This window comes from Panicum hallii, chromosome 2 (assembly GCF_002211085.1).
Source record: "Panicum hallii strain FIL2 chromosome 2, PHallii_v3.1, whole genome shotgun sequence".
NCBI lineage: Eukaryota > Viridiplantae > Streptophyta > Magnoliopsida > Poales > Poaceae > Panicum > Panicum hallii.
In genome coordinates, this window is record NC_038043.1 from 2252088 (window position 1) to 2385992 (window position 133905).

At 47.8% G+C, this 133905-nt stretch overlaps 23 protein-coding genes, 1 non-coding gene and 2 pseudogenes across 31 annotated transcripts in view; 10 read left to right on the forward strand and 16 right to left on the reverse strand.

Annotated features, from left to right (window-relative positions):
- The first annotated feature begins 3434 nt into the window (after nt 1-3434).
- Nucleotides 3435-9431, forward strand: LOC112881809 (protein YABBY 1-like). Its single transcript, XM_025946676.1, has 6 exons — nt 3435-3755; nt 5973-6092; nt 6363-6489; nt 6630-6678; nt 8230-8305; nt 8967-9431. Exons 1-6 carry the CDS (start codon nt 3687-3689, stop codon nt 9030-9032), a joined length of 507 nt encoding a protein of 168 aa, XP_025802461.1. The 5' UTR covers nt 3435-3686; the 3' UTR covers nt 9033-9431.
- A 4350-nt stretch (nt 9432-13781) lies between these two features.
- On the forward strand, nt 13782-15948 carry LOC112880711. Its single transcript, XM_025945456.1, has 3 exons — nt 13782-14434; nt 15226-15287; nt 15832-15948. The coding sequence occupies exons 1-3, from the start codon at nt 13883-13885 to the stop codon at nt 15842-15844; spliced, it is 627 nt and encodes a 208-aa protein (XP_025801241.1). The 5' UTR covers nt 13782-13882; the 3' UTR covers nt 15845-15948.
- On the forward strand, nt 15295-16668 carry LOC112880712 (CST complex subunit TEN1). 3 transcript variants are annotated; one of them, XM_025945458.1, is made up of 4 exons: nt 15295-15698; nt 15845-15948; nt 16023-16176; nt 16234-16668. In XM_025945458.1, the coding sequence occupies exons 2-4, from the start codon at nt 15845-15847 to the stop codon at nt 16375-16377; spliced, it is 402 nt and encodes a 133-aa protein (XP_025801243.1). In that variant the 5' UTR covers nt 15295-15698; the 3' UTR covers nt 16378-16668. The 3 variants fall into 3 exon arrangements, with proteins under 3 accessions (XP_025801243.1, XP_025801242.1, XP_025801244.1); XM_025945457.1 differs by having other exon boundaries at nt 15295-15948; XM_025945459.1 differs by having other exon boundaries at nt 15296-15948; nt 16258-16668.
- A 218-nt stretch (nt 16669-16886) lies between these two features.
- On the reverse strand, nt 16887-19652 carry LOC112880710 (fasciclin-like arabinogalactan protein 15). Its single transcript, XM_025945455.1, has 2 exons — nt 18297-19652; nt 16887-17309 (listed from the first exon to the last, which is right to left on the reverse strand). The coding sequence occupies exons 1-2, from the start codon at nt 19582-19584 to the stop codon at nt 17236-17238; spliced, it is 1362 nt and encodes a 453-aa protein (XP_025801240.1). The 5' UTR covers nt 19585-19652; the 3' UTR covers nt 16887-17235.
- Nucleotides 19653-23706: 4054 nt separating this feature from the next.
- On the reverse strand, nt 23707-27068 carry LOC112882549. Its single transcript, XM_025947628.1, has 2 exons — nt 25052-27068; nt 23707-24114 (listed from the first exon to the last, which is right to left on the reverse strand). The coding sequence occupies exon 1, from the start codon at nt 27025-27027 to the stop codon at nt 25063-25065; it is 1965 nt and encodes a 654-aa protein (XP_025803413.1). The 5' UTR covers nt 27028-27068; the 3' UTR covers nt 23707-24114; nt 25052-25062.
- A 2201-nt stretch (nt 27069-29269) lies between these two features.
- Nucleotides 29270-36329, forward strand: LOC112882669 (annotated as a pseudogene).
- A 3248-nt stretch (nt 36330-39577) lies between these two features.
- LOC112879393 (flavonoid 3'-monooxygenase-like) lies at nt 39578-41355 on the reverse strand. Its single transcript, XM_025943634.1, has one exon. It carries the CDS (start codon nt 41317-41319, stop codon nt 39661-39663), a length of 1659 nt encoding a protein of 552 aa, XP_025799419.1. The 5' UTR covers nt 41320-41355; the 3' UTR covers nt 39578-39660.
- Nucleotides 41356-44364: 3009 nt separating this feature from the next.
- Nucleotides 44365-46050, reverse strand: LOC112882320 (flavonoid 3'-monooxygenase-like). The gene has a single exon (XM_025947347.1). It carries the CDS (start codon nt 46018-46020, stop codon nt 44458-44460), a length of 1563 nt encoding a protein of 520 aa, XP_025803132.1. The 5' UTR covers nt 46021-46050; the 3' UTR covers nt 44365-44457.
- Nucleotides 46051-47894: 1844 nt separating this feature from the next.
- Nucleotides 47895-51432, reverse strand: LOC112882321 (E3 ubiquitin-protein ligase RHF2A-like). Of its 2 annotated transcripts, XR_003226643.1 has the most exons (9): nt 51152-51431; nt 50804-51007; nt 50638-50684; nt 50206-50268; nt 50020-50116; nt 49557-49900; nt 49343-49450; nt 48909-49242; nt 47895-48261 (listed from the first exon to the last, which is right to left on the reverse strand). XR_003226643.1 is itself a non-coding variant. In XM_025947348.1 (8 exons), the coding sequence occupies exons 2-8, from the start codon at nt 50948-50950 to the stop codon at nt 48963-48965; spliced, it is 1086 nt and encodes a 361-aa protein (XP_025803133.1). In that variant the 5' UTR covers nt 50951-51007; nt 51152-51432; the 3' UTR covers nt 48447-48962. The 2 variants fall into 2 exon arrangements, 1 of the variants encoding a protein (XP_025803133.1); XM_025947348.1 differs by lacking the exon at nt 47895-48261 and having other exon boundaries at nt 48447-49242; nt 51152-51432.
- A 606-nt stretch (nt 51433-52038) lies between these two features.
- On the forward strand, nt 52039-52110 carry TRNAC-GCA. The gene has a single exon. It is a non-coding gene; the product is annotated as a tRNA-Cys (tRNA).
- A 611-nt stretch (nt 52111-52721) lies between these two features.
- LOC112882672 (outer envelope protein 61) lies at nt 52722-56648 on the reverse strand. The gene is made up of 9 exons (XM_025947779.1): nt 56565-56648; nt 55793-56023; nt 55298-55354; nt 55078-55206; nt 54467-54544; nt 54288-54358; nt 53492-54182; nt 53214-53357; nt 52722-53098 (listed from the first exon to the last, which is right to left on the reverse strand). The coding sequence occupies exons 1-9, from the start codon at nt 56646-56648 to the stop codon at nt 52952-52954; spliced, it is 1632 nt and encodes a 543-aa protein (XP_025803564.1). The 3' UTR covers nt 52722-52951.
- A 637-nt stretch (nt 56649-57285) lies between these two features.
- LOC112882671 (calcium-dependent protein kinase 17) lies at nt 57286-62459 on the reverse strand. Of its 2 annotated transcripts, none has more exons than XM_025947778.1 (8): nt 61509-62459; nt 59473-59616; nt 59220-59372; nt 58945-59060; nt 58692-58859; nt 58164-58388; nt 57967-58088; nt 57286-57899 (listed from the first exon to the last, which is right to left on the reverse strand). In XM_025947778.1, exons 1-7 carry the CDS (start codon nt 62290-62292, stop codon nt 57969-57971), a joined length of 1710 nt encoding a protein of 569 aa, XP_025803563.1. In that variant the 5' UTR covers nt 62293-62459; the 3' UTR covers nt 57286-57899; nt 57967-57968. The 2 variants fall into 2 exon arrangements, with proteins under 2 accessions (XP_025803563.1, XP_025803562.1); XM_025947777.1 differs by having other exon boundaries at nt 57286-57814; nt 61509-62458.
- A 2820-nt stretch (nt 62460-65279) lies between these two features.
- On the forward strand, nt 65280-65792 carry LOC112880070 (protein MKS1-like). The gene has a single exon (XM_025944541.1). It carries the CDS (start codon nt 65280-65282, stop codon nt 65790-65792), a length of 513 nt encoding a protein of 170 aa, XP_025800326.1.
- A 2091-nt stretch (nt 65793-67883) lies between these two features.
- On the reverse strand, nt 67884-69132 carry LOC112882675 (3-oxo-5-alpha-steroid 4-dehydrogenase 1-like). Its single transcript, XM_025947782.1, has 2 exons — nt 68630-69132; nt 67884-68532 (listed from the first exon to the last, which is right to left on the reverse strand). Exons 1-2 carry the CDS (start codon nt 68990-68992, stop codon nt 68053-68055), a joined length of 843 nt encoding a protein of 280 aa, XP_025803567.1. The 5' UTR covers nt 68993-69132; the 3' UTR covers nt 67884-68052.
- Nucleotides 69133-69670: 538 nt separating this feature from the next.
- On the reverse strand, nt 69671-71685 carry LOC112882673. 2 transcript variants are annotated; one of them, XM_025947780.1, is made up of 3 exons: nt 70640-71685; nt 70142-70194; nt 69671-70038 (listed from the first exon to the last, which is right to left on the reverse strand). In XM_025947780.1, exons 1-3 carry the CDS (start codon nt 71555-71557, stop codon nt 69867-69869), a joined length of 1143 nt encoding a protein of 380 aa, XP_025803565.1. In that variant the 5' UTR covers nt 71558-71685; the 3' UTR covers nt 69671-69866. The 2 variants fall into 2 exon arrangements, with proteins under 2 accessions (XP_025803565.1, XP_025803566.1); XM_025947781.1 differs by having other exon boundaries at nt 70667-71682.
- A 2632-nt stretch (nt 71686-74317) lies between these two features.
- On the reverse strand, nt 74318-75731 carry LOC112879700 (probable carboxylesterase 15). Its single transcript, XM_025944068.1, has one exon. The coding sequence runs from the start codon at nt 75545-75547 to the stop codon at nt 74525-74527; it is 1023 nt and encodes a 340-aa protein (XP_025799853.1). The 5' UTR covers nt 75548-75731; the 3' UTR covers nt 74318-74524.
- A 1436-nt stretch (nt 75732-77167) lies between these two features.
- On the forward strand, nt 77168-77904 carry LOC112880071 (annotated as a pseudogene).
- A 2271-nt stretch (nt 77905-80175) lies between these two features.
- LOC112883233 (3-oxo-5-alpha-steroid 4-dehydrogenase 1-like) lies at nt 80176-81431 on the forward strand. Its single transcript, XM_025948504.1, has one exon. The coding sequence runs from the start codon at nt 80460-80462 to the stop codon at nt 81249-81251; it is 792 nt and encodes a 263-aa protein (XP_025804289.1). The 5' UTR covers nt 80176-80459; the 3' UTR covers nt 81252-81431.
- Nucleotides 81432-84174: 2743 nt separating this feature from the next.
- LOC112883231 (probable carboxylesterase 15) lies at nt 84175-85968 on the reverse strand. The gene has a single exon (XM_025948501.1). The coding sequence runs from the start codon at nt 85675-85677 to the stop codon at nt 84640-84642; it is 1038 nt and encodes a 345-aa protein (XP_025804286.1). The 5' UTR covers nt 85678-85968; the 3' UTR covers nt 84175-84639.
- A 218-nt stretch (nt 85969-86186) lies between these two features.
- On the reverse strand, nt 86187-87383 carry LOC112883232 (probable carboxylesterase 15). The gene has a single exon (XM_025948502.1). The coding sequence runs from the start codon at nt 87345-87347 to the stop codon at nt 86316-86318; it is 1032 nt and encodes a 343-aa protein (XP_025804287.1). The 5' UTR covers nt 87348-87383; the 3' UTR covers nt 86187-86315.
- A 4622-nt stretch (nt 87384-92005) lies between these two features.
- Nucleotides 92006-93400, forward strand: LOC112882193 (probable carboxylesterase 15). Its single transcript, XM_025947188.1, has one exon. It carries the CDS (start codon nt 92083-92085, stop codon nt 93151-93153), a length of 1071 nt encoding a protein of 356 aa, XP_025802973.1. The 5' UTR covers nt 92006-92082; the 3' UTR covers nt 93154-93400.
- A 1925-nt stretch (nt 93401-95325) lies between these two features.
- On the reverse strand, nt 95326-96743 carry LOC112881977 (probable carboxylesterase 15). The gene has a single exon (XM_025946911.1). The coding sequence runs from the start codon at nt 96681-96683 to the stop codon at nt 95619-95621; it is 1065 nt and encodes a 354-aa protein (XP_025802696.1). The 5' UTR covers nt 96684-96743; the 3' UTR covers nt 95326-95618.
- Nucleotides 96744-103401: 6658 nt separating this feature from the next.
- LOC112882073 (probable carboxylesterase 15) lies at nt 103402-105027 on the reverse strand. Its single transcript, XM_025947052.1, has one exon. It carries the CDS (start codon nt 104898-104900, stop codon nt 103881-103883), a length of 1020 nt encoding a protein of 339 aa, XP_025802837.1. The 5' UTR covers nt 104901-105027; the 3' UTR covers nt 103402-103880.
- A 799-nt stretch (nt 105028-105826) lies between these two features.
- LOC112882798 (D-lactate dehydrogenase [cytochrome], mitochondrial) lies at nt 105827-112236 on the reverse strand. The gene is made up of 18 exons (XM_025947948.1): nt 111891-112236; nt 111697-111790; nt 111449-111549; nt 111202-111250; nt 110514-110606; nt 110212-110326; nt 109699-109759; nt 109481-109517; nt 109333-109394; nt 109065-109161; nt 108661-108735; nt 108436-108544; nt 107631-107740; nt 107357-107419; nt 106946-107025; nt 106591-106721; nt 106400-106443; nt 105827-106248 (listed from the first exon to the last, which is right to left on the reverse strand). The coding sequence occupies exons 1-18, from the start codon at nt 112112-112114 to the stop codon at nt 106129-106131; spliced, it is 1665 nt and encodes a 554-aa protein (XP_025803733.1). The 5' UTR covers nt 112115-112236; the 3' UTR covers nt 105827-106128.
- Nucleotides 112237-113687: 1451 nt separating this feature from the next.
- On the forward strand, nt 113688-132289 carry LOC112880238 (valine--tRNA ligase, chloroplastic/mitochondrial 2). Of its 2 annotated transcripts, XM_025944746.1 has the most exons (27): nt 113688-113967; nt 114058-114142; nt 114758-114884; nt 115731-115814; nt 115925-116019; nt 116446-116537; nt 117194-117247; nt 118466-118518; nt 118705-118772; nt 119031-119106; nt 119244-119327; nt 125732-125880; nt 126311-126428; nt 126515-126631; nt 126771-126991; nt 127560-127649; nt 127750-127861; nt 128487-128597; nt 128695-128832; nt 128926-128976; nt 129050-129162; nt 130249-130396; nt 130490-130594; nt 130682-130783; nt 131366-131438; nt 131524-131690; nt 131777-132289. In XM_025944746.1, the coding sequence occupies exons 1-27, from the start codon at nt 113826-113828 to the stop codon at nt 131897-131899; spliced, it is 2898 nt and encodes a 965-aa protein (XP_025800531.1). In that variant the 5' UTR covers nt 113688-113825; the 3' UTR covers nt 131900-132289. The 2 variants fall into 2 exon arrangements, with proteins under 2 accessions (XP_025800531.1, XP_025800532.1); XM_025944747.1 differs by lacking the exons at nt 113688-113967; nt 114058-114142 and having other exon boundaries at nt 115723-115814.
- A 681-nt stretch (nt 132290-132970) lies between these two features.
- Nucleotides 132971-133905, reverse strand: part of LOC112880065 (ubiquitin carboxyl-terminal hydrolase 12-like) — a 12523-nt gene continuing 11588 nt past the window's right edge. For both annotated transcript variants that reach the window (XM_025944532.1, XM_025944531.1), the window contains exons 30-32: nt 133742-133816; nt 133567-133650; nt 132971-133469 (exon numbers count right to left, since the gene is read on the reverse strand). In XM_025944532.1, the coding sequence (XP_025800317.1) occupies nt 133428-133469; nt 133567-133650; nt 133742-133816 (201 nt within the window). In that variant the 3' untranslated portion in view covers nt 132971-133427. The remainder of the gene's footprint in view (nt 133470-133566; nt 133651-133741; nt 133817-133905) is intronic.

Here is a 133905-nt window from a genome sequence, read left to right on the forward strand (position 1 = left end):
ATGAGTGCACCAGTATGGTGTTCCAAAACATCTGTTCACTTTTATGTTTCCCTCTTCTTTGAGTATCTTTACACCTACACGAATCATACTAAGTTACTACATTTTTGCATTATATGGAGAAGACTAGCATATCAAATGGCCGTATGCATTGGATGATGCAGAAGGTTGGATCTTTATCCATTTTCTAAAAATATGATCTCTATAGCAAGATCAAATATGTATTTACTCCAAATGAATGGTTGGGAGGTCAAATATAGAGCCTAGAGGGAAACCAGCTCTCAATTATCAGTATGGTTCTTAAATGAGGAACAAGTTAACTAGATTTACAAAAATGTACTATATGACTTAACAACCTGAATATGTGATAGTAAGGAAAGGTTAGCTGGTGACTGATCTAGACTCGAAAAGTACACATAAGCTCAACAAATTAAACAGTGCAAACCAACACTTGATGTTTCCCCTTGAGAAATCTTACGCAATAAATCATGTTTGGGTACATTATAGATATATATATGATCATTTTCATTTTTTTTTTGAAATTTCTTGCAGTGGACCTTACCTCATCATCATTGTTCTCGTGGGAATGGGACCTTTCAAGGAAAGTTATACTTCTTTCCAACACATCTTATTCGCTATTGCTAGTGGAGACAAGAACTGAAATTTTGACCACCATTAGATATTTGTGGTCCATTTATTCGTGCATATGCGCACCTACGGTATCTCAATTAATAATAGGAATCTAGATCTATCTCTTTACATGTTTAAGTATACCTATACTGGCATCAGTTATTTTGTGCGCAAGTAGTGCTTTATATATGGTCATAGACCTTTAATATAATATACGCAGTGCAGTCATGCAGTTCACTCCTAGAAAAAAAGAGCATGGAATGATGAATCAAGATAGGTATTGAACGGACTAGATAGGATAAATTTTTGTTTGGTTCAATGATTTCACAATTGATAGATGTTTGTTGTCTATCAACGCAATCACCGGTGATGGTTCCAGTTGTACGCAGTTAGTAAGGATGTGCTTAACCACTGATATAGACTATTGACCTCTGTGAGGAGATGAAGGAATTTAATTATTTGTGAAATAGTCCATGCATAAATGGTCACATATTTTGTCATGAACCAGGAATAATTGTACTTTTTTCGTTCTATATATATGTATGTAAAATGATGAACATATAGTTTGTATATATTTTCGAAGTTAAATAATCTAGTTTGGATGGTATACCTGGCGCATACGAGTCATTCAACGCACACTATCACAGTTTACACAGTATAGAAATATATCTAAAAAGTGGTTTTGTACGTACATAATTATTACTTTTCCTTTCTACGAACCTGATTATGCCATGCAAGTAATGGTTTAGTTGGTCATTGTTCCTTTCCCTAGCCTTTTGGTGGATTGTGGCAATACCATATTGTTGTGCATGTCCAACGTCAGTAAACTATTTAGAGTGCAGTTTAAAGTCTCTTTCACATATAGGTGAACTCACCACCACTGCAAAAACAATTTGTAGCAATATCCTATTTTTTTTCTAGGGGCGGGTCAAAAGGAAACCCGCTCCTACTGCAGGGACGGGTGATGGCGTCACCCATCTCTAGAAATGCCACCATTTTCAGGGACAGGTGATGGCGTCACCAGCCCCTAAAAATAGTATTTTTAGGAGCAGGTGATGCCACCGCCCACCCTTGAAAATGGTGGCCATTTGTAGGGGTGGGTGATGGGGTCACCCGTCTCTAAAAATATATTTTAGGGGCGAGTGATGGCATGATCCGCCCCTACAAATGGTTCCACGCAAAAAAATTCATATTTTTTTCATATAATCTCGGATGAAGTTGAACTTTATATCAAAATTATAGAGGTTGACGTGATCTAAAACTTCATAGTTGATAACTTTTTCATTTAAGATCATTTAATAGTCCAAAAAATTATTATAAATTCTCATATAGCTATGACTATATAGTATCTCATACAACTCAAGTCATACTTTAAGGTTTCCACAATCTTAATTTTTATATACAGTAAAATATATTTGGTATATTTTTTTATCTACAGTTCATCATAACCATAGTGTAGAAGTTTCACCTTTTTTAATTTATTTTGCTATATGTAAAGATTTAAATAAACTTTTGGAATAAAATAGAAAAATATTTTTAGGGGCGGCGATGGCATGACCCGTCCCTAGAAATCAATTTCAGAGTTAATATAAAAGAATAGCATACCGCATAAAAGTCATGTGACTGTGTATTATGGTGGAGAGGAGGGTACGCATAAGGCTGGAGGTAAGCGGTTCAAACCCCGATTTACGCAAGTGTGCATATTTCGTCAGGAAAATTGTACCTCGGTAGTAGAGGGGGTGGTGGCTGGTTAGCGGGGATATTTTTCTTTTTTCCAAATTTTTTCATATTCTGGACATTGATTTGTAGAGGCAGATTATATCCTAACCCGCCACTACAAATCGATTTCTAGAGGTGGGTGACGCCGTGATCCGCCCCTAGAAATCGATTATCAGGGGCGGGCGTATTACCTGCCCCTACAAATAGCTATTTTTAGCTGCGAGAAACAGGGGCGGGTACCGTACCCGCCACTAAAAATACGATTTTACCTACCTCTAAAAGTTTTTTTTATAGTGCACATCTTTATAAATAATTATTGATTTCACCGTGTCTTTTGTGATGGCAGACTGGCGGTTGATCCACATAGGGAGTGGGAATATTGATGGAGAACTAGGAGCTGATCAACACAAGCTCTGCCCAGCTAGACATGCAGCTAGAAGACTTTGTCAGGATTTCCCTATCCTTTTGGAACCTATCTAAGTGTGGATTTCATATTAGAAAAAACTGTTATATGAAAGACAGGGTAGTATGGGCTAACAACTCAATAACTACAGGGAATTCAAAGGTAATTAATAATGACTTGAAACAATAATGACATTGCATTGTTACGTTCATATCACCTATATATATGATTTTGTTTTCAACTATTTCTCTTCTACATTTTATTGAGAACTCTTTTATTAAGATAGGTATGTATATCTCATTGATTATTATTACGTATACAACACATCGACCATACAATTAGCAAGAACTAATGACATCCAAGGGGAAATTAAACTGAAGGCAAAAGAGAGACCCTGCAAGCCACTAACGGTAATGGGGTAAACAAAGTCCATCCCCAATGGAATTGTTCATAGCTTAGCAGTTGACAGACCCTGCAACCAGTACGACCACACCCTGATTCTCCAAGTCCTAGCAGCTAGATAATCACACCAACATTGCCCATTGGTTGATGTAGCCTATTGCTTGATCTTTCCAACCTCTTGCCCTCAACTGCACTGTCCTCCCACAGACAACCCACCAAACACCTTTTCTCCTCCTCCCTGCCCCCACTCAGGTTGTTATCCTCTCTCTCTCTCTCTCTCTCTCTCTCTCTCTCTCTCTCTCTCTCTCTCGTGGCATCCGGCTGCTGCTTCCTCCACAAACCTCTCTCAATTCCACCGTAGACGACGACAGCGCCAAAGGTCAGAGGAAATTGGGCTATGCCCTCACCAATCTTCCATATATAGGGCACAGGAGGGGCATCGTCTTGTTCATCCACATCTCCTGCATCTTTGCTTCCTTCCTCGCTCTAGATCTCACCTCTGCGACAGCAAGGTAGGCGCTTTGAGATCGGAGAAATGTCAACCCAGTTTGCATCCGAGCATGTTTGCTATGTCAACTGCAACTATTGCAACACCATCCTGGTGGTATAGTCCTCTCTCTCTCTCTCTCTCTCTCTCTGTGCGTGTGTGTGTGTCTAACTCCCCCCCTCTCTCTCTCTCTCTAGCTCACTCTCTTATGAGATCTGCAGAAGTTTCTTTTTTTTTGAACGAACTGATCTGCAGCAAGTTTCTTTCCTTTTTTTCCCCTTCGAAGCTAGCCTATGGTGATCCAGTTCAAGTGTGCTCTGCCGCCATGCATGCATACTGGTTCCATCATGGCTGTGTTTAATATTATTCTACAAAAAGCCTTTTAGCTCCCTGCTACTTCAATCCAAAACAATCTGTTTCTGAAAATGTTCTAAGTGCATGGTTATATACCCAAATTTTGGCATCATGAAATATGAAGTGAAAATTAGGAGAAATACTACGTTTGCATCTTTCTTCAAGCAAAACGACACCATAGAGCATAAATTTGTTTTCCACCTTTCCAATTTGTAACAATTTTTTTTCCCTTCCCTCTTCATCAAGGATACATCACCTTTAATAATATAACAGGATACACATCTTCTCTTTTGAACATCTTCTTTTTCGTCTTCCACATGGTTTTTGTTTCGAAATGGAATTTCCTTCAGTTTTAGTGAGACCCATATATATAATGCATATCTCAGATCCAACACTATATATGCTATCTCTTCCTCTCAAACAGATACAAACTGAAGTTTGTGGCAGGCTTTCATAATTTCATCAAATAAAAAAGATATATATAGGTTTTCGACAGCCGGGTACTTTAAGCTAATTTGTTAGAAACATAAATGTTTGGGAAGGCAACACCCATGGCAGCATGCATGAGATATTGATTTTTTTTTCCTTCTTGAGGTCTTCTCTTGTCTAGCTACCAGCAAAAACAGTGTCTTCATGGTTTCCTGACAAAACCATTTCTGCCACCCAACTTTACATGCATGCAGGCGCAGACGATTAAAGCCTCTTTAACAGTTGCTTTAGTCTCCCATGCGATAATACACCAGTGTACCTTATTAGTAGCATATCTTTATGAATATCTTTTTAGGAATTATGCCTAGAATTTTATGATGATGCAGTCAAAAAAAAACTGAAGTTGGGGACGACAGCCTTCCCTCTCATTCTGCACATGTGCAGGGAGAAGTGGATCTGCTGGTCATGTCATTTTCCCCTTTCTTGATGTTTGCGCAGGTGGGGGATCTAGCTAGCTAGGTTTGTGTGTGCGATCTATCTATCGGTATGATGTTGCGCTGAAAGAGAGGAGAGCGTGACATCAACTTTCAACTGCAAAAGATACCACAACTTTTTCTCGTTATATAAATATATATTGTTATATATGCTCATACTATTCACATGCGACTCTAACCTCTCTCTCTCTCTCTGTGGTTTCCTCTCTCTCTTCTCTGTCTATGTCTGATGAGAGAGATTCTCGTTTACACGCCTGACATGTCATGTCTGCCTCCTGGAGGCGATCAGTAGTAGCTGATGACGGGATCGATGCAGGCTATAGTGAAGCTAGGTTCAGCATCTCCAGGCAGGCAGCGAGGTAGCACTTGAAAGATAGACACCTGAAAAGGTGTTGCATGCAGTCAAAAGACGACGGCATGGATGGATGTACATCAAGGCATGGCGCAGCAACTTCCCCATTCCTACTTGGCGCTTTGCACTGGCCATCATACAATACAAACATATCTGGCATAGCCCATGGCACCCTTGCTTCCCACTTCTAGCTCCTACAAGTCTGTGCTCTTCGATCTTTTGCAACATCCTCATCTCTCTGACTGAGAGAGAGAGAGAGAGAGAGAGAGAGAGAGAGAGAGAGAGAGAGAGAGAGAGAGAGAGGAAACATTTGCAAAGACTTTCCAGAGTTAGGCATAGCCTATAGCTGCCACATACATTATTTGATCAGATAGATCAAGCATTTACTTCTAGCTAGTACGTATATGAAACACTGTTCCATAGTGCTTTTTATTTATGGACTTCCAAACAAAAATATCAATGCCACATTGCCATGTATTCTGTGGCGCCATGCATGGAACCTCTTTCTCTATAATTTCCCCCCATTTTTCTTAACACTTTTAATTACACTTCTCTTGTTTGGCAAAGTTAGGAAAGCTCGCGCTCAGAGTCTCAGCTAGTTAACAACAAATTATTGTTTTGGAAAAGAATATAAACAGAACTGTACAACGAAATATATTATAATATTTTATTATAATAAATTCACGTGTGCATATGTACATGCAGGTGAATGTGCCAAACAATTGTTCCTACAACATCGTGACTGTTAAATGTGGGCATTGCACAATGGTGCTCTCGATGGATCTCAGTCCTTTCCAACAGGCACGCATTGTTCCAGACAACCAGGTGAAGGACTTGTTCCAGCAACTCACGCTGATAACATGAAAGGATTTCCACGAAAATATGATATCATTTTAATATTAACTTGATTTTCATAGGAAAATTAGCAATGTGGATATATATATTCTAGCTGTATATATATATGCTCAATCTTATTTTAATTATTTGGATATTAAACACAATTTTATTTGGATAATCTGCCCAAGATAGTTTTTATTTACACTGAAAATTTCATCAGTGTGCATCATAATTTATTGCATGCATGTTTTTCTATAGGTTGTTCAGAACAGAGGATTTCATCAATACAATAATTTTGGGAGCTATGAGCCTGCCTCCAGAAATCTACGAACACAATCCATGTACCAGATGTCAAACAATCAGCCACAAGTGCCACCAATGCGACGTATGTGCTATATTCTCATGGTTTCTGAAACACAAAGCTCAGTATAGCTATACAATGTTTTTATCATGATTGCTGAAGAACAAACTTCAGTGATGTGCTTAGTTTGTTCATTTCACTTTTAATTTCTTTCATTTTTCCAGCCCCAGAGAAGAGACAGCGTGTTCCGTCAGCATACAACAGATTCATCAAGTGAGATTTCTCAAGCCATGACATGAGTACTTTAATACTAAATAGAATAATGTATTAGATATAACCGATACTCAATATAGGTGCGCACATATATTACCTTCTACAATTCCGATCACTTTGAGCAAACTTTGTCTACACATCTCGTTGCAACCTTGTTACCTCTCAAGACATCCAAAAGTCTTTCTCTTCTTTGGTTGAGCATCTCACCAGTACTGTCAATAATATTTAATCACTCACTAACATACTAGAAAATCAAGAAAATTCTTGAAAATAAGGCATAATTTTTGAACGAACTTTGTATGTTTGGAAAAAAGTTTACTATATCTAGTTTTAATTTCTTGAAAATAAATTCAATTTCTTAAAATATTTGTAATTATTTCATTTTCATTGCACTATAACGCACTTATTATCCTAACTCTATAAACTTTTCAAGGAATTCAAAACTTATAGTCAGACATGTTTCTAGATTTCTTAATTAGCAATTAGTTTGAATTTTTATCTTGATTTTCCACTTATTTTCTCTACTGAAAAATGATGTTCCTAACTAGAAGGAGATGTCAAAGAGAAATGTGCGCTGAGGGAAGAGTGGCAAAAGGGAAGATTATAGTTTTCTTTAGAGTAAAGAGGGAATAGGGATGTATTCAAGTGGTAAAAGGATAACTTCTTCATAAACCATTCGTGGGATAGACCCTATCTAAACATTTTCTAAGGCCCCTCCTTTTAAACTTGTGCAATAGAACTTCTCCATAGAAAACTAATTTAGTTTATTTAAGCCTATCTATACTAAGTATATGCAGATTAACTATATAGCAAGACTATTATAGTAACTAAGTGGCATATGCTACAACCAAGTAATAACTTATATTGCAGTAAAAAAGTGGAAAATTAAATATTTTTGCAATTCATATCTTAATTTCCAAATGCACAAACATTTGGTACAACCCTCATAAAAAATTGGACAAATATGTAAAACAAGAGGCGTAAAATGACATAGTACTACTCTTATTTCCAAAGGTAGCAATGCCAACGTGCAATTAATCTGCATAAATTTTGTAGGTTTTTGAATTGGTCAACATTAAAAAATCTTGGTGATAAGTATTTATGAAATGGATCAAATCAGACAATTTATATGATTAGAAGTTTCACCAACTAGATTGGTTTGATTAAAAAGAATGAGAAGTGCACATGGCCTTAGCTAATAAGGTGTTATAATATTATGTACACACTTCATTCCCAAATTGTTGTAGTATTGTAGTTGGTTATCATAATAATCTTAAAGCTCAGCTGCAATAAGATCACGTGATCACATATAAATTTTTCAGAATAATGAACTTGCAGTTATTATTGGCCCTTAAGGTCAATATTTCAACCTAGCCACAAATGACGTGTCTGTTTTAGATATTAATGTGACTTCATCTAAATTTAATTCAATTATATATCTTTCTAAGCATAAGTCTTAATTTCTAAGCCTAAGTAATTTAGAGTAGCAAGTCTCAGCACTATGTTTTCTTCACATTTGATCTAATGTAAGTTACTTCTTCCTGACAACAGGGAAGAAATACAAAGGATAAAGACCAGCAATCCAGAGATTAGCCACAGGGAGGCATTCAGTGCTGCAGCAAAGAATGTAAGTTTTGCCTAATTTGCTTTAAATATAATGAACAGAAGCTACAATTGCATATATATATATATATATATATATATATATATATATATATATATCTCTTCATGATATCATATCATCGACTACAACTAAATATTATTAGGAGATAAGCTATCATAGGGCATCTCCAACAATGCGCACACATCAAATAGGAGTGGATGCTTAGTTATTAGTTAGATAGTCTTCTCAGGATCGGACATGCATGGGGGCTATAAATCTCTCCATGAGTTCTATCAAGCCCCAATTAGTTTAATTTTGACAATGTGCTAGAGCCAACCCATTTGAAGAGACTATTGTTGGGGTGCGAACAATAAACTCTTATAGACAGCAGTCATGCAGATGATTACATGGCTACAGAAACATATACCTGCTCTTCGTCCTAATCCTCATGCTGTAAACTACTTTATCCGTCCCAAATTGTAGGTACGTTGGTTTGCCTTTTTTAGTTATATAGTTTTTACTGTATATTTAAATATAGTATATACCTAGATGCGTAGTAAAAGCTAAGAACTTAGAAAAATCGAAAAGAACTATAGTTTGGAATAATTTGGAACAGAGGGAGTACACCTCATCACACAAACTTATTCATGTATATGTGTTTCTGAATTGGTTCACTTGCATGCAGTGGGCTCATCTTCCTCGGCTCCATTTCGGCCTGAGCGTTGCCGACGGTGGCGGCGGCAGCAGCTAAGATCATCATCGCCGATGCTGCGTGCTTGCTACACGTCAAGAAGATCGATAGAGCGCTGCTGCGTACGCGTGCGAGGGCCTGAGCTCGCGCGTGCGTGCACGCTGACAATCGATCGATCGAAGAACTCTTCGTCAGCTTATAATTATATAAAAGCTGTGTGCTACATGTATCCTGCTACCGGGGTTTGCGTAAGTTTTTAAGTGTGGATTAGGTGGTGATAATCTGTATTTTCTTCGGACCTAGAGCTGTGTGCGTGCGTGCATGCATGCCCTGCGTTCAGCAGTGTGATGTATGTACACGCACTACGCTTCACCAAGGGATGCGTGCATATATGCATGCATGTTGGAGATTATGTATATTGCTAAATAAATGGAAAGATTTGTGTGTGATCTTCTTCCATTATTGTCCGGTTGTATCTGCTGGCTGAATGCAAGACTAATATATGATCTGAATACATGGATGGTTGGTGACTTTATTATGCTGCAATTAACCTGGTAGTCCAACCGGCGCATAATGAGCCCAGAATGAATACAATGTATGAGTATTTTACATTTACTAGCGAGTCAAATCATTATGACTCGATCCATCTCTCTTTTGGTCAAGACTAGTAGCATACGCTTCTTGCGTTGCTCGAGGGACAGATATAATCGGCAGTCTGCTGGCTGGCTGATTGCCTCTAACTAGCTCAGTATGCATCAACCAAGTCAGCGTCTGATTTGCTTGCTCTCTTGTGATATCCTGCTATACACTAGCCAGCTGCTCAGGTGCCGGCCGATCATACCTATATCTCCATGTTTTTTAATGTTTGTGATTCAGATCAGAACTACTACCCATTATTACAGACCCACTTTGCATCCCTGAAGATAGTGGTTAACCACATCCAGAACCATTCAGTCTGAATGTAGCTGTACCTGTACAGAACCATCAAGTCTTTGCTTCACATCCGAAGCACCTCACACCAAACGTAGTGCATGCGTTTTGCCTGAAAATTCAGCAGCAGCAGCCTTGCGAGCGCGAGCTGCCTGGGAGGTTGTCTACCCTAGCAGATGGAATCGAAGCGTCCGGGACACGGTTGCGGCAAGGAAGGAGACGGCGAAGAAGAAGAAAGCGCTTGCAACTGAACTCAGGAGCGAGGCGTCGCCGGTGAGGGACCGATGAGCAGCAGTAGGGAAGAGGCCCGGAGCTCTGCCTTATTGGCCGCGACGGGGAGCCGCGATCGATCGCGCCCCCTGGTCAGGCACCACACCCGTGCGGGGCCACGCCTGCGCATGCTCTCGGCCGCCCGGCCGCTGGCCGCCACCGCAGTTCCCCAGCCGGCGACGGAGATGCAGATCGGACATTACACAGAACCCCCTCAATAATTTACACAAAACCCGCGATCCGAAACAGGGGTATATACGCAAATATGTTGCATATAGACCCCTGGCCATTTTACAAAAGAGCCCCTTTTTCTTCCAAGCCGGTCCTCCACGTCGCTCCGCCTTCCATTCCGGTGACGGCGACGGCGAGTCGCGCCGAGAAGACTCTCCTCCGGACCTCCGCTCCCCCTTTACCCGCCGGACCCGCCTCCTAGTCTTCCTCCCACCGCCGGATCCCGGTCTCTCGGCATTCCGCCCATACGTCCAGGACAGGAGGACCGGACGCCGTCAGGAAGACAGTAGGCAGGCCTCGTCGTCGCCCCTCCCATCGGAGAACGGCGAGCTCGCGTCCCTCCGCTCACGGTGCGGCGGCGGACAGCTTCTCCCAGCGCCCATCCCCCAATGCAACGCGAGCTCCAGTCTAGGTGATGGTGCAATCGCAATTGCTAACCGTCAGTACCGAATGCTTCCGCCCCGCTCTCTGAATGTGCAGTTTCGTCAGGATCCGCTCGTGATTAAAATCGCTCAAGATCCAGTCGCATCGAAACTGAATAATGTCCATCCATCGTTTCTCAGGATCAAATGTTCAAATGCGATGAGCCGATGGCAGGGTAGAAGCAGAGACAGCGTGCTCGTGCAGGATTTGCCAGTACATACAAGTAAACTTTCGACGTGCAGTGTATGTGGTTTTGAGATGACAAGGTCTCAATCAACTCTGTCAATGCAGTTGGTCACAGACGACGAACTAATAACGAAGTTGCAGCAGAAATCAAGAGTGAAGCTGTAGAGCGACCTCCGGCAAACTTCCAGTGAGCCGGCCGAATGCTGGCTTTGGTTGAAAGAAAGCCTTTCGCTTTAGTTTGCTGGTGGCAGCATTGCAGGTGACCTGATCCGGCTCATCTGGGAGAAGCATTGCTCGTGCTTGCTTGCTTCCAATCTCAAGAACCGTGTCTCGGGTTCCTCATTCTACTCCTGCAGTCCTGCGCCTACTGTGCCCGCACTGTACCATGCATGATCTCCCATCCTCTTTTCTTAATAGCACGTTTAGAAACTAAATTCTCAAAAAGTATCTGCAAGCTAATCCAATATCTTGCTCGCTAGCGGTCGCTTCACCTCTGAAGCATTTCCCACCAAATGTGCGTCTGCCTGAAAAATGCAGCAGCAGCAACCTTGCAAGCGGGTTCGAGCTGCCGCCTGCCTGGGAGGTCTAGCCTAGCGGATTGAATCAAGCGTCCGGTTACAGGCACGCGAACGCGGTTGGGGCAAGGAAGGAGGCGGCGAAGAAGAAGGGGGCGCTTGCAACTGAAGCCAGGAGCGGGGCGTCGCCGATGAGGGACCGAGCAGTAGGTAGGAGGCCTGGAGGCTGGAGCTCTGTCTTCTTGGCCGCGATGGCGAGCCGCGATCGATCGAATCCCTGGTCAGGTAGGTCGCCCCGGGCAGGGCCGGGCCTGCGCATGCTCTCGGCCGCCCGGCCGCTCGCCGCCAGTGCCGCTCCCCGGCCGGAGGCGGAGATGGAGACCCAACATTACATGAAAACCCCTCGTCCAGTAATTTTACACGAAAGCTCGTGAAATGGATCGTGATTAATAATCGCGATCCAAACTAGGATTTTTTCTAAAACAAATCCAAATATTTTCGTATACACCTCTGATTTGGATCGTAATTATTAATCACGATCCGATTATTTTTATAAAGCCCCCTAGTATTTTACAAAATAGCCCCTTTTCTTCTAAGCCGGTCCTCCACCGCGCTCCGTCTTCCATCCCGACGACGGCGACGGCGAGTCGCGCCGAGAAGACTCTCCTCCGGATATCCGCTCCCCCCGACCCGCCGAGCCATCATCCTAGTCCTCCCATCATCCTAGTCTTCCTTCCCCCGCCGGATCCCGGCCTCGACGTTCCGCGCTCATACATCCACCACGAGGACGCCGTCAGGAAGGCAATATGGGCAAGCCTCGTCGTCGCTGGCTCGCTGCTCCCGTCAGAGAACGGCGAGCTATCGTCCCTCCGGTTAGCGGCGGCGGCGCGCTTCTCCCATCGCCCGTGTCCGGATGCAACGCAAGCGGCAAGCTCCAGCTGACGGTGCAGTGCAATGGCTAGCCATCAGTGCCCGAGTGCCTTCGGCGCGCTCTGACTGAACGATTGCAATTGCTTAAGATTCAGTCACATTGAAACTACTAGCCATGAGTACCTGGACGCTTCACTGAATGGACACCGTTTATCAGGATCAAACGCGATGAAGCACCTGGAAGCTTCACATTGCAACAAGGAAGAGTTGCAGCAGTAATCAGAAGAATGAAGCTGTCGGTCGACCTCCGGCGAACTTGTAGTGATGAGCCGGCCTTTCCTTTCTTTAATTTCCCCCCTTCTTTTTCATCAGCAAGCCGGTGGTGGACAGAGTGGCAAGAAAGGGTCTTCCTGGCCTGTCATGTCCATTGTGTCTCCTGGCTAATATAATCTGGAGAGATATGATGATGGAGGACGATGAATTTAAAACCAATGGTTTTCACATAGACATGCACTGGGGCCAACCAAATACAGTTTTCGACTACCATTATATTCTAGAGTACAATTTAAAATCATGGTTCCATTGGCTGCGAAATAAATGGATTTCTTGTGGATCAACGGCTAATGCTTACTCCTCTATTTCAATCTGTTCCAAATTGTAGTTCGTTTTGGCAAATCATGATACATAAATTTTGATAGATATATAGATATATATATATATATATATATATATATTTATAGATGCATAGCAAAATTTATATATCTAGATTTATCAAAATGTCTTACAATTCGGAACGGAGGGAGTATTTACCGAGCATGCCCTGCAACACAAGAATAGAAGCAGGAGAATTATGCGACGCTTTTCGGTTCCGATCAGAACATACATAAACAGTTGGCAATCAAGATTCAAGATGCAAGAGCTAACAGAACCAACCTGTCAGTTTGAAAAATACCGAAGAGAAATGCAAAGCCAGGCCCGCTTTGGAGATTTGGGCCTATTGCCTAATGTGCTGCCCAACAATCTATTGGGCTTGAGCCAGGCCGGCCAACTAGCCCACGTGAACCACTTCCACCACCACCAGTCCAACTAGCCGTCCAGTTTCCCCTTTCTCCTCCACCTCCAGCCACCCCTACCCACTCGCCGTCGGATTCCCTCGCCATCGCCGTCGCCCCGCCGGCTACCCGCCGTTGAAGTCGCTGTCACAGGTACTGCCACCACACCCACCCCGCACCTCATCTCGTCTTTTCCTATCTTTATGCTTTTATTTTTGGTCCCTTTCTTTTGTCCGATTCCTGGATGCTTCTGGACCATGGGTTGATGCCACTATAGATTCTTGAACTCTTCCTGCTAAATCAGGGATAAGATCGAACTGTTGCTTTCGTGCCTTGCTAGATTGCTCCATACTATTTATAAGGTTTCGCCTTTAGCTGCGCCGGGGAGGCAAGAAATGCGCTAGGGTTGCTTAGGGAGGGGGGGAGTTCGCAGATGGCCGACGAGCAATCGGCGCCGCCGGTGGTGGTGGCGATGAAAGGCCACCCGGGGTCCGGCAAGTCCACGGCGGCGCGGGCCATCGCCGCCGCGCTCCGCTGCCCACTCCTGGACAAGGACGACGTCAGGGACTGCACGCTGGCCCTCGAGGCCGTGGCTGCCTCCGGCGTGCTCAACGAGCTCTCCTACGCTGTGCTGTGGTGCGTGGCCGAGAAGCAGGTCCAGCTCGGCCTATCTGTTGTCATCGACTCCCCATTGTCGCGGCGTGTGCACCTTGACGCCCTGACACGCATACCCGGTGCCCTTGTGGTTATCGTGGAATGCCACCCTAGTGATAAGGAAGAGTGGCGCCGGAGGCTGGAGAAGCGCGGGGCGGCAGATTCCCACGGTGGTGGCAGTGATGGATGGCATAAGCCCAAGACGTGGGCGGAGCTGGAAAGGCTTGTGGAAGGGTACCAAGGTTGCACGGATTATGAAATTGGGGATGTGCCGAGGATTGTCGTGGATACAACTGATCCGACAGTTGATGCGGAGGCGATTGCTGCAAAGGTTGTGGGTTTCATTAAGTCTCATCTTGCTTGTAGGCAATAGTTTTATTGGCTGTTTGATGTTGACAACCATTTTCTGAGAGACAGGATTTACCTGTTAGCAGAATGTACAGTAACTAGTAAGTTAAGCACTCGCTAAGTAGATTTTCATAGCAAGATGCTGATATGTTGTACTGTAAGAGTGTTCGAAGTTTTTCTGGTTTCATTTTTATTGTGCCTGCCCATCTTCCGTTGTACTGATCACAGGGGTTATTCCCATCTTTTTTTAAGGTTGTGACCTAGAGGCTTTGTAAAATGACACACCTTTGGCTGGGGTTGTTCCTCAAGCTCTTCTCTTCAGTACACCGTTCATCTTCTAGTGAATGAATGTGACATTTCAGCATCCTTATTTGGGAAGAAAGGGGATTTAAGCAAAGCTACTGTCATAAATGTACACAATGCTGTTTTTTCCTAGTGATTAGTGTGGATTTTGACATGATTTTCTTAGACAGCATTATTGGGTTTTGCGGCGCTTGATATCTTCCTTCCATTTCATAAGTTGCTTCCTCTGTCTATTGATCTTTGGTTTTTTAAAGTACCAAATCAGATCCCAGTCAGTTTAATCTTATTCAGATGCTTCACAAATTAGTTTGTGACTTCTACTTATGCTTGTCTACTTTTTTTTTTGTTCTGTCTGATTTCATCACAGCTCAGTTGTTCTGGCTCCAGTTGTAGAACTGAGGTTGCTATGGACCTAATGTGTTGTTGACTCATGGGTCTGATATTCTGATGAAATCTGTTTTTTTGCAACAGTTGTCTGTTTTGGTGTCAAGATCTATAGGAGAGTCATTTCTCCCGGAAATAGAGGCCCTGAGGTGTGTTTTTGCTTCTTTTTATCTAAACAAGTTTATTATAATAGTCTTGGAATGTTGCAAGGGTCCAAGTCATACTAATCTAAAACAATTATGTTCTTTGCAAAATTTACCTCAATTAATGGGATTTTAGCTTTTCCAGTTTGCCTTAACTTACTAGGATGCCATGCTATTCCATTACTTCAAAGTCTATGTGTCCTGTTTTCCTGTTCAGTTCCATAATACTGTGACATCATGATGTGAAATTAAAATCCTTGGTAGAACAGTAAAATATAATTCCTTCCTCATTCTTTGCGGATCTGGACAAATGGAACATGCTGAGTGGTGGAACTAATTTTTTGAAGTAAAACGTGTAACCAAGTCTGTTGATTCCTGGCAAGTCAATACTGTGTTGGGCAATACTTGTATTAATAAGTACAACTTACCTAGTCACCTATATTAGTTTTTTTCTATATGCTTTTTCCTTGTTTCTTCAACTGTACAATATTAATCACATGTGGACACCTTCATATGCCTGATAAAATCACTCCGCTTTGTGTTTTATGAGTTCTTGGGGCTAGATGGCATCTGCTGGTCTAAAACCAGGGGTGCCTGTTATTCTGCGGGAACTAGAACCATCCTCAGAGATGTTCAAGCAAGGAGCATCTCTTCGAGTCACAGGAATGTATGTGCTGAAGCATTCTTTTACTTATGCACAACCTATGCTTCAGCTGTATTGAACCTCTTGCTCTTTTTCAGCCTTCAGGCATACGATGTGGACTCTGCAACTGCTATCATTCAAGATGGCAGTGTGAGCTTGAAGGTTGACACCCAAAATCTGAGGGACATCAGTTTCCGCACGAATTCGGCATACCAGTTCATTGGCGAACTGCTGATCCATGCAGAAAATGAGGTACGTAGCTCTGCTTCGTTGTCAAGCCTCGATCAGCCTGTTTGATAGCACAAATAGCAAGGCTACACCAATTCTCCGCAGGCGATTCTACAAGCGCGCATAGGAAGGAACGTCGACGGCCTTGACCTGAACCTTTACCAGCAGTCTCTGCTCATCCGACGGCAACACGAAGCCAAGCTACGCAACTCCAGGAGAGCGTGATCTGTTGCCGTGGAACCAGGCACATGTTCGTCGCGGTTCAACTCCTTCGCTTGGCCAGAATGGATCTGCATTTGTACATGAGAACAGAACTGGCCCGTCTAGAGAATCTGATGATAACAGTTGATCGACCGAGAGGCTCTGCATATTATTTCAGGGACCTCACATATCTGTTTCTGGCTGTTTGTGGTTTGGCCTTTCTCTTGCTGCCTAAAGGGCTGCCTTGGCATGTGTGCATATCTGATTGCCATGATTTTATTGGAGCGTGTACAATTTCAATCTCAGTTATTCAGATGCACAAAGACTGAAGAATGACTGTTCCTCCTTGACATGTGTGTGTATGTGATTGCGGTGGTCTTATCCGGACTTGGAGCATTTTCTCACTCTCGTTGATTCATGTTTCACTTGATAGCAAAATCAATCTCTGCGGATGCCCTTTTGCAAAGTCGGATCATACATATTTCACGGAAAGGCTCTAACCAAAATGCAACGCCCAAGTGCGCACAACAGAGGAGAAAAACAGTGACCCATGGACTAATTTTCGTCCTGGAATTTCTGTTTTATCAACAAAAGAAAGATAATTAACATAATAAAAAAATGAAACAAATCACAAGGAAAGTAAAAAAAGGGCTCTCTAATGCTATACACCATGTCGCTCTCCAGTATAAACAGTTTTGCATCCACCCATTTCTACTCTTCCGGAGCAAACCCATCCCATCCTCCTGCATTTGCCCGCTGCTCCTCACGGCTCGTGACTACTGCCTCCTAGAAACTGACAGGACAAAATTTCTCCGTCCATCTGTGACGAGGCAGATAGATGCCAAACAAGATGTGCATGTCCATCCGACGACCATCCGTGGTCTATTGGCAGCTCGCGAACCGCGACCGCCGGACGAAGACGCCCATGAACTGGCAAGCCCCTTCCAACAACTTGCCTGAAAGTTGCAGAGAAAAGATCGTTAGAAACAAAAATATGCTGATAGCGAGGAGACTCCAGTAGGTAAAGTGCAAGATGATATGCAAGGGAGATGGTGAATAGAGCTAGTGGAAGAAACTTTGATTCCGTGGCCAATAATAAGCTGGCTAGTCTAGTTTGCTTGCAAATGCCCAAGGCAGAACTCGTTTATGGCCCAAATATCTGTCGTGGCCCAAATCTGCATTTCGAGACAAACCCGGCCCGGTCCGGCCCGGCCTGTCAGTGATCGAGCGCACACGGGCCCGTCCTCGTTGTCGTCCTCAGTGGCCTCGGAAGCCGTGCCGCATTCACGGTACGTCCGGCCGTCACACTGGCGTCGTGGGGGCCAGCTCAGTGTCCGCTGCGCCATCAACGTCGCCAACAGGCAACAGCTCACACCCCTCGCAGTCTCACAAGTCGCCGCTCCACGCGGTTTCGACCCACCGCCCCGCCCGGTAGATCGGGGCCAAAAATTAACTACTCCGCGGCACCCGCACCCGCGCCCGCATTTATTCACCCCCCGTTCCACTCGCCCGTCCTCCCACCAAACGGAATGCTGCGCCCCCTCGCCCCTTGTCCTGCCCGGCCGGCGGCTGCCCCTCCCGTGAATGCCCCACGTGGCACAGCGGAGCCAGATTAACGGCGGGGTTAACCTTGAATTAAATTAACTGCGCCGCTGGTGCTAGTGGTTGGGGTACTTGCTAATGATTTTTATTTTAATTTAATAATATCGCGCCCAGATGCTGGTGGGGATCTGATGCGTTGCTGGGTGGTGCTCCCCGCTTCGGTTCCCGGCCATGGCGTGCGGCGACGGCGACCCGCCACCGACGCACACATTGGGAACCATTTTTTTACCGCGCCGTTCTACCCTAACCTATGTCGAATGCAGCACGAAACCCGCTAGAATTACGGCGCCAAATGCGGCAGCTGTAGGTGAAATGAAATGCGGGTTGATTTGTGTACTGACCTCGCCGGAGCTTGGGCTTGGCGGTGGCGCCGGTGACGGCGGGCGCCCTCCTGGCGGGCGCCGCGGCGGCGGCGGGTGACTGCCCGCCGTCCTCGGCCGGCGGGAGCAGCACGGCGTCGATGCCCTGCACGGAGATCCTGCCGTCGGTGTAGATGTCCGGGTCGAAGAGGTAGGCGCTGCCCTCGCCGGCGCCGAACTTGACGGAGCCGTCGGCCTCGCGCGCGGTGACCTTGTGCGGCAGCCGCAGCGTGTCGTACCGCACCTTGCCGAACCGCCGCACCGCGTTGTACATGCTCTCCTCCGTCTGGTACTCGGGGATCATGTGGTAGTAGAGGATGTCCTCCGGCGACCCGGGCTCGGAGAGCTGGTCCGTGGTGAGCCGCGCCATGGCCTCGTCGTTGGGCGCGAGCACCGTGAGCACGTACCCCTCGGAGACGAGCCGCCCCATCTCGGTGGCGAGGGAGGTGAGGTTGACGAGGATGTCGGCGAGCTCGTTGTAGCCGCCGTACAGGAGGAGGGTCTGGATGAAGTCCTTGACCTGGCTGTGCCCGTCGAAGTGGTGCTTCCCGGAACCGGGCCCCGGGGCGGGCGCCGGCGCGATGGAGGGGCCGGGGGCCATCGCGTCCCAGACGGGGAGGGCGGGGGGCGCGCCGAGCGGGACGGGCGGGGCGGGCTTCTTCAGGCGGTGCGTGCGGGGGTCCACCTCGGGCGCGCCGGTGGGGAGGACCGCGGAGATGGCGGCCAGGCTGCGGCGGCGGTTGAAGGCCTCCTGGACGGAGCGCGGGACGAGGAGGCGCTCGATGCCGTGGATGACGCCGTCGGGGCGGACCACGGCGTCGGGGCGCGTGACGGCCGCGGCGGCGAGCTCGAGCGGCTCGCCGGCGAGCGTCTGGTGGGAGATTGAGGCGGAGGGGGAGAGGTGGACGCGGGCGGGGAGGACGTGGAAGAGGAGCAGGGACTGGAGCGCCCGCAGGTTGCGGGGCTCGAGCAGGAAGCGGCGGAACTCGGGGTCGAGGTCCCGGTCGAGCGCCTCGTTGCGGGGCGCGAGGATGGTGACGCTGCCCCGGCCGACGGCGTCCTCGAGCGCCTGCAGCAGCAGCGCCTTCTCCACCAGCTCCGCCAGCTCCGTGTAGCGCGAGTCCAGCAGCGCCACCAGCACCGAGTTGGAGCTCACCCCCGGCGCGCCCGCGCCGCCAGCTGAAGGGGGCGGCAATGCGGGCCGCTGCTGCTCCGCCGCCAATGCCGCCGCGGCGAGCGAGAAGAGGAGGAACAGGGCGCGGAGGCCCATGGCTGCTGCGGCGGCGGTTTGCTGTGGGTTCGGTGCGGCGGGGTTGCTCCTGCCGCTGTAGCGTCGGTGGATTGGTGCGAGGGTGGAGAGAGAGGAGGTGGGCTGGGCTATAAGCCAAGGGGGGACGCGTGGTCAGGGAGCCGGGTGGGTGGGGCGGAGGGAGGCGGGCACAGGCTGGCAGGTGGGGCCGGGGGCGGGGGTGTCGGTGTGCGGCGCTCGCTGCGGACAGCACCCTGTGTCTGTGCCTGTGTGTGACGCAGCTGCGTCGCACCGCACGTTTTCCTCCTCTCTGTTTGATTTTCTAATCATTTGGTTTGAGAAAACTAATCATTTATCATCATCTCTGCTCGGCAGACGGCAGGTTGGTTGCTGGTGGGCTTCGCTTTGCGTTGCGTCGCGGCTTCCCGCGAGGGCGGCGCGCCAAGCAAGCGAGGTGGACCTTTTGCTTGCGCTTTTTAGCTCTGCACTTTTGACCTTGCCTTTTCTTTTGGATAAAGCTATACAACACTCGGTGTGTTTTAAATGGTTCTCACACCTGAATTTGCAACCGTCCGTTTTTGCTGTTGAAGCGTGGATCTCCCTGGCTGCGGTTGCGGTGGGGTTTGGGGACGCGACCATTATTTTGCATTTGTTAGAGCGGGCAAACTATTTTCACTTTACCCTTCCTCCTATTCGAGCGGTGGGGTGCCCTCATCTCTGATCTCTCAGCGAGCGCCTGCTCGAAACACTTCGCAGGTGTGGTAATTCTTCGCGTTCTCCGTGCAGCATCCTTTTTTGGATTTTTATGTTCTTCTTCTACCTCTCGGTGAGCGCCTGCAGTCCTGGTGGTTTTGATCTGGTTTCTCCGGTCGCTTGGCTTGATTTTCATTTGGATAGGTTGAATGGGGAGATGGTTTCGTTGGTTGTTTGATATTCCAGCGTGGAGGGTGCGCTCTGCCTCACCAAACAGTGTTGTTTCAGTTCGAATTGCTCGCAAGCGGTCAGGGGAATCAGTTTTAGGGGAATTTCAGTACTCGAATGGTTTGACACCTATAAAATACTCAGGTTCCATGTGGACAGACCCTTTCTTTTTTCTTTGTTTTCTCTTTTTAAGAATGTGTTGCGAGTAGCAGCAGTAGCAGGCAAGTGACGTGTGGCCCGATTGACCACGGGCAGGTAGGTCTACGCGGCTGTAGGAATCTACGTTCTACGGGAGGAGATGTCAAAAGGTGGAGGGTGAAAAGTTTAGAGGATTTTACTTTGTCATTAAAAAAAGTTAGAGGACCGAAGCTGCGACCGTCTAGAACTAACACTCGTACGAGCCTTTTTTTTCTTTTTCTTTTTTTACGCATACGCTTAAACACCACTGTGAGGCCTCGTTTTCGCTCCAGATGGAATGGAACGACGCGTGTGTTAAGCTGGACGTGCATGGGCTGTCGCATCTGCCAGCCTGATCGAGACGTTGATTAGCGAGCTAATGCTGGGACGACGACGACCCCAGATTAGTCAAAGCGAACAGGGCCGCGCGTCCACATAATGCATATAAAATACTGGTATTTTATATTGTTTCGAGCAAGGTGGCAGCAGCCAGCAGGCAGCTCCTTGGCGCGTTGCACAAGTTCACTCCGAAACTTCACCGTCTCCGACCGTAACGTGTACCGGACTCCCTCTCTACGCAGCCAAATTGGCGAGGCCCTCCACTTCCGAATTCTTTTACGGGGCTCCCGTCCAGCGGTGTCTTCTATACAAGCTCCCATCCATCAGCAGTCTGCCTCTCGCGCTCATAAAACAGGAGAGAGGGAGACGGAGAGGATAGGACTGGCGACAGTTGGAATCGGAGGTGCAGCGCGTCCCGGGATGGAGAGCTCCGAGTTTTGCGTTGTTGGATGGGTGTATCGCTGGGACGGTGAACAGGGACGTGGGCCGCGGAAAAAACACTTCGGGGGTCGGATAGATGTAGCATTGGAGACGGTCTTAGAAGCACCTCTGAAGTACTGACCTCGCAGATCTCTAAGGTTGTTTTCCATGACCAACTTATCATATCTCGTTGTTGTTGGCACGGCGCAGAACAACGGAACAATAACTAGCGGAAAACACAAGTAAGCTTGCCGAGTAAACTTTGTTTCTTTCTCTTTTTAGTTTAATATATAATCAGTAGAGTCAAATTCCTCCTATTTTTCTAAAGAAAAAAGGTTCTTGCAGCCCTCGCATCAGCTTCGTCCTCTCTCGACTCGTGCCATGAAGCCAACTGCGCGTGTAGCGCATTTCCCATTATAGGTACTGTACCACCGTGGTTCAATCTTGCATCAATGGAACGGATCGACCCCTGGAATATACGCGTTTCTGTTTGGATCCAAATGCTAATAGATAACTTTAGCACTAATTTATTTAAAAAGAAGTGCTAATATAGTTGACTAAATTTTAAGTTAAAATTTAAAAAATTTAGCATATGTATGAGTGCTAATATATGCTAAAATTTAGCATTCAATTTTAGCTTCTCTAAGTAGATCGTAAGTTATGGAGCAGGAGCAGGAAACTCGCAAGTTGGAGATTTTCATTCCAACAGCTTGGTGCTGCCAATGGAAAACGCAGTGTCGGTGCCGTGAACGCGCTTTGCATCGTGAATTCGTGATCACGCACAGGCAGCATGAGCTATACTAGGCGATTTGCATCTAGCTAGTCCCACGAGCTCCATGTTTACACGCACACTTGTGTTTTTAATTTTTTTTCGTCAAATCGAGTCGTGCACATGGCGAAATCCTCTCTCTCTCTCTCTCTCTCTCTCTCTGTGAACCTGCTGAAGATGTCGCTAGTTGGGCCGGTCGAGGTGCACGTGGGCTGGACCTGAATCAAGGGAAGGCAAAGTTTTTGGGCCGGTCAACAGGCCGAGAAGGAAAGCGATGCACCATAAATTGATATTGAAAACGGTAATGCTCCGGCTCGAGCGGTCCGATGCGATTAAAAAATTCGGAAGTTTCCGTGCGCTCATTTGCTCCCCTCAACCCAATATACTGACGTTGCAGTTGAGTTTTTTATATAGTTTTTCTGCAATAGGTATGAGATAATATTGCTGCGGAAAAAATACTCCAACCTCAATAACCGATGTTGCGATGGACCTTTTACATAATTTCTTTTATAGTAGGGACACGATGATATTGCAACAGGAGTTTAAATTGTTTACTAATGTTATACTGGGAGTTTTCAGTTGATTATTGATGCTGCAATAGTTATTTTAAAATTGTTCGATGGATCGATTTGTGATACTCAGTGATCATTTTCAGTATATTTGAGATGCGATGTGATGTTGCAACAACTATTTTAGAATATTGCATAAATTTATTCTAAATGTTCCAATAATTGATTTGTCGTGTTGCACCTTTTTAATCTAATCAACTAATTCTATTTTTTATTATTTTTTAAAAAATATTTTTTTGGAATGTTGCAATTGTAGCTCGAAAACATCACAATTATAATTTTTAAATGTTGCAAAAGGTAAGTGTCGATGTTACAGAACTCTATTTCTACACATTGTTATTCTCATTAGATGTTACATGAAATATAATGTTATGTTGCGATAGAAATTTTCTATTATAGAATCGGATGATAGAGTTATTCTTATATATATATTTTTAGTGTTGCAAGTAGCCATCTTGCAACGGAGCGTCCGACGAAAAATTTGTAATCGAACCGCTAGTAGCCCCGGAATAGAAATGTCCATGCTCCGAATAAGATCAGAACTGGCACTCTCAAACAAGCTGCCCTTTTGCACTAAGGCCCCGTTTAGATCGCTTCCAAATTCCAAATTTTTACACTCTCTCTCCATCACATCAATTTTGGGACACATGCATGGAGCAGTAAATGTATGTAAAAAAAATAACTAATTGCACAGTTTAATTGTACATCACGAGACGAATCTTTTAAGCCTAGTTAGTCCATAATTAGATAAAATTTGTCAAATACAAACAAAAGTGCTACAGTAGCAAAAAGTTCCAACTGTTATAAAAACTTGCGATCTAAACAAGGCCTAAAAAAAAAGCTGCCCTTTTCTTCACTGCCAAACTCGACGGCATCTGCATCTCATTGTTGCCAACTTGCCATACCCACCACACCGGTTCGAAATGCACAAATGCGACTTCAATATTCGGCATCTGATCCGAGGCCACCATGCTTTAAACTGAGAACATATTTCAGGTCTAAAGACAAAAAATCATACAAAGCTGCAACCAGTAGACCGTAGGATTCCATATAACCATCTCAATTTCATCAGCAAAACATCTCTTTGTAAGCACCTGGACGAACTGGACCACAGTATGTAACAGCACAAAATTCAGGCAACACAAAAGAGTTGGGCATCAAGGCCTAGAGCTATCAGAAGTTCAGAACAAGTATTTTGTGTAGTTAACCTAAAATAGGAAATCACTACTCTGTTTTAAATATTGTCTGCAAATCCTGCATCTTCTGGTTCGGACAAGGGTCGTCTCCTCTCTGGACCCTGTGCTACCCGCTGAAGCCTGCCTGCCTTGTCCATAACAACTGCCTTTCTCACCTCACCTGCAGGAAATGGAAAAGCTCGTAATCAAATTTAAGCAGTACTCCACAGCGCATACAATTCGGGTCCAGAAGTTAATTGCAAGAACTAATTCTTAAAACTTGCATCATCTGCTCGGAAGGAAATGAGTCAGAAATGTGCTGCTAGCTAGTCACTCTTAACTTTATATGAATCCAGGAGGTCAGGCTGATTCCCATGAAACTGCAGTAGAGCTAGCATGCATGCCAACTATGTCTTTTAACACTTCTATCATCACCGGGTAGTCATGTCATGAAGCCCAACTTGATACTACCATGAGCGAGAAATTCACAGTATAACTCAGCGGGCACTCTGTGACTATAAAATCGCACTGAATCTAAGATTCTCAGTTCATTCTGCACATAAATTGGTGTTTCAATCTGCAGTATTTCTTGGATTTTGATGCAAAAGAAGGATATCTCGCAAATATGACAGAAGCAGAGACTTGCAGCCAGATTAAATTCTTCTTGCAACTTACTCACACCATCAGTTTTCTGAATAATATTTTTGCTTCACATTTTCATCCAACTTGTGCAGTTCAGTAAATATATACCATGCATGAACAAAGTCAGGTAAGTAGCTGAAAACATGTCAATACTATATGAGTTTTTTTCCCACTAGTGACTATACTGTAGGAATTAATAAGAAACAAGCGAAGGACCAAAATTCGCACTTGCGAGCTAGCTGCACTTTCACTGACAAAAATTTCATCCAGCCAAAGAGCACAGTGTGGCACAGCTAAGAATTAACATCTAAAACTGGTGAACATTTCTTTTAAGCACCACATTGGAAGTAACTAGTAAGCATCATTTTGATATTGAGATCAATAATGTTGCAAGATAATCAAACAAGAAGTGTAAAATGTGGGTGAAAAGAAACAAATAATACCTGGACAAGCATCAATAGAACAACAAATAATACCTGGACAAGCATCAATAGAACAAGTACTCCGTCAAATCAGAACACTGGTCCTCGTCGCCACCATCCGTACTCTGCTGGCCATGCGGCCCGCCCAACGACGGCGGCAGCGGTGGCAGAGATGAATCCACTTCGAGCCCAAGCGCGCTCGCCGTCTGCCCCTGTGGCGGCGGTTCCTGTTCGACGAGGAATGGCGCGGCCTCGGCCGACCCCGGCAGCTGGAACGCCACCGTCACGCCGGAGTCGCTCCCGTGCTCACCGTCCATGTACCCGCCGACCTGCTGCACCGTCGTCGTGCTCGGCTCCAGCTGCTGCACCGTCGTCGTGTTCGTCTCCAGCTCCTGCACCGTCGGCTGGTGCCTGTACGGGTGGCCTTGCCCCAGCCAGATGTCGAGCTCTGTGTCGGAGTACTGCGCCGCGGCGGCCTGCAGCAAGATCGTCATCTCTGGCTGGCTGGCCTGCCGCACGATCATTTCCTGCTCTCTGGAAAGCTCTGCCGTGGCGATATGCGCCATGATGCCCTGCTCCCTGGCAACCTTTGCCGCGGCGGCCAACTGCTGCACCGTCTGCTGGTACATGTCCCGGTGGCCGTACCCCAGCGTGATGTCGACCTCCGTGTCGTCGTCGTATTGGGAGGCGAGGTCGTCGTACTGAGGCGCGCCCGCGGCCAGCAGCTGCATCATCACGTCCTGCTCTGCCGCCGCCTCCGCCTCGGCGATCTGCGGCACCAGCATCATCATCAAGTCCTGGTCGCTCGCCACCTCCGCCGTGGCGGCCTCCTGCCGCGCCTCCGCCACCTGCGGCACCGTGTCCTCCGGCTGAGGCGGCTGCTGGAGCCGCGGCGAGACGTCGGGACCCATCCACGCGTAGCGCGCCGCCGCAGGGTCGTCGTACTGCTGCGCCGCGGCGAATCGCCGTATCATGGTGTCCAGCTTCTTAGAAAGCTCCCCCGCGGCAGCCACCTGGTGCCTGTCCAGGAAGCTGGTCCCCGTCCCGTCGAGCTGCGTTGTTGCTGAATCGTGGTGCTGCAGCGCCGCGGCCGGTGCCTGCTCCGACGTCAATGCCTCCTCCCTCGATGCCTCCGCTCCGGCAGTCGACTGCTGCGTTTCCGCCATCAGCTGGTGCAGCTGGCCGTGGCCGTACCCCTCCGGGATGCCCTGCTCCGCCCCGGCGTGCTGCGAGGCGAGGTGGCGGTGCTGGTTTGCGCCCGCGGCGGGCGCCGACTCCTGCGGGTGCCCGTTCCCTTCCGGGGAGTCCAGCTCCGTCACGGCCGCGGCCTGCGGCGTCAACATTGTCTGCTCGCTCGAGGACTCCCCAGCGGCGGCGGCGGCGGCCGTGTTCTCTGTCTCCGCCATCTGGTTGTTCGTGTCCTGCCAGCGCCCGCCCGGGAGGCGGAGCCTCTCCCCGGCGGCGCGCCTCGCCGCTTGGCGCAGCTGCCGCCACTTGCGGTCGACGGCGCGCCGCGCGGCCAGCATCTTGGCGTCCTGCTCCCTCGCGTGCGCCAGCGCGCGCTCAGCCTGCGCCTTGGCCTCCAGCTCCACCTCCGGCCCCGCGGCCTGGATGTCGACCGGCTCGGACGCGGCCTCGGGGCCGAACTCCGCGGCGATCTCCGCGCGCACGGCGTCGACCTGCTCCCGGGCCTTCTCGTTGAGCATCTGGAGGACGGCGACGTAGGAGAGGCAGCCGAGGGCGGGATCCCGCACGCGCGCCAGGGCCTCCTCGACGAGCGTCTCCGCGGCGCGGCGCCGCTCCCCGGGGCGCTCCACGTCCTCGAGCATCCTGACGGCGTTGCTGGCGCCGAAGACCCGGTGCACGGCCGCGAACCGGGACGGCTCGTCGCCCTCCGCCGGGAAGTAGGGCGCGAAGACGCAGCCCGGCACGCACCGGCGCCGGAGCGTCCTGCACGCCCCGCACGGCACCTGGGCCGCCGGCTGCGCAGCCGCGGTCCACGACACCACCTCCACCTCGTCCTCCGGCATGTCTCCTCCGACGCAGAGGGCGACGCCGCCGGCTTCCTTCCTTGCTTACCAAAAGGCGGCAAGGCGAGCTCGAGGGAGAGGGAACACAAGCGTAGGCGGCGTGGTGATCTCGCTGCAAGCTGGCATCCGTTGGGCAGAGGATTGGATTGACAGAGGGCGGGTGGGCCCTAGGTTAGTTACGATTGCGGTTAGTTTAAAGATTTGATGTTTGATTCAGCCACAAAATTAAAGATTAATTCTCTTGAATTAAGAAAACAAAGGTTAGCTGAAATACGGGGAGGATAAGATATAGAAGTAGTAAGAGGGTCAAAATACTTAAAATTAATCTGTCTTCATGTAGCTTTATTTTGCGATGGATAAATCGTGTCAAAGTGCCAATATCTTTGTGCTCCTACCACAGTTCTCTTGTTTACTAGAATTTTTGAAAATGTGTTCTCGTTGCATATTCGTCTTTGAGTTCAGTAAATTTTGTATCTGAAGTGAGAGCAACTTCTTTGAGAGTGCTTGTTTCTTGTTGACTCGATAATACCGTGGCTGATCCTTGATACTCCCTCCATTCTAAATTACAATTCGTTTTGATTTTACTAGATGTATAGTTTTTGCTATATATGTAGATATAATATGCATCTAGACGTATAGCAAAATATATGTATTTAGAAAAACTAAAATAAATTGTAATTCGGGACGGAGTTGTTTTCGAGCCACGCTAGCCGCTAGGAAAAAAAACTATATGAATCCAGGAGCCCATTCTAGTTCAGTAATGTCATCATGGGTCAGCTTGGTTTTTTGGAGACACCTCCAAACTGGACCGAGATAGTAATTGGGCCGTAGTCGACAACAGACGCATTTGTAGCGCGGCACTGACCGCATGATTTATCTTGGCTAATTATTTTTTCTTGCAATGATATATGGCTATATTCATTCATCCAACTGTCATTAATCTTCTAACCGACCTACGATTCTACCTACCTGCCTTGTAGCACAATCTTGATGCATAGCAGCAGCAGCAGCAGTAGTAGGAGTAAACGGACACGACAAGCTCCCCCCCTCTCGCGGCCTTTCTTTCCTGGCGACGATTGGCGAGCGCCGCCGCCGTACATCGGGCCCCATCTCAAGTTCTTCGTCTGGCACTTCGCCGGCGACGAGCACCAACCAGGTGTGGCCGCGCCTTCCACTCCCTTCCTGCTGTGCGAAATCGAACACCGAGTGTACGCTATCGGTATTCTGATCTGACCCAATGACAAGTATATGTTAGACTTGATCTCCCTGGCTCATCGGATCCCAACGGGCCTGATGGGCCACGTCATCCCTGCGCCCTGATCGGGGGCGCTCCAGCTCAACCCTAGCTGGTGGGCCCCCGTCGCGCCACGCTATAAAAGAAGGGTGGGGGCCAGCGGCTCGGATCACGAAGTTCACCGGCCGCCGCCACCCCACCTACAAGTCAACCTAGCCGATCTAACTTGAGCGCGGTAAGCGGCGGGAAGCTCCTCCGTCATCACCCTCGACGCCCTTGCATCAACCCCGAGCTCGCGGACGCGCCCACACCGTCGACCACCGCGACCTTGCACGTCTACGGCCGGACCGCCCCGAGCTCCCCGCGCTGCACCACCATGGCGGGCACGTCGGCATCCGCTTCGGCCCAAGGGCACGAAGGTATTGTCGTACTCCTCTCTGTCTCTCTTAATCTCTCTCTCTCTGTGTCCCGATTAAGCAAACGCAAAGGAGGTTTTCTAGTCTAATTAGCGCGGTAGCAGATCCTATTTGTGTAACAGTATATGCATCTATATGCCTGCTAAATTTGATTTTCTTCTGCAAAAGAAAAGAAAAAAAATCGTTTGTGCTTGGTCTGCTCCTGGTCGTAGTGATAAGTAAAATGCAAGTCCTGGTTTTCCTGTTGCAACGCATACCCTTTGTCCCTTTATCTTAAGGAAAAGGAAGTCGTTGGCAAATTCAGTTCAGGAGGGGCGCTGCTAGGTTCAGACATGCATCTGCAGGCGGTCGTTCTGCATCCCGTAGCAACTTATATATAATTTGAGGAAACCTTAGCTTTCGGGACTAATACAGCCATTCAGTTGAGCTAACACTTCTTTTTGTATTATGGTTACAGTGATAACAATTAATTTCTACTTTTTTTTGTTTGTCGTTTCAATTCAGAGGCTATTACAATAAGATGAAGGAACCACTTTTGGACCATAGTTCTTCACCCTTACATGAGGCAACAAGCAGTAGACCACTTTTCACAGATGCTGGATTGTTTAGTAAAATCACTTTTTCTTGGATGGGTCCTTTACTTGATCTTGGGAAGAGGAAAACACTAGACCTTGATGATGTGCCATTGTTGGATGACAGTGACAGCGTTCACGGGATGGTACCTAACTTTAAATCAAATATTGTCTCGATTTCTGCTACTGAGCAAGTGAGCGGTACAGTGATGTTACAACATTTAGACTAACTCCAATAGGCGCGATGCATATCTGCGAGGCAACCAGCGAGATGCATGGCTCCGGCATTTTGGCGGCCCAGCTTGCATGGGCTGTTCTCCAACGCGCGCAGGCAATTTGCCTTTTGCTGACCCACCCAAAGTTCTAGGCGCCTGCATCGTGGTGGGGACGCCCAACTCTCCCGTGGACTGACCGTTTGTACGGGAGTGATTTGCATCGCGGTGGGGAGCCTTGCATTTTGCACTATCTCTCTCCTCGGAGTCATTTTGCATGACCGGTATGCATGCTCGCTCGGTTGGAGTTGGATGGCTGCTGCTACAGTGCGCGACGGAAGGCAATATGCATTTGCCTCGCCTTTTGGCTCTTGGATTGGGGTCAGTCTTAAACTAGTCAAAGCTCTTGTGCTCACGACATGGAAGCTAATCATTGTCACTGCAGTTTATGCCCTGCTCCGTACTGTTACTTCATATGTTGGTCCCTATCTGATTGAGGGCTTTGTTAGCTACCTGAATGAAAGTCCACGGTCTACGAAAAGAGGATACCTTTTGGTGTTTGCTTTTGTTGTTGCGCAGCTCATGGAAGGTCTCTCGTCAAGACATTTGCTCTTCAGATCGCAACAACTAGGCGTGCGTGTGCGATCTGCTCTTATTGCTATTATTTACCAAAAGGGTCTTGCCCTGTCCAGTCAGTCCAGGCAAGGTAGCTCAAGTGGAGAGCTGATCAATGTTGTGAACCTTGATGCTGAGTGCGTTGGAAATTTCAATTGGTCTATGCACGAACTTTGGCTGCTCCCTGTGCAAATTGCTCTTGCAATGGTTATCTTATACTCTACTCTTGGCCTGGCAGCATTTGCCGCCCTTGCGGCCACTATTTTGACAATGTTGGCTAACATACCTTTGGGGAGGATCGAGCAAAATTTCCAAGAGAAAAACTATGAATGCCAAGGATGCTAGAATGGGTGCTATGTCTGAGATATTACAGAACATGCGCATTCTTAAGCTTCAGGGTTGGGAATTGATTTTCTTGTCCAAGATAAAAGAGTTGAGGAAGGTTGAGAGGAACTGGGTAGAGAAATATGTCTACACCTCATCAATGCTTATATCTGTCTTTTTTGGTGCTCCTGCATTTGATGCCATGGTCACTTTTGGAACTTGCATACTGTTTGGCATCCCACTAGAAACAGGCAAAGTATTATCTGCTCTGGCCACATTTAGGCAGTTGCAGGGGCCTATTCATAGTCTGCCAGACACAATCTCATCAATCATTCAGACAAAAGTATCTCTTGACAGGATATGTTCATTTCTATCCCTTGAGGAATTAGCGAGCAATGCCGTAACTAAGCTTCCAAGTGGTAGCACAGATATATCCATTGAGGTGAGGAATGGTTGCTTCTCTTGGGATACATCTTCTCATGTCCCTACTCTCCAAGACCTGAACTTTCGTGTACAACAAGGAAAGAGAGTTGCTATTTGTGGAACTGTTGGATCTGGTAAAACAAGCTTAGTGTCTTGCATACTTGGCGAGATACCAAAGTTTTTTGGAGAGGTTCAAACTTGTGGTAAAATTGCTTGTGTTAGCCAATCACCATGGATACAGAGTGGGACTATTGAACAAAACATACTTTTTGGCACACAAATGAATTGGGAAAGATATAAAACAGTCCTTGAAGTATGCTCTTTAAAAAATGATTTGGATATATTACCTTTGGGTGACCAAACAATCATAGGAGAAAGAGGAATCAACCTAAGTGGTGGACAGAAACAGAGAATACAATTGCACGTGCTTTGTATCAAGATGCTGATATCTTTCTGTTTGATGATCCATTTAGCGCGGTTGATGTTCGTACAGGACTGCACTTATTCAAGGTATCTTTTGAGATTTGAAGCATTCTATTGACTTATTTATGACAGTTGGCACTCAATAATCCTGATTGCAGAAATTGTTTTTATGTTTTGATGTTGCAATTTTCACATTTATTTCTTTCCCTAATTTGTTTCTTTTAGTATTTGTTACTTTTAGTATTTGTTATATATGTTTAGCACAGAAGCTATTTACTTGGTTTCTTATGCTAACATGGAAACTAAGTAAAAAATATCTGTATTTTATCTAGGACCCCCAACATAGCAATAGGAGTATGTCATGTTTTTTAACGTAGTTTGCCTTTCTAAATTGTGTGCCATCTCTCTGATTAATGATTAGTAAGCACTTACAGGACATCTGGTTAAAAAGTATTGCACAGAAAACAGAAAGGTAATATTAGCAAACCAAAACCAACTTAGTTAAATGAAGATTCATTTTAGGCCAGTGGTTGTAAGGTTATTTTGAACGTAATCACATTAACAGGGGGTTCCACATTGTTCAGTTTGATATAGTTTTTAGTCTAAAAAACGTCGAGTGTTATTAGGGACTCTACCCTCTCTTGACTGAAGTCGCTGGGGGGAGTCAGAGAATTCACCCACCTTTTTCTTTACGCCAACTCTAGAGAAGTAAACCAAAATGACTATATAAACTAATGTTACCTAGGATAAAAATTCAGGTGTTAGCAAACCCATCCTTTCAATTATGTTGAACAATTCCTTTATTTTGATCGGCACGCTGTTAACTATGCAGTTTTGACTTTGATCTAATATTTCGTTTAGCATGATTTTAGAGTTCAAAAGATTATTTGTTGTCAAGTGAAATTTTCTGACTATAACTTATATATTGCAGGGAGTGCTTGCTAGGATTTTTAGCTTCAAAAACTGTTGTATATGTTACACATCATGTTGAATTTTTACCTTCAGCTGATCTTATCCTGGTAAGCTGGCAACAAACACCTACTAGTCTTTTAAGATACATGTAACAAATTTTTCACCTTTCCAATTGCTCTCATTATCTTTCAGGTTATGAGAGATGGAAAAATAGCACAGTCAGGGGATTACACTGAAATCCTTAAATCTGGAGAAGAGCTCATGGAATTAGTCGGATCCCATAAAGATGCCTTATCAACTCTTGACATTCTGGAGCGCCCTAGTTGTGATTTTGATAGTACATCTCATCCTGGTGGTAATGATAGCACCCTATCCATAGCAAAGGATAAGAATTATGATAACAATGAAGAAGAAAGGATTGTCCAAAATGGTCACCTGGTACAAGAAGAAGAGAGGGAGAAAGGCCGGGTTGGATTCATTATCTACTGGAAATATATTACAATAGCATATAATGGAGCACTTGTGCCATTTATTTTGCTAGCTCAGATAATTTTCCAAGTTCTTCAAATTGGAAGCAATTTCTGGATGGCTTGGGCAGCCCCAATATCTAAAGATGTGAACCCTCCAGTCAGTAGCTTGCTGATGGTAAATGTGTATGTTGCATCTTCATGCGATCACATCTTCTTGTCATGGCTGGATGTAAGACTGCTAATATTCTATTTGAAAAGATGCATGAGTGCATAATCCGAGCTCCAATGTCTTTCTTTGACTTCACTCCTAGTGGGCGTATCTTGAATAGAGTAAGCAATTACATTCAGCATGTTATTTTAAACCACGAATGCAACTAATGTTTCCCTGAAATACTTTTTACTTTTTTTTTATGCTGTTAACCCTGGAGTTGAAAAAAATTGTAGGCTTCCACAGATCAAAGCACAGTGGATACCAGAATTTTTGACCTGATAATCTTCTATTTCCTGCTATTGAGATTCTAGGAACAATTGTTCTAATGTCACAAGTTGCATGGCCAGTCTTCATAATTTTTATTCCCATTATTATTGCATCACTGTGGTATCAGGTAATTCTATATATTTAATATTAATTTTCTATTTTAAAATAATAGTTCCAACTTCCAAGTTCTCAACGATATTCATTAAGTTGCATCTGAGTCTCACAATTATGTGTTTTGTGTTTATTATTCGATTCCAATCATCAAACACTCTCCCCATTTTTAGCAATACTACATAGATGCTGCTAGAGAGTTGCAAAGGCTAGTTGGAGTTTGCAGAGCCCCCGTGATGCAACACTTTGCCGAATCAATAGCTGGCTCAAATATAATTAGATGCTTTCAAAAGGAAAGGCAATTTATCAGTTCCATTGGACATTTGATGGATAATTTGTCTCGACCAAGTTTATATAACGCAGCTACTATGGAATGGTTGTGCTTTCACTTGGATATTCTTTCATCCTTTATTTTTTCCTTCACATTGATACTTCTGGTCTCCTCACCATCTTCTCTAGCTCTGGGCGTTCGGGATTACCCGAAATTTCGGGTCGGTTAATTCGGGTTATAATAAATTCGGGTTTTGAGATCTGCTACCCGAAATTGTACCCAATATTTTAATACCCGAAATTTTGGGTACCCAGTATTTCGGGTTCGGGAATACCCATACTACCCGAAATCAGCACAAAGTCGATTTATATAGCAAAAAATCAACAAAAAGCTGGGAGGGGTGGTGCCGGCCGGGGTGGGGCGGCATGGTGGCCGGTGGCGGCGTGACTCGCGAGGTCCTGGGCGGCTGGGCGCATGCGAAGAGCCGAAGACGAAGCGCCCACGCGAGGTCCTGGGCGGCTGGGCGGTGGCGGCGTGAGGGGCCGGTGGGCGGTGGCCGCCTGGCCGGTGGGCGGTGGCGGCGCGAGGGGCCGCCGGGCGCCTGGGCGGTGGGCGGTGGCGGCGTGAGGGCCTGAGGCCTGAGACCTGACCGCCTGAGGGAGTGAGGGGCAGGGGCACCGCCGCACCGGGCAGGCGGGCACGGGCGCACGGCCGCACGGCCGCACCGCCCGCACGGGCACCTGTGCCGTTGTGCGGGGCCGGGGCTGCGGGGCTGCGGCGGTGCGGCCTGCGGGCAGTGCGGCGCCGGCGGCTGACGAGTGACGACTGCGCGCCTGTGCGGCAGACCGGCAGTGCGGGTGCGTGTCCAGTGCTTGACTCCAAGCCTTGCTAGGGTTGCGGCCGGCCTTGCGGGGTGCCTGCTTGGTACTGGGCCGGCCCACCGCGGGGGAATGAAGTGGAAGTGGGCTGTGGGCGAGTCCGCGAGTGGCAGCCTGGCAGGCCTCTGTTCGGGTATTTCGGGTATTTCGGGTACCGCGGGTTGAAACCCGAAATACCCAAAATTAATTCGGGTTTTCGCATATGCCACCCGAAAATGTTGTTCGGGCTTCGGGATTCGGGTTTTTCGGTTTCGGGTTCGGGTTTTCTCGGGTTTGGGCTTCGGGTTCGGCTTTTATGCCCGGAGCTAATCTTCTCTAATCGACCCAAGTAAGTAAATCAGGATTTTTCTAGCATGATCAAAAAATTGTTTTTAGTGTCTACTAACATGCCTGATAATATTTTGTACAGAGACTGCTGATCTTGCAGTCACTTATGGACTAGGTCTCAATATGCTACAAGGGTGGGCTATTGCTGTCCTCTGCAGTTTGGAAAATAGAATGATATCTGTGGAAAGAATGTTGCAATATACAAATATTCCTTCTGAACCACCCCTTACAATATCAGAAAGTAGACCCAATTGCAAGTGGCCAACAGAGGGTGAAATTGAGCTTCGCAACCTCCACGTTTGTCTCTTCAACTTGTCCATAATTTTTAATCTACTCACATCAGTATTTGTGGAACTTAAAAAATTTGTGAGATAGTTTAAGGGATAGTAATGCTAACTGTTTTAAAAAAACACCTTTGTTGAATAATGTTAGTAGACACTTTTGTTAACCTTCATTTTTCTTTTGATCTTGTTACTCCTGTTAACCGATTGTTGCAGCCCTTAATCTTAATACATTAATTCTCAGAATATTCTAGAAAACAAAATTCTCCTTAAGGTAGAAAACAAATATTACCAAATACAGACTGCTCTAGCTAATTGCCCTTTTCTCTAAATTCTTGTATGTGATGCAGGTACGGTATGCGCCACAATTGCCTTTTGTTTTGAAAGGCCTCACGTGCACCTTTCCAGGAGGAAAGAAGACAGGTATTGTTGGAAGAACAGGTGGTGGCAAGTCAACCTTGACTCAAGCACTGTTCCGCATTGTGGACCCATGTATTGGGCAAGTGCTGATTGATGGCATTGACATCTGCACCATTGGACTGCATGATCTTCGGGCAAGATTGAGCATCATTCCACAAGATCCTGTTATGTTTGAGGGGACCCTACGAAGCAATATTGACCCCCTGGGGGAGTATAGCGATGAGCAAATCTGGGAGGTACAGTTCGATTGTTAAATTACCTCCTTTTCTCGATGCTTACTTGGTGCACATACAACATGTTTGTTTTAATTAAAACATTCGTTTGTGTTATTTGGTTGCTAAAATGTTATATGTATGTGTTCTGTAGGCCTTGGATTCATGTCATCTTGGGGATGAAGTTAGAAAGACTGAGCTTAAACTTGATTCGAAAGGTTCGATATCTACCAGAAGGTCCCAGGACTATTATGTCAAAACCATTACTTGTATTTTTAATTTTGAAATTCAGTGACAGAAAGCGGTAAAAACTGGAGCGCAGGTCAGCGCCAACTTGTGTGTTTGGGAAGGGTGATTCTGAAAAGGAGAAAAATCTTGGTTCTGGATGAGGCAACTTCTTCTGTGGATCCAATAATGGACAGTTTGATTCAGAAAACCTTAAAACATGAATTTGCCGAATGCACAATGATTACAATAGCGCACCGTATCACATCGGTTCTTGATAGCGACAAAGTGTTGCTCCTGGACAACGGTTAGTAAGCCCCTCTCTTATGAGCCAAAAGAAAATTGTCTACATTTGTTTCTCCTCCCACTTAACACTGTTCATGATGTAAAACAGGTGAAATCGCAGAGCATGACGCACCAACTAAACTGCTAGAGGACAGTTCATCCCTATTTTCCAGGCTCGTGTCTGAGTATACCATGGGATCAGATTATAAATAGCAAATGCAAGAAATATAAACAGCTAAATTAATACTCTATTGACAACAGAAATGTGTTCCTGACAACAGATTATTGGCATAATAAATACTATACAAGACAAGCTCCCTTGTAGTATGTATGAGTATCTAGTTGTTACAACAGGTTTAGTGGCCTGTTACAAAGCAAGCTTTCAGAAAGTGTAAATATCTATATACTCCACGGGAAATTCAGCTAAGAGTATGCCACAAGTATGAGGTCCAGGGAGCTGATTTTTTCACGACCGTGCCTGATGAGCACTAATTTCACTAAGAGGGAGGAGGTCCATGGAGCTGATGAGGAGCCCAAACGAAAAAAAATGCAAGTCGCAATGTAAGGCTGACCATAACATTTTATTTAGTTTCTAGTGAAAATAGGAGTGTCTGACGCTGCAACGCATAACCAATCTGAACTCTGAATCGGTCACGCTCTCGATGCATCGCCAGCGTCGCCCACCGGGACCCTGCGTTGCAGGCTTGGAGCAGGAGGCAGCCGGGTGCCGGCGAAGGCGGCGACGTGGTTCGCCGGAGCCCGTGCGCATCTCCGGTCTGCCGAAGCCGGCCGGCTGGCCATCTCCTTGCTCGGGCCCGTGAACACTTTGCCCAGAGCCAATCGGACGAGCTTCTCTTGAACAATGAAGCGGCGAGGCCTCTGTCGTCGTCGATCGGCAGACATTCGCCGCCGAGGCTGAGCACCACCGCCGTGCCGTCGGGCCTCCGGTGTGGCGGCACCGCAGCTCCCGCGCGCTGCCAGGCAACTGGCGAAGTGGCGATGACGACCGAGTCCCTGCCTGGGCATACCTCGCATTATCTGGACCGCGCGTGCTCGATCCAACGGCTGGTAGGGACCCAGGGGTGGACGGTATTTGAAATACCGTCCACCCCGGTCGGCATTTGGTTTACCGTCCGCCCCTGGTCGGCGCAGCGCCGGCGCGGCGGCCAGTCAGGGACGACTTCCCGTGTCCTGTGTCGCTTCGCCGCGACCGCGAGTGACGAGAGCCTCAGGGGGCGATGGGCGCCGTCCTCCCAAAGCTCGCCGCCCTGCTACGGCTGGAAGAGGCCGGGAGACAGCGGATTCATCGAGGGAGCAGGAAGAAGACATGGCATCACGTTCCTTGGAGACGACCTCCAGCTGATGGCTGATTCATGGCTCCTTGGAGGGCGCGGCGGAGTGGCAAGAGGATATTCGCATGTCGAGGAGTGCTCGAGGACGCTCCGGGACCTGTCCTACGACTACGACATCGAGGACAGCGTCGACTGGCTGGTTCGTCCACGTCACGGAACGCAAGCCGCCGCATGGGTTCAGGAGATTCGCCGACAAGATCGTGGATTCGACGGCGAGGGCCGAGCTCGGCACAGGCTCGCCAGGCAGATCGACGGGTGGCGATGTGGTTCGAGCCGGCGACCGCGTGCATCTCCGGTCTGCCGAAGCCGGTCAGCTGGCTTGCCATCTCCTTGCCCGGGGGCCGGCGGGGACACGGACGCTTTGCCCAGCTCTAATCGGGCGAGCTTCTCTTGAAGAGTGAAGCGGCGAGACCTCCGGCGTCGTCGATCGGCGGGCACACGCCACCAAGGCTGAGCGCTACCGCCGCCGCGGGCCACGCCGAACGGGGTCGCGCGCATCGGCGGCGGCGGCGCCGTGGTGCCGTGCCACTGCCACCCGATGCCGTACCCGTACATGGTCCACTACTGCCACCGGCCGGCCGGCGTGGAGGCGCTCCGCGTCGAGCTGCTGACGGCGGCAGCGCAGGGAGAGGGCGCGGCGGCGGCCGGCGCGGGCGCGACCGCGGTCGCGATGTGCCACGCCGACACGACGAGCTGGGACGATGGCTACTTCCGGATGCTGAACGCGACGCGCGGGGAGGAGATCTGCCACGTCATGGCGCTCAACTACGTGCTCTCGCTGCCGGCTGCCGCTCCGTCCTAGGGCACGTAACAGGATGGAGTAGTGCTTAATAATGACATAGCTGAGTGGCAGCTTGCTTATAAAGTTTGTACCTGTCTTTCATCTGATGATAATCAAGAGGACAATCTCTGAATCTCAAGTAAAATGTTCGTGACAACTAATTATCCAACAATCATTTGCCCATATATTTACATGCACGACACACAGATGCTTTAGATGTGCATAATTGTTTTAGAGTTTAAGAGACCAACAAGCCTCCCGTCTTACGTTCAACTACCACCCGACAACCAACGACGAACACAAAAACTACCAAGAACACAAACCCAAAGCCTCCAGAGGGAGCTTCACCACCACTCTTAGCACCTTCAGCCGCAAACCCCATAAGCCTCCTCTGAAGAGTCTGGCTTCTCATCAGCCAGGAACCCTCTCTTGTCGAAGCACTTCCGAAGTTCTTCTGTTGTCTCAGCGGGCTCCCAGTCCCAGTTGTTTTAGCGCCAAAAGGACACCAGCTCCCTGGACATGCCCTGCTTCAGCCAGTAATCCTCCCAGGCCTGGTTGCTATCTCTTTTAGCCTGATTAAAGCACCAGACAACCTGTCCTTCTCTTTTTCTGGACACAGAATTATCCAATTCTGCGCTATGATGGTAATTCTCATCAGGATCACCCTGATATCCTTCCAGGAAGCATTCTGAAAACAGATGTGCAAAATTTCGAATCACGTTCCTGTCTCTTCAAAGTTTGGTTACAAGTTCGCCTGCTTTACAGCCCTGCAATTCTTCAGTCAACAAAAAACTGAAATTGCAGTGTGTCCATGTGAGCAGATATCTTCATTATGTTAAAGGATCAGATTTACATGCTTCTTAGAGTCAGTAGCCATGCCTAGCCGCCTAGGATGTGTCATGACTTTCTTAATAATGAGCTGCTCATTTGTTGTTCTGTCAGTGATCTCTGTTTGTTGCCTTGACCAGCTATTCATCAAACTAGTGAATGGTTTATTTTGAAAGAAGACTAGTGCGTGATTAATTAGCATGTGTGGCAGACATGAACGTTTTCCTCTAGAGTGCTTTCTCTATCCCATGGCTTAGAGAAACGTCGTCGGTCGTAGCGGGGTTGACGAAGGCTGGCGTGGTCGTCGGGAGCCATGGACCATGGTGGCAGGGACATCATCGGCCGCGGATGGCGATCGACCGTCGAATCAGCAACAGGCGCGGCAGCTGACACAATCCTGGAAGATTGCAGTGAAGGAGAACCAACCGTGGGTCCGTGGCTGACAGAGAAAGAAGAAGACCATGGCCTATGGATCCTTGGATTTTCATTGAACAACCACAGAAAAATTCGAGGGCTGTAGACAGAGATCCTTTATTGAACATTGGAACAATGCATCAGCTTGCACATGTACTAGTTAAACTGTTTAAGCAGCAAGGTCCGAAGATACGTGACGGCTAATGTTTTCACCTGGTGAAAACGTGCGCCAATCGTGTAAAAATAAGTCCGACCAATCGGCGGCGTCGTCGTAGAGGTGCGCCGGCAGCCGGGGCTCGGCAACGGCGACGAACGGCACCTTCCGCTTCGTGGACAGCCCGACGTGCTCCTCCATGCTCACGTCCTCCGGCGCCACCCCGTCCGGCAGCCGCCACGCGAACCCCTGCACCATGCTCGCCACGCCGGCGGCCACCAGCTTCAGCGCGAGGTCGTACGCCGGGCAGATCCGCCGCCCGGCCCCAAACGGCAGCAGCTGAAAGTGCGCGCCGCGAACGTCCACGCCGGCGCTGGCGCCGCCCAGAAACCGCTCCGGCCGGAACGCGTCGGGCGCGTCGGGCCACGACGCCGGGTCGCGCGCGATGGCCCACGCGTTCACCAGCACGCGCGCGCCCGCGGGCACGTCGTAGCCGGCGACCACCGTGTCCTTGCGGGCGTGGTGAGGGACCAGGAGCGGGCCGACGGGGTGCAGCCGCAGCGTCTCCTTTACCACGGCGTCGATGTAGGGGAGGTCCGGCAGGTCGCGCTCCGTGACCCAGCGCCCGCGGCCGACCACGCGGTCCAGCTCGTCGGTCGCGGCCGCCATGGCCTCCGGGTGGCGGAGAAGCTCCGACATGGCCCACTCTATCGTCACCGCCGAGCTCTCCGTGCCCCCGGCGATGATGTCCTGGATGAAGGCCTTCACGCTGACGCGCGTGAGCCTGGCCTCCGACTCCTGCCTGTCCTCCTCGGCGAGCTGCAACAGCACGTCGACGAGGTCGCTCGCCACGAACTCGCCGGCGGCATCGGCTCGCAGCCGCCGTTCCTCGTGCTCGTCCACTATCTTCTCGTAGAACCGGTCGTGCAGCTCGAGCAGCCGCTTCATCTTCCGCGCGCAGCCCTGCACGTCGAGCCATCCCAGCAACGGCACCCACTCGCCGACGTTGCTCACCGCGCCGGTCGCCGCGAACGCCTCGTCCAGCGTGCTCCGGAACGCCTCGCCCTCGGCGCTGCCGTAGCAGCCCGACCACTTCTCCCCCACGGCCATGCGGAGGATGTTCCGCAGCGTGGCGCCCGCGACGTGCTCCCTGACGGCGACGGCGCGGCCGGCGCACCGGAACAGGCCGCGCACCAGCGCGCGCATCTCCTGCGCGCGCACGAGCTCGAACGAGTCCACGCGCCGCACCGAGAAGAGCTCGGTGGCGCAGAGCTTGCGCGTCATGCGCCAGTAGGGGCCGTACGGCGTGTGCACGATGCCCTGGTAGCCGTAGCCGGTGATCTCGCCGGCGGCCGTGGGCGGGCGGTCGGCGAACGCGAGGTCGTGGGTCTTGAGGACGAGGCGGGCGGTCTCCGCCGACGAGGCCACCACGGTGTGATAGGAGCCCAGACGGAGGTGCATGAGCGGGCCGTAGCGCGCCGCGAGCGCGGCCAGCACGCGGTGCGGCGGGACCGCGCCCGCCAGAACGCCGAGGCTGCCGAACACCGGCCACCCCCGCGGGCCCGGCGGAAGGTTCAGTGCCTTCCTCCGGCCGCGTGGCGGGACGACGGAGCTGAGGATGAAGATGGCCAAGATGGCGGCCATTGCCATGGACAACATTGCTGTGAGCTCCATCGCTGGAAATGGAAGCCTTGGAGAGTGTGTGGTACGACTGCACGATCGATGAGGTGTTGTTTCGTGGTGGCATATACTTATAAAGGAATAATTTTTTTTTGTGAACTATATTAGTATATTATGCTATTATTTGAGGCACACATTCGTCGTGGACTCATGGTGGCATGTAAAGGAAAAAATAAATATTTTTCTCTTTTCTGAGCTTAAGAGCCTGTTTAGTTCACTTTGCATTTTTGCAAAATTTCACTGTAGCAAAGGAATCTTGCTAATTTGAAGTACTAAATGAAGTCTATTTGCAAAAATTTTTGCATGGATGGGTTGTAAATCGCGAGACGAATCTAATGAGCCTACTTAATCCATGTTGTTTTGCAACAGTGATGCTACAGTAACCATCCGCTAATTATTGCTTAATTATGGCTTCATTAGATTCGTCTCGCGATTTACAACCCATCCATGCAAAAAGTTTTGCAAATAGACTTCATTTAGTACTTCAAATTAGCAAGATTCCTTTGCTACAGTGAAATTTTGCAAAAATGCAAAGTGAACTAAACAGGCCCTAACTAGATTCTGCAATTATTTGAGGCACACATTCATCATGGACTGAAGCAAACACATCAGTCCTGAACTGACTGTGACGGTGTCCGGAGTTTGCCTCGATGCAATAGACTTCCCAATCACAAACTCGCAACAAACATGTGCGGAGATGGTAGCCGTGTGGTGTGATGAATCACAGTTCACAAGGTTGTCAGGCAATGTTCACTACAGCTGTAATTCTGGAAGAAGAAGACAGTTTGGTCAGAATTCGGTTGTATTATAGTGCCGTATAATCCTTTAAGTGAGTGAGGTGTGCGTGCGCTTATGCTAGCCCGCGTTGTGAAAACTTTCTTCTTAATGCAATGATTCGCAGCTCTTCTGCGTATTCTCAAAAAAGAAAAGTTTGGTCAGAATTCTGTGACTTGTCATGGGTCATCAGACATACTTGGTATTCATCCAATGTTTTCACTGTGCATTCTTTTACTAGAAATAGCCAATAAAAGTAGAAAACATATGGACTGAATAGGACACATGCTGAAGTTGCTGATACTCCCAAAACTGAGATGAATGCAAAATTCACCGTTCACCAGTAACAATAGTCAGCACATGCAACTTCTAGGATTCTATTCGGAAGTTTTTTTTTTTTGAGTTCCAGGGCAACCACCCCGGTCTGTATGCATTGCAACAGGACCACAAGTGGCCAGCGTTTTCAGCGCATCTCATTTTAATGTTTCTATTCGGAGGATTAGTAGGCACATGAAACATGTGTGTTCATGTTTCTTTGCCTAATGAACTGGTCCCAGAGCCACACACACACTAGACAAAGACATCACGGCCTAGGCATCGCAGATTTCTTCAGAAACAAACAAGAACAAATGTATTTGTGTGGTGAGTGTTGCATTTGCACTAGCATCTGTACATTGTTCCTTCAAACCAATTCATTTACATCCACGTGAATATCGCACAAGCTGCATAATTGCATCAGAAGGTTCGGAAGTTCAGAGAACTGAAGCAAGTAAGCAACAGCCATATCGAAGGTGACACTCTGTCTGAATCTGAAGAAACAGGCAGGGTCATCCTGGACCTCAAAAAAAAAAAAGAGAGAGAGATTATTGTTTTCAAGCTTTGGGTAAAAAAATTGTGAAGGACCACATGGTGGTCACGAATAGGGAAGACCATGAGATTCTACATCTTAAAGTGAGAACACAATGTAGACAGGAGAAGTTTGTCCTTCATGGATCAATCTGTGAAAGTATATGTGTTCCCCGTTATCTAACAAACATCAATCTGTTTGCGAACAGATATTTTAAATCCATCGTTATTTGATGCTTTCTTGAAGTAGCTAAATGTCCGTGCGTTGCCACGGGCAACAATAATTACAGCTGAAAATCATAATATTCTTCTCTTGTGATCATGGTGCGAGATCCCAGTAATATATTGTCAGGGTGGTCGATGCAGGGGCGGAAAGCCATACTATAATATTGTCAGGGTTACACGGATTGGGCTTCTGACATAGTGCTTTCTCACCCTGCTGATGTTGGTCTGAGGAGGAACTTGCTATGGAATTTGAAGAGTCATCGGGGGTCAGGTGACATAACAAATGAACAAAATACACATAGCTCTGACAAGGCGGGTGCCGGCCAGGGGAGCTCCAAAACGGACAGATAGGTTCTTGTGGCAAGGGTGGCAGGAACACTGCTAAAAATGGGGGGGGGGGGGACCGCATGTAAAAGAGAGGAGCGTTGTTTCAAGCTCCAATGGTTAGAAACATTGACAGGAAAACAAAGAAAAATCAGATAGTTCAGATATATCATTTACCCCGTGTGTGTGTGGGGGGGGGGGGCGGGTGGGGTTAATCAGCACAAGACTAGTGTTCCATGCATCTACAAATGCATGCTGGCACCTGAAAACTCCAATGCTTTTAAAAGCCACGGTGTAGCATGCTGTTAGCGGCACTGCACTGATGATGGCTGGACACAAGATTCAAGAGGATTCTGAAGGAGCTGCTGATCAAAGCTGGAGACCAGATACAAGAGTCTGAAGGAGCTGCTGTTGGGCCTTGCAGGAGCTTCAGGGAGTGTCGGCCCAACACCAGGGTAGTAGTGGGCTCCGAATGCGCCTGATCTGAGTCCCGTGTGTTGCGCGAGTGATCGTCCGTCCCTCTATCTGACTCTCTTCTTCCTGTATCCAATTCCCATTTCCTTTTCTAGTTCTCCGATCTGTATCCTAACGCAGGCGGCAAGGGTGAGGAAAGAGCAGGGGCGTACGAAGGAGGCACAACCGGTTCAGGAAGCAGGTGGCGGTGGTGACGGATTCGGCTTCTGGGAAGCCGCCGAGGATGGAGAGCCGGTGGCCCGGTGCTAGGATGGAGCTGGGGCAAGCAGTTAGGGATCACGATAGATGGAGATGGTCACATGGCGTGCCGATCTTGGATCCAGAACTAATGGCTCATATTTGTCGCCTAAAGTTTTTTGAAAAGAAAAAGGAGACTGTTAATTAAGTAGCATCTCCGCGTAGTTTATATCCACGATCTGGCACAATGCATTTTCGATGCCCTGATTTCACGTGCAAATGCGTCAATCGTCTCGTAAAACGTAAACAAGATTACTCGTTGGCGGCGTAGAGGTGCGCCGGCAGCCTGGGCTCGGCGACGGCGACGAGCGGCACCTTCCGGCGCGTGGACAGCCCGAAGTGCTCCTCCATGCTCACGTCCTCCGGCGCCACCCCCTCCGGCAGCCGCCACGCGAACCCGTGCACCAGGTTCGCCACGCCGGCGGCCACCACCTTCACGGCGAGGCCGTACGCCGGGCACATCCGCCTCCCGGCCCCGAACGGCAGCAGCTCGAAGTGCGCCCCGCACGCGTCCACCCCGGCGCCGCCGCCGCCGCCGCCCAGGAACCGCTCCGGCCGGAACGCGCCGGGAGCGTCGGGCCACGACGCCGGGTCGCGCGCGATGGCCCACGCGTTCACCAGCACGCGCGCGCCCGCGGGCACGTCGTAGCCGGCGACCACCGTGTCCTCGCGGGCCTGGTGCGGGACGAGGAGCGGGCCCACCGGGTGCAGCCGCATTGTCTCCTTCACGACGGCGTCGATGTAGGGGAGGTCCGGCAGGTCGCGCTCCGTGACCCAGCGCCCGCGGCCGACCACGCGGTCCAGCTCGTCGGTCGCGGCCGCCATGGCCTCCGGGTGGCGGAGAAGCTCCGACATGGCCCACTCTATCGTCACCGCCGAGCTCTCCGTGCCGCCGGCGATAATGTCCTGGATGAAGGCCTTCACGCCATCGCGCGTGAGCTTGGCCTCCGACGACTCCGACCTGCCTTTCTCGGCGAGCTGCAACAGCACGTCGACCAGGTCACTCGCCACGAACTTGCCGGCTCTGGCTCGCCGCCGCCGCTCCTCGTGTTCATCAAGGATCTGCTCGTAGAACCGGTCGTACATCTCGCTCAGCCGCTTCATCCGCCGGATGCAGCCCTGCAAGTCGAGCCAGCCCAGCCACGGGATCCACTCGCCGACGTTGCTCACCGCGCCGGTCACCGCGAACGCCTCGTCCAGCGTGCGCCAGAACGTCTCGCCGTCGGCGCTACCGTAGCAGCCCGACCACTTCTCGCCCACGGCCATGCGGAGGATGTTCCGCAGCGTGGCCCCCGCGACGTGCTTCCGGACGGCGACGGCGCGGCCGGCGCTCCGGAACAGGCCGCGCACCAGCGCGCGCATCTCCTGTGCGCGGACGCGCTCGAACGAGTCCACGCGGCGCGCCGAGAAGAGCTCGGTGGCGCAGAGCTTGCGCGCCATGCGCCAGTAGGCGCCGTACGGGGTGTGCACGATGCCGAGGTAGCCGTAGGAAGCGACCTTGCCGGCGGCCGTGCGCGGGCGGTCAGCGAACGCGAGGTCGTGAGTCTTGAGGACGAGCCGGGCGGCGTCCGCCGACGAGGCCACCACGACGTGGTAGGAGCCGAGACGGAGGTGCATGAGCGGGCCGTGGCGCGCCGCGAGCGCGGCCAGTGCGCGGTGCGGCGGCACCGCGCCCGCCAGCGCGCCGAGGCTGCCGATCACCGGCCAACCCCGCGGGCCAGGTGGAAGGTTCAGAGCCTTCTTGCCACACGGAGCGAGCATGTACCTGAGGATGAAGACGGCCAAGATGGCCGCCAATGCCACGGCCATGGACATTGTTGGTGTGAGCTCCTTGGGTGGAAATGGAAGCCGTTGCCTTGGGACTTGGAGAGTGTGGTGTGCAAAGGAGAATCTTTCGAGGTGAATATAAAGAGAGATGTTATTTTGCCAATCAGAATAATTTATTTATTATTTGAGGCATGCATTAGTCTGCACGTTGGTCTATCAGGGAACATACTCAGTACTGAACTCACAGTGACTGGTGTTTGAATGGAACAGACTACCCAATCTAAACACAAACAAAAATGTACAAACTTGATGACAGTGAGTGATGTGATGGATCACAAGGTTAACTCAGTGAGTGTTCAGCTAATCGGCTGGTAGCCCAGTGGTAATCTGGAAGAAGAAGCCAATTTAGGCCTCTTTGGATCTGGGGATTAATTTTTTAGTCCCATCATATCGGATGTTTGGATATGTATTAAGCCTAATTAATTCATCATTAGCATATGTTTACTGTAGCACAACATGGTCAAATCATGGACTAATTAGACTTGATGGATTCGTCTCGCAAATTAGCCTCCATTTGTGCAATTAGTTTTATAATTAGTCTAATTAGTACTTCTAATTAGTGTCCAAACATCCGATAGGATAGGGATTAAAGTTTAGTCGGGATGATCCAAACATGCCCTTAGTTATAGTTATAGTTAGAGAACATGTGACTTTGCCTGGTCTGAGATACTTGACATTTGTGTAAACTGTTTGCTGTGTCCTCTTGTACTGGAAAAATGCCAAGCAAACATAAGGACCGGATAGGATGCATGCTGATACTTCCAAAAATGAGATGAATGAAGCCTCACCAGCAACAATCATACTGCTCTATTAGGAGTTAGGAGGATTCCTAGGCCATGAGATGAAAACATGTTTTAAACATCTTTCTTTGATTAATAAAATGGTCTCAAAGGTTCACACTAGACAAAGATAACATGCCCTTGGCAATGCAGATTTCAAACAGCAGCAAACAAAGCTAGAAGTATATGTGTGGCATGTATTGCACTACCATGAACATTTGTACATAGATTCTTCAAACCATTTGATTACATCTATTTGGAACATTGCACAAGTTGCATGTCAAGGTCTGAAAGGACTGTGTCTCCTTATTAGTATCGACACGAATGCTTGGTTGAGAACTGAAGAAAGGGACCTACTGAGCGATATTTCTGGAAAAAAAAATTGAAGCTTTGTGGGGAAAAAACTGCAAAGGACCACACGAGGGTTAAGAGAAGGGAAGAACATGAGTTTCTGCATCTTAAATGAGATCTTAATCTGGAAAGAAAGAAATTTGTCCTTAGATACTGCTGGTGTGAGCTCCATTGGCGGAAATGGAAGCCTTTGCTTTGGGGACTTGGAGCCTGCAGTGTACAAGAGTACAGGAAGGTGTTTCATGTGTGCATGTAAAGATATATTTTTTTGTAATCAGATTTAATTATTATTATTGTTGTTATTAGTATTATTTGAAGGTCACATTGTTCAATCATGAAACATGCTGATGCTATGCAACAGTTTAGGTTTGGCTGATTGTGAAGAAAAATGTCAGTCTTGAACTGACAGTGACTGCTGTTGGAACGGAACAGACTACCCAATTCGAGCACAAACAAAAATGTATGGATATGATGACAGTGAGTGATGTGATGAACCACAAGGTTAAACAGTGGATGTTCAGCTAATCAGCTGGTAGTAATTCTGGAATGAGAGGCCAGTTTGGTCAGAGAATTTAACTTTGTCTGGGTCTTACATGCCTGGCATTCATGTAAAGTGTTAATTGCATAAGCCAAGCAAACATATAGACTGAACAGGACGCATGCTGATATAATTTTTTTCTTAAACTCGCAGGAGAACTGCGCGTCTTTGTATTAAGAAGTAGAAAAAGACGGTGGGGGTTATGCTGATGCATTCAAAAGAGGGATGGATGCAAAGTCTCACCAATAACAATCAGTACTGGCCTGTTCGTGTTCATTCTAGGATTCTATTAAGAGGATAAATAATACAACGTGCACTTGGCTTAGAATTCTACAGAAACAAACAAGACCAGATGTGGCACTTCCATGACAATCTGTACATATATAGATTCTTCAAACCAGTTCATTGCATCCATGCAAATACTGCAGATGTTGCATGCGAGCGTTCAGAAGGAACTCCAAACATGGTATATCCTTCCTATTGATGCAGAATATTCGGAGAACTGAAGGAGCAGCCCTACTGAAGGAGACGTTATTTGCAACAGACATTCTCGTCCTAGACCTGAAAAAAATATCACTTGTTTTCAAGCTCTGTGCGAACAAAATGAAAAGGACCAAACAGTGGCTGAGAACGGGAAGACTATGAGCTTCTACGTCTTAATGTTAGATCATAACAGAAAAGAAATTTGTCCTAATCTACATGCTGTGAACCAATAGTTAACATTCATCTCATATTCCCTTGATATCTGAGTGGTATGACCAAACTTTTCAGAAAGTAAATACACAGCACTTGTTACTAGTGAATCAGGACATCTACTTATCAGTTCACTGAAGCACTATATATGACAGTACATCTCCGAAGTGATGGCATGCTGTTGTGGCATGCATACTTGATAATTAAGAGGGAAGTACTTGACCAACTGTTTTCCCAGTATATCATGGACACTAATGTACTAAACTATCCTTATATAAATTATGATTCCTGAATGATAGGACTAAAACATTGTCATGGTCTCTCAATCGTGCATATCCAAATTAACTAACAGTGTTTCATTTGGGCAGTAAAAGCATAGTTTAGTCTACAAATATTCATGGAACAACAACTTGGCATGTAACATCTCTTCACTGACTAATGAGCCAGTGACAAACTGATTATACAATGTGACAGACTGTGAAGTACGTCCTCTGGAGTAGAAGCATAGCACATACCGCACTCCATAACCACATGTAGTGTAAACTCATTGAGAATCTGATTTGTGACATTCAAGTTGCTGAAGACGAGGCATCATTTCCAACAGTCGCAACTTTTGGGGGCGAAGCTCCTTGACTATTTGTATCTAAAGCAGAATGAACGTTGGTTGCCGAAGTAGATGATGGTCCTGTTCCATCCCGTGTTTCTAGTCGCTCCATCATACGAGATACAGCAGCAATTCCAGCATTGACCTCCCTTCTCACCTCTGAACCAAGATTTGATATAGTGTTCTTCTGCGTGAACCACCTTTCCTTCCACCCGCGTGTACTATTCGTTATAGAATCCTTGTACCTGGTATAGCAAAGATGGTGGACACTTAAGTTAATAATGCTTTAAACTTCCAAAGGTGTCTGATATTAGAAGCAATAAAACTGTAGAATTAGAAGCATACTTTGTTGAAACTGATTGCAGGCGTGATTTTAATGAGTCTGAGAATGACTGCACGTCAGATGGTCCGGCTTCATCTTGGCCGACAGGTGAAGATTGGTCCTTAGAAACTCTGATCCAGATCATTATGTAGCAAGTGTTAGCCCCATGTGAATGAAAATAATCATATATTTACATGTGAATTGTAGCCATGTAGGCCCTTTTTCTGCAGGAAATACCTATTATTTGACACAACAGGGCCATTATTAGCCAAGGAAGTTCCAGGCACAGATGTGTCTGCACCTGTTTCTTCTGTAGAATCCACGGTAGGAAATGGGCGAGCAAAAATTACAGCAGGAGCATGTTCATGAACCCCTTCTTGCCGTGAATTTGATGACATAGATCCACCAGAAGTGGCCTCCGCAGTTGGAAAGAATAGAGTTTGTGGGTGGCCATGCGCTGCCGATCTGCTGCGACGACCTTCTCTTCTGGCATGGCGGTGCGACCTACGAATTGCAGCAGCAGCTGCCAAGTGCTGTATGATACGTTCTTCAATTTCTGCATCATCTGCATCGACGGGTACCTGGAAGAAACAGTGACATCAGTATTTGTGCAGGAATTAAGCGTGCATACATACAACCAGGCGTGCTGTTACTGGAGGCACACTCCCACTCCCAAATGTGAATATCAGATATGCTGCACCTCAAAATCTCCGAGCAGTGGATGGTGAAAAATAGTTGTGCGCGCATGATTTTCTTGCACATTCCGCTCTTCCTCGACAGCCTCAAGGAGTTCTTGGCTGCAGTAGGCAAGAAATCCAAGTGAGACCAAACCGTAAATGAAAAGTGAGTGTTCACAATCAATGCATTGGTCTAGCAGAATTTCTACCTCATTGGGTCCTTCATGCTGATTGCCTGCCAACACATGGGACACTGGGAACTTCTCTGGCACCTACAAGATCAATCAGAATGCACTTATGTATCACTTAAGGATAATAAAGCAATTACAATACGCATGTAATACACCAATGCTGGTAACTGACAACCAAACATCTCCGAGCAGAGATCGCAATTTCACCCAAATTACATTCAGAGTGCATGGGCAGAGATTCAGATCAGCAGTGCATTTAGCACTCATCGAAATTACGAGCTGAGCACCCAGCAAAACAATTGAAGAACTGTGCATTCCTAAACACTACGGCTCCTGATCCTCGCAACACAGATATCAAAAGGGCCTGAAGAACTGCAGGAAGCAGAGCTCCTGCCATCACGTTCAAAAAAAAAAAGAACTGCAGGAAGCAGTTACAGAGCAGCTTCTCACCACTCAAGGATGCACTGGAGGTGGAACTCGTGCTTGCAGCTGGTCACCTGCGCCAAGCAGAAGCAAGAAAGAGCAAGCGTGTTAAAGAGGCCGAGCAAGGCGCAACCCAAACCCAAAGATCCATGCATCTCCTTCAGCACGGCCGCGGGGCAGCAGGAAGCCGTACCGCGGAGGGGTCGCTGTCGGAGAAGGCCTCGAGACAGATGCTGCAGGCGTCGTCGCAGGCGTCCTGAACGCCGCCCTCCACGAACGCCGCCGCCGACGAGAGCTCCTCCATCCGCGCCGCCGTCGCCTCCATCCCCCCTCCCTCCATCTCCCTCTCTCCGATCGAAGCTGCCCGGATCAACGCCGCCGCCTCCGCAAACAATTCCTGCAGCACGAACGGCAAAAGGATAATCATTTTTACGCGGAAATTCGAGCAAAAAACAATCAAGCCAACCAAATGAAGCAAGTCGTTCAGCACGACCTAAAAACACCGATCAAGAATTCACAGCATACTGCCGCGGAACCGCACCTTTTCCGACCAAGACCGTACGGGAGAAAATCGGCGGAGGGCGAGAGTCAGTGAGAGACCAACCGAGCGAGCGGTGCTGACCCCAAACCTGCTCCAACAACCTAGCAATCGCCCCCAAACGATACTGCTAGCGGAGATTAATAGACCAAGTCCGCGTGGAATCGCTCTCCTCTTGCGGCCGGCGACGACACGTCCACTGGCCACTGGGGGCGGGGGGGAAGAGGCGACGAAACGGCCGTCCCGTGCTCGTCCCCTCCCCCCTCGGCGACTCCGTGTCGCCACCCCTCCCGCCGCTGACGGGTGGGCCCCGCGTATCTCCCCGCTTGTCTGACGGTGCTGGTGGGCCCGCTGCCGGTACCTGCTCCGTGTCGCTGACATGGTGGGCCGCGAGATGTTATCATTATTAGGAGTCTTTGTGCCAGGAGGGGAGGGTGACGCGGTCAGCCGTGCCGGAGCCGGCGGTGGTCAAGCCCGCTGAACGGATCACAATTTTCAACCGACTAATCCGTGGAGCACGTGACGTGACTTCGTGAGAGGGTGTGGGAGCATGGAGATTAATTAGCAACGCCGATGTGATTACCAGGTTTGGTTGAGGCTTGAGAGTGGGAATTCCACGTCATTATTTATTCGTTCTTTTTCCTTTTTTCCGAAGGATACTAGTGCTATGGGGATGGGATTTTCCGTGTTCCTAATAATGTGTGCGCACCAGGATTGTAGGGGACTGGCATCGTGCCCGTTTTGTGTCGTGAAGCAACTTTGTTTTTGTTGAACTGAAGAGGAACCTCGTGTTACAAGAGCAGGAAAATATAAAACATAGTTGCCTTGCCGTCCGGCTAAATGTTAACTTTCAAGGCAATACAAGATATTTTGAATTCGTTCACACAAATGGGTCCATAGCTCAGTGGTAGAGCAATTGACTGCAGATCAATAGGCCACCGGTTCGAACCCGGTTGGGCCCTAGACAATGGTTCCCCTTTGCGCACAGTTTTTGTTAACCCCAAAACATATTTTATTGCCATTTCTTCTTTTTGCATCTGCACTAACGATCCTCCAAACCCTTACTTAACTTCATCTCGTTTGTGGTTTGCAGTTTTCACGTAAAGTGGAAAGAGTTATGTTTGTTTTGTTATTAATAACCAAACATTTTAAAGATGCTATATTCATGTAGCTGTTTTCGTATGTGTTTGCAAATCTGTAACACACCTGAATTTCTTATGTATCAATATCTCACAGCTGCTTTAAAAACCCGCTTCATTTTGATCACTGTTCCGTCTTGTCGGCCATTCGTGTAGACAGCATCTGTTTAATCACTCATATAGTCAATTTAATATCCATTGAACATGTTTAAATGGCCATTTAGCTCGAATAAAGAGCAAACACCCGTATAATCAGTTTAATATCCGTTTAACATGCTTAAATGGCTATTTAGTAGCTCGAATAAAGAGCCAAACAAAAGATGGCCAATGATAGGTGACCGATTGTTTAGTGTTTAGGATAATATTGCTTTTGATATGCTTAACGCTTTGCAAATCTTCAAACCGAGATACCACAAGTATACAGTGTCAGCTGGTTATCACAACAATATTGGCTGGATTCCTTTCTATTCCTCGTTTGCTTGAAGAAATAAGATGAATGTTATTGCTTATAAACAAAGTTACACAGTTACACTTCTAAAACAGATACAGACTCAAAGAATTCTCGTATTCGGAATTTCCCGGGTGCCCGAACAGCTGTGAGCAAGGAGAAACTCCATCGCTATCGAACAAATTATTTGCCGCACGCAGATGCAAGGTCACACCATCACGTGCCGATAAACCCAAGCTGGTGAAGGATGAATGCCAGGATCAGCATGACAATAGCAAGGATCAAGCCTCGCCGGCCTAAAAGCCAGTTCTTTGTCTTCTTCGCGACTTCTACCCCTCTCTGGGCTCGCTCCATCCATCTCATCTGAATGCAAAGACAAGCACATGGTTAATGATCGAAGCAGTAAGATTCAAGCCTGCCATTTAGTAAACTAAGATCATGACCAGGCAGTTGAAGCTAATGAAAATTGATTTCGTACCATTCTATCCAAATCCTCGGGGGATAATGAGGACATGGCTTGTTGAGCTTTTGCAGCATCCTCCTTTGACAGCTTCATTCCAAATTGCTCGCTCATGTTTGCCATCATCTCAGGGCTCATGTTCTTCATCATGTTTGCCATCATCTGTTAAATTAAAAAAAAAAGGCACAGGAGATGTTAGATAAGAAAAAAGGCCCAAGAGATGTTGAAATTCAAAGCATGAATTTTCCTGGCATCATGATTCGAAACATAATTTCCCCTGGCTAAGGATTTCTTACCTGCCGTGTTGCAGGGTCTTTCATAGAGTTTCTCATGGTTTCCTGCATATCAGCTGTAGAAGGCGGAAGACTAGAAGATGACTGCCCCATCCTTTGATCGTTTGACAGTTCATCAGGGCTCTCCGAAATAGTTTGAGAAGATGATCCAAGGGGTGAATTACTTGTTGTGGCTCTCGATGAAGGTTGGAAGTTATTCTCTGAGCTCCTAGGGGCACCACCAGGCCCACCCATCTGAGAAGCAAAATTCATCATATTCTGCAGTTCATCAGGAGACATCTTCCCAATCATATCAGATGCCATCTTAAGCATATCAGGTGACATTTCTGGCATATTGGATCCCATATTGGGACCAACAGAGCTAGTGCCATTCATTGAAGAAGCAACTTCGAACATTTTCTGAAGTTCTTCTGGTTTCATTGTGCCAATCATATTGGTGGCAGTTTTGACAAGTTCAGGCGACATTCCTTCAACTCCTAACTTCGATAAGCCTTCAGTACCGCTCTTGGAAACATAATTTTGGGATGGCCTGACTGCTTGATGGCTTTCAGGTGGTTGTGAAACAGTATACCCAGGAGAACTTCTTTGACTGCTCGATGGCTGTGAAGTATCATCTTCTACAACCTCTTCAATAACAACACCTTTTCGCATGTTCACTCCTCCCCCTTCCTGTGCAAGTTTTTCTTCAGTATCTCTGCATTATGAATAAAATAGAACACAGTGGTGTCAACTTAAGTTGCTAAACACATTTGTTTACATCAGAATAAGGTACAAGCTGTGATAGAACATGAAACCATACCTGAGAACCTCAGCAATAGTTTCATCCTCAGGGGAAATTTCATGGGCTTTACTCAAGTCAGAAACAGCGGCCTGAAAGTATTTTTCATGATTATTTCATGTTGAGCATAGCAACGGGGGAATCATGCAAGGGATTTACAGTGAATAAAAAGACATGCCCACAAATAGAGCAAAGCTTACCTCCAATTTTCCGAGTTCTTTATACGCTTGACCCCTCCGATAATATGCTTTGACATTGCTTGAATCATAAGTTAGAACCTGTAATCAATTTGATATAGATGAGTCAGCCTTTCAAGTAATAGAAGAACTGCAATGCTTTGGGGCACTCAATAGACAACATAATTTGTGAAAAAGCAAAGAGAATTACAAATTTCTATTCCAACAGCTCATAAATAGCCAAAGGGGTGGAATTACTCGATTATTACATGCAGCAAGATATGAAGTGTTATGATGTTTAATCACACATATTACCAGTTCAAAAATATGGAAGTACCCATATTATTTGCCTTTACTTAGCAATCTTTGGAAAAGACCCCTTTCCTTTTACAGAATTCAAACATTTTACCTTATAGTCTGCTAAAGCAGTAAACTTGTAATGGTCATGAACTTCACATGATCTAAACACCATGGCACAGCATTTTTTAATCATGAAACAGTAGGTTTTCACAGAAACAGGATTTCATTAAGGAATGGAAAACTATCTTGTGCTCATACCTCATTATAAAAATAGGGTATCAGATCCTAGAATCCGTTCAAATGAAAGCAGGTAGTAAAATACTTCATGACCTTACCTCTGAACCTTGGCTTATGCATTCGTCAAATTGCCCCGTCTTCAAATAACAAGCCATTAGATTAAGGGTACATTGCAACTGCAGAGTATGCGCCGCAGACGATGGTATGTTTTTTAAATTATCCTTGGCCTGATCAAGAAAAGAACATGTTTAACAGTCAGGCCTTACTGGAAAGCATGCCAACATTTTTTTAAATGGAAGCTTGATGTTCAAAACTCACCAGTTTGTATTTGCTAGCAGCATCCGCATACTGTCCCTGGTTATGAAGTTCATTTCCCTGAAGTCAAGAGGTATAAAAAGGGTTATATGCAACGGAAATTGGTAACATACATAGAAACCTGGAAGCTACCATATCAAATTAACTATGTTAATTGTTTGATGAAAGCTCACTATCAGCGATAAGAAAAGAAATAAACTAGGTGCAAAAATACCAGAAGTCAGCCAAAAAAAATGATAGAAAACCAAATTAAATATTGTGTGCACTGTAGTTCAAAGTGATAAAAAACTGTTCCGTGCTAGCCAAATTAACAGATGCAATGTAGTTCATTCAATATTGTGTGCACTTTTATGCAATTGACTAAGAGCACAGACAGAAGAACTAGCATATTCTACACAGACATGACAATGCACCATGGAGCTTCATTGCAATAGTTCAGCATGCATAATGAAAAAAGAAGGTAGAAAAAAATGGGATGCACAATTTTGTTTCACTAACCTGCTTCTTTAACATCTTGGCACCAGATATAGCATACGACATTTGAGCGTCTGCTTGAGCCTTCATAGCAGCAAACTCCTCGGGCGTAGTGTTGGCGAGTTTCTCAGTCATATCACGCATATCCTCTGGTCTTGTCTGATTCATCTGCTCCGCCGCTCGCCTTAAATCCTCAGCTTTCATGTTCTTCATACTCTCAGAAGCCATCCTTAAGAGGTCAGGGTTGGACATCAGCTGCAGTTATCAAAGTCGCAACAAGGACATAGTCAATCTCATGCCATCCACAAACACTTCCTCAGGACACAACAGACGACGTTGAGTAAAGCAGCAGAAGAGGAAAACATGTCAGGCGCCTGAAACGATAAAAGCAGACATGCAGTCCTATTGCACTTAGTTTCGGCAGCAGCACGCGGTTGCTCGTGGCAACACAGGATGGAAACATTCTGGTGGCGTCGCCAATCAAGCATGCGAAACCGATTTAAACCCAACTCAAGGACTCAAGCCACACTCCCCGATTGACTCCAATTCAACGTGCATGCGAACCCTGCCTTCGAACCACGTCCCGCTGACGCCAGCCTCACGACACATTCATTCTCTGACACAACGTGCAGTAAACCCAGAAACAGAAAAAATCCAACCCAACTGAACGCTACTTTCCCCCGATCTACTGCTACCTAGACAAAACTGGAAAACACTCGGGCTCGCCCGCTCCGGCGAATCGACTCGGAGGGAGAGACACGCGGGACGGGATCGGGGTGCGGGAGATGGGACCGACCTGCTGCTGCATCCTGGCGAGGTCGTCCGGCGACATGCGGCGCATCTGCTCCTGCGCCAGCCGCAACATCTCCGGATCCATCATCGCGGAGGCAGCGCCGGCGGCGAGATCGAGATCGGGGCGGGAGCTCGTGGATTTGGGGATTTGGTTGGGAGTTCGCTCGCTGCCTCTCCTGTCTTCTGCGCCTCTTTTTTTTTTCTCTCTCCTTTCGCGTCGTGGGCATTCGGGGTGGTGGACTGGTTGGGCTGGTCGGGTATAATTCTGACTATTTATTATCGGCAAGGGAGCATCATCATGGAATACGAAACGGATTTGAAGCCTCCGATTCCGAAGGCCGCCCAAAAAGGGGAGCCGGGCTGGGCTCGGGGTCGGACGGCAGAAGGAGACAATGCTACCGTCAATGGGCCTTGTATGACGTCGTGGACTGGGTCGTCGGTCCGCCTAGTCGGCTGGGCGTGCGTGTGGACGTGTGTGCGGGTGTGGTGGTGTGGGCCACGCGCTGGGTCGTCGTTTCTCTTTTGTTCTTTTCTGGGCTTCTGGCTGGGCCGTCGGATCTCCTCCGGTGAGAAAAAAGCAAGTTGCTACATTTTCTGATGGTGAAGCTGAAGCATAGGAATTGGAATATTTCTGTTAAAAATCAGTATATGAAAGTTCTGGGACAAAGTGATAGGTGAAAAGGATTTTTGCAGCATCAATGGCTAAGCTCTCTCAATAAAACTTCTAAAACAATTTCAAGTGTAATAGATGCATTACTATGATCACACAATGTTCCTTTGAACTCCAGTAATCGGCATGTACAAGTTAAAGGCTAGTGACATTTCTCACAGTACAGCCTATCTTACAACATATATAACAAAAACTGCACATCTATCTAACAAATAGAACACACACATCTCGTCTGATCATGCAACATGTTAAGCTTCGCTCTATAATCTAACATTCATGCGCCATGTAGAGCATCCAGAAGCTGGGCTTCAGAACGAGCAAAGAAAGGTCACGGAAAACACATCCACTATTCCTGTCCCTCCTTGAAAAAGCCTGTACATGGTGGAGGATCAAGGACGTTTCAGTATTTAAGATGAACTCTGGAAAAATCTGTCATTGTTTTCCTGCATGCAGCATGCTCGTTGACAGACCCGGCCATGTCGCTCCACCTTCGGTACCGGAATACCAAGGTCCCGAGCCTCGTTTTCTCGGCTATAGTTGCCGTATAATGCTGAATGGCACTTTACACTGAGGATTGATCATGCCTGGAAAAAAAACAGTAAGCATATGCTGTAGCTTATGTGGAGTGCTAGCATGCCACGGAGCATCATCCATGGAAATGGGAATAAGCTGCACAAGAATTCATGTGAATATTGGATTGCTAAGGAAAGAAATGCAAAGAAAAAACATCAGTAACCTTTAGCCAAGCTTCAATGCTTCCCTAAGACCAAAGCTCATCTTGGCGTGACCCTTTTTCCCTAGTGGGTTATTTCCCTTCTGCATCATCGTTACAAATTCGTTGTAATCGATCCGGCCATCCTGAGGAGATAAGCAAGTGAGATGGAACTCTTCGCCTTTATCAGCAGACTCATAATCAGATGCACATCTACTTACATTGTTTTTATCAATGTCGCGGATGATATCTTCTAGGTGTGTATCTCGTATACCAAACTCCTCACATGCCTTTTGTAGTTCATCATGAGTAATGTAACCACTGCCATCTTTATCAAAGTATGAGAATGCTGCGAAGAGATTATCTTCTCGCTCAACTTTGTTCAGATGTAAAGTTGCAGCAAGGAACTCTCCATAATCAATGGAACCACTGTTATCAATATCTGCCTGAAAGTTGCACAGCATATATCTTCATTCAAGCAACGCCCAAAACTTACATGTGCACTGTTAATTCTCCTAGCAAGAAATTCCTTTGCAAGAATATAAAAGGGTTATTTCTCACAATCTTAGATCAATAAGTTCAGATAAAAAAACAGATTTAGAAACTAAAAAGGATGCTATTAATGCACCTACATCAGTTTGATATTTCAGAAACTCAAATTTAAGAAAGAGTTTTCTTGAGCTCATTGGGCACAGGAACCTTTGAAACTATATGGAAACAGAAGGGAAAAAATATGTTAGAATAATTACCGCTTCCATTAGTGTTACAATTTCCGAGTCCTTTAAGTTAGCACCAACTCTCTTTAAGCCAATTTTTAGTTCCTCCAATGTGATCTGCCCACTATTGTCAGTGTCCAGCATTTTGAACATTTCTCTCAATCCTGCAATTTCATCTTCAGACAAATTCTCAGCAATGACCTGCAGACACCCAGTTCAACTAGAATATCAATACTGAACACAATAATATCCTCTCTACAAAACTAAGCAACCTTCCAGTACTTACCCTAAGAGCCATCTTCTTTAGTTTATTCATTGCAGAAAACTGTTTCAATCTGGTTAAGACAGCAGGATCCAGAGGTTTGTCCGGAGCAACTCCATCAACACAAACCCAGGGATGACCTGCCAAAATGAAGATGGATCATTTGGGAAGACTTATGACAGCAAAATTAGATAGTCAACAGAATTTCTATAATAAAGTGGTATACTTCATGGAGTTAGATGATCAACAGCATTTTTTCTATAGGTGGTATTAGTGTTTCAAAAGTCCTGTGTACTTACATAGAGCTTCATGTGCAGTCAATCTCTTCCTGGGATCACGGTTTAGCATCTTCCTGACCAAATCCTTTGCACTCTCTGAAATACTGGACCAGGGATCGGATGAAAAATCAACTTCGCCTTTCAGAACTTGTTCAAATATTCCTTGTTCAGTTTCTACAAAGGGCAGACCAATCAAAGAACATAGAACAGTGCAGAACTGTCAGAAGCAAAAGGTGAGGTAAAAAGTACAGTGAAGAAGTAAATGTATCCTCACCATCCCAAAATGGAGGAACCCCACTCAACAAGATATAAATTATTACACCTGCGCTCCACACATCCACCTTGCAGCCATAGTCTTTCATCAGAACCTCAGGGGCAACATAGTAAGGACTACCAACAACATCCGAAAATATTTCACCTGTAAGCAGTTCCAAGTCAACACAGACTGCACAGGAATAGACAGTGGTATACATATGACTGTCCAATGGTGTTATAAATGAAAAAAAGAAATAGAGGATTGGTGATCATATGCTCATTTTGATAATTCACTTGGTTTCTTACTGTATGAAGTTCAATACCATCCTTCTCAGTTTCAAAAGATAGAACATACAGCTCCCCTAAGAGCATTACTAATGTGTGTTCAACTTTGGGGAGAAAAATCAGAAAATGGGCTTAAGTTGATACCTCCAAAGCTGGTTCATTTTGTGAGCCCAAAGGAAACTAAAATAAACAGAAAAAAGATAACTTTTTCCCATTCTCCTCTTCCTCTTTCCTGGCACCTTTCTTTCCAAAACAGATCAATGCCACCAGAAATTATTATTTTACTGAGTTGCGTTCGAACCAAGTTTGGAGTTTTATTTTCAGCTCTGAAAGACTGAAACCACTATCAGATTGCTCGAATGTGCACTGTTTAGTTTGTGCAGCCCGCAGCTCGCTTTAACAGCACTCAAGCTGCTCTAAGAATGGATCTGAGAATATGCATGGTTGCAGCTGTGCTAAATCCCTTCAAACTAACATGAATGAGCATGTCAATAAATTAATTCCTAGTTAGGGTCTGTTACAAACATGCCTTAAAGCCTTAAATAACAACCAAATATAAAATCCAGGCCTTATCAATTTTTAACTTGCAGATTGAAAACTATGGTTTCGAATCAGTATCACCACCTATATTAATATAAGGCTCCATCCTTAGAAAGTTTGGATTGAGCGTGCTCATCTGAAGGTTAATATTGAGGGACACATGTAGGTCTTGGCAACATCACTTCTCATAGTTTTATACCCCGTTTTCAAACAGTTTAAGATCTCCAAATGTAATCCTCTCAGTATACAATAGATTCTTAACTTAACATGGCTGCTATGGTGTGTGTCGATAATAAGCATTGAAATGTACTTGCCACTTTGCAGTTCGCTCTCATGATCCTCGGCGAAATAAATTCACACAATTTTCATGCAAATTAACAGATAATATTCAGACATTAAACATCATAAATAACCCATGCCATTATTGTGAAGAAATGGAATGCGGACTTGATCTAAACCTGGAGACAAAGTTTCTAAGCTAAGAAAACAATCACTGAAAATACAGAGTTGTCCATTCAGGAGTTTGATTGCAACATAGAAACTACTTCTAAATGACCTCAATGCACATCTCTGTGTGTCTTTCTTTCCTATTTTCGTTTATCTCTTTGTTACTTGGAAGTGCAGGAAATTGATTGGCAATTTTACAAGGTATAGGGACGGAGCTCATGTTTCTCTTATCCCTCACAAGTTTCCCTCCCAGATTTATTGAATACCAGAAGATGCATATGTACCCCTGCTGCAGTACTACTGTCACACAAAGCTTTCATGCTCTGAACTTCGATTATTTCTACTAATACAAGCACTGGCGGACCTCAGTAGAGGCCAAACGGGGTACTGGCCCCCCCTTGGTCAATGAAATTTCTTTGAGATATGATATATTAACATATTATCCATCTGTAGATTAGCTCATTAGCACTAATTGGCCCCTCCTTCCATATGCCTCACGTTCCGCCACTGAATACAAGGGAGTCTCAATACAAGGCATGAAAACCCGTCCAATCGTACTATTTAAAATAAGCCCTTGTAGTACCATACTCACAAACATGTGAAATAAATCGTGTCAACTCAAAGCTGTGTGTATGCACAGATGCACTACTAGTCCACCGCCACAGCAAACTGGCAGTCAAACTAGGCATTGTCTAGGATTTTTCTTGGGGGAGCAATGGCCAAAAATCCTGCACGTTCTACAATACAATACAACACGGCACAACACCGGAATCGAGGCTGTACCTGGTTTGAAGAAGATGGAAAGCCCGAAGTCAATAGCCTTTAACGGCGCGTCCTCCTTTTGGTTTACAAACAAGAAATTCTCCGGCTTGAGGTCTCTGTGCATCACCCCGAGGGAATGGCAAGCTTCGACAACCCCAATGATCACCCGCGCCAGCTGCGCGGCGGCTTTCTCAGAGTAGTGCCCCCGCTGTATGATCCTGTCGAACAGCTCCCCTCCCGCGCACAGCTCCATGACGAGGTGCACGGCGACCGCGTCCTCGTAGGCCCCCACGATGGAGACGACGTTGGGGTGGCCGGCGAGGTGGTGCATGATCTGTATCTCGCGGCGCACGTCCTCGACGTCGTCGTCGGTAACGAGCTTCCGCTTGGCGATGGACTTGCAGGCGAACTGCTTGCCCGTCGCCTTCTCGATGCACTGGTAGGTGGTGCCGAACTGCCCCTGCCCGAGCTTCTTGCCCAGGGTGTAGAGGTCCTTGAGCCGCTCGGAGTCTCGCCTCAGGACGGAGCCGACGAGGAGGCCGGCGCTCTGCACGCGCTTCACCTTGGGCTTGGGCTTGGGCTTGGGCTTGCCGTTCGGGTTGCGGGGCGAGTGCTCGGAGTCGGAGATGGTGACGGGGTCGGGGGCCCTGGAGGAGGTCGGGGAAGGAGTGGAGGGGGTGGGGTCGGGGGTCGGGGAGGGCTCCGCGCCGGCGGCGGCGGGGCGCCAGAGCACGGCGAGGGAGACGGAGTTGAAGAAGCTGTGGCGGTCCGAGGGGGCGCTGGGGCCGACGCAGGTGTTCCCCATCGCGCCGGCAGGGGGGGCGGCGGCCGCCGGAACCCTAGGCGGCCCGCGGCGACATTTGGGCGGCGAGCACGGTGTGGGATTGGTTGGATCGAGGGAGGATTTTGGGGAGGGGATGGCCGGCGCCCGGCGGAGGGGTCCGGGAGGTGGTGGGGCCCGTCGGGCTGACCCGGGTGAGCATGTGGGGCCGTTCGTCAGTGGGGGACAGTGGCGGGTGCGGGGAGTGGGCGATGCGCGCCAGATCGAACGGCTCAGATCGCCCTAAACGTGAGATGATTGGCCAGATTGGATAACGACCTATGTTTTCTGCACGAGTCCACGTAGGACGAGGAATATTCATGTTGGTAGAAGCATTGCATCGCTGGTACGCATTGGGGCGTGTGCGCATAGTGTTCTTTTCTTTTACGAGCCACACATCTAGGGCCTTTTTTGGCACGGCTACACCCGCTCCGGCTCCGGCTACTATTTTGGATTGTTTGTGACAATGTAGTAGAGCCGTTTCTTCTGCTCCGCGCTACAGCCAACGCGGGGGAGGTTGGAGCCGCCGGATCCAGGATTTCTGGCTCCCCCCCGCTCCAGTGAACAGTAGTCAACAGTAGATGAGCAGTACAGAAGCCGGAGCTGGCCAGATCACTGCCAAGGCGCCCACACAGTGCTCCCTCCATTATAAAATATAAGTTGTTTTGATTTTTTCTAAATTTATAAATTTTACTATGCATCTAGACATATATTATATCCAGATATATATCAAATACAATGAATGTAAAAATCTCAAAACGACCTTACATTTTGGAACGGAGGGAGTATTCGTTACTCTGCAAAATTATTTTACGATGGAGGTAGTATTATATATTATGATTCAAATAGTTAAACTTTTTGCTTGCTCTTTACTAGGCCACTTCCAACGGTTCGACATGTTCCTTTTCCTTTCACGTCAAAAGGAATGTTTGTACTAGTTGTTTTAGACGTAGGCACAGGAATTTAAAGAGGACAATAAAAGGTCCATCATGCCCCTAGCTAGTTAATCTTCTTTGAACTGTCCATTTATGATTTCGAAAGTACAAACACTCCAAAGTGTGCACTCGTTAAGTAGCGGCAATATTGAAACATATATATGGGGCCAAAATTGTCTTGGAATTGTAGAAGAATAAGTATTTTGAAAATAGTAGAAAAACTAGAACAATTGTGAAACAAGGGGATCGGAGTAAGTTTTTAACCAGCAGTGTTTAAATAAATTGCATGCACGTTTAATTTCTGAAAATGGTGTAAACAGATTCAGATTTCATATATATATATATATATATATATATATATATATATATTTCAATGTTATACACATGATAACTTATAATAACTGATAACATGTTCTAAAACAAAGTAGTGGCTAAAGTTCCATTTGAAAACACTTTTAATCACAACATGCCCTATATAAACAAAAGGCAAGTAACAACCCTTGCAAGAGTTGTTTATTAAGCCGCCACTAGATGTTACTCCAACATCACAATGATGTCTGTCCATGTCACCCAAACAACCTTTTTTTCGCTTGCCTCTTCGTGGAAATAACCTAGTACCATGCCTTCAAATTATTCAATATGACCTTGCTTGCGTGCAGCTAGATGCAGGTACATGCACGTTGGCACCTAGCTTGCTACAAAACAAAGATTACATTTGTGTATTAAGCGATGCTTTTACGTGCCCACCTGTGCTTAATCATAACAAAAACAAAAGTAACCATGATCCAACCAGTGCCGGCCCGGCCTCACCTTTTTCAACGCGTACGTGCATCTGCATTGTTTGACCTGCCCCGGCTGCGGCGCAATTTTGCAACCCGGCCCCTTTATACAAATAAACCCCATGCTGCTAGCTTCCGTGCATCATCCGATGTGTAAAGCTACGTGGGAAACGCACACGCGTGTATAGTTTACTTATTCGCTCGCCGCAGCCGCGCGTGAGCCATTTCATTCTTGAACCACACGCGCGTGCACGTCGAAATGAGGATTTTATCTGGGCCTGGCTATAATGCACGTGGCGTTTCGCGCTATCTCATTCTCCCACGGGTGGTTTTTGTTTCAAATATACGTACTCCTCACATTTTAGATTATATGCCGTTTTGATTTTCTAGATTTATAGATTTTGCTATATATGCATCTAGATATATTTTATGTCTAGAAAAAACTAAAATCTCTATATTTATATCTAGAAAAAGGTTAAAATCTCTTATAATCTAAAATGGAAGGAGTAATAATCTGAAATGGAAGGAGTAATAGTTGTGGTTTTTTTTCATCATCGGCGTAACCAGATTTCGCTAGGGACAAAAAGGATAGATAGCTAGGTTGCATCTCTCAAGGATGAGGCGGAATCGCAAAATGCAGGTAGGCAAGGAAGAAAGATCCGGGAGCGCGAAAGAGAGATGTTGTAACTGTAAACTACCCAATTTCAAATAGCAATCCGGTTTCGTTTTCAGCAAGTTGGACGACCGGATGAAGAGCCGCCGTATGTATGCACCCTCGTCAGCAGTGGCACCCAAGCACGACTAAACTACTGCTGCTGGCTGCTGCCGCGGTGCTGCCATCACACCAAACGTTGCCGGCTGCTGCCCTAGCTAGCTAGCTAGCTTTCCTTCAGCGTGCGTACGCCTTCATGTATCAATTCTACTAGAGTATTTTTATCCGATCCGCCTCTGACCTCTTCACCTCTTCCGGCGCGCAGGGGCAGGAAGGTCCACCCGCCTATGCATGCTGCACAAGCCATGGCCAGAACGTATATTCAACGCTGCGTACTTTTCTTGACGGTTTGGTGGTCACTGCCGGCGCCGGCGCGTCCCGGCCCTCGTAGATGCTATATATACAACCTGTCGCCTCGGAAGGTTCTCCCGCAGCAGAAGCAAGCCTCGATCGACGACGACCCATCGCCATTACGGAGCTCGACCGCGAGCTAGCAGGCTTCCTTCGATCGATCTCTTGATCAGCCAGCACGCGGCACCAGCAGCCATGTCGTCGGCGGCGGCGAAGGTGATGAAGAGATCAGGGGTCAGCGGCGGCCTGCAGGGCCCGAGGCCGCAGCCGCTGAGCCTGCCGGCGGCCGCGGCGTCGTCGGCCCGGCCTTCCAAGAGACCCCGCGGAGACGATGGCGTCGGCGGCGGGCCGGGGCCTGTCATCGTGTACGAGCACACGCCCAGGGTCATCCACGCGCGGCCGGACGAGTTCAAGGCCCTCGTGCAGAGGCTCACCGGCCAGCAGCAACGGACGACCGGCGATCAGGAGCCCGTGCCGCTGCTGCCGGCAGCAGAACCGGCGCCGTCGTCGTCGCACCAGGAGGAGGAGACCAGGACGGCTGCTGGCGACCCCCTGGTGCTCACGCTCGGGCAGCAAGCGCCGCGGCTCCATGACGACCGTACGTCGGTGGGTCTGCTTTCGCCGGGCGCCGGCTTCCTTCTCTCCCCGGGCAGCTTGCTCTTCTCGCCTGCCACCATGCAGGCCATACAGGAGTTCATCAGCTCATGACCGCCTTGCTCGATGATCTAGTCGATTCAGAAACATGGGAACGCAGGCTGTTCGCGCAAATCCAGCACGCGCAGCAGCTACCCGACGTGTAACTTGTTCTTTGATTCATTTTATTTATTTATTTATTTATTCAGTACAACAAAGTCCGTTGAATTCATCGTCATCCAGTTGTCCCTGTAGTCTTCTGTTGTTTTTACGTACGCCGCTGTAAAATTTACTTTTGAATTATACTGTAAAATTTACGTATACCGTGTGAGCAACAAAAGTACATTTTACAGCATTTTTCATAACCCCTGCATCTTTTTGACAAGTTTTGTTCTGGATTTTGCCAGTAGTACTATCGGTGCTATAAATTGTCCAAATTTTTTTCCCCTATCTCTGTCTGAAGCCATCAGAATTGCTGTTTGCGGATTATTGTGATACTATCTTTTCGTTCGAATATTACTGTTATGATCGATCAAGCAGTGACTTCATTGAAAGAGAAGGTTATCGTGACGACAGCGCAAGTGAGAATTCAACCTGTCTGTGTCCAGTAATTAGGACAAATCTTTCACCTGACGATCATAAGGATTAATTTGACTTGTCCCAACATTTCGCATTTGACGATTTGTTTCAAGATTCAAACATATCTTCACATCCCACATGGTATGGTTCATCAATTTATATCATCTACTCCCTCTGTCCCAAATTACAATTCGTTTTGGCTTTTTTAAATACATATATTTTATTATTCACCTAGATGTACACTATATCTAAATATATAGCAAAATATGTATTTCTAGAAAAGTGAAAATGAATTATAATTTGGAACCAAGAGAGTAGCTAGTAATCTGAACTGTCATATAATCCTGCACCACAATTACTTGCATATACCCTGCGCGCTACAAGGGTTCTAATCTTTTATGAAAGTTATTTATCAGTGACCAGCAATTTTATTAGCCGTTAGCATCTTTTTCGAGTGGCTGACAGTTTTATTTTGAAGTACAGTATTATTTTTTGTCTTTCCCAACAGTTTTAATACATTTCCAACAATATATTTTCACAAACATATGATCAACAATTATGATAGATAAGTAACACAAGACTAGAAGTTGTTGGCCATTTCAAAATAGAAAATGTTGGGGGAGATTACTTACCACTCTTGTAATGCTAATCTGCATTCGCCACTATAGTCTCAGCAAATGTAGCCATGTAGATCATGATTTCTTTATGTAACGCAGTGGCGTTTCAAGCAAACTGTTAGTGAAGTAGATTATTCGTTTCTAATCCCTGCTAGATATCCTTCCTCAGAAATTGAAGACATTAGAGTAGGTTAACCACCTTCGTATATAACACATCTGAAAACATTTGGTATCTACTTACTCTAATAAAATATGGCTTCCAAGTAAACATGTCGCTCTCTGTCTCCAAAGTGGCGTAGCATTTCATCCTTGACCGGCCAATAATCAAACTGTAAAAGAAACTCTGTAATGAAAGTTTTTTTTTGAAACTCTATGATAACAGTTTAACTACACTTTTATCAACCTGTCCTACTGAATGTAAGTAAAAGTCTAGCTAATCTGCAATTTTATTTTTCTTCGCATAGTCAAGAGGCGTTGGCACAATCAGTGCAGACTGCAGACTGGCTGACATCGTCGAAGTGGACAGTGTTGAAGTATGGCAGACTGAAAACCAAAATCTATTCGCTGGATCAACCAGACCTTGTCAATCAATTAGTTTCAGTACACCTTGACAGAATCTTTCAATCACAGTGCTGATCAGATGACACCATACTGTTACTAGAAGCTCTGACATGGCGACCATTCAATTCAATAAGGTCATCAGTTCTCTTGTAAGCCTGACTTCTGAATCTCAAAATTCGGTCAGATTTGAAGAAAACCATTAAACATATGTAACAATATGAAGTACTCCGTAGTCGTTAACACTATTTCAGGTTGAAGAACGATTGGTATAGTATATATGCAGAGAACAGAAGAGTAAACATATAACTGTGCGAGTAGCATCATCTGCTGAATTGAAATTAAACCCCAAGACCCTAGACCAATTCCCATCGCCGCTGTCAGCCTATTGTCTGACTGACAAAAAGAAGACTTAAGGTACCTGGCCTGTTTATCTTTAATTCTTAATCATGTGTGTGTAGGATTTTAGCTGCAAAAAGTTTACACTGACTGCAACAAATGAATATCAGCTGATGACCACTATAATCTCTTGTACATGTGAAAACCATATGGAGTAGCGCTGTCTACTAGCTCACTAATCACTACAACACAAATGGCACCAACGCTTTGATCCTGGCCGGGAACTCCTCGAATTTGGACTCGTACCACCTCCTGGTGGCGCAGCTCCGGCCGGCCAGGTAGGCCGCCGTTCCGGTGGCCACGGCGAGCGCGTACACCGTCTGCGCGATCATGGCGAACCCGAAGAACCCGGTGATCTCGAAGAGGTAGTGCGGGCAGGTGACGAGGTCGAACAGGCCGCCCCTGGGGATCTTGTACCCCTTGTCGCCGCCGCCGCCGCCGTCTCGCAGCGTCGAGAGGAGGTAGTGGTGGTAGAAGTTGCCGGCGATGCCGACGGCGAAGACGACCACGCCGGGGTAGAGCAGGTCGACGGGAGGGTCCGGGAGGCCGCGGCTGAGGTGCTGCGCGTAGATCATGGTGACCGTGCTGAGCAGGTAGCTGGTGGCGATGGTCACCGCCGTGTCGAGCGGCATGCTCCCGCTGTACCGGTGGACGAACAGCACCTGATGAGAGACAACAAGAACAGGCACACGACACGATGTTCAGTCGTCTATATGGCTCTACATTTTGTTGAAAACCAGGTTAGATTTTGTTGATTACCTCGAGAACGCGTTTGAGGAAGTGGACGGCGAGCGCGGCGCTGAGGATCTGCGCGCGCGCGCCTTCGACGGCTCCGGGCACGGCGAACGACGCTGCGGCGGCGACGAGCGCGGGGGCGTAGGCCACCAGCATCCCATCCCGGCTCTTCAGAAGCGCCCCGCCGCCGCCGCCCTGCCGCCGCTGCTTGTCGCCCCCCGCGCCCGCGGCCACGACGTGCCAGAACTTGGAGTAGGCCATGTGGTTGCCGCGGAGCTCGGCGAGGCCCGCGTTGGCCATCGACACGAGCGACACCGCCGACATCGCCGCCACGTACACCGACGCCGGCGGCGGGTACAGGAACGGGAGCCACGTCGACGGCCACATCTCTCCGGCCGGCTTCTCCCCGATCGGTGCCTCGCCTGCGTGAGCCGCCGCGTTGCTGCTCGCCACGGGGGACGGCGCGCGCGAATCGTGTGAGGACGGGCGCGCTTAGAGCCTTGCGTTCCGCATGCAGGGTGCATTGGGACGAGGTACTAGCTCGCCGCGTGTAAGTAACCAACTGAGCAGACGTGTCCGTGCAGCCGCCGCTCGTCGGAGAAGAGGAGAACCACAGCCACATCCGCATGTGGCTGCGCGGGGCGAGACGTGGCGACGTCGCAACCTCCGGAGGGCGTTTCGCGTGCGGACCAAGCTCATGCAAATGCTGTGAGCCTGTGACAACGAAGGTACGGTATGCTCTTTACAGTAGAAAATCTGTTTGTGTTCACGTCGCATGCTCAGTATTTTTGTATGATGTGTCCGTAGTGGACGAGCCTGCTCACTACTCCTGGAGAGATTCTACTCCTGGCGACGGCAGGGTTCACGTCGCATGCTCAGTACTGCAGCACTGCAAAGGAACTCGTCCCACTGACGTGTATGGACTCTAGCGTGGCCGGACTCGCATGTCAGTAAGAGCGAGTCCCTCTGCATTATTGCATAGGAACCGTCATCAATCTCATAATAAATTTGGCACGTCAGGTTCATCCGACAGATGCAGTGTTAAGCAAACATTGCAACAGCACATTATGTGAAGAATGCATTAACAAGTTAACTATGTGTATTTACAAGAGTTGTGTACACTAATTGGTCTACACATGCACGTGGTGCCAGAAATTAAAGCCTTGTTTGGAACGCGGAAGTTCCTATAAGAACTGAAGACTGCTTTATGAAATTCCTGACCAGATACACGTAGCCAAAACTTGCAGGCGCCATCAGTTCATCACAACGGGGAACTCCATGGCTTCTCGCAGCCGGCCAGTCCAGTCTCTCCGCTCACAGGCATTTGGTTGCGCGGTGGAGACCGGCTGATCTGGATCCGGTGATCGCCTTTGGATCTCCCCAGGAGTAGAATCTGGCGGAGGTGGGACGACGTCGACGAGCCGGACGAGGAGCTGGAGAAATGAGAGACGCCGGTTCAGTATCGTCAGTTCCTGATGATCAGGGGCATTCAGGCAGGAACCCCAAGACACCGCTGGTATGGAGGAGCATTATTACCTGGCTGCAGATGCAGAATGTGTCTTTCCCCAAATTATTGTAGAGAATAGCCACTGCAGAAATTAGACGAGTTCAGCATCAGTATCAAGTTACCGAATGGCGATCAACTGATATCATCAGATTCATTAGGGAGAAATGGAATCACTAAATAAGCTAGCGGTGGTCCCTCTTAATAAAATACGTGCTCAGGCACGGTCGTGAAAAAAAAAACTAGTGGTGTGGAACGATGCTATGCTAAATGCTGCAGAAGAATAGCTCACAGCACAAACACTTTACACTTCACTGCTGGAGAAGGGCTGCAGGATCGATCAGATTTACTTTACCTTCTTGTACTTAAAATTTCAACTTCTTTGAGATTCAAGGCTCTAAATTCTTTCATGCAAACTAATAATGTGCATCATAAGCATTTCCTTTTTGTCAAATTTTTAGCATAATTTTACATGTTTGCTACTGTAGTAACCATGACAGTATCCAGCATGGCAAACACCAAAGTTATACCACTATATCAGTTATCAGAACAAGTACTCTGCAAATGGCGAGCGCCGAGAAGCGCGGCCTCTCCGCCGCCGCCACGGCGGCCCTCTCGTCTGCCGCCGCCTGCAGGCACAGCCGCCGCGCCAACTCCCTCGCCAGCACCACCAGCGCGCGCTCCGCCCGCAGCGCCGCCACCTCCCTCCGCATTGCCGCGCTCTCCGCCTCCAGCGCCGCTACCCTCCCGTAGAGACTGGGGTCCTCGGCGACACGGGCAGCGCTCGCCTCCCGCAGCGCCGGCGGGGCCGCGGCTTCCGTCGTGGCCGCGCACGGCACGCACTGCACGTCCGCGGTGTACTCCGACTCCTCCTCGGCCGTAGGCGGTGACGGCGGCTCCTCGGCCACCAGTGCCGTGACTGCCGTCGCCTCCGCGTCTCCGCCGTGGCTCTCGCCGTCCCCATCCGCGTCCGCCTCGAGGTATTCGACGGAATGATCGTCGTCCTCGTCCTCGTAGTTCCCGCCGTCCTCCGCTTCCTCGGGGTCGACGCCGTGTGCGCGGAGCAGCGCGGCGTAGGACGCGGCGAGCGCGGAGACCGCGGCGAGCCGGTCATGCAGCTCGCATTCCCGCAGGGCCCGGCCCTCGGCGAGGGCCTGGAGCTCGCGCGCCTCCATCATGGCCGCGGCCTTCTCCCGCTGCAGCCGCGCGATCATCAGCATCGTCTCGGTCGCCGCGGTCGCCGCAGCCCCGCGCTCCGCGTCCAGCTCCGCCCGCAGCGCCGCCGCCGCGCGCTCCGCGGCCTCCTTCTCCGCCCGCAGCCGCCACACCGCCTCCTCGAGCTCCTCCGCCCTCCGGCACCCCGGCGGTACTCCGGCCCCGTCCAGCGAGCGGCGCCTCACCGCGCGGCGCCACGTGGAGGGCTCCGGCGGGGCGGTGCAGGGGTCCATGGGAGAGCTCGGTGCCCTGGGTTTGGCTGGGGAATGGCGCCTGACCGTTGGACGGGTTGAGCTGGTGAACGGAACGGGAAGGGCGGCAGGGTGGCCTGCGGCGTGGATAGCAAGATATCTGTGCCGGCAACGATGGCCAACAGGCGTGTGGTGTAGCATTGAACCTGCCACGTCGGCTCGAAGGATACCGTGATGGATACTCGTAGACGTATCTCAGAAAGTAGCTAGGAAACAAACACAAGTAAATGAAATTAAATTCAGCAGTGACAGAAAATATTGTCACGGTCCATTTCCTGATAATCCACACTCGTAGACGCATCCCAAAAAGTAGCTAGAAAACAAACACAAGGAAATTAAAATAAATTCAGTTGGAGACACTGACAGGAAAATGTTCTCACAATCTATTTCTCAATAGTCCATACAGCAACTGCACTGAGATTGAGAGCAAGGCTAACGCTTGCTTTGCTGTTGTGGTTCGCATGGCAGTGAGTTATTTATCTATTTATATCATCCTTTTGGAATATCCAGCACAGTAGCAGTGACGGATCAAGTACGATGTAGACCTTTGAATCGTTGCAGGAGCGCGTAAGTTCGGTAGTCTATTTTGCGAGCAATGGTACAAGGAAGTGCACCTAACGGGGCTTTATAAAAGATTTTCTCCTTCTTAATGCAATGATGCGTGGCTCTCCTATGTATTCGAGAAAAAATAATAGCGACGGTGCCATCAGCCCATCAGCATACACACCTAGTATTGGAGCACCAGCCTAACAAACCGATCGATTATGCTGGCCGCAGGTTAGGCTAGAGATGCACGGCCAACAGGGTAAAATTATATATGGTTGCATCAACAGCGTTTGTTGTTAGCTATAGATGGCCAAACAGACATCCCGGCATGGACCCGTTCAACCATAGTTACAAAACAGGTCGTGTCATGCTAACCCATGAGCCAAGCAGCTGGCCCAACACGTGTGGCCCATTTAGCCCACAGCACGACCGAGGGGAGGAGCGGCGGCGAGGGTAGGGCAGGCGTCGCACCGCCACGCGCTTGCCCGAGGAGGGGTGGCTGGGTGGGCCAGGTCGCGAGCTTGGGCGGTAGCTGCCTTCGCGCGGTGAGGGCTGGAGCCCAAAGGGGAGACGGGAGGACCATGGAGGGTGCGGCCGCCGGCTGGCGTGAGCCGGAAGGGGAGAGGGAGGCGGCAGGAAATAGGGAGAGCGTGAGAGGGAAGATGAAGAGCCGGCGGCGAGAAGAGGAAAGTGGAAGGAGAGTGAGGGTTAGCCGGTCAGGATAGGTAGGAAGTATAATGGGCCAATTAGATCATCTACTACCGTGCATGGACCATCTGACGTACCGCGTATACAGCACAAGAACGGCAGCCGACCGTACCATGCTTCGAGCATGCCTTAGCAGGTCATGTGCCGGACTTCCGGGCCGCCCTGAGGCACGGCTCATTGGATCAATTATAATCCTAGCCAAAATCTTAGCGGCTCCCATTCGCTACAACTGTTGTACTTGATGGTCGGCCGAGTCCGACGGCAACAATCTCATCAAAACAGAATTAAATCTAATAAATTCTTGAATCTAAGTGGGGGCATGTGCCCCGATTAGACTCTTTTCGATTTATCCGTCAGTAGTGCCACTTTTCCTCCCTCCTTGCCCGTTCAGTATCGACCTGCTAGACTGGCATCATTACATAGGGTCTGATCAAATGATTAAAAGCAAAAGCAAAGTAACTAAAAGCAGTGACTGTGCTTAAAGAATGTATTAACACCTAGAATACAAAATAAATACACCATCAGGCAAATCGGATTTGATGAAACTAGTTTGGCGTTGCCCATGTTGATGTTTTTTTTATAATCTTGCATTGGTCAAAGTTAGAAAAACTAAAACGTTATACATCTTAGAATGTGTGGGAGTAGCACGCAGCATGTGCCTACTGGATCAATTATCATCATTCAAATCTCCAAGCGAGCTAGATTAGGGAGTATTTAGTTTCCAAAGTTTAAATTTTAGCTCTGTCATATAAAGAGAATCTTATCATTTAGAAGTATTAAATAAAGTCTAATTAAAAAAATTAACTGCAGAACCCCTGAGCTAATTCGCGAGATGAATCTAATGAGGTATATTAATCCATAATTATCGGATGGTTACTGAAGCATGTAAATCATAGATTAATTAGGCTTATTAAATTCGTCTCGAAAATTAGTCATCTGTAAAAAAATTTTATAAACAAATTTTATTTAATACTTTTAAATAGCAAGATTTTTAGTATTTGTCGAGTACATTTTTTAGCATAGATTCTATGGTTTGACAAAGCCTCTCACTGAATAAACTTTTGTTTCTGCGCTGCTAGGCTCGCGGTCTCGTGGGAACGTTGAAGCGATGATAAAGATGCCCCAACAACACTGTACTAGTCCACTAAAAGCACGATCAGTGAGTGCCCTGGATCGGATCCCGCCACTCTACCGACAGAATGATTAAGGGGCTGTTTGGAGTGCCGCCTAACCCGCCACGGCGCGCCACACTTTTTCCGCCACAGGTGTGGCGGCCGTTTTGAGCGCCACAAGTTAGGCACGCTGTGACGGGTTAAGCGCCACTCCAAACAGCCCCTTACTCTAAAAACGTGGAAAGAGAAGGGGGGAAACGAAGAAAGTTAAACGATAAGAACGAACGGAGCCTTGAGAACAGTCAAGAAGGTGATCGATCAGATCGGCTAAGTTTGGTGTCAACCAGTTCGATCGCTTTCACCGACCATGGTCATCTGAAGAAAACGACGAGCTTAAATCGCTTGAGGAACTTGAACGAAGCAAAGATGAACAAGAAATCAAGCAATCAACAATTAAACCGTCCTAATCCAGATGTCAATCAACCACCGGAATTCCTCCATCCATGCCGTGGCACGTACGCACGCCATTACTGATCCAGCTAGCAGCAGCTAGAGCTAGCTAGTCCCGTCCCGTGGTACGGACCTACTCCGCGTCCATATGCGCGACGACGAACCGCCGGACGAGGCGGACGAGCTCGTCGGCGCGCGGCGTCCACGGGTCGTCGGCCTCCGAGAACCCGTGCCCGACCCCGGCGAGCTCCGCGTACTCCACCTCCTTGCCCCACCCCTCCTTGATCCGCCGCGCGTACTGCGCGTGCCGGTCCCGGAGCACGTCGCGCTCCGCCGCGACCACGAGCAGGGGAGGCGTCGCCACGGCCCCCAGCGCCGGCGCCTCCGGCCCGGACAGGTTGATCGCCGGGTGGTCCCTGGTCTCGCCCGGCGGCAGGAAGAGGCGCGCGTACCGGTCGATCATGTCGGTGGTGAGGGCCGCGTTCGGGTCGGGCGGCGCCGCCTCGGCACGCGTCCGGGCCGCGCCGGCCATGGCCGGCGTCAGGAGGACGGACCCGCGGATCCGGACCGGCGGGCCGAGGCCGGTCTTGCCGAACCTGGCCACGACATGGTGCGCGATGTTGCCGCCGGCCGAGGCGCCGGCGACGAAGACGCGCGCGAAGTCCGCGGCGTCGGCGAGCCAGGGGTCGTGGGCGGCATGCGCGCGGAGCCAGGCCATGGCCTCCTCGCCGTCCTCCTGCGCGGCGGGGAGGCGGTGCTCGGGCGCGAGGCGGTAGTCGAATGAGAGCACGACGGCGGGGAGCTCCGCGGCGAGGCGGAGGCACCACCCGTGGGGCCCCGGCCAGCGCCCCGAGCCCAGGCAGAAGAACCCGCCGCCGGCGCCGCCGCCGTGGAAGTAGGCCACCACGGGGATCCGCGCGTCGTTGGCCGCGCCGAGGTGGCGCGGCTGGTAGAGGCGCGCGTTGAGGTCGTGCTCCCGCTCCCACGTCACGTCCTTCCACTCCACGCCGCTGCCGTCGTCGCCGTCCGTGTCGTCGGCGTCCACCACGGGGAACGACGCCGGGTCGGCGCTGCGCCGCACCGTGCCGTCGCTCATCAGCTGCACCAGGCCGCGGATGTCTTCCACCACGCGCGGCTCTGACGACGGCGGCGACATGGTTGGCTGACACGCTTTACGGTGCTACGGTGAGGTGCGAGGGCGAGAGGCACCTCGAGAGAGCTTATGTATAGGATGGGAGAAGTGTGGAGATTTTCACTTGAAGCCGTCAAGCTGATCTTCTTTCTTTGTGTGCAAAAATTGTCCATGAACATGAGAGATGGCGCAACTGCGTCCACAATCTTGCATGAGTGATTCATTTATTGTGCTAAAATTGAATTTGGGAACTTTAGTCAAAGTGAAGTTGACAGACGTGCTTGGGCCTTTGGTACTGGTAATGTTTTTTCCTTCATTTTTTTTAAAAAACTTTTTTAAAAATTTCCATCGTATATTGGAGATTTGGAGCCACGGCCCGTGCTGCACAGGTCCAGCCCATGTTATCTCAAGTATATTTAGTACTTAGGCCCAATTCTAAATTTATCCAGCACGCTTATATATAGATTCTGTATACCAAGTTTTTTTTCAATTTTTTTTTTTTGCATCGGACCTTCTCCCATCTTCTTTTCACGCTTTCAGGCTTTCTTCTCCAATCGGGGTAGGGGCGAGAGGAAGAAGCGGTTTTGGAGGTTGATGATAAACAAAGTGCAGGGAATGGAAGTTTGAAGAAGCAAATGCAACCATCACGGAGAGGAGGAGAGCGCAAATCTAAATGCAACCATCACGGAGAGGAGGAGAGCGCAAATTCGGTGGGGTCCTCGGCGGGCGCGGGTGAGCGGCGGAGGTAGGGGTGCGGCGTGGGGAACAGGGGCAGCGGTTATGGTCGCCGCGAGGAGCTGCGGCGAGAGCGGAGGGAGAGCGCGGGAGACGAGAGCGGCCGTAGAAGGGGGATGACGACGACGGCACGGTGCGAGGACAGCGATGACAGGCGCGGCGCCGGAGCGGCGAGGGAGGGGCGTGGGCGCGAGGGCGAATTGGAGGCGAAATCGGCGTGGGAAATAGGAGCGAGGTGAGATGGCGAGGAAAGCGCGCTCGATAAAGATGCTGAGGGAAAAGGAGGAGATACCGAGCGGGATGGAGAAGCAAGGTAGATGGCGAGTCCGTTAGAACAGAATTTTACCACCATTCTTTTTACCGGACAGGTTGACTGAGTCTGTTGGAGTTAGCTCTCGGATACACACCGAGCGGATAAGAGCAGGTGCAATAAGGTCTAGTCAGCTGGCTATAAGCCTTATTTTATTATATTTATGCTGAGGTGGAGGAGAGAAGAGCGAAGAGAGAGAAAGAGCTGGCTGTAGGATAGTAGGCAGCTCATAACTGGCTATAGCACAAATTCCCAGACTGAGGTGAGAGAATGAGAGTATGCAAGTGGGTCTAATATTAATTACGCAACACTCTTTTAGCCAACATAATAGCCAATCCATTATATTTGTTGACTACAATATTAACTTTAGATGACATAGCAAACTTTTATAGTCGGCAGCGGACTAAAGTATTGTTATTGCTCTAAGCATTCTCTAAACAGACGCCTGGACGAGTAGCAACTCTCACACATAAAAAAACCACTTTTCTCCGTCCTTATACCACCACGCGGCAGACGTTACTTACTTGTTGCTCCCGCGACATCAAAGCAGCACGCCGACTGCAGACGCATCGTGCGCATCAAGTGGAAGCCAGCCAACTATGTCGGCGGTGGAGCCCCACGTGGTGGAGGACTGCCGCGGCGTGCTGCAGCTGATGAGCGACGGCACGCGGAGGCCGGCGCTCCCGGTGGACGTCCGGACGACGACCGCGGCGTGGAGTGGAAGGACGTGACGTGAGAGCCGGAGCACAACCTCAACGTGCGCGTCTACCGCCCCCGCCACCTCGGTGCGGCCAACGACGCGCGGGTCCCCGTGGCGGCCTACTTCCACGGCGGTGGCTTCGGCATCGGCTCCGGCCGCTGGCCCAGCTTCCACGCCTGGTGCCTCCGCCTCGCCGCCTCGCTCCCCGCCGTCGTCCTCTCCTTCGACTACCGCCTCGCGCCCGAGCACCGCCTCCCCGCCGCGCAGGAGGACGGCGCCGAGGCCATGGCCTGGCTCCGCGCGCACGCCGCCCACGACCCCTGGCTCGCCGACGCGGCCGACTTCGCCCGCGCCTTCGTGACCGGCGACTCGGCCGGCGGCGACATCGAGCACCATGTCGCTGCCAGGTTCGGCAAGACCGGCCTCGGCCCCGCCATCCGCATCCACGGGACCATTTCTTTTGTGCTAGCAGAACTTGGAGCTGTTTTTTCTTTCTTGCTGGTCGTTCGGAGTCGGTTAGCTTGTTTAATCACTCTTGAGTAATCTTGCTACTTCTCCCTTTCGTCAAATGCAATTGTACCGCAGTCCGCATAGCTGATTCTGCAGCTCCCATTTTAATTTTTGAAAATTTCACCTCTGGCCATTCCATACAATTTAGTCGGATGCAAGCTAGTTGCACAAAAATACCAAATTAAAGAGGAAAATGTGGGCAAATCATTTATACTTTAACATATATATATTTTTTTTGCAAGACTTATGGTTCAAGACATGCTTCATGTTACATGGAACTAGAATCTAATCGTAAGAACATTCAGATCAAAGGATTAATAAGCATCAAACAAGAGATGAGAGATCACACGGATAAGATGCTATAACTTATCCACAGTCCACATCATTTAACTGCTTATTTCTCTCTTTTTTTTCTCCTTTCTGCACAAGTTTTCGTTTAAGCTCAAATTTTATACGCACATGGTTGATTGCATTCTCTACCTATCCATATTTTTTTTATAAATTTCATGTACTGGTCTAAGCGCTATCGTGTTTATTTAGTGATATGGCAACAACGAACCACTTGTAACGCCGTATATGTTCCCGGCCTCGGTGGTGCTGTGTCGAGGTGAGCTCTGGCGATCTATCCCTCCTCGATCCCCTCTTTTTCCTCTTCCAAACTTGTATCCAAAACATTCTTGTAGTTTTTAGAACTCGAGTTACTCATTGGATCAAGCAGCGGGTGCTAACATTCCCTCACAAAAGCAGCCAAACTGCTGCTGGTTCAGATAATTAAAACGGGTTCAGTACACAATCAAAACGGGTTCAGTAACAATCAGCTAGCTGCCTGCAGGCCTAAGAATAATGAAGGCATGTAGCAGCGAAGTGAAACGTATCTCTAGTGAAAGATCGGAAATGGAATGGATGATTCGCCTCAAAATGCAAAGAAGCATTCGGCAAACGGGGAGAGAGCAGAAACAAGAGGAAGAAGAGTAGTTCCGTGCAAGCTTGAGGAGGAAAGGAACCTTTCGCTGGGAGACGAACCTTTCAATACAATGTTTTCATAACTTTTTTTAAAAGAAAACTCTTATTTATGTTGAAAAATTTTGCAGATAACTTTCAAGATTTTCACTGACCAGTTTTATTTTTCTAAAAGGTTATCACGGATCATCTTTGATCCAAGTCCCGAAACATATAGCGTCAAGAAAGCTGCTACCTCGTTCTAAAATATAACAATTTTTGACCAAATCAAAGTCAAATATTTTCATACTTGCCTAATAATATCTTCAAAAATAATTATTTTTTAAAAAAGTTACATGCTATGATAGTTAGTTTCATTATGAACAAACTAATATCACTTTTATATCGTCTGATTTTTTACCATCTATAGTCAAAGTTTAAAAGGTTTGATTTGAAAAAAAATATAAAAATAGTTATATTTTAGCACAGAGGTAGTAATTATTAGTATGTCATGTCATATATTTAAGGTAGGAGGTAATAGTATATTAGTGGATCCAATCGCTGTCCTGGGTTAATCAGTCGCATACGGAACAACTGCTCTGGCAAGCACAACGCCGCCGACAGCGAAGAAATAAGGAAAACATCGTGAGAACTAGATCGCCGTCTGCTCCAGCATCTCGGCGCAGAAAAACAAACACAATACGTGCCCTACGGCAGCCCAGCTCCGAGCTCCCCGCGTGGCCAGCGACGAAGAATAACACATACAATTAGAGCAAGTTTACTAGGCTTGGCTCTCATTTGGAGATTAGCTTTGCAACCTAGTTATACAAAACTTTATCTCTTTACAAGTTTAAAAGCTCATTGTTTATTAAATCAGACTCTATTGCCCAGCCACCCGTGTATTTGTCTCTCTCCTCATCCTGTTGGTCTTGAAGATCAGGACAAGACCGTTCCTGGATCCAGCGACCATTTCACCCTCTTCTTTTCTCTCTCCATCACGCGGGACTTGGCTGACGTGGCCTGGTACAAGACAAGCTGAGACGGCTTATTGTACCTACTGTTACGCGATGTGCTGAAGCTCCTTGTCTGGCTATCGAACGAATCACAAGTCAATGCAGATTGTTACCACTAAGCATGATCGGCCGGCGGCGAGCTCAGAATAATCCTCCGCCGGATATCAGGATCGGATCGGATCGGAACTGGAGTTGCGGGAAAATATTGTACGGGAAACAGGATAGCGTGCGCCAACAACCAGATCCCTTCGAGAACAGAGAGTGAGCGCCGCCCGATCTGGAACGGGAGGTGCAGATCGAATCGCGCGGTACGTCGGCGCATGGTCCAGGTCCGGCAAACGACCAGCGACGTGCAGCTCGCTGCGGCACCGAGCGCCAACGGCGGCAAGCTCGCGTTCCCACGCGGCACTGTTCTTCCCTGACCATGACGCCGTGGCCGCCGCCCGTGCCTCGCCTTCTCGATTTCCTTTTTCTATCGCGTTCACTCCTCCGCGTTCGTGGCTCAGCAGCTCGTGGCCGGGAAACTATATAATAATCCGCCTCGTGGCTCTCCTCTGATCCCCGCCTCATCGGACTCGCCGCCCGCCGCTCCAGCCTCTCCGCCTTCCTCGAGCACACGCCGCCGGTCGCCTCGCCTCGCCTCGCCTCAGGTCAATCCCCGACCGCCGCCTCACCACTAACCGGTCGGCACGCAGCTTAATTAGCTTCGAGGGAGCGCGGCGGGCGGAGATGTGGCCGCCGTTCCTGTACGCGGCGTCGCCGCTCGTGGCGGCCCTGACGGGGGCGTGCGCCGCCGCGGTGGGCTTCCTGGCCCTCTCCGAGTTCCGCGGCGGGAACCTGGCCTACTCCAAGTTCGTCCGCGCCAGGGCCGCCGGCGCGCGACTCCTGCTGCCGAGCCGCGCCGGGATGCTCGTGATCTACGCCCCGGCGCTCGCCGCCGCGCTCGCGTCCTTCGCCGTGCCGGGCGCCGTCCAAGGCGCGCGCGCGGGGCCCCTCTGCGCCGCCGTCGCCGCCCACTTCCTCAAACGGGTGCTCGAGGTGCTCCTCGTGCACCGGTACAGCGGGAGCATGCCGCTCGGCACGGCCCTGCTCATCTCCTCCTGCTACCTGTTCAACGCCGTGGCCATGATCTACGTGCAGCGCCTCAGCCGCGGCCTCCCGGAGCCCGCCGTCGACCTGCTCTACCCCGGCGTGCTCGCCTTCGCCGTCGGCGCCGCCGGCAACTTCTACCACCACCTCCTCCTCTCGAGGCTGCGAGCCGGCGCCGGCGCCGGCGGCGACAAGGGGTACAAGATCCCGCGGGGCGGCCTGTTCGAGCTCGTCGCCTGCCCGCACTACCTCTTCGAGATCGTCGCGTTCTTCGGGTTCGCCATGATCGCGCAGACGGTGTACGCGCTCGTCGTGGCCGTCGGCTCAGCGGCGTACCTCGCCGGCCGGAGCTCCGCCACCAGGAAGTGGTACGCGTCCAAGTTCGAGGAGTTCCCGGCGAGGGTCAAAGCTCTTGTGCCGTATGTCTGGTAGTGAGACTGGGAGAGTGTGCGTGCTCTGTATGTATTCGATTACAGGAGATTGGTCAAGGTGATTTGGATGTGTTGATTTGGATTGAATAATGTGAGTCTGTCTGTCAGGAAAAATGAAATTTGGAGAAAATGTGAAATTTCGGGGTTGGGCCGACGCTTCTCCCCGGCCCGGTTCATGTTCGGTTGGCTCTTTTTTACCTGTGACGAATTCACGTTTCCGCCGTAGATAATAAAATCGTTCATCTCAATTTTTTAAACTCGTGATACAGGGCACGTGATCTCTTTCTCTCCCTAGCTGATTTCTCTCGGTAGTTTTGTTTGAAAAATGATAGTAAACCATATAAAAATTATAACAAAAAAAATTTAATTTTATTAGACTTCACATGAGTAGATCTATGCAGTGATCATATGATATAATATAATTTAGTAAAAAAATTATTATACTTTTATATATATATTTTTCTATAATTAATTCATAGCGGTCCAACTATGGTGAAATTTTTATGATAGGCTAATTATTATATGCTTGAGCTATTCTTCAAACTAATAGCTCAAGCATATAATGATTAGCCCACCATAAAAATTTCACCATAATTGGACCGCAGCAAATTTTTTACTAAATTATATCATATCATATGTTCACTGCATAGATCTACTCATGTGGAGTCTAATAAAATTATATTTTTCTTTTTATAATTTTTGTGTGATTTACTATGATATTTTAAAGATTCAGCCAAAATAAATATAAAAAAAAGAGCAGAATCACTAAAGATCCGCTTGGATGTTGATCTTGGAGAGCTTGATATTGAATTGGATCCATTAGCTTTAGAAATGAGTCACAATATCAATTCCATTATTTAGATGTAGATGAAATTGCTACCTAGAATTCAACAAAGTGGCCAATATCAATTTGTGTTTGGATGTACAAATTGAGAATTGACTATCTCATCCACGGCGGCCGGCCAGACCCCATCGTCGCTGTTCCTCACCAGCAAGCGCTCGTTGGCGGCGCCAGCCTCCGGGACCCCGCGAGGTGCTGCTGGATCTGGTGGAGGGCTCCGACGAAGACCCTGCAGGAGCAGCGGCACCCCTGCACGATGCCGCCGTGGGCGGGAGCGGGCAGGGGAGGGGCGGGGACCCTTCAGCGCTACTGGCGCTGTTCAGGTCGGCGGAGACTCTACACGAGCGGCGGCGCCCTGCAAGATCCGCGCGCGAGAGAGGGAGAGGGGAGCTAGGAGAGCAAGAGAAAGAGAGCCGATAGAGGGAGAGGGGAGGCCTGTAGGAAGGCGGCGAGAGGGGAGCAAGAGAGGGAGAGGAAGAGGGGAGCAGGGAGGAAGAGGGAACGACGAGCAAGGAGCGGGGAGCGGGGAGGAAGAGATAGATATGCGGCCATGCGGTGAGGAAGAGAGGGGGGGGGCGAGATGTGGGAGGGGAGGGCAATTTCAGCTAATATGGAGGGGGGAACGCTCGGCACTGCGAGAGAGGTTGGGAGTACGATGAATACTGTTCGGTATTGAAGCAAGATTTCAATACCCATTGCTAAACCATCTAAATAACTGATATTCAGTACATCTAATACCAATTACGAATTCTAGGCTTCAATATTGAAACAGGACGCAAGAGAAACCAACCAGAGAGACCATGCGTATCACGAGTCTAAAAGTCCAGCAGGATAGTTTTATCATCCAGGAGGAATCGACTTGTTCCAAAGTTCGACCTTTTCCTTCTCTCTTCCGCAACCGAAGCAGCAGACAGCTTGTTCAGTTGCTAGGTGTCTGACAGTGCCCTGCAGGTCCATGACAATCTGCTGGACTTCGATGCTGCTGCATATCACATGCAAGTTCACCCGTGAAGCTACCTGTCAACCGGGTCCAGGTATTCCAATTTCCTGAGTTGCAGACTTGCAAGCTAGCTGATTCACGGTGTGTTCGTTTCCTCTCCTCTAAAATTTAGACCCGTCACATCAAAGAGAATTTTGCTATTTAGAAGTATTAAATAGAATCTGTTTATAAAACTTTTTGCACAGATGAGTGCTAATTCGCAAGACAAATTTAATGAGCCTAATTAATCCATAATTTGCCACAGTGATGCTACAGTAATCATCCGCTAATCATGGACTAATATACCTCATTAGATTCATCTCGCGAATTAGCTTTGGGGTTCTGCAATTAGTTTTGTAATTAGATTTTATTTAATACTTCTAAATGACAAGATTCTCTTTGATGTAACACCTCTAAACTATAGACCCTAGAAAACGAACACACGCTCGTTGCTGGTTGAAGTTCGGCCTCTGCGCTGCCATTTTTTTTAGTTCCACATGTCTGTACTGACGAAGTCCAAATTCCAAGCAGGTTTGTTCATTCTTCGTCACTATTTCCCAAAGACTCCATGCATAGGGAAATCGATGGCATTACATTCGGGGCTACCATTCTGAGCTGAGTCCTGATGGCCGATGCATTGTTATCTTGCCTCCCATTTCATCTGCCAGACTCCCACATGCTCCACATTAGTTGAACACCTCGAATTATGTGAATTATGAATGGATCGTACATGCTACGGTTGGTTAGTTGCTTAATTGGATTGTTTGACTTGATCCGATGAAGCCAATAATCAGGCTTGGCTACCAAGAGAGTTGACCTATTAGTACTTTACGCTATGATGAAACAACCAGCCAGGGTCTTGTTTAGATCCCTTCCAACTTCCAATTTTTTACACTCTCTCTCCATCACATCAATTTTGGAACACATACATGGAGCAGTAAATGTATGTAAAAAAAATAACTAATTGCACAGTTTAATTGTACATCACGAGATGAACCTTTTAAGCCTAGTTAGTCCATGATTAGATAAAATTTGTCAAATACAAACGAAAACGCTACAGTAGCAAAAAGTTCCAAAAGTTATAAAGATTTGCGATCTAAACGGGGCCCCAAACTGCATTGTGCAGGCTGCTCTGTAGTCTGTACCCGCCTTCGCCGTGGCTTCTTCAGCGACAATTTTGGATCAGGGATCGTTGGATGTCAAGAGCTGCAACTTGCATAAGCTTACGGAAACAATTTATATCGAATATGTAAGAGAGTTGCGCATCTCAAAATTAAGACGGAATGGCAAACAGTTCACCCAAACCAAACAAATAAACCGAGATTGAGCAATGACAACACAAATTTAATCAAGTAACCAACCATACAGTGTACTACGGGGACCGGTGTTTGATTGAGTTCACAGTAGCTTTATTTCCTGTTCAATTCCACGACAATACAGTGATGCAACGCATGAAAGCGACAAGAGCCTTACGCGAACTGACGAGCAGCGTGCCAGCGTCACGGCCTGCCTCACGGGACGCGTCCAGACAAGCAGAGCCTGGTCCCCCGATGGCGGCCCAGAGCTCGGTCAGCTGGCGGGCGCCGCCGCGCCGCCGTGCACGAACCGCCGCAGCACGACGCGGAGCAGCTCGCCCGCGGCCTCGCCGTCGGGCTCGAAGACGGAGAACCCGTGGCCCTGCCCCGCAAACTCGGCGAGCTCGGCGCGCTTGCTCCCCGTGGCGTTCAGCCACGCCACGTAGTCCCTGATCCGGTCGACCAGCATGTCGCGGTCGCCGGCCACGACGAGCACCGGCGGGAGGACGGCGGGGAGCGCGGGGCTGTCCGGCCCGAACGGGTTCGCCAGCGGGTGGTCCCTGCTCGCCCCCGCCGGCAGCGCGAGGCGCCACATCTGGTCGTACAGGGGCAGCGTCAGGAACACGTCGGCCGGGCAGGCCGCCTCGGACGCCGTCCTCCGCTCGCCGCCGAAGTACGGGTAGAGCAGGACGCACCCGGCGACGCGCGCCGGGGCTGTCGCGAGGGTCCCCGACCCGACGCGCACGGCCACATGGTGCGCGATGTTGGCGCCGGCCGAGTCGCCGGACACGAACACGCGGCCGAAGTCCGCCGACTCGGCGAGCCACGGGTCGGCGGTGGTAGCCGCGGCCTGGGCGCGCAGCCAGGAGAAGAGGCTCTCGGCGTCGTCCAGCGCCGCGGGGAGGCGGTGCTCCGGGGCGAGGCGGTAGTCGGCGGAGAGCACGACGGCGGGCAGCTCGGCGGCGAGGCGGAGGCACGCGGCGTGAAAGTCGGGCCTGGCGAAGCTGCCGACGCAGAAGCCGCCGCCGTGGAAGTAGACGAGCACCGGGAACTTCTTGCCCTCGGCGGATGGAACGTACACGCGGAGGCCGAGGTTGTAGGTCTCGTCGTAGACGACGTCCTTCCATCGGACCGATGCTGGCGCGTCGGCCGAGGGCGCGGGCGCGTCGTCGGGGAGGACGAGCGGCGCCTGGGCGCGCGTGACGGTGCCGTCGTTGAGGAGCTGGACGAGGCCGAGCAAGTCCTCCACGACGCGCGGCGGCGGCATTTCGGCGGCGGGGACACCGGACGCCGGCGAGGTGGTTGACGACATGGTGGTATACCGACAGTGGACAAATGTTGTTGGCAGCGTGCTACCGTATGGTGCTAGCTGGTGGTTTTAGTGAGCGGGGTATGATCTGGGTTTCGTGCTGACCGTTTGATCAATGAAGCGTCATGATACTCCTCCCTCTGATTCACACTGTTTGTCCGATCTGCATGCCTAGACAGCGTGAAACTCGAGCAACTTTTCTAGAGATCAAATCAAGTCAAATCTGTTATTTTGGAATACAGTAGAATTGTCGATTATTTTTCGACAAAACGGATTCCCGAGTCGTTGCTCTCAAAGTAGATAGTTAGATATTGTCAAGTAGGGCAAGTGTGGTGTTCAAATAACCTCTTACCTAGCACATACCAACCTGAATGTCAACCTTTTAGTTTGGTGACACGTTACATTTGTCTTCAAAGTTTCCATTATCTCTCCGAAAAAATTGACAGGCCATGCCCAGTTAACAATGTTTCTTACAACTGTGCTGGCAGTTTTTTTTTTTTTACAATATTTAGTTTTCTCAATGCAAGCCTTGTTTAGATTTCTCAACTCAAAACTGCTGAAAAAATCGTGTAAAGATACAGGCAGCTAAAATTTGGCATATTATTAGACACGCAGACAAGATAACAATATCAATTCATCAGTTAACCACCGTGCACGAACCGCCTAATGACCCGGATCAGCTCGTCCGAGGCCTCACCGCACGGCTCCCTGACGAAGAACGCATGCCCCTGCCCAGGGAACACGACGAGCTCGACGGCCTTGCCGGCGGCCCTCAGCCTCGCGACGTAGTCCGCCACGCGGTCGTGCAGCACGTCCTGGTCGGGGTCCAGCACGAGCACCGGCGGGAAGGCGTCGCCGAGGTCGCCGAGCGGGACGCTCCCCGGCGCGAACGGGTTCGCGGCCGGGTGGTCCTTGGTCGCGCCCGGCGGCAGCGCCAGGCGCCACATCTGGTCGAACAGCGCCGTGCCCATGGGCTCGCCGGGCGGGGACGCCGCCTCGGACGGCGTCGGCGCCTCGCCGCCGAAGTAGGGCCAGAGCATCACGCACCCGGCGAGCCGGAGGGGGCCGAGGGGGAGCCTGCCCGAGCCGTGGCGCACCGAGACGTGGTGCGAGATGTTGCCGCCGGCCGAGTCACCGCTGACGAACACCCGGCCGAAGTCGGCCGACTCGGCGAGCCACGGGTCGGCGGCCGGGGACGCGGCGGCCTGGGCGCGGAGCCAGGAGAAGGCGGACTCGGCGTCGTCGAGCGCCGCGGGGAGGCGGTGCTCGGGCGCGAGGCGGTAGTCGGCGGAGAGCACGAGCGCCGGGAGCTCGGCGGCGAGCCGCAGCGCGCCGGCGTGGAAGTTGATCACCTCGAAACTGGCGAGGCAGAAGCCGCCGCCGTGGAAGTACACAAGCACCGGCAGCTTGTTCTTCTCCCCGTCCCCGCCGGTGGTGGTGGGCCGGTACATGCGGAGCCGGAGGCCGTGCGTGTCGTCGTAGACGATGTCCTTCCACTCCACGGGCAGGTCCGGGGGCACGCCGCCCACAAGCGGGAGCACCGAGTAGTCCGTGGACCGCCTCACTGTGCCGTCGCTGAGCAGCTGCACGACGCCGAAGCAGTCCTCGACGACGTGCGGCGCTGCCGCCGAGCCTGGAACGGCCGACGCCGCCGGCGTGGGCGACGACGACATGACAAGTTGGCTGCTGAACAGTGGAGAGTGGACAAGTGTGACTGAGCAAGGCTGGAAGCATTGCCAATAAATAGCCAGGCATGGATGGACTTTCCTTTATTTCATTGACTTGGCAACTAAAGATTGTCTAGCTAATTGATAGTGATCTTTTTAGCTAGCTAAGATTAGCTGACTACTCATTAGCTGGGTGTATTTGGATCTCAACTACTAGCTCCGTCCTAAATTACAATTTATTTATTTTAGCTTTTCTACGTACGTTATGCATCTAGATATACACTGTATCTTGATACATAATATATAATAAAAACTGTGTATCGAAAAAGCTAAAACGATTTGTAATTTAAAACGGAAAGAGTAACTGCTAATTGTTAATATTATTAGACCATGCTACTCCTCGGTTTGGTGCCTTTTTTTCGCGGAAGCTTGGAAGTTCTTTTGCGGAAACCCGCGCCAACTCAATTTTTTTGCGGCAGACTGCAGGTAGCTTTCCACCTGCCTGGCGCCACTCGCTGTGTTCCCGGCAAAACTGCAGCATTTTTTTTTACCGATAACAGAGAAGCTGAGGACTGCATGATTCTATATTTTTCCCGCCAACATAGGCAGCATATGTAGTGGTATACTCTAATAATGTTCACGTTAGAGGATAAGTGCACCTTATAAAAGTTTTTTTTAGGAAACAGGAGGGGTTGCCCCTACTGATTATAAATTAAATTAAGAAAAAAAGCACAGGGGGGGGGGTGCAAGTTCAAAACCAAAGTTTAGGAAACAAAAAAGATTAAAGCGAAGCTATTGGAAAAGAAAAGGTTAAGTCTAGCTTTTGCTCGTAGAATAACTAGAGCAAATTCTTTTTTAAGTGACGCATGCATCGTTGATCCGAAGCAGGGATACCTATGAAAATGAAGTCATTACGCTGGAGGATAGTTAAATGTACATAGTTCATACAAATTTAAATGAAAAATCACAATGTTTATAGATGTGATGTTGTTAAATTTAAATGAAATGTACATAGTACATGGTTCACGTTGGACGATAAATTAGCTGGCGGCGGAAGAGAAGCAGGCGGCGGAACAGATGCGATGCGGAAAAAAAACTCGCGGAACGAGCGTGCATTTATAGCAGGACAATGGTACGGGTAGGTTGGGAAAATAAACAAAAGGGTTGAGGGTAAATTAGTTTTTTTATATTTTTCAGCTGGGAGATACTGCTGTTCCAATTAGGTAGATAATTATTAGTTACTCCATTAGGTGGAGGGTCCAAGCAGAGCCGCGGGACCCACCAATGTAATCAGCCACACCAGACCAGTCAAAGAGCCGTGCGGCAACCAGCCGTGATTTTCCACACGTGATAGGTATTGTCCGTGCCTCGGAGGATGACACGTCATTATCTACTCCAAGTGTCAAAGAGGTCACCGATGGACAGCGATGCAATGTCTCCCCGGGCATGCCGGAGCGATCACGCAGACGTGACAGCAAGCTTAGCTAGACTGTGGCGAAGATAAGCTCGAAGCGAGCAAAGGTCACTGTTGGTCAAAGCTAGTGTTCCTCTCAGTCCCAAGTGGACAGATCCTCAAATGGAGAGGCGTGGCTTAATCTCAACCTCGCATTAAGCTCACCTTTTCCTCTAAACTCTAGCTAAATCTTTGGTGATGACGAAGATGGCGGCGAGAAGGAGAAGATATGAATGGTTGCTCAGCGCAATCGCTGCCCATGCTTTGCTTAGAGTTGCGCGCGGAGTGACTCTTAAGCTTTTTTTGGAAGAAAAAGTAGAGAAGGAAGCCGGTGGAGGCCGTCGAGCTCCCGGGGCAGGGGCACGGCTTCTTCTCGCTCCGGCCGTGGAGCGGGCCGGTGGACGAGCTGATCCGGGCCGTGAAGCGGTTCATGGACAAGGCGTCAAGGCCTGCTCACGCTGAGCTGAGCAGCTACTGTAGCTGTACTGAGCTGCCACTCTGTGTGTTCGCTTTTCACTGCAAGCTACATAAAAATAAGGGGAGATTAAATTTTAAGTCTCCACTACTGGATATTTATTATGTTTTCACCACTTTAACCTTTGATCAATGTATCTATGCAAATGAATGACTTTTTTTTATCCGCAAAAAAAAAGAACCGAGTTGCGACTGACGCCACAGTGGATATAGGGTGTGTTCGGATCCGGGGGTCTAAAGTTTAGAGGGGTCACATCAAAGAGAATCTTATCATTTATAAGTATTAAATAAAGTCTAATTATAAAACTAATTGCAGAACCCCAGTGCTAATTCGCGAGACGAATCTAATGAGGTATATTAGTCCATGATTAGCGGATGATTACTGTAGCATCACTGTTGCAAATTATGGATTAATTAGGCTCATTAAATTTGTCTCGCGAATTAGCACCCAGCTGTGTAAAAAGTTTTATAAACAGATTTTATTTAATACTTTTAAATAGCAAGATTCTCTTTGATGTGATGGGTCTAAAATTTAGAGGGCTGGAACCGAACAGGGCCATAGTGAGTGTGTGACCCAGTTTTTAGCTTCGAAATTCTGACATGGTTTCCATCGTGGGCTGGGCCGACAATTCTAAAAAAAAGTACATACCACTAATCCTCTAAAAATGTTATTCTTTTTTAAAAAAGTAATCCTCTAAAAATTTATTGAAAATCACTCATGAAAACACACGCTTGCTCACTTGGACTAACAGTTTCCATTTAGTGTACCATGTTAGACTTTTCGAAGGGAAAAGTAGCTAACAGATTGTCAGTTCAATTCTAACTCTATAAGTCCACATTCAAAATAATATAGAGCATCGTTTTTCAAAAAAGAATAATAATATAGAGCATTGATCTCTCTGTTCAATCTTTTGCTTCCAACTGCATGATCTGTCCAAATTGCTGAGTCATCACTGGTACCAGGTGGACCACGGTTGGATGTGCCCACACTGATGCAAGCAGCTGCCAGTGCTCCTTGTCACTCCAAGCTATGAATCCCATCCAAACAATAGATTTGCTTTCGCCACCCCCTCTTCGGTCTTCCCTCGATCGGATCCTGTGATCAGCTCGCGATCCATCACCCTCCACATCTCCGCTGGTTAAGTCCATGACGTGTCTTGCTCTTCTCTTCCACCTCTGGTAACATCACTCAATCCACTGAATTACTCCAGTAAATAGCACCATCAGGCGTCAATAATTCACCTTCCAGGAGGAAAAGTAAGATAAACTCGAGCTCTAGGCCTCTACACCTGTCGGTCGCCACCAAGATGTGAGATGTCCTCGCAGGATTTCTCACGTTCAGACGCTGCCGTCAAAGAAAGAGGTCGAGGCATCTGCAGACCCGATCCAAGATCACTCTGGCATCTCATTTTCAGTCCAGGATTTTGATCAGAAAAAGTTTTTTTTAGTCGAGGTCGAGGATGGATATGGCTCCACGACCATGCTACCCATCGTTTCATTGCAGAAGGTGGAGCTGAATCACGTGTGCCACTTTGTCGTGACCAAACGGGACTCGGATTCTAGCGTGAAACATGTCGGCTGACTGACTTATCTCCAGTAGTGGAGACAAGACGCCGGCCCACCACCTTTCCGAGCGACAGCGACATGTGCTTTGCGAGGGAAAATGCACCTTATCTAGGAGGGAAAAGGCAGTCTAACAACCAGAAGATCATCCAGAAGCAACTGGATGTTCCAAGGATAAATACAAATGAATATTGTAAAAACAAGAAAAATAAGTAAAAAGGATCAAAGGTAATTAGTCTCGGTCCAAATATTTCCGTTAAACTTAGTTCGCAAACTCAACTAGTTCGTTTAAGAGATACTTCTTCTGTTTCAAAATGTAAGTCGTTGCAGATTCATATTAAATCACATTTCTTCAACTTTGGGACGAGTTTGGTTAGGTTAGAAAAATTTAACTTAGAATAAAACTAAAATTACCTACATTTTAAAATAGAAGTAGTGCATAGCTAGTCATTAAAACTGCGTGCATCTGTCTGGCGTAGAGGTCGCGATGATTCTATCCCATCGTCTCAAGAGAATGATTCTGCGTGAGTATGATAGGATCTAGTACCGTTCTGGCCAATGTGCCAATGGTGGCGCGCCCAATTTGCCGTGGACCGTCTCGATCAGTCCCCACCTCCTTCCGACTGAACGTAGCTTTCAGGTATGCTCGGAATTGCTAAGCTGATGCGGCACACATAGGCGCCTCATCTAGTGCGTGATCTGGCCAATGCCGGCCTGAATGCCACCACACAGAACAGCGAGCATGTTGCATGGCCATCATCAGCTTCTAAACTCTCCAGAAAAAGAGAAGCTAATTGATGAAAACAAGGACTCATTTTTGGCATAAAAGAATAGTGGTTAACACCGGATTCCCTTTCAGATGCTCACTGACTGATCCAGGTGCTGATGAACATAGACCCTGCTGGGACCTAGCATATACCAGAGGTAGCTTGCTCTGGAGGCCAGCATTCTCTGGACACACCTGCCGTCCGATCGCGTCGATTGGGAGATCTGAGCTTGGTTCGTATCGGAGTTTTCATCCCAGCTGCTAAGAATGGCACCTGCTTACGTCATCGTCGGCCATTGAGGTCATCGCCAATGACCGGCGATGACGTAAGCAGAAATCAGTACTCATCTCAGACGCACGGTTACGGTTGCCGTCGGATGGCTATATAGGAGAGCTTATGGTTCGCTAAACCTCATCAAATTAGCTTATTCCTTCCTTCCCTGTCTTCCTCGCACAAAGAGCACTTTCTACATATATAGAGAGATATGCCAAGCATGCCGGCCATCTCAGCCGCCACCGGAGCGGCGCCTCCGCCGGCGAAGGTCGTCGTCGAGGACATCTACGGGTTCCTGCGCGTCCTCGACGACGGCACCGTGCTCCGGTCGGCGGCGGAGCCGGCGTTCTGCCCGACCACCTTCCCCGACAGCCACCCGTCCGTGGAGTGGAAGGAGGCCGTGTACGACAAGGCCAAGAGCCTCCGCGTCCGCATGTACAGGCCGTCGGCGGCAGCCGGCGGGAACAAGCTGCCGGTGCTCGTCCACTTCCACGGCGGCGGCTTCTGCCTCGGGTCGTGCACGTGGGCCAACGTGCACGCGTTCTGCCTCCGCCTCGCCGCGGAGGCCGGCGCCGTCGTGCTCTCCGCGGGGTACCGCCTGGCCCCGGAGCACCGCCTCCCCGCGGCGGTCGACGACGGCGCCGGATTCCTTCGCTGGCTCCGCGAGCAGTCCGCGAACCCCGCCGCGGGCTCCAACGCCTGGCTCGCCGAGGCCGCCGACTTCGGCCGCGTGTTCGTCACCGGCGACTCGGCTGGCGGCACCATAGCGCACCACCTCGCCGTGCGCGCCGGCTTGGCCGCCGCGTCCACCACCAAGCGCGGTGAGCCCGGCCCCGACGTCGACCCGGTCACGGTCCGGGGCTACGTCCTCCTGATGCCGTTCTTCGGCGGCGTCCGCCGGACGCGGTCGGAGGCCGAGTGCCCCGCGGAGGTGCTCCTGAACCTGGACCTGTTCGACCGGTTCTGGCGGCTGTCGCTGCCGGCCAGCGCCACCAGGGACCACCCGGCGGCGAACCCGTTCGGGCCGGACAGCCCCGACCTTGCCGCGGCGGACGTCCGGCCGGTCTTGGTAGTGGCCGGCGGCCTCGACATGATGCGCGACCGCGCCGTGGACTACGCCCAGCGGCTGGCGGCGATGGGCAAGCCGGTGGAGCTCGCCGAGTTCGCCGGCGAGCCGCACGGGTTCTACACGCTGGACCCGGGGTCCGAGGCCACCGGCGAGCTGATCGGCCTCGTGAGCCGATTCGTACGCAGCTGCTGCGTCGCGGCGCCGAAAGGTTAGCTAGCTCGGTGCATGCAAGTGCCACGTAATAAGCCAGCGTCAAGGTTCGTGCGTGCATGATGCATGCATAGTATTTTGGGAAGTGCAACAGGCTTGTGTACTGTAGTTCAGTTGATGCCACGTGTCAGCTTGCGAGGAGAGTTCAAATCGGCAGGATTGTCAGTCACAAGTAGTGTCTGTGCTGGTGTGGTGTACTGGTGTGCCATCCCTATCAATGAAAAAAAACTTCAGGTGAGGATGTTCTTCATTCCCCGGGTGACCACAAAATTAGAGAATTAGGTGCATGCATGCACCATTCACACCTTCATAGGTATGTAAAAGGATGCTGAAAGACTAGGTGCATGCATGTATGCTCCACTCATGCCCTAGAAATTATGGAAGTAATTAAACAAGGCCATCATACATGTGCCGCCCTACGTTGAAGTCAGCAATTTATTTGTAGCCTGCAATCACAGAGTAACATGATCTGACTTTATATGGTAGAGCCTAATAAAGTAGCTAAATAACCATTGCTTCGGCTGGGAACTAGCAAAACAGAAAGTCAAAGTCTACTGAACTTTTTATGGGCTACAGCGACGATATGTGTATGGCATAGTAACTTATTAGTACCAGCAGCGTAACATGCAACTAACTTTGGTTAAACAATTAAAGTATAGAAAGCTGAAGCCTGAAAGACCAGATGCATGCATGATTCCTTCTACATGTTCATGCACAACGGCGGATTAAGAAGCTGAACATTGGGGGGCTCCTCATCTTCCCTTTCTTCCTCCTCCTCCTTCACTTTGTCGTCTTCCTCCTCCTCCTTTTCTTCCACCTCCCTTTCGGGGGCTCTATGGACTTTATGGAGGCAGCGCCCCTGTGGATCTGCCACTGTTCATGCATGTAAGAAGTGTAGTGTATGGCTCCTAACTTGAGCTTCTACTTTAGTAGTAGCAACATGCATGCATCCAACTTTATTTAAATCCGAATTAGTCTTGTAGTCACACACATGAAAGGTCAACAGCTACTTAAAAAGGTACAGATCATCTACAGTTCCGCACCTATACACACGGGGATGGACCGTAGTGGTGGTGAAATTGGGCATTGGACGGGCCTAGATAATTTACGGTCAAACGTAGGGAGAGGCTCCCTATGGTCAATCTATGGTCGATCCTCTGACCGTATTTTTTTTCTTTTTAATATTTTTTGTCTTTTCTGATAAGAACTTTTCGGAGAAATTTTTTAAGAAAATATTTGGAGAGAACGAAAATTTTGATGAGAAAAGTTTGAAAGAGAAAGTTTTGAGAAAAAGTTTGAAAAAGTTTTGAAGAAAAAACTTTTGCATCCAAAACAAAAGAAGTTTAGGAAAAAAGTTTTGTAAAAAACTTCTGCATCCAAAACAAAAGAAGTTTGAGAAAAAAGTTTTGTAAAAAACTTCTACATACTAAAATAAAAAAGGAAAAAAAGCACAGCTACCCTAGGGAACTCGCTGCCGCCGCCGGGGACGAGCGCTCGGGGGAGGTCCCCGCCGCCGTGCTGCCCTGTGAAGCCCGCCGCTGGCCCGTCGTGCCGACTCTGCCCAGCTGCCACCGCCGTGAGCTGTCCCATGGGAGGTCGCAGCTGCTCACCCCAGGGACCTCGCGGGCACTGTTGCCGCCGCTCTGCACCATCTCCAAAGGAAGAGGAAAGGCCAAAGGGACCGGAAGAAAGGAAAAGAAAATTAATACGCGTGCGCTTTGTGAGGGGACACGTCGCGTTATACGAAGTAACTCTTAAAGGGGATGGATCGATCGTAAATTTTGGAACATACGGTCAACCGTAAATTTAGTATTGGGGCATCAGACCCGACTTCCTCCACTCGATGCGCCACTGCAAAACTATGTTTGTGCTTGTCCGGTTGATGACCACAAGCAGAAATTCACAAAGAGTTAGCTCAACTGGCCCCGCTTCGTTTGGCTCCACGTTCTACCATTGTATACATATGTGGACACAAACAATAAATTTCATGCATGATAAGTTTTTTCTTGAAACAAGTACAGACCTAGATAGACCCAGATAGCAGACCCTCGTATATTGAACTTATATGAATATACGCATATTACCTTACCTCAGTGAGCATCTAAGTAGATCTTAAAATTGACAAAGTAACCACGAGCATCTCAACTTGTCTTACCAAAGCATTACTCTACCATCAAGTGAAAAGCCCTTTATCAGATTTGAACCGATGATTTATACCTTACCATGGCATTACTTTACCACTGAGTTAAAAGGGTTTTTTATTCAAACGGGTGCTGGATGTGTTCCTCATCTGACACTAGAATCAACCGGACTGCAGTACACGCCTGAATAATCCACACATCAATACATCATCATGCGACTACGAGAGAACCGCACGCATTTCAGCATATACACTGATACACAAGCAAGTTATTGAACTCGACGGTCGACGACTCCTATAATGACGTGACACACATGCACCGAGTAAATTAAGCAGCAGCCTCTGTCGCAGCGACGCAGCCGTCGACGAACCGGACCACGGCCTGGATCAGCTCGCCGGTGGCCTCGGACCCCGGCTCGTGCAGGTAGAACCCGTGGGCCTTGCCGGCGAACTCGGCGAGCTCCACGGTCTTGCCCATCGCCGCCAGCCGCTCCGCGTAGTCGACGGTGCGGTCGCGTATCAGGTCGAGGCCGCCGGCCACCACGAGGACCGGCCGGAGGTCCACCGAGCCCAGGTCCGGGCTGTCCGGCCCGAACGGGTTCGACGCCGGGTGGTCCCTGGTGGCGCCGGCCGGCAGCGACAGCCGCCAGAACCGGTCGACTAGGTCGAGGTTCGGGAACGCCTCCGCGGGGCAGCCGGCCTCCGACGGGGTGCGCCGGACGCCGCCGAAGAACGGCATCATCAGGACGTAGCCGCGGACCGTGACGGGGTCTGCCGTCGTCTCGCCCGGCTCTGCCGCGGCGGAGCCGGCGCGCACCGCGAGGTGGTGAGCTATGGTGCCGCCCGCCGAGTCGCCGGTGACGAACACGCGGCCGAAATCGGCGGCCTCGGTGAGCCAGGCGTCGGCCTCGGCCTCGGCGTTCACGGCCTGCTCCCGGAGCCAGCGCATGAAGCTGGCGCCGTCGTCGAAGGCCGCCGGGAGGCGGTGCTCGGGGGCGAGGCGGTACCCCGCGGAGAGCACGACGGCGCCGGCGTCCGCGGCGAGGCGGAGGCAGAACGCGTTGACGTTCCCCCACGTGCACGACCCGAGGCAGAAGCCGCCGCCGTGGAAGTGGACGAGCACCGGCAGCTTGTTCTCGGCGGCATCCCCGTCGGCTGACGTGGCCGGCTTGTACATGCGGACGCGGAGGTTCTTGGCCTTGTCGTAGACGGCCTCCTTCCACTGCACGGACGGGTGGCTGGTGGGGAAGGTGGTCGGGCAGAACACAGGTTCCGCCGGCGACCGGAGGATGGTGCCGTCACTGAGGACGCGCAGGAAGCCGAAGAGGTCCTCGACGACTTCGTTAGCCGGCGTAGCGGCGGCGCAGCAGGCAGCAGCTGAGACGGCAGGCATGGTTGACAAGTTAAGAAGAAGACAAGAAGGCTCACTTGAGCTGATGATCTCCAGTAGCCTAAACCCCCTCTTATATAGCCTGATAGCCGTCCCATAGTTAAAAAAACACTACATTTTTATATACCTATACGGTCTACTTTTTTCGAAAGATATAGGGCCTGTTTGGTATCCTGCCTAAGGCGCCACAACTTGCCTAACCTTAGTCGTCCAAATTGAAGAACTAACCTTAGGCAGAAAAGTTAGGCAAACTGTGGCACCTTAGGCAGGATACCAAACAGGCCCATATACCTATGGTCGATCAAGCATGATGTAGGCATCTTTAGCAGCCGCACGTCACCGAAAACAAAAGCATTGGACTATTGCATTTTGTGATGATCCAATTGTGTTGACCGTTGGATCTTGTGATCAGTTATGATTGGATGGTTGGTATGTTGCACAAGTGTGGAGCGGTCATGCTGGACAGAAGATGATCCGATGCAAGTGATCGACCTCAATTAGCATTACAAGCACAATTCCATCATCTAAAAAAAGTGTTCTTTTTTATCAATATTGCAAGCACACATCCATCGTCTTTTTGCTTTTTTTCTTTTGAAAAAAGTCTAAATTACTCCCTTGAACTAAAGCCAACGTTTGGGTAACCCCTTAAACTATTGTTTGGTTCATTTTACCCCCCAAATTATGTCCTTTGGTTCAAATTACCCTTTAATACAATTTTTCTTTTTCATTTCTCCATGCATAGGTGGAGTTTTAAGTTCAAATTTTACAAGATGATAGTACACATAACACATGTTAGAAAAAAAATACATCATAATTTTTTATCATTATTTTGATAGGTTAGGATATTTAATAATAAATTAATCATAGAAGTTCAAAAATTATATGAAAAATAACGATGAAAAAATTATTTAATATACATTGTGATGTCCACTATTACCATGCAAAATTTGAAATTAAAATTCAACTTGTGTATGGAGAAAGAAAAGATAAATTAAATCAAATTATAGTTTAGAGGGGTATTCAGACTTTAGCTTGAATGGAGTACATTGAACTTTTTCCTTTTCTTTTTGCATCGGTTTTAAACGCTAATGGTTACATTGTGTGGTGGCCTTCGAGTTGGCATTGGCCCCCAACCGATCAAAGACTATGTGTGTGCACTCCATGTCAGGTTAGCAATTAGCATTGCTTTGCTTTAGCTTGATAACTACGTTCAGTTGCAAAGAAATGGGGACTGATCGATAGCAATTGGCAGGTCGCCATTGGCACATTGGTGAAGTAATGGCCTCATCATTGAAGTGCTCAACGCAACACTTGAACTTCACCTCACTTGAACCCCTTTTTATCCCTGTTTCTTTTTGCCATCACTTATCGTGTTTAATTTATCTATGAAACATATGGGTGCTCTAGTACATCTCCTTATTAGATTGCCCTCTTCCTCCTGGATAAAGCCACCAAGGTGGCTTCTCCACTTGGGTTGAGTCAGTCGGGCGGCAATATTTCAATTCACACTAAAAATTGCAGTTCTATTTGGTCACCTTCTGCTTTGGGAAAAAAAATCCATGAAATGCACCCTATAAAAAATTTTGATATATATTATCGAGTCAGGAGATTATAAGTTATAGAAAAAAAAATCAGCTCATGTGAAGTCAGGGAATTATGAATTATTTTCATTGACGTCACTGTTCTTCTTTTATCAATGCGAAAGGAAGGAAAAATACACCTTCCTTGATTCGACTGAAATCATCGCAAATCCATTTTCATACAAGTCGATGAGACAAATAATTGAGGCAGATGTTATATGACGCATTATCTCAAGCAACATTCAATCTAAGCTTGATCTGCAAAGAAACACCATTTTAAAGGAGCTAGCCCATAAGTTCGGTCGAATCAGATCCATGGACTGAAAAAGAAAGGTCAGAGTAATCTCGATAAGCAGAGGCATCTCTTTCTTGACGACACATCTGAATCTGAAATCCTGGAAGAAAATCTGGGTAACACTGACAGCTAGTAAACCTTAATAGAAGGGTCTCAGACAATATGACTGGATAAATAAGAGCTCATGTGACTGGACTGCTAACTGAGTGGGGTATGCGAGACAGCGAGAGTGAGAGGAGATGGCCACGTTGAGTCGTTGACGGAGATGGAAGAGAAGAGACGTCATGGACTTATCCAAGGGCGATGATGGATCATGGTCTGATCACAAAATTAATTGGAAAAGGAAGGAAAAGAAGATGATTAGTCAAGCATTTGTTCCTTTTATTTTTACCGCGGAGGAACGTTGGTCTCGTTCTCCAGTTTACTGCCATTATTTCAAGTTTTTATCAGTGTATGCACATCAAATTGATTGGGCCAAGCATGGACGATCAGCGACTCCTCACCAACCGGACAGAGATCAGTGCTATGTTTGATTTCAAGTAAAATTATTTAATCAGGACCATCTTAGTTAACATTATAATAATCTATTAACTGTTTTTCCCAGAAAAAGTCTAGCATTGTAATGTTAAAAAATGGTAATTATTTGTCGTCTTATTATTCCCTCTAGCTGACTATCTGGGTCCTAAACAAGAGAGCCTGCAAGACCACTGATTGAAGTGGAGCAAACACATGATTTTTTGCTAAGTGCTGTTTAATCAGTTGCCTCTACTGAGAATTTGATTATCTTAAAATAGGATTTGTGTGGAGAACTCAACTGACGGTCTTTTCTATAGACCATGCACGGCACTCGGCACACCACGCACCTATCAGTCTGTCACCAACTAGAGAAGATTTATTGGGGAACTGATAGAGATTCTTGTACTCGTGCCCACTATTCAGCGTAATTAGCCATAACCCAAGAGCTCAAGATGTGGGGCTTCATATGAAGCATGTATTTGAAAATATTTGGACTACTAATAAACAGGCTAAAAACCTGTGAAATTTTCTCTCTCTATAAAATAAAAACAGCTGAACCATATGTTCATTTGCACGGGGAATTGAACATCAGCACTATACAAAGCCAAATTGCACTCAAGCAAACACAACTTAGGTAACACGATCCGGGATGCAGCTTACGAATCCTATGTGGCAAATCGAGAGGCAGCCTACTTTTGCTTCATTCCATCCAGTTCTCAAATTCCTTGGCTTCATGCCATACATGACTCAAATCCAGATGGACCCTAACTAGACATGCTGCTCTCATTTTGCGAGTATGTGCTTGTTAAATTAGGATTTTGGCACTGTGATATTGATGAGAAACACCAGCACAAGTATACTGGGTTTGTAGACGTTTACTGTAGTATTACTCTTAATTAATTTTGTGGTGATGGTTCTTGTTTTCACCATCATAATTAGTACAGCAGCAGGCCTAACTGAGGGCATATGTCCCATAACCTCTCCTGCTTCGATGGGTTTAACAATAAAAATGAATTAATTAGCTTGTCATAAGCATCATATATTTAAGCACAGATGGAACAATATAAATGAGTATGATTGGTCAAGTAGAGGAGATGTTTTGCCATTTTGAGATTGAACAGTAACTTATAATATGGCCAACTTGTTTGAGGCCTTCGAGTCGGCATTGGCCAAATTCTGTCCATCAGATCACATATTATATTTAATTTGTTCCATACCAACTTAGCATAAAAAAACTTAAGAAAAGTATCACTCTTTATCTCGATAGCGAAGTTGAGCTGCAAACAAACAGATGGTGATTGATTAAGGCCATGCCAGTTGGCAAGTGGCCATTGGCAAATCTGTGAGCTAATGGCGTGATCATGGTTGGATAGCTTTGGTGATGTAATTAGAAGTAGTGGAGCTGGTGGTAATTGGTAATTAGCCGTTGGATCATAGTGAAGTAGTGCTTAACACAACACTTAAGTACTTAACCCTTTCCTTTTTGTCTGTTACCATTCACTGGATTTATCTATCCAACATTTCATGCTTTCTTGCAGTATTACGGTTGTACTATGTTTTGTTAAAGTTTCTATATAAAATGGTCCCAAATTTTTTAAGGAAATACTACCGATCCAGTTGATACGGGGACATCAGGGTTGGGATAATGAGATACAACTCCCTAGGGTATAGTCTAAATTTATTAAACAAAGTTTTTTAAAATGCAGATCTACTAATTCAGTCGTGATGTGTGTTTTTCACTCCGACCAATCAACTCTGGCATTCAACCATTTTTCTTTTTGCGAAGCAACCTTAATAATTTTGATGCGAAGCACGTGATTTGATATTCAGTTTCAGGTTGATCAGCAAAGAAATAGATATGAATGGGACAATGATACCGGTCTGGTCAGATTGGGTCCATCAACAGCAAATTAATATAATGTAGGATAGGCAAGAATCATAGATGTTATCTTTGTTGATGACTGGTACGTCTTAAATCTTGAAGGATACTGTGTGAAAACTGAAAGCTACATCTCAATAAGAAAAAAAAATGTCTGAGAGAACCGACTGGATGAAAGGGTTCAGAATTCAGATCAAAGTCTTTGTAAGATGAATTCGTGAATGAAGAAAGCGTCCTGAACTTATCCAAGGGAGATATGTATCAGGGGATGGATCATGAGCCGCACAAAATGACAAATCAATGGGAAAAGAAAGAAAAGACAGAGCCCTTTATGGTGAAAATGGGTCAGGTAGAATGTCTGGTGCCGTCAACTGTGTAGATAGATTGACACAGTGCTCAAAATGACAATGGATAATAACAAATTAAGATAGGTTCTAGTACTGTAGTGTGATGAAGGCATAACCATGAGAACTGGTTGACACGCAAGACCAAGTCAGAAGTGGTTTAGAGCCATTCCACGAGTAATCCTTAAACTCGTCCCCTCGATGCCACACAAATCCATAACCTGTCTTTTTGATAATGGAGATACTTTCTAGCTTCACTACCGAAAAAATGATGCACATATTCATTTCTCCTGTTTTATACCTCTGCGAATGCAACTTATTCTATTACCCGAAGAACACTTAAACTTTTGACATGCATATACGAGCCCTTAGACTTGTCACTAAGTATGCCTAACTTATCTTTAGGTCCTAATCATCCTAATCCTAAATTTGCCTTTCGGTCCCAATCGTCAGCTTCTAGGAGAACTAGTTACCATTTTTTTAAAAAATAAATAAAACAACGGTAGGAGTTCTATCACATTTTATTTCTATCGAAAATAGAAAGATGGTGAAAACGCCAGGTACCAGCGCCAAAATAACAAAAGCTTTAACACCTAAAAGGAACTCCTTACCTTCTCGATTGTACTGTCGCTGGCCACAGCATGTTTGGCGTCAGTGAGCTGATTGGGCTAACAGGCCCTGCATCTGCACGGTATCGCCGATTAGTCATCATCACTTTGACGGATCACCTGCTCTGGTTTACTTGGAGTTATCAAATTACTTTTTCAGAAAGCTTAACACATGGGAGATGTTTGCCATCTACTCCTCTTGTTCTCTCGGGCATGGCTGGGACGCTTCACCTGCTCTGTTTTACTTGGAATTATCAAATTATTTTTTCACACCGTTCTGAACACTGTAATCATCTCAGCACGGCCCACTTCTAAGGCCCCATTTTTGGCCCGGCCCGCTATTTTCTGGGCAGTACCGGGGGATATGGAACATGACGGAGCCCATATATTGTTGCTGCGAGTTTACGGCGTAACGCATAAGCCTAACGGAACACTCAACTTCGGTATGGTTGGAATTTAACGGGATTTGAAAGAAAACTTCGCCACACTTTGATCTTAACGGAATAAAATTATTTTAAGATTCTGCACTCTGCTCGGCTTTAGGCGCTAAACCTTAAACACAATAGGCCATGGAACTTTTTTGAACGAAATAGGGAATGGAAATAGCAATAGCCAACAAAGTTCGAACGAATTTGAGTTCTATTTAAGAGAGAACAGATTCTTCAGGCCTTCTCTATTCTTTCCAGTAGCTGTAGCCTGTAGTCGTGCTCTTAGTCTTAGTCTGATTGTGTCTTGGTTGTTCCTTCTAATAGTTTTTCCGGCAAAACTCTTACTGCCTTTTTTTAAAAAAACAGAATCTATATCTTACTCCAATGCTGTGACGCGTAAGGGCCAAATGTGGCCATAGTGTAGCACACTCCACCACAGTAGCAAGTGTGCGTTGATAGTCTAAAGTGGAAAAGATCAACTTAAATAGCTAGCTCTAGAAAGCATTGCAACATTATGTTAATCCTCTTACGCGAAGCGGGGATGAAAGCGTAAGTAGGTTGCAATGTATGTGTGGTTCACTCAGTGTAAAAAGTGAGTCCGAGCTTTTTTTGAGCTAGGTCGTTACAGGTTCCATGGGGTTGTTACAAATGCCCTACTTCCATTATTTTACGCATCTTTATGTGAAACTTTGCTATTTTGAATTATGTAACTCTAACGAGCTCTAATTATGCCCCAACGATGCTGATCGAGGTTAAGAGCTTCAAGGGTAAAAGGTTCCAAGTAGGAATGAGCTGAGGCGTGGTTGGGTGGGATGGGGATGAGGACTAGGTGGCAAGACGACGGTAAGTAGCCCAACGCCACTAGGAGGCGATAGCCATCGAAGACTCGTTAGCGTTACCGTAATAAGTTAAAGATGAGATCAGAAGGCTGAACGAGGTGACACTAAGAGTATGTCATTGGGATTTTAATCCGACGGCTCACAAATGTATGTTGAGGATGAGGACAAAAATCACGCGAGCAATGCAAGGAAAGAGATAGAAAAATTGTAAGAAGCCAAAGAGATGGAGAGAAATATAAAAAGAACATTAACACAAAGCAATGGCAATTATGCCCAAACTACATTGATTTCGACTCACGAACCACCACTAACATTCACCAGATGCATGCCACAATGCAAGCTAGCTAGACATCCATTTTTGGTCTCTCTAGATTGACGGTAGAGCTAGACTCCAATCAAGATGATGTCTTTTTGCGTGGATTTTCCACCATGATTCTCGTGGATTTCAGCTCGCCCTTCACGGAAATATGGAGTACAAATTAACTTATTAAATTAAATCAGGGAAATAGACGGTGATAACGAATCATAGCCCTAATAGTATCTTCACAGTCCAACTTAATCGTTATATATTTTTAGCTTAAAATTATGTAGGATTAGCCCAGTCCGATTCTTAGATTATCCAGCTCTTTACCACCCATAGATGACACAATAATGCTGGTCCGGCGAGTCCTGGACCGGTACTAGCACGCGGCTAGGTATGTTCGCGCCGGTTCAGTCGAACCGGCCGTCCGAGTCGACGAACCGCTTGATGACGCGCATGAGCTCGGCGGAGGCGTCGGACCAGGGGTCGATGGTGAAGAAGCCGTGCTGCTGCCCCTCGAAGTCCCGCACCTCCACGGGCTTCCCCATGGCCTTGAGCCTCGCCGCGTAGTCCACGGCGCGGTCGTGGAGGATGTCGCGGCCCCCGACCACGACCACCGTCGGCGCGATCTCCACGCCCTCCAGCGCCGGCGCGCCGGGCCCGAACGGGTTCGCGACGGGGTGGTCCGCCGTGGCGCCCTCCGGCAGCGACAGGCGCCAGTACCGGTCGTTGAGGGGCCGGTTGAGGAACGCGTCGTCGGGGCACTCCGCCTCCGACCGCGTGCGCTCGGCGCCGCCGAAGAAGGGCATGAGCTGGACGTAGCCGCGGACGGCGGCGGGCGCGAGCTCCGCGCGCCCGGCCGGGGAGCCGAACCGCACGGCGAGGTGGTGCGCGATGTTGCCGCCCGCGGAGTCGCCCGAGACGAACACGCGGGCGAGGTCCGCGGATTCGGCGACCCACGGGTCGCCGCCGCCGCCCCGCGCCTGCGCCGCGAGCCACAGGACCGCGGCCGCGCCGTCGTCGACGGCCGCGGGGAGGCGGTGCTCGGGCGCGAGGCGGTAGTCCGGGGCCACGACGAGCGCGCCGAGGTCCGCGGCGAGGCGGAGGCAGTAGTTCTGGCAGTTGGGCCAGGCGCGGGACCCGATGCAGAACCCGCCGCCGTGGTAGTAGAAGAACACCGGCAGCCTCCGCCCGGCGCGCCGCTCCCAGTCCCGGGGCCGGTAGAGCCGGAGCCCCAGCCCGCGCGCCTCGTCGAACGTCGCGTCCTTCCACTCCACGGACCCGTCGTCGCGGACGGGCGTCGCGAACCCCGGCGCCGCGCGCCGCGCCACGGTGCCGTCGCTGTACACGAACAGCACGCCCCGGCACTCGTCCACCACGCGCGGCGCGGGCTCGCCGGCGGACGGCGCAGCGGCCTCGGAGGACGCCATGGCTAGCTAGCTGCTGACGCGAGCTGGAGCGGCTCGATGCGAGTGACAAGTGTGAGCTGAGCTGTGAGGTCGGGGGTGATGATATAGAGCGGCCGGGCGAGCGGCTCGGTGAGGGCTCGGAAACGGCAAGCGGTGGAGGCGTTTTGTCGTTTGAGATGGTTGCGTGCCGTGCGCGGTGGCTTGGGCCGTGAGATCACCGGAAGAGACACGGGATGAGGACGTGGAGCGGCCGTCGGGTCAGGTGGGTGCCAACTCGGCCGGCACCGGGCAGGGTGCGTACAAAGCCTTGCCGTCTCGCCACCATGCGTGTCTGATTGGAGGAAGAAACGGAGCGATCGTTCGGTGACGGATGGGAACCATTCGTCCCTAGCTATGAGACCCAACATCGTCGTCTCATTCTACATGTACCATTGATAGCTCCTGGCTTCGGTCTAGCATCACGGCCTCATTCTAGATGACTGCTCATAGATGGGCATTCTATGAATCCTCTTTGGTCCAGTAACCCGGTTACGAATGAATCCAGGATTAAAGATCCCAACCTTTAATCTCGGTTGCTAAAAAAATTCTACGGTCTGCGATACTTGAACCTGAAATCTCTCACCTCACACGTAACTTCCTTACCACCCCACCTACACAACACCCACCTACACAACGTATGTAACTCTAGTAGGATACTTTTCTTTTGAACTAACTCATGGATGACCCTTTAGTGCCGATTAGTATTGGATCCGAGACTGACTTTTAAACCCTGGATCCGGGACTAATGTACTAATGTTTACATTAGTCCCAGGCTCAACATCGGTCGGAACAAATATTAAAGATGAAAGACCCGTTTCGTACTGTAGTAGTGGATGTGGGAGTACTGTTGATACTCCTTGATCAAGCCCCAAATGGCCAAACCTAACATCACCATCTCATATCTTGGCTTCTCACTAATCAGCACTGCATACTTGATGATGGTTCTTTTTTCTTGATTGGTACTCAAGATAGGTTTTTCCTAGAGAGACGGCATCAGAGAAGAATGTCTGGCTCCATTATTTTGAACCTCATGGGGGGCATTTTGGTCTTGTACCGGTACAATTTTGAATACGTGTATTTCTCTCCAACCCATATGATATTGTTGGTAAAAAGCGCTGGAACCTCAGCGCATTGTTGTGCTTACTGGCCGCGCTGCTGCGTCCTTCTGGAACCGGGCTCGAACCAACCGAGTCCACTCGTCAGAGCGCCGTCATATGCAGACGTGAGGTGGGATCAGCTTCCCCGGGTTCATGATGTTGTTGGGATCCAGCGCGGCTTTTATCCTTTTCATGGTCCGGAGTGACTCGATGCCCAACTCCTTCTCCAGGTACTGCAAATGGAACAAAAGTATTCATCAATAATGAGGCGATGATATGGCATCTGTTGGTGCTCAGCAGTTCTCAACTTTTATGCCATCACTTTGGGGAGAGGTAAAGTCAGTAAGCTTCTGCATCTGTAAGAAACAGGTGACTGATACTTGCCTTCATTTTCCCTGTGCCAACACCATGCTCTCCAGTGCATGTACCTGTTAGGTACCAAACAAGTTAATATTTCCGACCAGTTCAAGTTTTAATAGTGATTGCAAAGGCATAAAACAGAAAGACAACGATGTTGTTCAAGACAGTATGTGAGAGCAAGCAAACTCAATAGACGAGGAGTAGACTATTTGTACCTTCCATTGACAGAGCTGTATGGACCATGAAATGGTTTAGTCTCTCTGCTTCCTTCCGTTGTTCTTCTTTACTTGGATCAAACAGGATAATTGTGTGGAAATTTCCATCACCAGCATGAGCGATAACCAGACTGGAAACATAAATAATCAGAGTAAATGTCTTCACGATCAATACGAATATATACTCAGATTTCACTAGCTACTGCAAGACAATTCTGTCATGCATATAGTCAAACAGCCTCTCTTTCCTATATTTATGATCGTGAAAGAGGCGGCCGTTTCTTGCATTACATGCATAGTATTAGTGCCACTGAGAAATTGAGAGTAGCACATTTGAATGAGAGAAACTGCATACCAAGTCAATGGAGACGCATCAAGTAGCCGTTTTGATGTAGATATACATTCAGCAAGTCTGGACAAAGGGACACAAACATCCTGCACAAGCAACAGATATGGTGGCATTAGGAGAATTGTTAGGGATCATGCAATATTAACTGACAACATGTTCTGTTATGATTGCCACGATAACAATGACCTTTTGGACGAGCTACACAAGCACGGGAATTGAATCTAACAAATTTCTAGCAAAAAAAACAAAGTCTTTATTTATTCAAACAAGGGCACGCCAGGAAATATCATCATCCCATAACTGAGTGTCCTGTTAAGACTGACAACTGAGAAGCAAGCATTAAAGCACATGATACACAACACTAGATGTGGCTCCTGGCTATTACAATGACAATTAACAAGTAGTAAGAAAACAAACCGTTATCATAGCTTCATGATCAGGTTCCATAGCAAAACCAGCCCAAAGTGCCTCCTTCCTGATCTGCACTTGAAGGGCTAAGTATTGTTACAAATATACTCCAATAGCATAGATCATTTGCAATACGTGGTGCTAATATTAGATACAAGTCGAAGCAAATTAATTCTGTATGAAACATTCACATGCGTCCAAGATCATATAGAACCAAAAGGAAAAATCAATATGCTGGATAGTGGAAAATGTACTGCCTCTTCAGATTAAAAGCTCTACTGACCTTCCATAATTCTGCTTTAGCATCCGGCTCCTCAACAAAAACAAAATCTGATCCACGGTGTTCACTAGCAATTTTTTGAACCAAGAGAGTTTGTTCAAGTGCATATGCTTCTGGATATTTGCAAGGGGGGAGATGTTAGCAAAGAAAAGGAAGTAATCAGTGATTGATCACAGACTGGAACACCGGCTGCAGTTTAATAACTTTTGTGAGTTCAAAAGTTTCAAATTAACACTGTCCAGCAACCAGTAAATTATATTATTATACTGGTTTGGTTCTGAAGATAACACAGATCACAAGAGGTATCATATACAAAACTGGACGTGTATTGTTATCAAATCAATTTTACCTCATGAAACCAAGTGGTTTGGTCTCTATACATCCTACAAAAATATAACTATCATACAGCAAACTTGGACTTGGACTGTTATCAAATCGATTTCAGCTCATTAAACCAATCTTGACTGATATCGCTCCAATTTTGTATCAAATATAGTGTTCTGAAAGTTGTCTAGACAGTAGCGCGGTTTTCTATTAAATCTAATGTTCTGAAAGTTCTCTAGACAGTAGCATGTACTGTGCGCAAATTGAATTTTGTTTATTAAATAATATTCTAAGAGGTGTGTTCATATAGACAGTTGGTGATTGCATATAAAAGATTTTAACTGCCATGGCTACATGCAAACGTCTTGTTCATCCGACTTCATTCATATGGCTGCTTATTCAAATATATTCATTTCAGGGGAATAAGCAACGCCACCATAGATGCATAATGCTGAACAGCTGATCATATAGTAAGTTGCATTACCTGTTCCTATGAATTCAAACATCAAGGTTGGCACTTCAGGCAAGTTTTTACCATTTGCCATGTTTATTGCCCTTATCTGAACCTCATCCAACAATTCCACTCTTGAAACCTAGTCATGTAGAAAGAAAACATAAATATTGGCAAACTGCAATAGCATTGCAGATTGCCACTGATACACATAGATATAAGTTCCACAAAAGCATTTTTATTTCAAAGTTGACAAACCTGTATCCCAGAAAGCATAGTTGCAATAGCAACATCAGCAGCATCCTTAATTGTTTTAAAATTGCACATTGCAACCTGAATAGTGGAAACATGTAGGCTGAGTGCCTCCATAGCTAAAATGAAAACAAAAGAGATGGATAGTGCAGAGAAAAAAATTCAGCACAAATCTAGCAAAGTTGTGCTCTGTCTTCTATGTATACGCTTGCACAAATCTTTCTGAAGATGAAATACAACAACAGTATGTCATAACATGAAGTGGTCTCTCTTTAGAAAGAATAGAAAATTTTCCAAAGCAAACAACATCATACATTAAAGGTTCGTACACACCGCACTATGTTGAGATTCAAGCCTATACAAACAAGTTCAAGGTGGTAGCAAAATATTGAGTTTCTAAAGATACTCACCACAGAATGAGATGGAAGCTTTTGAAGTCGTAAAGTCACTTCTGTAATTACACCCAAAGTTCCTTCGCTTCCAATTATCAAACGAGCAAGATCATACCTGACATTCAACAAGGCAAAGGTAAAGAAACTTGTGAAAACCGATAGCAGGAATAAAATGGTATACGTATATAACACATATATGGATATACCAAGCAGTGAAAGTATGATTCACTTCCTAAAACAAAACAAAAAGGGGGTTATTCTAACAATCAGGATAGGTCTTCCATACCCAGCTGCACTCTTTCGGGCCCGGGAGCCTGTCTTGATAACATCACCATTTGGTAAAACAGCCTGCATAATACCAATAAGAATTTACTTTTTGTATGTGGAACTAATACAATGTAGTTTTTTATGATAGAGGAATAAGGGAAAACTACCTGGAGATTAATCACATTATCCCGCATTGTTCCATACCTACAAACTAGGAAGGAAGCCATAAAAGCCATTTAAAAGTTATAATATAAAGCTAGCAAATAAATATATGCATTGACATATAGCTCTTATGGTTGCATGTTCTTGTGTGATGAGGGTTTATGGTTGTACTACAGAACCTTGAATGTAATCTGAAAAATATAAGGAATAAATGAGTAATTACCTCACAGCTAATGAACCAGAACAGCGAGTAGCACACATTCCTCCAATTGTAGCCCCAGGCCCTGCAGATCAAATTAATTTTTTCCAGCTTAAACACCAAGGTTAAATCACACGAGTGTTTGGGTTTCATAAGCGTGCAGAACTTAACATGGTTGTTTTACTTCTAGATATGATTAATGCTTTGCTGAAATCCCAGAGAATGATACTGGGAATTAAACATATATATATGAAGTCATAGAGGCAATAAAAGTAAAAATGGAGTTACTAAATATGTCTATATTCTACAAATACTTCAATCAAGACTTCAAGACAAGTACCAATTACCAGCTGAGTATCATGATGATGCATCAAATTTACACAAATCAATAGAGAATTATGGCTTATCAACTGCAATCAAGTTAAATTGGATGCAATTCCACATTGAATGGTTACATTTAATAGTTCATAACAGGGTGCCTTGAACAAATTAGTGATAAATTTATAAGGTTATATGAACAAGGAACGAGGACCTTTCCTGGATCAAGAGGGAAAAAGAGGCCATATGGCTTCAGGTACTCGTTCAGCTCTATCCATCCAACTCCAGGTTCAACAACTACATCCATATCCTCAACATGGAGGGATTTGATTTTCTGTAAAAAAAAAATAATGCAATGATGAACCATACCACCACATAAGAAGAAAGGAAACACAGTAGATTGTGGAGGCTCGAATATCCTAGCACATTTTATCTAACTCATTCACAAACAGTTCGTTTGCATAACATCATTAACACTTAGTTACAGCTATATGGTTTAAATTATATTGCTTAATGTGTACCTTCATCAAGGTCATGTCGATGCAAACACCACCATGAGGTGCCAATGTGTGACCCTCAATTGAGGTAGCCCCACCATACGGTACAATTGGAATCTGAACACAAGTAAAAAGAACATAAATTAGATCAAATCAAAATTCAGAAGACATGCAAACAGCCTGCTTCTTAATCCTTACTGACTGTAGCAAGAAAACCAATAATGAAGCTAAGGAAACCTCATTTGTAGAACACATGAACATTACTTTCTCTATTACAAGTTGAAAGCATAACTTTTGCATGTCCTACGAAAAAGTCATTTCTGTAAACAGGGTAGTGTTGCATTGTATAACAAATGTTAAGTTTTGTATATACCAATTCCAGTATCGAGAGCTCGATACAGTTTAGTATATGTACATAACATGCGATTAGTGATCACTTAGATCATCACCAAAAACACGTATTTGAAATGGAAAAATGACTAGTTCAAAAGATTATCAACTTGTAGTGGATACTAGACAGTCCTTGAAACTGTCAAAACACGGTAAAATCTACTGCAGTAATGTCCTGGACAGGCAAGTCTCCAACAATGTTGTGTTGATCCTATTTTTTTTCCGACAAAGGCAATACCCAGCTTTTATAGAAAGTGAATAGGTTAAAAGTGTGTCGATCCTATTTATTTGCAGTTTTGCACAAACGAGAAGGATAGCGTACCTTGTACTTGTTACAGGCCATCACAATCTTCTGTACCTCATTTTGCGTACTGCAATGAAGGCGTCACATCATTACCAGAAAAGGACCATTCAAGGAATGAATCTTTCAGATATGAAACAGTTTTGGCACATCCCAACATCATCAATTTTACGCAACCCATTTTAGGCAAAACACTTGAATAGCATCTCTTACCTGCCCTGAGGTTTAGCAAAACATGTTTACTGGAGTTCTTAGCAAGCATTATCACCTCGGGAACACGACGACGTCGGGCACGTTGGCTGCCTTGTGGAAGCTGTTCTGCGGCGTGCCATGGAAGCTCCTCTCGTCGTAGTCCACCGTCAGGTTCTCCTGCCGAAAATGGAAAAAAAAACACACTCTCAGGTAGCCGTCCACTCACCCGCTAGAAGAAACATCAAACACTCCGCGTGCGCGCATCATGGCCATCATCGCACTCGAGCTCAAGGCACCGGCGGCAACCCGAATCACCAGACTCACCCCGAGGAAGGACGCGAGCTCTTCGATGAACTCCTGCGGCACGCGGCGGTGCTCCCCTTCCACAACCAGCTCCGTGCTGTCCTTGCCCCCGACCCTGGACCAAAAGCAAGCAGAGAGACAAGACCTGGTCAGCTCAACCCGGTCGGGCATTGGGAAGGAAAGCGTCGAGGAAGGGATTGGGCGCGGGCGCGCACCGGTGGTCGACGCCGGGGTCACAGAGGGCGACGGTTGCTCCCCCGGCGGCGGCGGCGGCGGCGGCGGCGAGGAAGGAGAGGAAGTGCGGGAGGCCGTGGGAGGTGGAGGAGGGGGAAGGGGCGGGGGACGTGGGCTGCGGCTGGGTGGAGAGCGGGAGGCGGAGGGAGGAGAGGGGCAGGAGAGCGCGGCGGGGGCGGGAGACACGGAGGAGGGAGGCAGCCATGGCGTGGGGTGGTAAACTGGTAATCTGGTGAGGTCGTGAGAGGCGAGCGATGCCGATGGAGATGGAGGAGTTGGTCTTGATCACTGATCAGTTGAGGCGTCGAGCGAAGCCGGCAGTGAGTGAGCCAGAGCTACCGACAGAGCGCACGCCCTCGCCTCGTGCGGCGCTTTGTTCAGTGTGCCACGGCTCACGAGCCGTGAGTCCGCGACTCGCTCTTGGGCTCTTGGCTGGAAATCCAATTCAGCCGTCGCTTGCTAGAGCTGCTACTGGCGGAGGATACGCTTGACGCGCTGCACTCCGAGAGTCCGATGCCTCCCACCAGCCCACCTTACGTGCGTTGCATTTATTTCCTTTTCTCTCCTTTGGTTTCCTATTTTTGTTTTACTTTTCAACATGTGGATAACTATAATCATTAGCATATGAAAATCACTAGTACATGAAATATTTGCTTCCATTTCTTTTTCTTTCCTTTTATTTTTCCGTATCTTCCTTATTTAACATGTAGGTAGCTACAATCATTAGTTACATGGCTAATCAAATTTATATATTTAAAAGGTTTGTCTAGAAAAAATTATGCACAAAGTTGTGTGTATAAATTTATGATGATTTGAATAAATTATTTAATTATAAAAGTTGTGTTAGAAAAATTATGCGTAGAAGCTTTCACTATAATTTTACTTGTAAGCATCATTGGCACTATTTTTATATGAACTTGTGATGAAAGATTATCACTAACAAGTTATCTGAAAAATTATAAGGACAAGTTATACCTATACCTAAAAGTTTTGTTCAAAACTTCTCTAACAACAATTTTAATAAAAAGATATTCTTAAAAAAAGTTAGGATATAAAAGCTATATATAATTTTAATCTTTCTAAAAGTGAAAAATTGCGAAAAATAAATGTTTCCAAATTAGAAAAGTTCGGTATTGTTGGAGATGGATCGCTGGAAGCCTCCTAGCGCTAAACATTCAACATGGTTACTATCATCAAACAACGCAAACCAACTACCCCCCCCCACCCCCACCAAGACTATAATCCCGATTAACATCATTATTTCTATCAACTATCCATGGTGACCACCCTTCCCGAATCACATACTTGGAATTGGAAGATCTCATCTCCCTTCTTCCGTTTTACACTCTAATTTTACCGGTTTGTATTTTCTTATCTAATACATTAGCGGTTGCAATATAAATTATGTTTCTGTAAGAAAATATAGTATATATTTTGTGATAGCTTATATACTGCCATGAGCCATAGCGCCATCGCTGTAAGAATTTAGTAGCATATGAGTTAAGTGACTTCAGTTAGCACGCTCGTTGGATAAATACAACAGCCGTGTGGTTAGCGAGTGTGCCTCCATGTTTCTAGCATCCTGTGTTTAAAGATTGTAACGTGTCTATAACTTAATAAAAATAGCTCCCTTTTACCTAAAAAACAGCTGCAATTCAAAGAAATAATGGACAAGGGAAAAAGGTCCAAAATATGTTTTCGTTTTTACACTTCCACCCTCCGTCCCCGTCCGAGCGGCCAGCCAAGCCAAGCCAAGCAAAGGTGCGCACATCGTCACACCCTCCCGCCGTCCCGCGTTATCCTCTTGCTCTTCCAATTCCAAATCCAAACCCCTCCCTCCCAATCCCAGCGGCATCCGATCCCCTCCCTTTTCCACTAGGGTTTATCTCCAGCGAGGCCGCACGGCCGCGCCACCAATGGCGCTCGCGGGCCCGTCCTCGGCGCTCCTCTCCTCATCCTCCTCCGCCTGCCTCCGCCGCCTCAACCCGCTCCTCCTCTCCGCCGCCTGCCGCCGCCCGGCGGGGGGCCAGCGCCGCGCCGCCCGCAGGTTCTGCGCAGGTAGCGGCGGTCGCGCCTAGCTCATTGATTCTGCTGGGAATGGCTTGTCAGCTGATTGAACTGTTCGGGTCTGTCTCTGTTCCGCTGCAGCGATTGCCTCCGAGGCGGATGTGTTCACCTCCCCGGAGGTCGCGAAGTCGTTCGACTTCACCAATGAGGAGCGGATTTACAAGTGGTAATTTCGCGTGTCTATGAGTAGTTTTTGCTTGCTTGCTTGTTTTTGGATTCGTCTAAGGGCGTTCTCATCAAGTCATAATAGGCGCTCATTTGGATTTCAGTCTGTAATTTGGCACATGCGCACAGCCTTTGATGCAGCACTAGTGTGCTATGTAGATTTTTAGCAGTTATCCTTCAGTTTTGAAAGTGGATCAATGTGTACTTATCGCTTTCATAGTGGTTTTCACAGACGATTTGGTATTTGTGAATTACCATTTGTGTATTGGTACATTGATAGATTACATGGGAGCATAGCATGCTTGAACCTATTTCTGCTGCCCTGCTATTATCAATAAGTCAAGTGATGGCAGTTAGCCTAGGATAGGAAAAAAATAATTATACTTTTGATGGCAGTATATGTTAGTTGTTGTTTTATGCCCATGCGGGAATGCAGGGGTGAAAAACATGATAGTCCTAATCAAGAAATAGTACTTGAACAACACTCCACAATTTATGAGTTGATGTTTGCTAGTTGCCTGTTTGTCATGTTTCAGTGAACTATGAGTTCCTGATGTAATACACTATACTTGTTTCTGTGCTTCAACAAACTTACTTATACATTATGATCTATTAGGTGGGAATCTCAAGGATTCTTTAAGCCTAATTTTGACCGTGGAGGAGATCCATTTGTCATCCCGATGCCACCCCCAAATGTTACTGGATCACTGCATATGGGCCATGCTATGTTTGTCACCCTTGAGGTTGGATGATTAAATTCCAATTCTATTGTGCTTATCCTGTTGACTAACTACAAACTGATTTGGCTTAACAATTGATCTTAAGACTAGCCACCAATCACCTTATCAATAGACCGTTCATTCATTACATTCTCATGATTTTATCTTACATTTACTTTTCTCTTTTATCAGACTTGGTTTCTGAGTTTTTGTCACACCTTTGGAAATACTCCCTCCTTTTCTAATATATGGCATATAGTTCTCTGCACCTTCTTTCAAGATATAAAGCTTGCATATGAATTTATTGATGTTTTACTTTCTTTGCCCTCATTATTACCGCCTCTCTCACCTGCATGCGCTCACTAACTATTCTCACTCATGTTTACAAAGTGATTAAATAGGATTCCATACCCTCCTCAGTTATTGTGCTCGCAGCTAACTAGCCTTGCAATTTTGAATGAAGAGTGATTAAGATGAGCATATTATGGATATGCTCCTTTGAGTGAGTCTTTTTCTTGAAGAGAATGCCATCTTTCAATTGCTCTGGCAACTGATTTCTCTCAATGGACATATGAATGAGTTACAGATGCTACATAGTAAAGTGAATACTAGTCACTAGCGATTTATGAAGTCTGTCTAAAGCTAACCTCTACAGCTCTACAAGTGCTGTGAACTTTTATGTAACATACTGTAACAGTCAACTTGTTTAAGTTCATTGATGTACTTCAGAATCCTAGATAATCTGTGTATAAAAACATTCTTGTAGCATCATGTACTATGCAACCTGATAAGCCTCAATTTTGCTTCCTTCCATTTCTTTTGTTTCGCCTTTTCTCACTAAAAGAATCCCCATTTCTTTAAGTTACTCAGGATATAATGGTTAGGTATTTCCGAATGAAAGGGAGACCTGCACTGTGGATACCTGGCACTGACCATGCTGGGATTGCAACTCAGGTCTGGAGATCTTGTCGCACGTTTAATAGAACTCTTTTTGTGTTAAAAAAAATATATATTTGTGAAGTATTGTGGTTTTCTCCTTTTAACCTTTTGCATTTATGTTTCAGTTGGTCGTGGAAAAGATGCTGGCTGCTGAAGGTGTCAAAAGGACAGATCTGACACGAGAGGAGTTCACCAAAAAAGTTTGGGAGTGGAAAGAGAAGTTAGTCCTTTTTTTTAAACAATTTGTGACTGTTTTCTTATGCAACTTGAAACTATGGGCTCTGAAGCAAATCCTTTCTGTTGATTAATTTGACTGTTTGCTGCATTTCATTTGCCTTAATCAGGATGTCTAGTGCTTCACTTGACTTCTAAACTAATAAACTGTGAAATTAACTGCCATAAAGTTCTGATCAAAGAATATCATGATTGGTTTTAGTTTACACAATACCTACGTTGGTTGTTTTAGACCAATTATTATAATTATTTTCCAGACCAATCATTATTATTATTTTTAGACCAATTATTATTATGATTGTTTGGTTAGATTCAGATGGATTTTCATTTTTCAGGACTCAGGGACTCCTTGTAAAGATGGATTGTCTGCAAAACCAATGTGTTCTCACTATAATCACTGTTTCCCTTTCAGATATGGGGGTACTATCACTAATCAGATTAGGCGATTGGGCGCTTCTTGTGATTGGAGTCGTGAACGTTTCACTCTTGATGAACAATTGAGTCGTAAGTGTCACTGGTGATGCTGTTTACATCTAGTATTGACCCGCATTATTGTGTCATTAAGTTAACTGAAAGCTACTTGCTTGTTTCCTGATTTAAAGGATTTCACATCTATAGCTTGTATGTTGCCTATCTTCTCCCAAAATTATCATATTGATGAGGCAACTGTTTGCATGATGGATTGATTGTGTTGTTGTGTAACTTGCATTGTAGTCAGGGTCGTGATGATGATATGGAGTATTCCTTTGCTCCCTACTGTGCCATTTCCACGTACTTCCATGAATGAGGGCAACTATTCTGACCTTCTGTTGGCTAGATCTGAAGTTTCCTTGTGTGTTTATGGACACTTGTAGACTTTTCCCTGTATTCTAAAAGGAGGTCTACTAGGCCATATACAAGGAACAAATGCTCCTACATGTTATCGCTTGATTGCCAGTTAGGATGCTAGTCAGGCTGTATAATGACTGGTGGATGACCAAATTAATACTGATTACCGACTTTTAGGACCTTTGACCTAGGCTTTGCAAAAGAAGCATTGATAGGCTCCTTTTGTCACCATATGATTTAAACACTACAGTGTTGGTAGATTGCCCCCCCAAGGAGAATGTTGGAGTGATGTTTATCTGTACAATTGATGTATAGGTGGTTCTATTTTGCAGGTGCGGTTATCGAAGCGTTCGTTAGGCTTCATGATAAAGGTCTTATATACCAAGGTACAATGATTTATCATGGTTATGTTACTGCAAAAGAGGGTGTATGCGTACGATCTTGTACAGATCTTTGTGTTGACTGTAGCATGCCATTTTTCAATTTCTATTTCCCCCCTTATGTTCTTCTGTCCTACTATATAGTTTGCTTGGTCATAATTTCTTCTTGTTTATATTAACATGCTTAGTGCTGGCAGATTAACTACTAATCAAGTTTGAAAACTTTTCTGTTCGAGTAGATTAGCGGTAGGTGGACACAAATACGCTTATGAAGTAGGACTAGGATGCATTAGTAACTTCTTGTACGTGCTTTTCAATTATAGATTAAGAAGTTCCCTAGATCCATGCCTGCTACAAGCTTAATGCTTTGCTCCCAACATGTACCAAACATACTTATTTTCTATTGGTTACTGGCTTACTGCTGATAAGGTTGCTATATTATGGAATGCTGATCTTGATGTGAAAATTTCTTAGTTAGGCTTGCCTCCTTCAGTAATTTCATAACACTCTCTTGCTTGTATATCTTGGATTCTTGGTTGAAAAAAAAAAACCTCGCTAGGACAAAACTGTCTGGGTGTACTCCTGGTCTTTGCAAATTATGAAATGAACCTTGTTATGTTGTACTAGGGAACTAAAGTATCCTATTTCTCGTATTCAGAAGCAATAGGATGTAGGAGCTACATCCAGATACCCTGAAACTTGTATCCTGGAACAATTTGTTACTGCATATCACTATTATCATGGTGCTTTTTACAGAAAGTGACACACATTATGTGCAAGGTCTAACTTTGCATTTTAGAGCATCCATCTATACATTTTACCTAGATATTCAGTCTAACCATTGTCAACTGATGGTCATATTTATTGACTAAAAGTTCAGAACACCTATCTCAACCAGATGGTGATTCAATGGAAATTAAGGCACAACTTTTTCCTTCCATTGTAGTAAAACATGCATTGATCTAATAAAAGATATACTATGCCTATTGGCAGTTCGTACTGTAGCTGTGAATTTTTTCGTGTCATGTATGGTTCATGCTTGGGTGTCATGCTGATGATGTCCGTGCTTTTCATCCAATTCTTCTTTTGGCTGGCAGTGCTTGTTGGACAGAAATTTAGGAGTGCTTATTCTTTTGAATCCTATGCTTTTGTCTTGAATGGTGCAGTAATTTTATCTTGGAACACTTCTATGAATATTGGTTGATGATTTTGTTTCGTTCACAGGATCTTATTTGGTCAACTGGTCTCCTAACCTGCAAACTGCAGTGTCTGATTTAGTACGTGAAAATCTGCCCTTTTTTTCAATTAGTTAAACATCTATACTATATCTGCAGATATTTAGTGTACAGTCAATCAATGGAAGTTTGATCACAGCACACTGAAATGCTGCAAAACTCTTTGACACATCATAGATGGTTCTACATGGTACTCAAGGTTTGATTCTGACATGAGTTTCTAATCAGGAAGTAGAATACTCTGAAGAACCTGGAAATTTGTACTTTATCAAGTACCGTGTTGCTGGCGGGACCAGGTACTTTTCGTTGTACCATATATTGCATTGAGACATTTCATTATTTGATCATGAATAGACATTTCATTTTTCAGCTCATTTCTCACCAGATTCTTGTTTCCTTCATGTTATATTTAAATTTACATTTTCTGGAGAATGAATTGCACGATGTACGATTAACCTTTCACCTTGTAAATACGAGAAATCAAGCAACACAATTGAATCTATATATTGATGAAATTTGCTTACAGATATTTCATATATATACTTATGATGCAGGGATGATTTTCTGACTATTGCGACCACAAGACCTGAAACTTTATTTGGTGATGTTGCAATCGCTGTTAACCCAGAGGTATGAGTTCTCCAGTGTTGTGTACTACAGTTTTCTTGTCTTTTGTTACAACTTATGCTATAACCATGTCAATATTTATTTCTCAAACAGCTAGTTTGTAGAAAACCTTATCATTAATACGTCAATTGGCAATACAGGATAAACGTTATGCCCAGTATGTTGGCAGATTGGCTATTGTACCCTTGACATGTGGGAGACATGTCCCTATTATTGCTGACCGGGTAAGTACGAAACTGAGTATTCTTAGTTTTCTATGTGTTCCAAGCAATTTCATAAAGGGAATTGCAACATTAATGAAATCATATCAACACAAAATGCCAAAAACAACTCATTAACATGGCTGTAATGTTCTCTTATTCCATGTCATTACTGTCATTTGAAGTAAAAAAATAAAAATAAAAACTCGACCACAGGGGGGAGACTCCCCTGGGGCTTTGTTCTAAGAAGGTGCCACACTTCGAACCCAGGTCGGATGGTAGTTATTCGAAGCAAGAAAACTTATGCCGATCATTTCATCTCTAGCTTGGATGCAGTCTGTAACTCTACATGAAGTCTTTGCTTGATCTGCATGCTTTGTATAGTTCATGCTTATATACCCTCGTCTATATTTGAGTTCCGGATGCCCGAGTCTGATATTAAATTGAGAAATTTGTTCAATTGGATTTTAGAGATATTTGAAACTATAGAAGAGATAGTTTTTCTATTCAATACAAACCCTAACAGGGTATAGGTATTGTAATACATATGGGCCCAATGGGCCACAATGCCCCATGGGCACAATACACTCCAACACCCCCCCGCAGTCTGAACAACCGGCGCAGCGGTGTTCAAGACTGGACAAGAAGAGAGAACAAGGGGCAAATACCCCCCCGCAGCCACGACTAGCCACCGGCTACGTTGAGGCTGGATCGAAACTCCGAGAAGGTCGAGGAGGGCAGCCCCTTGGTGAAGATGTCAGCAAACTGGGAGGTAGTCGGGACATGGAGGACCCGAACATCGCCGACTGCAACTCTGTCGCGCACGAAGTGTAGGTCGATCTCCACATGCTTTGTCCGCTGATGCTGGACGGGGTTGGTGGAGAGATACACGGCGCTGACGTTGTCGCAGTAGACGATCGTGCTCTTGGCGAGCGGGCTGTGGAGCTCCGCCAAGAGCTGTCGAAGCCAGGACGCCTCCGCAACGCCGTTAGCGACAGCCCGGTACTCCGCCTCGGCACTGGAGCGAGAGACAACCGGCTGCCGCTTGGACGACCAGGAGACCAGGTTGCCGCCCAGGAAGACGGCGTAGCCGGAAGTGGATCGACGGGTGTCCGGGCAGCCAGCCCAGTCAGCGTCGGTGTAGACCACCAGCGCAGCAGAAGACGAGCGGTGAAGTACCAGGCCGAGGTCCACAGTGCCACGGACGTAGCGGAGGAGACGCTTCAGCGCAGCAAGGTGTGACTCCCGGGGATCATGCATATGGAGACAGACCTGCTGGACAGCGTAGGTGAGATCCGGCCTGGTGAAGGTGAGGTACTGCAAAGCACCAGCCAGACTCCGGTAGGCAGTAGGATCAGCCACCGGATCACCCAGATCGGCGGACAGCTTCGCCTGAGTGTCGACAGGAGTGGAGCAGGGCTTGCAATCAGTCATCCCAGCCCGCTCCAAGATATCGAGTGCGTACTGCCGCTGGTGCATGAGAAGACCAGACGGGCAAGGCTCAACAGTGACGCCCAAGAAGTGGTGGAGCTGACCGAGATCCTTCATAGCAAACTCCTGCCGCAGAGAGAAGATGACACTCTGAAGCAACTGCTGACTCGAGGCTGTGAGCACAATGTCATCAACGTAGAGCAGCAGATAAGAGGTCTCATCCCCTCGGCGGTAGACGAAGAGAGACGTGTCAGACTTGGCCTCGGTGAACCCCAATGTCAGCAAGAACGTGGCGAACCGAGAGTACCAAGCCCGAGGAGCCTGCTTCAACCCATAGAGAGATTTGTTGAGCCGGCAGACCATATCCGGACGGCTCGAATCCACAAATCCCGCTGGCTGAGAGCAGTAGACGGTCTCAAACAGAGTGCCGTGAAGAAACGCATTCTTCACGTCCAGTTGGTGCACAGGCCAAGAGCGCGAGAGCGCAAGTGACAGGACAGTGCGCACCGTAGCAGGCTTCACGACAGGGCTGAAGGTCTCATCATAGTCCACACCAGGCCGCTGTGTGAACCCCCGGAGAACCCAGCGAGCCTTGTAGCGCTCCAGTGTGCCATCAGCCCGACGCTTATGCGTCCAGATCCACTTGCCAGTCACCACATTGCAACCAGACGGACGCGGCACGAGGTCCCACGTCTGGTTGGCAAGAAGAGCCGCATACTCCTCTTCCATCGCGCGACGCCAGTGAGGATCCGCCAAGGCGTCGCGGACAGAGGAGGGTACAGGAGAGACACGCGGCTCTCCCTCGGCGGCGGAGAGAGTCGCGGCCTGAGAGGCCATCCGCCGAGTCACCATGGGATGGATATGCCGAGGATCCCGATGGATGACTGGCGGGTGGTATACCTCCGGCTCGGCACGAGAGGAAGCCGGAGGAGGCGGCAGCGGCGACGGCGCCGGCGTCGGCGTCGCAGGAGCCTCCGGAGTAGGAGGCGGCGCCAGGGTCGGCGCCGAACGACGCCGGTACACCTGCACCGGCTCAGTGTACTGCGGTGGTGTCGGGGTCGGCGCCAAGCGACGCCGGTACACCTGCACCGGCTGGGCGTACCGCGCAGGTGCACGTGAAGGCATTGGGGCCGCGCGCGGCACGACCGGAGGTCCGGGAACCGCGCGTGGTGCGACCGCGGGCACCGGGGCCGCGCGCGACGCAGCAGGGATCACCGGAGACGGTGCCGGCGTGCCAGGGAAACCTGCAGGAAAAGGACAGACAGGGAACGGTGGCTGAACCACCGGGTCAGTCGGAAACAGAGTCTCCAGCTCAGGGTCAGGAGAAGGTGTAGAGGAGGTAGAGTAGGGGAAATCCGACTCGTCAAAGACGACGTGTCGGGAGATCAGAACGCGGCGAGAGGTGAGGTCAAGGCATCGGTACCCCTTGTGGTCAGGGGAGTACCCGAGGAACACACAACGAGTCGATCGGGGCGCCAGCTTGTGAGAAGCGGTGGCGGAGGTGTTAGGGTAACACGCACACCCGAAGACCCGAAGGTGGTCGTAGCGAGGAGGGGTACCGAAGAGAGCGTGGTGTGGAGTGGCAGCGGGAGAAGCAGTGGACGGAAGACGGTTAAGCAGGTAGGTGGCGGTGTGGAGGCTCTCAGCCCAGAAGCGCGGGGGCAGAGAGGCCTGGATCAGGAGGGTGCGCACGACGTCGTTCGTCGTGCGAATCATCCGCTCAGCCTTGCCGTTCTGAGGAGAGGTATACGGACAAGACATACGCAGCTGAACACCCCGAGACAGGAAGAAGGACCGGGAGGTGGAGTTATCGAACTCTCGCCCATTGTCACACTGGACGGCCTTAACTGTGAGGCCGAACTGAGTGAACACCCAGGCAAAGAAGTGGAGGAGGGTGGGGAAGGTCTCAGACTTGGTGCGCAAAGGAAAAGTCCAAGAGTAATGAGAAAAATCATCAACAATGACCAGATAATATTTATAACCAGACATGCTGAGTACAGGAGATGTCCACAGGTCACAGTGAATCAGATCAAAAGCATGCGCAGCATGCGAAGAAGAAGAAGAAAACGGAAGTCTCACATGACGACCTAACTGGCACGCATGACAGAGGTGCTCAGCAGGGGCCTTAGTACAAGGAGCATCGGTACTACGGCTGAGCTGAGCCAAAACGTCGCGGCCGGGGTGACCAAGCCGGCGGTGCCAGGTGGTGGAAGAAGGTGTCACGGCAAAGGCAGCAGACGAAGAAGCCGAAGGCGAGGCAGCGGAAGCAGGAAGCCGAAGGGTGTAAAGGGGCCCCGGGCTGTCACATCGGAGAAGAGGACGCCGGGAAGCCAAATCCTTCACAGTAAGGCCAGAGGAGTCAAATTCGATAGAACAAGAGTTGTCAGCAGTAAACTGGCGAATGGAAAGAAGGTTGTGAACCATTCGAGGAGCAACAAGAACATTAGGAAGACGAGGAGCAGAACCCACGGCGGTGACAGGAAGGCAAGACCCATCACCAACCATGATAGAAGAAGGACAAGAGGGGTGTGGGGGTCGGACAGAAGAGAGGATACCGGCATCAGGAGTGGTGTGGAACGAGGCACCCGAGTCGGCGATCCACTCGGTGCTGACCGGCGGTGTCAGTCCCATGGTGCTAAAGGACTGCGCCAGAGCGGCCTGGTCCCACCCCCCCGGCCAGGTCGGCTGCTGGCTAGGCTGAGCGGGCGGGGTCCAGGACGGCGCGAAAAAAGGAGTAGCACCAGTGAACAGGGCCGCCGGCTGGAGCTGAGGACGAAAGCCCCCCACCTGACCCTGGAGCGGCCACATCGAGATGCGCCCTGACCACGGGTTGCTGAAGGATGGCCAGGGCGTACCTCCAGGGGCAGGGGCAGGAGCAGGAGCCGAGGTCGACGCGCTCCGACGGCCCCCACCGGTACCGGTATCCCCAGGAGCAGGGCCACCAGTGCCACCACCACCACCCCGTCGCCGGCGACGTCCACGGCCCCCCCCTCCTCCGGTCTGCCCGGCGAGAGCAGCCCCAAGGAGGGAGGTGGCAGGAGCAGCGGAGGAGGACGGTGGAGCGGTAACAAGCGCGGCGGAGGGTGAGGAGGATCCGGGCGCAAGACCCCTGGTGAGCTCCTCAAGAGCAAGGTCGTCCCGGACCTGCAGGAAGGTGGGAAAGGGCCTCTGGCGGGTGATCCAGCACTTCAAGTGGTCGTAGGTGCTGCTCAGGCCCCGTAGGACATTGAGCACCAAGACCCGATCGGACACCGGATCCCCGAGGTCGTGAAGAGCATCAGCCATGCTCTTCATCCGCCGGCAGTACTCACCGACGGAGAGGTCCCCCTGGACGAAAGTGCGGAAGGTGGCATCGAGCTGGAGGGCGCGGTACTCGGCGTTGCCGAGGAACTGCCCCTCGAGCGCCACCCAAGCCTGTCGCGCAGTGCCGCCGTGGGTCCTGACGAGGTCCTGAAGATCGAGGGAGATGGTCCCGAAGATCCAGGACATGGCGACACTGTCGAGACGCAGCCACGTCACGTCCCGCGCCTCGATCGGCGAGTCGACGAGGACGTGGTCGTCGAGAGCGTAGCGGCGGAGGGTGAGGAGGACCTGGTCCCGCCAGCGGCTGTAGGAGGAGGACGCGGGTTCGAGGAGGACGGAGACCAGGGCCCTGATGTTCTGGACACCAGCAGCCTGGAGGTGGAGCTGGGCGACCGAGGGGTCGGTCGGATCGTACCAGGCTCCAGATCCAGCGGGCGGGGCCCGAAAGGAGGAGGAGGTGCCGGGCTCAGGGTCAACAGGCTGGCCGGAGGAGATGCGGAGGTAGCGCTCCTCCTCGACGACCCGGAGAGCGAGGGCGTCGGCCGTGGCGCGCTCGCGCTCCCAGGCGAGGGCAGCCACACGGACCCGCTCCTGGGCGGCAGAAGCCTCCGACTTGGCGGTGAAGAGGGCCGCGGCGCGAGCGGCGTCGGCCTGCTGTCCTCGGAAAGCGCCGGAGAACGGTGCATCCTCGGGCGCCAGCCCGAGCCCAGACGGAGCGGCACTAGGCGCGGCATCGATGACGGGCTGCGTGCCCGCAGCGCCCACGGCCGGCAGCAGCCGCACAGCGGCCCGCAGGGCGACCGGATCAGCGCCCGCGGCCTGCAGCAGCTGTGCAGCAGCCCGCAGTGCGGCCGGATCGACGGCGGCGCGCGCAGTAGCTGCGGCAGCAGTGGTGGCGGGCTGCAGGGGGCCCAGGGCGCCAGCAGCCTGGAGCAGAGGAGCTCCGGCGCCCACTGCGGCGCCCACTGCGGCGCCCACGGCGGCGCCCGCCGCGGCACCCGGCGGCAGCCCCGGCAGCCCCTGGAGCAGAGGAGGAGCGGCGGCGGCGCCCGTGGTCGGCCCCCCGCGGCGGCGCCCGCGGCCGGCCCCCCCGCGTCCTGGAGCAGGGGAGCGGCGGCGCCCGCGGTCGGGCCCCCCGCGGCGGCGCCCGCGGCCGGCCCCCCCGCGTCCTGGAGCAGGGGAGCGGCGGCGCCCGCGGCCGGCCCCCCCGCGGCCGGCCCCCCCGCGAGGACCAGCGCGGCGGCTGGGAAACCGGGCGGCGGCAGCCCGGCGCCGGCGGCCCAGGCGCCCGCAGTGGCCGGAGCGGGAGCAGAGGAGGGAGAGGAAGAGGAGAGGGGAGGGAAGGAGGAGAGGGCCGGCGGCCGGCGGCCGGCCATGGTGGCCGGCGGCGGCGGCGGCGGCGGGCAGAAGGAGAGAGGGAGAAGCTAACCTGATACCATATAGAAGAGATAGTTTTTCTATTCAATACAAACCCTAACAGGGTATAGGTATTGTAATACATATGGGCCCAATGGGCCACAATGCCCCATGGGCACAATACACTCCAACAGAAACAAGTGCTTAAGGGAGGTAGTGTGGCCTTCCTCAGGCTATAAGAGACAAATGGTTTCGTTAGAACTTAGAAGTGCCCCTTTCTATCATATACAAGTTGCATGATTCATGTTAATAGTAACTATTGATTCTATGATTTACAGTATGTTGATCCAGAATTTGGAACAGGGGTGCTGAAAATTAGCCCTGGACATGATCACAATGATTATCATATTGCTCGAAAGCTTGGGCTACCAATTCTCAATGTTATGAACAAAGATGGTACACTAAATGACGTTGCTGGATTGTACAGGTATGTATTTTCTTCTTTTCAAACTCTTGTATGATCTATTTGTTAGTTTGCATTTTTTTGTTCCTGCACAACTTGTTCTTTCGTTCCATGTTGCGTCATTTATGAATACTCTGAATTTTAGCTACTTATAGACCCATATATTCTGTCATGTGTGTTTTTTTAATATGCCTTCTATTTAATGGCACCGAAATAAGAACCTGTTTAACATAACCTCTTGAACTTAAGTGTTCTAGAAAGTTTGAGAGAAAGTGATGCACCCTAAGAGAAAGTGATGCACCCTATTTGTGGCCTTGATATTGTACGGAAGCTGTAAATAGCTTGTTCGACTAATGCATGTGTAGAAGGAAGTGATATATTTATGCAGAAATCCTTTCTCTGGCTTTTTCTGCAACATTTTTCTGGTATTAACTTCCTTTATTCTCCTTTTCAGTGGTATGGACCGTTTTGAGGCACGAGAGAAGTTGTGGTCTGACCTTGTTGAGACTAACTTGGCAGTAAAGAAAGAACCTTATACGCTTCGAGTTCCTAGATCTCAACGGGGTGGTGAAGTGTGATCTTTTTTCCTGTTCATAATGCTTTTTTGTTATCAATGTTTTCCATAGGGTTTGATGAACCTACTTCTGTCTGATCCTAGGTGATTGAGCCTTTGATTAGTAAACAATGGTTTGTCACGATGGAGCCATTGGCTGAGAAGGCCCTTCGTGCTGTTGAAAACGGGCAGTTAACCATTCTTCCAGAGAGATTTGAGAAGGTACTGATGAATTCACTTCTACTCTTTAGAGAGATAGTTATCTACTCTACTTTTATGAACTGGAAAAAACAGGGCTCTTGGATATATTTTTACAGAAACTATTGACTTTTCCTTTTTTGTGTGTGTGCTTCTGCCACAGATATATAATCATTGGCTAACAAACATAAAGGATTGGTGTATAAGTAGACAATTATGGTGGGGTCATCGTATACCAGTTTGGTATATTGTTGGAAAGAAATGTGAAGAAGACTATATTGTTGCTAGAACTGAAGAAGAGGCATTAACAAAAGCTCAGGAAAAATATGGAAAATCAGTTGAAATCTATCAAGACCCTGATGTTCTTGATACGTGGTTCTCAAGGTCTGTCTTCCTATGCAAAACTTGTGGTCCAATTATTTTTCTGCATTGAGTTTTGCAAGAATTCTTACTTTCATTGGTAAATTATTTGGATCCACCAAAATAGAACTATTTTTTGGGGGGACATCAGTTTTATAATGCATTTCTTGTAATTTTTCAAGATTTAGTTTTTTTCATTGAATAACACCTAGCTACTAAGTTGGTTGGTGCCTAGGTCTATCATCACCTAGCTCCCCCTTGTAGGTTGAGCGCTAGGCCTTGACCCACCGTGCGCCTAGCCCTTTTTACAAATACTTCATCCATAAAGTACTAAAAGTCAAGGATTTCAGATCCTCTGTGCCTTCCTGGCTTGATTTTTTTTTTCCTGCTCAGCTTCTATAGTGTGTTTCGCCCCTTTTTACTAATCTTTTGCTTTGCTTGTATTTTTGTGGTTCACCCTGCACCTTTTTTTCTGTTCTAGTATAAAATGATATGAATAACATAGTAGGGTTCACCCCTTATTTTTACCTGTCAAAATAAAAGGTACTATAGTTTCTGTTTTTTTTTTTCAATTGCTGCTATTGTCCTGCAGTGCTCTCTGGCCTTTTAGCACGCTTGGTTGGCCTAATCTTTCCAAGGATGATTATAAGCATTTTTATCCTTCAACTGTTCTGGAGACAGGGTAACAGTTCAATTTACCTCCTCTTCTTTCAGTGTAGTAATATTTGTGTTGCAGCTGAGTTTCTGTTCTTCGCATTGATGCATAACGCTTTCCTTCACAGCCATGACATTTTGTTCTTCTGGGTTGCACGAATGGTCATGATGGGAATTGAGTTTACAGGATCAGTACCATTTTCTTATGTCTATCTTCATGGTCTTATCCGGGATTCTGAGGTGAGATGAGGCACAATGATAATTTGTTTATGGTTTATTGTGTTGGGGGTCCAATAATCAAGGCTAAGCTTTTCTTATACTGCAACATTATCAAACTATCTATAAGATTATGAAAGAGGCAATACCTATTTTTTGGAAGCATGTTGTAAGTGACATCATTATTGTAGTACTAGGATCTACTATTTTACCATATGATGGCTACCTTTCAGGATCCATCACAAGGGTATAACTTTTGTGAACATGGCTTGCATAAGACACCCCCCCCCCCCCCCCCAACCAACACACACAAAAGACTAACATAGCTTAGTTGAAGAATAATTTTTTACCTTGAACTGAACCCTAACTGTACAAGGGATACACTTTGATGTGGGCCTCATGTTTTGTCTGCTAAAAAGCTGTAGATGCTCCCTAGCAGTTGGGCATTTGCTATATCTTCATCCCTCCAGATTCTGGCCCTGAAAGATATCCTGTTATATGCTGTGGCAGCACCATCTCGTTTGTCCTGATTCCTGATGATCATGTTGTCACCAGTTAGACCAATTGTGTAGACCATTGTGAATCTGTGATATGGTCCTAAGTCTACAGAATATTAATCTGGGATGCTAAATTACAAGCTGCTTTTCAGGGACGGAAAATGTCGAAGACATTGGGGAATGTCATTGACCCCCTAGATACCATCAAAGATTATGGGACTGATGCTTTGAGATTTACACTATCTTTGGGCACTGCAGGCCAGGTTTGTGATAGTCTTTTCTTTTAAAATTTTTTTTGGTATGTACTGTGTGATTAAATTTGTTTGCTTCTCTATCGTTAAAACACCATTTTTGCTTCAGGACCTCAATCTCTCTACAGAAAGGTTGACATCAAATAAGGCTTTCACAAACAAGCTGTGGAATGCGGGCAAATTTTTGTTGCAGAATTTGCCTGATAGAAGTGATGTCTCGGCATGGGATGCTTTGTTAGCAAATAAGGTTCCTAACCGAACTTCAAGTTGCACATGATGCATTCACTAAATTGTTTCTATGTTTTAAACTGTTACTAATACTTTTGCATCTATTGTCCAGTTTGACACAGAAGCATCACTTCAGGAACTGCCATTGCCAGAATGCTGGGTGGTATGTCTATTATTATGTTAAATTATTTGGCTTTTATGCAGTTTGTTGATGAAAAGAATAAACTATAATCCAGGTTACAGGACTACATGGACTAATTGATAAGGTCAGCACAAGCTATGACAAGTTTTTCTTTGGAGATGCTGCTAGAGAAATATATGATTTCTTCTGGGGGGATTTTGCTGATTGGTAAGATTTTGAAGAACCTTAAAGTGTCCATACTTTAGAACCATTCAATATTTATGCCCCAATCTGATGATGGAGCAGTTATTAGCCCATTGGCAATGATGAGATCAGAGGGGATATGAGGAAAAAATATCAGCAATGCTAAATATCCCCTATTCACCCTGTAAAATTGAGGAAAGCTTCCTATTGTTCTCATTGATGCTTATTTTCTTCACTAAATTTTCTAGTTCCATCCCTGCTTATTGTTGAGAAAGATGTAAATCTAATGAGATCAAAACAAAATAAATTTTACTAATTTTTCTCTGAGTTGCTTGATGTAAATCTAATAAGATAAAAAGCTAAAAGTTACTAACTTTTGCCTCATATTCAAATGGTCAATTTTTACTAGCTTGCAACCAGGAGCTGAGGACTTTCTTCGCTAATAGTAATCCTTGAACTAAACTTATATGTGGTTTGACGCAAAGGCCTCTGCCCGTCTATAGAATTGTTTTTCTATTTATAAACATCATTCATAGTTCTTCTGTCTCTTTAGTCTTTTTTGTGTATGTAGAATCCTTTTGAAACAGTGCTTTATGAATGCCATGTCTCTGCTCTTTAGAAATGGACAGAAAGAAGGTTTAGCTTTTCACTATGGAAGTACATAAGATCTGCCATGCCATTGTACTTAGTACGTACTCCTTCCGTTCCAAAATGTAAGGAGTTTTAGTTTTGTCCTAAGTCAAACTTCTCTAACTTTGACCAAGTTTATAGACATCTACAACATCGAATGACTTCCATTAAATCCACCAAGAAACATGTCTTGATAGTGCATTTATTTGGTATTGTAGATGTTAACATATTTTTGTATAAACCTTGTCAAAGCTAGAGAAGTTTGACTTGGGATAAAACTAAGATCTCTTACGTTTTGAAACGGAGGAAGTATTAGTGAATTATCGTGTTCTTTGATAAGTCTTGGATTTCAAATATAATAAATGGAAGTGGCTTCATTTGTTGATGCAAAGAATTCATCAATTAATCTGTTCAGGTGTATCAAAGAGAAGTAATGTTCATTTGTTGATACTAAGAATTCATCAAGTAATTCTCGTTCAGGTATATTGAGGCAAGTAAAACACGTCTCTACCACTCAGCTGACAAGTTAGCAGCTGCTAGAGCACAAAGCGTTCTGCTATATGTGTTTGAAAACATACTGAAGCTACTGCATCCCTTCATGCCATTCGTCACTGAAGAATTATGGCAGGTACCGAAGCATAACTGTCGAGTATTACTTCAATAAATCTATCACGCCCTCATCAGCATCATCAGTAGAATATCGTTATTGTTCTTATTTCAGGCATTTCCATACAGAAAGCAAGCACTTATGGTTACTCCCTGGCCTACCACTGACCTTCCTAAGGATTTGAGGTCCATCAAAAGATTTCAAAATCTGCAAGCATTGGTAAAATTTTACACTTGTTCTATAATCTCACTCCAAGAGATGCTACAGTAAATTTAACAATTTATTTGATTGCCAATATAATGACAGATAAGAGGAATCAGAAATGTTCGAGCAGAATACACTGTTGAGCCAGCTAAACGGATATCAGCTTCTGTTGTTGCTACTGCAGATGTCCTGGAATATGTATCGGTAAGTTTGCTATTTATGTTGCAATTTGTCAAGCAGTTCCAAGCAGACATATTTTTGATAGCAGGACCCTGGCTATTTGATCTATCTCCGTACTCAACTCAAAGTTGATGCAGAAAAAAAAATGTGTAGTTCTAAGTTTAGGCAAGCCATTGTGCTTTTCACAGCTTACCTGCATCTTGACTGTGGAAACCTTGCAAGGCTGTAACTGGTATTAGAATTTATAATTAAACATTAGCATCCTGATTTGTTGGTTTTTCTTGCACACGTGGTTTTACAAATGTGTTGTGTCGATATGCCTCTAGTCTCAGCAAACATTGGCTAAACATTTCATTGTATTTTCTTCAATAAACTTTGAGAAGCCAAATTGTTAGTTCACTAGTATAGTTATTCTTATAATTGAAACGACTTGATGACCGAGAAGTAGCTCGACCGTAAAGGGTCTTTCGAGACAGTAACCACGTCAACTCTGCTGCTGCAGTGCCAATGATTGTAATTTAGCTCTTTGCATTTCAGTCAAGGAATTACCATTCCTTTTACCATCCCCTTCATTTTTCACCATGACCTATACGTTTATGCCTTCAGAAGGAGAAGCAGGTCCTGGCTTTACTTTCAAAGCTTGACGTTCAGAATGTACATTTTACTGAATCAGCACCAGGTATGCCCCTTATACCTGTTCAAAGTTCCAACATAGCCCTTCTTTATGCAGTTTGCCAACAACAATCTGTATTCACGTTTACCAGGTGATGCAAATCAGTCTGTTCACATTGTTGCTGATGAGGGTCTGGAAGCCTATCTACCTTTGGCTGACATGGTTGATGTGTCTGAGGAGGTTAAGCGGCTGTCCAAGCGCCTCTCTAAGATGCAGTCAGAGTATGATGCTCTCGTGGCCCGCCTCAACTCCCAAAGTGTACGTTTGCCCATTTCTGCTTGTTTCACTGATATTGTTCAAAACACACCTTGCCATGCTAATCATGTACTTCTTCCATGCCGTAGTTTGTAGAAAAGGCCCCAGAAGAGATTGTTCGTGGAGTTCGTGAAAAAGCGTCCGAGGCTGAGGAGAAGATCTCTCTCACTAAGAATCGGCTTGCATTTCTGCAATCAACTGTCTCCACGTAAATACAGAAATTGATGGTGGCAGATGCTTTCGGAATGCCATTTTGATCGATGAGACTTGGAGGAAAAAACTGGTCGTCAATAGTACTTGCGGTTAAAGGATCTCACATATTACCAACAAGTGGCCCAGATTCTGCACTTCTGCAGCTATTTGGTCCAGCAGCAGCTCAGAGAAATACTTGCTAATTCCCATGTGTTCTGCCCCAAAAAACTTGCAGCATACGATTTTTCTCTGTTTTTGAATACTCTTGCTGCATTTTTCTTGCTAGCTTGGGCTTGACGAAGGGCTAGTTGCTTTCTTCTGACTTGAGGAATGCCCCTCGAAGTAAATTTTGCCCGATTGTAATATTTTATCGTCTTTCATATATTAATCCTTTGGTTTTGCCAAACTTATATGCATGTTTGTACTGAGTTACAAATTTTGATGTAGATGATTTTCACGTCGTCACTTCTTTTTTTCATGTTTCTAGGCATGTTTCTGCTAATGCCATTCATTGTCGTCGTATGATGCGCTAGTTCGAAGAAATCTTCATTGTTTGCATGCGTAACTCATCACGTGGTGGGGGGGGGGGGGGGGGGGCGGTTGTAAAGAAAAAAAGTCATATGACATACGGAGCCTACGCCCGCCGTCAGATAGCACCGCGGCGCCTTGTAACAGTAAAAAAAACGCTTAAAAGTTTAGCTTGCATATTAAGGATCAACTTAAAAGCTCAAAAAGTTTAGCATGCCAAATGGCTGGAATCAACTTTTGCAGTCCTCAGCTTTCTCTCTCAACTGCAAAACCAAAAGCATCCTCAAGTTTTTGAAGGCGGTTTCTGCCATGCTAACACCACATTAATGTGACCTCTGCTGAGTCAGCATGTCCTCGATTTTCTATGGGGCCTACATGTGCAGTCAAAGTGCTCGCCAATTCGCCAATTATCCAGTAGCATGCACATGGTAGCATCTGAGAAGAGCAGGGCCGCAGGCACCACCGCACCAGGCAGAGTAGGCAGATATTGGGACGGCATGTGCAAGTAGGCGCGCTTGCTGGCGCTGTCCCAAATCGTCAACAAGCACTTACAAGTACAAACATGCAAAAAGACGCAGAAATATATCATTGAGAATTACAAACATCGTGTGATTGTTAACGACTGAGGCTTTTACACTCCGCGACAATAATATACAGGACCAGTACCCATAACAGCTCCAGGCCTCCTAGTACCAACAACTGTTGAACAAAGTGATCGACTAAAAACGTTGGCTATTCGACTGTATAAAGTCACCTAACGGGAAATACCAGCTTATCTACTGAAAGACAATGGTTCGGTGGGGTCATCTCTGCACAACTTTATATATCTAGGGCAAAGCGGGGAAAGACGAGGAGATGCTGCCCCGATCATACTGAAAAAGCCTCCTCTGAAACTAGCTCAACAGCTCCGATGAAAACCTGAGCAACACGCCCCGACTATGGCACACTTTATTTCAAGCCAGCAATTTCAGCCCTTGCTTGGTATTGGGTGGTGGCTCATCGTTCAAATTCCTAACTTGCCTAGTTATAAATTTTTACAGGTCTCTCAAATGAATGCCGGTTCTGCACAATGAACACATGATAAACATTACAGACCCCCACAAATTGATTATGAAGTCAGAAGAAACGAGAAGCATTGGGAACAATGTGCTAGCAGTACCTGATTAACCGTGTGTGCCTTCCTAGGAGCTGTGTCTGGATGTTCCAGTCCAAGATACTGCTCCCAAGCTCCATACATGTTTCTCTGGATAGGGTTAAATAAGTCAAGCGAAAAAAGTTCAGATATTCGCAAAGATAAATAAAAGCTATAGGCAACAATTCTTCAGCAAATATACCTGAAATTTTGTAGCTACAATATCTGAATCTTCAAAATAGTCTGGACGGCCAAGTGAAATGTATGCAAATTTCCACTGTCAAATAATGAACATTGGTTACTACAGAATGTTAACAAGTAAATAAACACTGTAATCAATCAAACCTCTGTTAAATTCAAGTTGGC

Bases quoted from the DNA above. Each gene is read 5' to 3' on its own strand.
- LOC112881809 (XM_025946676.1), top strand. From the start codon at position 3,687: ATGTCAACCCAGTTTGCATCCGAGCATGTTTGCTATGTCAACTGCAAC. The intron at 6,490-6,629 runs GTATGTGCTATA...TCATTTTTCCAG, and splicing joins ACAAGTGCCACCAATGCGAC to CCCCAGAGAAGAGACAGCGT. The intron at 6,679-8,229 runs GTGAGATTTCTC...TCCTGACAACAG, and splicing joins GCATACAACAGATTCATCAA to GGAAGAAATACAAAGGATAA.
- LOC112880711 (XM_025945456.1), top strand. From the start codon at position 13,883: ATGGCCGACGAGCAATCGGCGCCGCCGGTGGTGGTGGCGATGAAAGGC. The intron at 14,435-15,225 runs GTTGTGGGTTTC...TTTTTGCAACAG, and splicing joins CGGAGGCGATTGCTGCAAAG to TTGTCTGTTTTGGTGTCAAG.
- LOC112880712 (XM_025945457.1), top strand. From the start codon at position 15,845: ATGGCATCTGCTGGTCTAAAACCAGGGGTGCCTGTTATTCTGCGGGAA. The intron at 15,949-16,022 runs GTATGTGCTGAA...GCTCTTTTTCAG, and splicing joins TCTCTTCGAGTCACAGGAAT to CCTTCAGGCATACGATGTGG. The intron at 16,177-16,233 runs GTACGTAGCTCT...TAGCACAAATAG, and splicing joins TGATCCATGCAGAAAATGAG to CAAGGCTACACCAATTCTCC.
- LOC112880710 (XM_025945455.1), bottom strand. From the start codon at position 19,584: ATGGGCCTCCGCGCCCTGTTCCTCCTCTTCTCGCTCGCCGCGGCGGCA. The intron at 17,310-18,296 runs GTCAGTACACAA...TGCAACTTTCAG, and splicing joins CAAGCCCAAGCTCCGGCGAG to GCAAGTTGTTGGAAGGGGCT.
- LOC112882549 (XM_025947628.1), bottom strand. From the start codon at position 27,027: ATGCCGGAGGACGAGGTGGAGGTGGTGTCGTGGACCGCGGCTGCGCAG.
- LOC112879393 (XM_025943634.1), bottom strand. From the start codon at position 41,319: ATGGAGCTCACAGCAATGTTGTCCATGGCAATGGCCGCCATCTTGGCC.
- LOC112882320 (XM_025947347.1), bottom strand. From the start codon at position 46,020: ATGTCCATGGCCGTGGCATTGGCGGCCATCTTGGCCGTCTTCATCCTC.
- LOC112882321 (XM_025947348.1), bottom strand. From the start codon at position 50,950: ATGGAGGGAGGGGGGATGGAGGCGACGGCGGCGCGGATGGAGGAGCTC. The intron at 50,269-50,637 runs GTGAGAAGCTGC...TTGATCTTGTAG, and splicing joins CTCCAGTGCATCCTTGAGTG to GTGCCAGAGAAGTTCCCAGT. The intron at 50,117-50,205 runs GTAGAAATTCTG...TGCCTACTGCAG, and splicing joins AGCATGAAGGACCCAATGAG to CCAAGAACTCCTTGAGGCTG.
- LOC112882672 (XM_025947779.1), bottom strand. From the start codon at position 56,648: ATGATGGATCCGGAGATGTTGCGGCTGGCGCAGGAGCAGATGCGCCGC. The intron at 55,207-55,297 runs GTGAGTTTTGAA...TTTCTTGATCAG, and splicing joins CTGCTAGCAAATACAAACTG to GCCAAGGATAATTTAAAAAA. The intron at 53,099-53,213 runs GTACGAAATCAA...CTTTGCATTCAG, and splicing joins CCGAGGATTTGGATAGAATG to ATGAGATGGATGGAGCGAGC.
- LOC112882671 (XM_025947778.1), bottom strand. From the start codon at position 62,292: ATGGGGAACACCTGCGTCGGCCCCAGCGCCCCCTCGGACCGCCACAGC. The intron at 59,373-59,472 runs GTGAGGATACAT...TGCCCTTTGTAG, and splicing joins GGTTCCTCCATTTTGGGATG to AAACTGAACAAGGAATATTT. The intron at 58,089-58,163 runs GTAAGTAGATGT...TTATCTCCTCAG, and splicing joins GCGACATTGATAAAAACAAT to GATGGCCGGATCGATTACAA.
- LOC112880070 (XM_025944541.1), top strand. From the start codon at position 65,280: ATGTCGTCGGCGGCGGCGAAGGTGATGAAGAGATCAGGGGTCAGCGGC.
- LOC112882675 (XM_025947782.1), bottom strand. From the start codon at position 68,992: ATGTGGCCGTCGACGTGGCTCCCGTTCCTGTACCCGCCGCCGGCGTCG. The intron at 68,533-68,629 runs GTAATCAACAAA...GTCTCTCATCAG, and splicing joins TCCTCAAACGCGTTCTCGAG to GTGCTGTTCGTCCACCGGTA.
- LOC112882673 (XM_025947780.1), bottom strand. From the start codon at position 71,557: ATGGACCCCTGCACCGCCCCGCCGGAGCCCTCCACGTGGCGCCGCGCG. The intron at 70,195-70,639 runs GTATAACTTTGG...TAATTTCTGCAG, and splicing joins TTCTGATAACTGATATAGTG to TGGCTATTCTCTACAATAAT. The intron at 70,039-70,141 runs GTAATAATGCTC...TCATTTCTCCAG, and splicing joins CATTCTGCATCTGCAGCCAG to CTCCTCGTCCGGCTCGTCGA.
- LOC112879700 (XM_025944068.1), bottom strand. From the start codon at position 75,547: ATGTCGCCGCCGTCGTCAGAGCCGCGCGTGGTGGAAGACATCCGCGGC.
- LOC112883233 (XM_025948504.1), top strand. From the start codon at position 80,460: ATGTGGCCGCCGTTCCTGTACGCGGCGTCGCCGCTCGTGGCGGCCCTG.
- LOC112883231 (XM_025948501.1), bottom strand. From the start codon at position 85,677: ATGTCGTCAACCACCTCGCCGGCGTCCGGTGTCCCCGCCGCCGAAATG.
- LOC112883232 (XM_025948502.1), bottom strand. From the start codon at position 87,347: ATGTCGTCGTCGCCCACGCCGGCGGCGTCGGCCGTTCCAGGCTCGGCG.
- LOC112882193 (XM_025947188.1), top strand. From the start codon at position 92,083: ATGCCAAGCATGCCGGCCATCTCAGCCGCCACCGGAGCGGCGCCTCCG.
- LOC112881977 (XM_025946911.1), bottom strand. From the start codon at position 96,683: ATGCCTGCCGTCTCAGCTGCTGCCTGCTGCGCCGCCGCTACGCCGGCT.
- LOC112882073 (XM_025947052.1), bottom strand. From the start codon at position 104,900: ATGGCGTCCTCCGAGGCCGCTGCGCCGTCCGCCGGCGAGCCCGCGCCG.
- LOC112882798 (XM_025947948.1), bottom strand. From the start codon at position 112,114: ATGGCTGCCTCCCTCCTCCGTGTCTCCCGCCCCCGCCGCGCTCTCCTG. The intron at 110,327-110,513 runs GTACACATTAAG...TTTTTTTTACAG, and splicing joins TCGACATGACCTTGATGAAG to AAAATCAAATCCCTCCATGT. The intron at 109,162-109,332 runs GTATGGAAGACC...GTTGAATGTCAG, and splicing joins GCCCGAAAGAGTGCAGCTGG to GTATGATCTTGCTCGTTTGA.
- LOC112880238 (XM_025944746.1), top strand. From the start codon at position 113,826: ATGGCGCTCGCGGGCCCGTCCTCGGCGCTCCTCTCCTCATCCTCCTCC. The intron at 128,598-128,694 runs GTTTGTGATAGT...TTTTTGCTTCAG, and splicing joins CTTTGGGCACTGCAGGCCAG to GACCTCAATCTCTCTACAGA. The intron at 131,439-131,523 runs GTATGCCCCTTA...CACGTTTACCAG, and splicing joins TTTTACTGAATCAGCACCAG to GTGATGCAAATCAGTCTGTT.